This window comes from Pristiophorus japonicus, chromosome 4 (assembly GCF_044704955.1).
Source record: "Pristiophorus japonicus isolate sPriJap1 chromosome 4, sPriJap1.hap1, whole genome shotgun sequence".
Classification (NCBI taxonomy): domain Eukaryota; kingdom Metazoa; phylum Chordata; class Chondrichthyes; family Pristiophoridae; genus Pristiophorus; species Pristiophorus japonicus.
In genome coordinates, this window is record NC_091980.1 from 185,802,446 (window position 1) to 185,924,576 (window position 122,131).

The following is a 122,131-nucleotide window of genomic DNA, read 5'->3' on the forward strand; positions in this document are numbered from 1 at the left end:
CAGGGCCTACACGCCCACAGAGGCCAGACCTAGGATGACTCAGAGTCCGCCGTGGGGCGTAAATGTGAATCCATTAGCACCATGTTGGCGCTGTGGGGTTAATCATCGAGCCCATCAATGTCGATTCAAGCACTACGTGTGTAAGGGCTGTGGAACAATGGGGTACTTCCAGCGAATGTACAGACGTGCTGCGACTCACCACGTGGCAGAGTCAGCAGAAGATGACTGATCTGGCGCGGGTCACGCTGAACGAGTAACAGAGGCAACTGAACTCGATGCTGAAGAGGAAGTGTATGGGGTACACACCTTCACCACCAAAAGCCCTCTGATAATGTTAAAAGTCAAATTAAACGGCATTCCAGTTTCCATTGAATTGGACACGGGGGCGAGTCAGTCAATTATGAGCCAGAAGGCAACAAGGCACAAAGGCCAAAACTAAGCCCGATCCACACCAAGCTGCGCACTTACACCAAAGAGCTCATACCAGTCATTGGCAATGCAGCAGTGAAGGTATCGTACGATGGAGCTGTGCATGATTTACCACTTTGGATTGTACCAGGCGATGGCCCAACGCTGTTCGGCAGAAGCTGGCTAGGAAAGATCCGATGGAACTGGGACGACATCAAAGCACTGTCTTCAGAGGATTACGCCTTGTGCACCCAAATGCTAAACAAGTTCCCTTCAGGCATCAGCAACTTCAAAGGCGCCAAAGTGCAGATCATTCTAGTCCCTGATGCATGATCCATTTATCACAAGGCCCGAACGGTTCCATACATGATGCGAGAGAAAGTCGAGATCGAGCTGGACAGATTCAATGAGAGGGGATCATATCGCCAGTTGAGTTCAACGAGTGGGCCAATCCAATTGTACCAGGGTTGAAGAGCGACAGGACGGTCAGAATCTGCGGGGACTACAAGGTAACGATCAACCGAGTCTCGTTACAGGACCACTACCCACTACCCAAAGCAGATGACCTGTTTGCAACACTAGCAGAGGGTAAGTCATTCACCAAGCTGGATCTAACCTCTGCTTACATGACAGAGAAGCTGGCTGAACCTTCAAAAAAATTGACGTGCATCAACACGCACAGAGGACTGTTCATATACCACAGATGCCCCTTTGGGATTCGCTTGGCGGCGGTCATCTTCCAGAGGAACATGGAGAGTTTGCTGAAATTGGTTCCATGCACCGTGGTGTTCCAAGACGACATCTTGATCACTGGCCACAACACCACCGAACAGTTGCACAACCTAGAAGAGGTTTTCAAGCGACTGGACAGAGTGTGACTCAGGCTGAAACGCTCCAAGTGTGTTTTCCTGGCACCAGAGGTCGAATTTCTGGGGAGAAAGATTGCAGCGGACGACATCAGACCCATGGACTCCAAGACGGAGGCCATCAAGAATGCACCCAGACCACAGAATGTGACGGAGCTGCGTTCGTTCCTGGGATTTCTCAACTATTTTGGAAATGTTCTACCGGAGTTGAGCACTTTGCTAGAACCATTGCATTTATTCCTATGCAAGGGTGACGACTGGGTTTGGGGTAAATCTCAAGCGACAGCCTTTAACAAGGCCAGAAACCTGCTATTTTCTAAAAGTTACTTGTATTGTATGACCCATGTAAACGTTTAGTACTAGCTTGTGATGCGTCGTGGTACGGGGTCGGTTGTGTGTTACAGCAAGCCAATGGGTCAGGCAAACTGCAATCGGTTGCATATGTGTCCAGAAGATTTTCTACGGCTGAAAGAGCCTACAGTATGGTTGAGAAAGAAGCATTAGCATGTGTATACGGGGTTAAGAAAATGCACCAATAACTATTTGGACTCCGATTCGAGCTCGAAACCGACCACAAGTCGCTCATTTCGTTGTTGTCAGAAAGCAAAGGTATTAACACCAATGCTTCGTCCCGCATCCAAAGATGGGCACTAACGTTATCTGCGTACGACAATGTAATCCGCCACAGACCAGGCACTGAGAACTGTGCGGATGCCCTCAGCCGGCTACCATTGGTGGAAATGGCGCAACCCGCAGACTTTCTTTTTTCATGTTTTCACGAAGGAAGACACAAATAACCTTCCGGAAATACTTGGGATCTGAGGGTCTAGTGAGAAGGAGGAACTGAAGGATATCCTTATAAAGCGGGAAATTGTGTTAGGGAAATTGATGGGATTGAAGGCCGATAAATCCCCGAGGCCTGATAGTCTGCATCCCAGAGTACTTAAGGAAGTGGCCCTAGAAATAGTGGATGCATTGGTGATCATTTTCCAACGGTCTATCGACTCTGGATCAGTTCCTATGGATTGGAGAGTAGCTAATGTAACCCCACTTTTTAAAAAAGGAGGGAGAGAGAAAATGGGTAATTATAGACCAGTTAGCCTGACATCGGTGGTGGGTAAAATGTTGGAATCAATTATTAAAGATGTAATAGCAGCGCATTTGGAAAGCAGTGACAGGATCGGATCAAGTCAGCGTGGATTTATGAAAGGGAAATCATGCTTGACAAATCTTCTGGAATTTTTTGAGGATGTAACTAGTAGAGTGGACAAGGGAGAACCAGTGGATGTGATGTATTTGGAATTTCAAAAGGCTTTTGACAAGGTCCCACACAAGAGATTGGTGTGTAAAATCAAAGCACATGGTATTGGAGGTAATGTACTGACGTGGATAGAGAACTGGTTGGCAGACAGGAAGCAGAGAGTCGGGATAAACGGATCCTTTTCAGAATGGCAGGCAGTGACTAGTGGAGTGCCGCAGGGCTCAGTGCTGGGACCCCAGCTCTTTACAATATACATTAATGATTTAGATAAAGGAATTGAGTGTAATATCTCCAAGTTTGCAGATGACACTAAGCTGGATGGCGGTGTGAGCTGTGAGGAGGGCGCTAAGAGGCTGCAGGGTGCCTTGGACAGGTTAGGTGAGTGGGCAAATGCATGGCAAATGCAGTATAATGTGAATAAACGTGAGGTTATCCACTTTGGGGGCAAAAGCACGAAGGCAGAATATTATCTGAATGGCAGCAGATTAGGAAAGGGGGAGGTGCAACGAGACCTGGGTGTCATGGTACATCAGTCTTTGAAAGTTGGCATACAGGTACAGCAGGCGGTGAAGAAGGCAAATGGTATGTTGGCTTTCATAGCTATGGGATTTGAGTATAGGAGCAGTGAGGTCCTACTGCAGTTGTACAGGGCTTTGGTGAGGCCTCACCTGGAGTATTGTGTTCAGTTTTGGTCTCCTAATCTGAGGAAGGATGTTCTTGTTATTGAGAGAGTGCAGCGAAGGTTCACCAGACTGATTCCAGGGATGGCAGGACTGGCATCAGAGGAGAGACTGGATCAACTGGGCCTTTAGACACTGGAGTTTAGAAGGGTGAGAGGGGATCTCATAGAAACTTATAAGATTCTGACAGGACTGGACAGGTTAGATGCGGGAAGAATGTTCCCGATGTTGGGGAAGTCCAGAACCAGGGGACACAGTCTTAGGATAAGGGGTATGCCATTTAGGACTGAGATGAGGAAGAACTTCTTCACTCAGAGAGTTGTTAACCTGTGGAATTCCCTGCTGCAGAGAGTTGTTGATGCCAGTTCATTGGATATATTCAAGAGGGAGTTAGATATGGCCCTTACAGCTAAAGGGATCAAGGGTTATGGAGAGAAAGCAGGAAAGGGGTACTGAGGGAATGATCAGCCATGATCTTATTGAATGGTAGTGCAGGCTCGAAGGGCCAAATGGCCTACTCCTGCACGTATTTTCTCTGTTTCTATGTTTCTTCTTGCAATGGATGCTTTTGAGAGCGAGGGGGCACCCGTCATGGCTCCCCAGATAAGGACCTGGACTAGCCAGGGCCCTGTGCTATCACTAGTAAAAAGCTGCGTCCTCAATGAGAGCTGGTCGGCGGACCCAGGGAAATGCAAGACGAAATTAAGCCATTCCACCAACACAAGGATGAAATGTCCATCTATTCGGACTGCCTCCATGGGGGAATCATGTAATTTTGCCAAAAAAAGGTAGGGAAATGTTGATACTCGACCTTCACAGTCCCCACCCAGGCATAGTCATGATGAAGGCTATCGCAAGGTCACACGTTTGGTAGCCCAGCATTGACTCGGAATTGGAGTCATGCGTACACCAATGTAACACTTGTTCACAGTTGAGCAATGCACCAAGAGAGGCCCCACTGAGTCTGTGGTCATAGCCCTCCAAACCATGGTCAAGGGTGCACGTAGATTTCGCCGGCCCCTTTCTAGGAAAGATGTTCCTAGTAGCAATGGACGCTTATTCTAAATGGATTGAATGTATAATAATGTTGTCATGTACATCCACTGCCACCAGTGAAAGCCTCCGGGCCCTGTTCGCCACCCACGGTTTGCCCGACGTCCTCGTTAGTGACAATGGACCATGCTTCACCAGCTCGGAATTTAACGAGTTCATGACCCGCAAAGCATCAAGCATGTCAAGTCTGCGCCTTTTCAGCCTGCATCCAATGGTCAAGCAGAATGGGCAGTCCAAAGCATCAAGCAGAGCTTGAAACGCGTGACGGACGATTCACTGCAGACCCAGTTATTTCGGATTCTGCTCAGCTACCGCACGCGACCCCACTCGCTTACTGGGGTTCCCCCTGCAGAATTCTTCATGAAGAGAGCACTCAAAACCAGGCTCTCCTTAGTCCATCCGGATCTCAATGATCATGTAGAAACCCGGTGTCACCGGCATAACATGTACCACGATCACGCAGCTGTATCACGTGACATTGAGGTCAATGACCCTGTGTATGTTTTTAATTATGGTCATGGTCCCAAATGGGTTGCTGGCACTGTGTTAGCCAAGGAGGGGAATAGAGTGTTTGTTGTCAAACTTTTGAATGGACAAATGTGCAGAAAGCACTTGGATCAGATCAAACTGCGATTCAGTGACAACCAAGAACAGTTTGAAGAGGACATTAGCATCACTGATCCACCCACACTCACCCAACCAGCAATCAACCTCGCTGTCAACCACGAGGATGAACCCACCATGCCCGACAGTCCGATCAGACCAGCCACACTGCAGTGCAGCAATGATCCGACTGACTTACCCATGCCAGGACTTCAACTCAGGCGATCAACCCGGGAAAGCAGACCCCTGGATCGCCTCAAATTGTAAATAACTTGTACATAAGACTTTGGGGGGGAGGGGGGAGGAATGATGTTATGTATGTAAACGCGACCAATGTGTAAGACTTGTCACCAGAGAGGGCACCTGTGGGAGACCCAAGGGTCACCTGCACAACCTGGGCAAGTAACATGCTGCTTCTTCACTCTGGAGTTACAATAAAGAGACCAAGGTCACAACAGTTTGAGCTGAAGATGTACAGTCTTGTGGAGTTATTCTGAACGTGACAGTTTTAATGTAGAATAACTTCCCAAATTGCTTCACAGAGGAGTAAAACTGGCTGCAAGTGAGCAAGTTGGCGAGCGGGCAAGATAATTGTCATATAGGTCGGTTTTGAGATGTTTTATAGGTTGGAAGATAGAGAGCAAGGCATGTGCAGGGTAAGTGAATAAAGGGAGCAAGAATTGGAAGAACATCAAATGTACAAATATTTTGATATGCAGACACAGTAATATTGTTAGGCAAAAGGCTTTTTTTTTGCTGAATAAGAGAGGGAGCATAAAAAATCAATGTTCGGGTTGAATAGGAACCTGGTTGAAATATTTTCTTTTGTTGAGACATTCTAGAATGGGGCATTCAGGAGGCTAAAGTCCAGGCACTGGGCACTCAGCACATCCAGGCTGTACACACACCCATGCCCCAGGCAAGAGTAGGCCTCATTAGACTTCAAAAGTCGAGGTCCGATGACATTTAAACTGCAGCACCGAGGTTGGCGCCTGGTGCCAGGCTTGCCAGGGAAATCCTGCGCAGGGTGCAGCAGGCCAAGGGGAGGACCGACAAGGTCAATTAATTTTTATTTTTAAAAGCTTTCCTCAAGGGCCAGAAAGAGTGAGTGTTCTTCTCTGGGCCCCACAATAATCTTTGGGCCTCTCATGCCCCGGGCTTCCCACGACCTCCTCAGACAACAATCCCTCCAGACTTACCTTGGACAAGGACTGTTCACGTGGGTGCCTGGCAGTGTCCTCCTGCCATGCTTGCCCACTCGCGCCCGCTGGTGCCACATCATTGACACTGGGTTTGGGTGGGAGTCGAGCGTTACTTATTGAAATGAGACCCAGGAGTTAAAATGGCCTGGCCTCGAATCGATGAGTCGGTGCCAGGCTTGCCCCACACCCACTATTAACATCACGGCTATTACTGTTGATTTTACTCCACCCTACTCACAATGGTGCAAAGTCCTAAAAATGGGTGCAACACAGAGGAAAATGGGCTCCAATTCTTTTTCCACTATTCTGCACCCAAATTTCCTCTACGGCTATTGTGCTGTCTACACCCAGCTGCGCTTTAAGAGGAGATAGTAATGTAATCACATGCAAATGAATGTCAGATGGCTCTGCACACAGATTTCCTGCAATAGCACTGGCTGTTGGATCAGGAAAAGACTGCCCCCATAATAACTTGGCTTAGCTATTTCTTTGCTATTTCTTTTTTTATTTTAGGTGCTTTTGGACTCAAAATGAAAGGCTGGTATTATCACTTCCAGTTTGTTCGGAACCTTTATTCATTTCCTTAGCACTTAAAATGTATGCACATGTGAGTATGCTCACAGGTTTGTAGAGCTGTTGGGGCGCCATCAGCCGGTCCAGGCAGCGGGCGGTTGAGGGGGTCGTTCAGCCCGACTGCCTGCCTCTCTTCCGCGCGTACATCCGAGCCAGGGTGTCCTTGGAGATGGAGCACGCGGTGTCCACCGGTACACTCGCGGCCTTCCGCGAGAGGTGGGCACCGGAAGGACTGGAGTGCATCATCACCCCCGGCAATCAAATTTTAATTTGATTTTATGTTTTAAAGTTTAATTTGTTTTAATTGCCAGTGTTTTTAGTGTCTCCCTCCCCTTTTATAGGGGGCACTTGGGAAAAAAAAATTGATTTTAGTGCCCAAAAAAAAACAAAAGAAAATACAAAAAAACACAAAAAAAAGGGCCTGAAATTGTTTGGTGTGTCCCCCAGATTGGGGGGCACGATTTAATGTTTAGTTTTTCCTCCCAAAAGAGTTGACAGAGGCTCAGTCGGGGGGCACTTGATCTAATGTTTATTTTGTCTCCCCCCCCCCCCATCCCAAAAGAGTTGTAGAGCTGTTGGGGTGCCATCAGCCGGTCCAGGCAGCGGGCGGTCGAGGGGATTGTTCAGCCTGACTGCCTGCCTCTCTTCCGCGCCTACATCCAAGCCAGGGTGTCCTTAGAGATGGAGCACGCGGTGTCCACCGGTACGCTCGCGGCCTTCCGCGAGAGGTGGGCGCCGGAGGGATTGGAGTGCATCATCACCCCCGGCAACCAAATTTTAATTTGATTTTATATGTTTTAAAGTTCAATTTGTTTTAATTGCCAGATTTTTAGTGTCCCCCTCCCCTTTTATAGGGGGCACTTGTAAAATATATGGTTTTAATGCCCCCAATAAAATCACAAAAATAAACCACAAAAAAACAAAAAAGAAACAAAAAACTTTTTTTAAAAAGGGGCAGTTAAGTGTCTGGAGTGTCCCACAGATCGGGGGGCACTTGATCTAATGTGTATTTTGTTCACCCCCCCCACCAAAAAAGCTGTTGGGGTGCCATTAGTCAGTCCAGGCAGCGGGTGGTCGAGGGGGTCGTTCAGCCTGACTGCCTGCCTCTCTTCCGCACCTACATCCAGGCCAGGGTGTCCCTGGAGATGGAGCACGTGGTGTCCACCGGTACGCTCGCGGCCTTCCGCGAGAGGTGGGCACCGGAGGGACTGGAGTGCATCATCACGCCCGGCAACCAAATTTTAATTTGATTTTATATGTTTTAAAGTTTAATTTATTTTAAATGCCGGTTTTAGTGTCCCCCTCCCCTTCTATAGGGGGCACTTGAAAAATTATGATTTTAGTGCCCCAAAAAAAAAACTACAAAAAAAATACATAAAAAACAAAAAAAAAACACAAAAAAAGGGCCTTGAAAAATGTTTGGAGTGTTCCCCAGATCGGGGGGCACTTGATTTAATGTTTATTTTGTTTACTTCAAAAGAGTTGTAGAGCTGTTAGGGCGCCATCAGCCGGTCCAGGCAGCAGGCAGTCGAGGGGATCGTTCAGCCTGACTGCCTGCCTCTCTTCCGTGCTTACATCCGCGCCAGGGTATCCCTGGAGATGGAGCACGCGGTGTCCACCGGTACGCTCGCGGCCTTCTGTGAGAGATGGGCGCCGGAGGGACTGGAGTGCATCTTCACCCCCAGCAACCAAATTTTAATTTGATTTTATATGTTTTAAAGTTTAATTTGTTTTACTGCCGGGTTTTCGTGTCCCCTCAGTCAGGGGGCACTTGTATAATTTGCCTCTCAGTGCCCTAAAAAAAACACACAAAAAAGGGCACTTGAAAAGTGTTTGGAGTGTCCCCCCGCTTTAATAAGGGAGCTCTTTGATTTACTGTTTATTTTGTTTCAGCACAAAAGAGTTGTAGAGCTGTTGTGGTGCCATCAGCCGGTCCAGGTAGCAGGCAGTCGAGGGGATCGTTCAGCCCAACTGCCTGCCTCTCTTCCACGCTTACATCCGAGCCAGGGTATCCCTGGAGATGGAGCACACGGTGTCCACTGGTACGCTCGCGGCCTTCCGCGAGAGGTGGGCACCGGAGGGACTGGAGTGCATCGTCACCCCCGGCAACCAAGTTTTAATTTGATTTCATATGTTTTAAAGTTTAATTTGTTTTACTGCCGGGTTTTAGTGTCCCCCTCCCCTTTTAGCCAGGGGGCACATATAATTTGTGGTTTAGTGCCCCCAAAAAAACACTAAAAAGACAAAAAAATACCTAAAAAAGGACACTTGTAAACTGTTTGGAGTGTCCCTCCGCTTTAATCAGGGGGCACTTGATTTAATGTTTGTTTTGTTCTCAACAAAAGAGTTGTAGAGCTGTTGACATCCGAACCAGGGTGTCCGTGGAGATGGAGCATGCGGTGTCCACCAGTACACTCGCGGCCTTCCGCGAGAGGTGGGCGCCAGAGGGACTGGAGTGCATCATCACCCCCGGCAAACAAATTTTAATTTGATTTATGTTTAAAGTTTAATTTGTTTACTGTGCCGGGTTTTAGTGTCCCCCCACTCCACCCCCTTTTAGCCAGGGGGCACTTGTATAATTTGTGTTCATAGTGCCATAAAAAACCCCCGCAAAAACCAAAAAAAATAGGGCATTTGAAAAGTGATTGTAGTGTCCCCCCCACCCTCCCTTTAATCAGAGGGCACTTGATTTAATTGTTTATTTGTTTTGCAACAAAAAGAGTTGTAGAGCTGTTGACATCCGAGCCAGATTGCCCTGGAGATGGAGCATGCGGTGTCCACCGGTACGCTCGTGGCTTTCCGCGAGAGGTGGGTGCCAGAGTGACTGGAGTGCATCATCACATCCAGCAACCAAATCTTAATTTCATCCGTTTAATGTCCAAAGTTTAATTTGTTTATTTGTCAGTTTTTAGTTCCCATTTAATAAGAGGGCATTTGATCTACAGATCAACTGAAATAATTGTAGAGCTGTTGAGTTGGGAGTGGCTTATGATGTTCACAAGACTCAATAAAACCCCAGCCAGTTGGGTTCGGGGGATCCACGATGAGGCAGGTGGTTGTGAGCCTGGTGGATGAACTGGTAATGTGTAGTGCGATTGTTAAACCTTTGCTAATAAACCAACTCGTTCTTAATGGCAATGTGTTGCTATGAATTCTTAAGCAAAGAACCTAAGAAGCAACACTAACTATCGTTGCATCTTTAGTAACCTTTCAATCTTTTAATGACTGATTAACAAAGGCGGACATAGGTGATTGAGGTACAGATCAGCCGTGATCTAACTGAATGCCGGAACAGGCCCGAGGGGCTGAATGAACTCAGCTAGTTCCTATGTTCCAATGTAACAGTAAACTTCTTCCACATTGAATGATTGTTGCATTAGTTTTTCCCACTATTATTTGTACATTCTCAACTACTTCGTTACTTTTTCATTAGCTATATTTTTAATGGCTCCTCTCGAATCTTTCTTAATGTGTTCTTTGCACTTGGCTGATTGAACATCAGTTAATACATTGATTGCTCAAATATCTCTGATTGATTGCCTGACCTGTGGGATCTGGAGATCGGAGGAACTGTTGTCCCCTCAAACTCCTGAGACATGTCTCTGTTTTGCCATGTAAAAGGAGCAGTGATATAGTCCAATAGTTCTGCAGCCTTTTCTAATCATCCAATGATTTTGAAAAGTGTTTCTCTGTGCTGGCTCTTCATTTTTCTTGTCCAACATTGTCTTGTTTTCTCCAGGCTGTTTTCCTTGGTTCAGTTTTAGCTGCTCTGTCTGGCTCACTGGCCTCAAGGTTCCAATCTTTATCCCGTCCCATCTTTGCTGAGCCTTGGCTTCAATATTTAATTCAAGTCACACTGCTGTATTTCCATGTCACTTTTCTACTTCATGCTGTGGCGATGGGAGTCATGTTCACCCTGTCTGATCATATCGCAGTGACGTTGGAGAAGGCAGTAGTGCTCAGACACAGGGGAACATTATTTAGCAGCCTCTGACCATCAATGTCATTTTAAAATTATTGACAAGATTTGAAAGGGTACCAGCGAGTGGTTTGTGCACCTTGAGTGCCTATTGGGAATTCAGAAGTGTGAGATTTTTATCCATTCACTTTAAACAATGGAAAGGTCCTGCGGCTCACTGGCTCTCAAAATGGCTGGCCTTTTATACCTGAGCAGCAGCACATACATGGCAATACTCCCCCTCTGAGTCTTTCACAGGTTGAGAGGGTCCGGTGCTTTGCGCTCCCGGGTTGACTGTCTCAGTTCGATTCCAGTCTTGGGTGAGTGTGCGGGTTCTGTTGTGGCTGATGGCTGGATGACTTACTTGTTGGGGGTGGCAGTGGCTATGTCAGGAATTGTAAGTCCATTTTTATTGAACAGGTCCATGATGGAAATTCTGGGTTCATTGATGACCCTTGAGTCCTCTGAAGACTGCTGGTAGGTTGGTTGGTCATCGATGGTTTCTTTGTCCGACTGTTCTGGCTCGTCTGTGTGCCTCAGCTTAGTCTGATCCATGTGTTTGCTGCAAGTTTGCCCATTCTTGAGCTTAATCATGAATACTCTGTTGCCCTCCTTGGCCATGACCATACAAGCAATCCATTTATGACCCTGACCATAGTTCAACACATATACAGGATCATTAACAGAAATCTTGCATGACACAGTTGCGCGATCATGGTACCCTTGTTGACTTTGTCTTCTGTCTACAACAGGATGATTTAAATCTGGTTGTACCAGAGATAGCTTGGTCTTAAGACCTCTTTTCATCATGAGTTCAGCAGGCGAGGCCCTTGTGAGTGTGTGGGGTCTTGTCCTGTAACTCAGCAGTATGCAGGACAAGTGGGTCTGCAGTGACCCTTGGGTTACTCTTCTCATGTTTTGCTTGATAATTTGTACTGCACATTCTGCTTGCCTGTTGGATGGAGGCTTGACTGGTGCTTGATACGTCCTTACTATACAGTATAAATGCACACGAGGCCCATGCTTGAGAGAAGGCCACTCTGTGACCTGTCCTTTATTCCTTAGCACTCAAGTGATGAAGGTGGGTGGAGCTTCCCCTTTTATACCTGAAGGTCCAGGTTAGGAGTGTCTCCCACCAGGTGGTCATTGTTCTCACAGTGTACAACTTAGGTCAGATTATACATGGGTTACAATGCTGATTGAATACATGACATCACCTCCCCCCAAAGTCTTACTGGGATCACAGGTTGAGTCTCTCTGGTGGTTTACGCTCTCTTGTAGAGCGCCTGAGTTGGGGCTCCGGTTGTTGGGCGCTGGCCTGAGTGTCTTCTGTTTGCGGTGCCTCAGGCCTATCCAGACTGCCCACAGTGATTGGGCTCTCCTCCCTTTGGTTCCGGTGTGCGGTCACCTGTGGTGGAGTGAACTCTACATCGTGTTCTTCCTCTGCTTCTTCCATGGGGTTGCTGAACCTCCTTTTTGTTTGATCCACGTGTTTGCGGCAGATTTGTCCATTGGTAAGTTTAACTACCAGAATCCTATTTCCCTCTTTGGCAATCACAGTGCCTGCGAGCCATTTGGGCCCTGCAGCGTAGTTGAGGACAAAAACAGGATAATTTACATCAATACATCGCGCCCTCGCATTCCTGTCATGGTAGTCATATTGTGGCAGGGGCCTGCTCTTGACAATTGCTTTCATGGTGGGGTGTATAAGGGATAACCGGGTTTTGAGCGTCCTCCTCATTAGCAGCTCTGCGGGTGGAACCCCTGTGAGCGAGTGTGGTCGGGATCTATAGGCCAACAGGAGGCGTGATAAGCGGCTTTGTAGGGAACCCCCTTGGATTCTGAGCATCCCCTGTTTGATTATCTGCACTGCTCGTTCTGCCTGGCCGTTTGAGGCCGGCTTGAACGGTGCCGTTCTGACATGGTTAATTACATTGCCTGCCATGAAGTCCTGAATTCAGTGCTTGTGATGCAGGGGCCATTGTCGCTGACCAAGACGTCCAGTAGACCGTGGGCGGCGAACATTGCCCGTAGACTTTCTACTGTGGCAGAGGATGTGCTTGAATTTAAAATGTCACACTCGATCCATTTGGAGTAGGCGTCTACTACAACCAAAAACATTTTTCCCATGAAAGGACCTGCGCAGTCCACATGGATGCATGACCAAGGCTTGGCGGGCCATGGCCAGGGGCTAAGGAGGGCTTCCCTGGGCGCATTGCCCAGCTGGGCACACGTGTTGCACCTGCGAACATAAAGTTCCAGATATGCGTCTATCCCTGGCCACCAAATGTGTGACCTGGCAATTGCCTTCATCATGACAATGCCCGGGTGCTCATTGTGGAGTTCTCTGATGAACACCTCTCTACCCATCTGGGGCATGACTACACGGTTTCCCCACAGTAGGCAATCGGCCTGAATCGAGAGTTCATCCCTGCGTCTATGAAATGGTTTAAATTCCTCAGGACATGCCCTGTATGTGGTTGCCCAGTCCCCATTCAGGACACATTTCTTGACTAGAGACAATAGCGGGTCTCTATTTGTCCAAACTTTAATCTGACGGGCTGTCACGGATGAGCCTTCGCTTCCGAAAGCTTCAACAGCCATGACCATCTCAGCAGCATGCTCGGTAGCCCCCTCAGTGGTGGCTAATGGGAGCCTGCTGAGTGCATCAGTGCAGTTTTCAGTGCCCGGTCTGTGCCAAATTGTATAGTCATAGGCGGCTAACGTGAGTGCCCACCTCTGTATGCGGGCCGATGCATTTCCATTTATGGCCTTGTTGTCGGCCAAAAGAGACGTTAGGGGTTTGTGATCTGTCTCCAGCTCAAATTTCCTGCCAAACAGGTACTGGTGCATTTTCTTTACCGCATATACACATGCGAGCGCCTCCTTTTCTACCATCCCGTAACCCCTTTCTGTCTGGGACAGACTCCTGGAGGCATAAGCTACCGGCTGTAACTGACCCTTGACATTGACATGCTGCAACACACACCCGACACCATAGGACGACGCATCGCACGTTAACACAAGTTTCTTACATGGGTCATATAGTGTTAACAGATTGTTGGAACATAACAAATTGCGTGCTCTATTAAAAGCCCTTTCCTGGCTGTCCCCCCCAGACCCATTCGCGACCTTTGCGTAGGAGCACATGTAGCAGCTCTCGCAGCGTGCTCAATTTGGGAAGAAAGTTACCAAAATAGTTCAGGAGCCCCAGGAACGAACGCAGCTCCGTCGTGTTATGGGGTCTGGGTGCTCTCTGGATCGCTTCCGTTTTGGACGCAGTAGGGCTGATCCCGCCTGCTGCTACCCTCATCCCCAGGAATTCTACCTCTGGAGCTAGGAAGACGCACTTCGCCTTTTTCAGTCGCAGTCCTACCCGGTCCAGTCTGCGTAGCACCTCCTCCAGGTTGTGGAGGTGTTCTTCAGTATCGTAACCCATAATGAGGATGTCGTCCTGAAAAACCACCGTCTCTGGAATCGACTTGAGGAGGCTTTCCATATTTCGTTGGAAGATCGCGGCAGCCGAGCGAATCCCGAACGGACATCTGTTGTACTCAAACAACCCCTTGTGTGTCGTGACGCCAGCTCCTGGGTCATGTAAGCTGAGGTCAGGTCCAATTTTGAAAAAAGTTTGCCACCGGATAGCGTTGCAAAGAGGCCCTCCGCTCTCGGTAGCGGGTACTGGTCTTGGAGTGACACCCGATTGATGGTGGTCTTGTAATCACCACATATCCTGACCGACCCCTCCGCCTTGAGCACTGGCACGATCGGGCTCGCCCAGTCACTGAATTCGACTGGCGAGATGATGCCTTCCTTCAGCAGGCGGTCCAATTCGCCTTCTATCTTTTCCCGCATCATGTACGGCACCGCTCTGGCCTTGTAGTGTACTGGCCTGGCGATCCGGTTTATGTGAATCACTACCTTGGCCCCCATGAAAGTGCCGATGCCGGGTTGAAATAATGAGTCAAATTTGTCCAGGATCTGTGAGCATGATACTCGCTCCATAGAGGAAATTGCATTGACATCGCCCCATTTCCAGTTCATGACAGCAAGCCAACTCCTCCCCAGTAGTGCGGGACCGTCCCCTGGGACAATCCAGAGTGGCAACCTGTTCTCCGAATCTTTGTGGGTCATGACTACCGTGGCGCTGCCTAGCACCGGAATGATCTGCTTTGTGTAAGTCCGTAGCTGTGCGTCAATCGGCGATAATTTTGGCCTCCTGGCCTTGGACGCCCACAACTTTTTAAACTGTTTGATACTCATCAGGGACTGGCTGGCCCCCGTATCTAGCTCCATTGATACTGGGATGCCATTGAGGAGCACTTTCATCATTATCGGTGGCGACCTAGTGTATGAACTGTATACGTGCTCCACATGAACTCGCTGAACTTCAGCTTCCAGCGATTTCCCCCAGCGCTCATTTCTGCAATTTCTGCAGGTATTTTGCTCATCTCTGCAAACTCCGGCTGAGTGTGTGCCTCCACACCTCCAACATGAGCTGGTGTTGGAAACAAAAAAGTCCCTTGCCAGTCGATCGTCCCTGACTGCCCCTGTGACTGTCCTTAAGTGCGCCATTAACAAGTGTTGATGGCCCATTACTGGCCGCATTGTCCCTCTGGGTTCGACGACATGTTGGGGCATGCCCGACTGCCCTTGTCTGCCTGGAGAACTGTGTGCTACTTTAACAATGTTGAATCTCTGTCCCAACCATTCCTTAACACAGTACCTCTCGTCTGTTCTGCTAGTGGCCATGCTCGCGTGGTTTAAATCCCAGTTTCTCGTCGCCATTGATACGTCCTTACTAGACAATATAAATGTACACGAGGCCCATGCTTGAGAGAAGGTCAGTCTGTTACCTGTCCTTTATTCCTTAGCACTCAAGTGATGAAGGTGGGTGGAGCTTCCCCTTTTATACCTGAAGGTCCAGGTTAGGAGTGTCTCCCATCTAGTGGTCATTGTTCTCACAGTGTACAACTTAGGTCAGATTATACATGGGTTATAATGCTGGTTGAATACATGACAGTGCTGACCTTACATGCTTTATGCTATTAGGTTTCACAAACTCCTGAAACTCCTGACTGGTGAAGCACGACCCATTGTCGCTCACCACGATGTCAGGCAGACCATGTGTCGCGAATATGACATTGAGATTCACTATGGTTGCTGTGGACGTGCTGTATGACATGATTATGCATTCTATCCACTTCGAATAAGCATCCACCACCACTAAAAACATCTTGCCCAGGAAGGGACCTGCAAAATCTACATGGATCCTGGACCAAGGTTTGGATGGCCATGACCACAGACTCAGCGGCGATTCTGCTGGTGCTTTGCTGAGCTGCATGCAGATGTTGCACTGATGCACGCATGCTTCCAGCTCAGAATCAATTCCTGGCCACGATACGTGGGACCTGGCGATGGCCTTCATCTTCACTATACCCGGATGTGTGCTGTGTAACTCACGCACAAACTTCTCTCTCTCTTTCGTGGGCATTACAACACGATGGCCCCACAATATGCAATCTGCTTGAATAGACAGTTCGTCCTTGTGACGAATGTACAGTTTGGCCTCCTCGCACATTTGCTTAGATAAGGCAGAGCAATCCCCTTTGAGGATGCAACACTTTACCACCGATAAAATCGGGTCCTGGCCGGTCCAGGTCTTAACTTGTTGAGCCTTGACAGGGGTTCCTTCAGTCTTAAAAGCATCCATGATTAACATTAGATCTGCCGGTTGTGGGGTTTCCACCTCAGGTGTGGGCAATGGCAACCGGCTCAAAGCATCGGCACAATTCTCTGTACCAGATCTGTGGCGAATGACATAATCATAGGCAGATAATGTCAGCGTCCACCTTTGGATGCGGGATGAAGCGTTGGTATTGATACCTTTGCTCTCGGAAAACAATGAAATGAGTAGCTTGTGATCTAATTCGAACCTGTTAAGTCTTTGATAAAGAGTCAGACTAGTTACTGCAAGCTCAAAGAAACTGTACCGTAGTCCTTTATTACAGATCTGAGTGCCTCTCCAACCTGTGAGGCTTCCTTATATACACAGTTTTTTACAAAAGACAGTAAGTGGTCCTGGCTCATCCAGGTTATAATCTGTCGGGCGGTAACAGGTGATTGCTCACTCTCAAATGCTTCCATTCCCATAACTAAACTCGCGGGCTGTGCCATGTCCACCCGGTGGTGGGCTATGGTAGCCTGCTGAAAGCATCGGCACAGTTTTCTGTGCCTGGCATGTGGCGGATGGCGTAGTTCTATGCGGACAACGAGAGCGCCCATCTCTGGATGCGGGCCAATGCATTCGTATTTATCCCCTTATTTTCAGAAAAGAGGGATATAAGCGGCTTATGTTTCGAACAGCGAGGGGAACTTGCTTAGGACCTGGGCACATGAGGTGTCGTTGACGGACGAAAGTGCTCGGATGTCGTCCCAGTTCCAGCGTAACTTTCCCAGTCAGCTCCTGCCAAACAGTGTGGGCCATCGCCCGGTACCACCCAGCATGTTAAATCGTGCACCGCTCCATTGTAGGAGACCTATACGGTAGCACTGCCAATTACAGGAATCAGTTCCCTTGTGTATGTTCTAAGTTTGGTACGAATGGGAGTCAGGTCTGGCCTTGAAGCCTTGTTGCACCACAACTTATCGAAAGTCTTTTTACTCCAGCTCCATGGACACCGGGAGTCCATTTGATTCAACCTTCAGCATTATCGGGGGACACTTTGTGGTAAATGTGTGCATCCCATATACCTCTGCCTCCTCGGTCTGACACTCTGGGTCGTCATGATCCACTATGGATCTGTCCGCCTCTGCAACATGGTGGTTTGCAGGATTAGCAGGGTTTGCAGCTTGCCTGCACATACGTTGGAGATGTCCCATTGTTCCATAGTCCTTGCAAACGTATTCTTTGAAGCAGCATGAATGGAATCAATGATCACCCCCACAGCGCCAACAAGGTATTAATTGTCTGCTATTCACCACCCTTGATGGCGGACTCTGAGTCATCTGCGGACATGTAGCTACAGGCTTCAGGTCCTGCCATGTACATTTCGATTCGAAAACAACGTTACTTTGTTCACAGTACTTGCAGCACCACTACTGTGCTGGGAAATTTGTTTAGTATTGTCACTGGTGGAGATAGACGCCTGGACTAGCGCTATGGCTTTGCTCAAGGTTGGGGTCTCCACAGTCAAAAGTTTATGAAGTATTACTTCATGGCCAATGCCAAGTACAAAGAAGTCCCTGATCATGTGCTCCAAGTGTCCTTCAAATTCACAATGTCCTGCAAGGTGCCTTAGCTCGGCGACATAGCTCACCACTTCTTGGCCTTCAGACCTTTTGTACGTGTAGAACCGATACCTCGCCATCAGAACGCTTTCCTTCGGGTTTAGATACTCCCGGACCAGTGTGCACAACTCATTGTACGACTTGTCTGTGGGTTTTGCTGGAGCAAGGAGGTTTTTCGTGAGGCCATACGTTGATGCCCCGCAAACGGTGAGGAGGATCGCCCTTCGTTTGGCAGCATTCCCTTCTCCTTCCAGCTCGTTGGCCATGAAGTATTGGTCAAGTCGCTCGATGAAGGTTTCCCAATCATCTCCCTCCAAAAATTTCTCCAGGATGCCCACACTTCTCTGCATTGTTGTGTTGGGGTTCCTCATCTGTATCTCATCGCCAGTTGTTAAGTCTTTGATAAAGAGTTAGACTAGATACTGCAAGCTCAAAGTAAGTGTGACTGTAGTCCTTTATTACAGATCTCAGAGTGCCTCTCCAGCCTGTGAAGCCTCCTTATATACAGGTGCTCCCAAGGGATTGTGGGATCCCTTGGGACTCCAGGGGATAAGCCCTCTGGTGGTTAGACATGGTAATTACAGGTTTATATACATAACAGAACTTCAAGCCGAACAGGTATTGATGCATCTTTTTAACACCGTACACACACGCTAAAACTTCTTTTTCGACCATGCTATAGGCTCTTTCCACTTTAGACAAATTTTTGGATGCATACGCGACAGGTTGAAGTTTCCCTTACTCGTTGGCTTGTTGGAATACGCAACCAATTCCATATGACGATGCATCACAGGCCAAAACTAAACATTTACATGGGTCATAATGTACCAGCAGCTTGTTCGAGCAAAGCAGATTGGTGGCTTTCTCGAAAGCTTTGTCAAGCAATGCACCCCACACCCAGTTGTCGCCTTTTCTCAATAGCATGTGCAGTGGTTCTAGTAAGGTGCTCAATTTAGGTAGGAAGTTACCAAAGTAGTTGAGTAGACCCAAGAACGAATGCAGCTCCATCACATTCTGCAGCTTAGGGACATTTTTGATGGCCTTGATTTTCATGTCAGTAGGTCTGATGCCATCAGCGGCGATTTTCCTCCCGAGGAATTCGACCTCCGGTGCCATGAAGACGCACTTTGAGCGTTTTAGTCTGAGTCCCATTCTATCCAAATGCAGTCGAACCTCTTCCAGGTTGTTCAAAAGTTTCTTGGAGTCACGCCCGGTAATCAGGATGTCATCTTGGAACTTAACGGTTCTGGGAACGGATTTCAGTAGACTTTCCATATTCCTCTGGAATATTGCTGCAGCCGAGCGAATTCCAAAAGTGCACCTGTGGTAAATAGACCATGGTAAACACGCACAATGCACGTAAGTCTCTTCGATGTCTCGACCAACTCCTGTGTCATATAGCCCGACGTCAAGTCCAGTTTTGTGAACGACTTCTCTACGGCTAGCGTCGCAAACAAGTCATCAGCCTTTGGTAACAGGTACTGATCTTGTTTTGAAACCCTGTTGATCGTAGCCTTGCAGTCTCCACAGATTCTGACTGTGCCATCACTTTTCAGCACAGGAACAATGGGGCTGGCCCATTCATTAAATTCGAACGGTGATATGATCCCTTCACGCTGGAGTCTATCCAGTTCAATTTCGTCCTTCTCCCTCATCATATACGGCACTGCCCGAGCTTTATGATGGACGGGTCTTGCATCTGAGTCCACGTGGATCTTCACCGTGGCTCCCGTGAAGTTGCCGATACCCGGTTCAAACAGCGAGGGAAACTTGCTCAATACTTGGGCACATGTATCTTTCTCCGATGACAATGCCTTTATGTCATTCCAGTTGCATCTGATTTTCTCCAACCAGCTCCTGCCGAGCAGCGTTGGGCCATTGCCTGAAACAATCCACAGCGGTAACTCGTGAACTGCACCGTTATATGACACATTAATTTGTGCACTGCCAATCACCTTTATCAGTTCTTTGGTGTACGTGCGCAGCTTGGCATTAACAGGGCTCAGCCTGGGCCTCACAGTCTTAGTATCCCACAGCTTATTAAATGCTCTCTCGTTCACGATCGATTGACACGCCCCCGTGTCCAGTTCCATCGATACCGGTATCCCGTTAAACTTCACATTAATCAAAATTAGTTTACTCTTGGTTATGAAGGAGTACAATCCATATACTTCCTCCTCTGGCATCTCGGATTGCATATTCAGATCTGTGCTAGTCTGACTCATCCTCCACGTGGTGTGTCTCAGCTCGTTTGCTCATCTGCAGACACTTGCGCTGGAGATGCCCTACTCTCAGATAGCCTTTGCAACTATATTGCTTAAATCGGCACTGCTGTGCCAATGATTTCCCCCACGACGCCAACACGGAGAAGTCGGATACATTCCCGCTGGCGGACTTTGGGCAGCCACAGGTTTCGCGAACGTAGCCGGATAGGCCCTGCCATGTGCCGCTCTGCCGAACACCGAATCATTCGCATTTACAGTACTAGCCGAGGTTCAGTTCTTCACCGCTATTTGCTTTAAACTCCTGTCCGTCATCATACATGATTGAGCGATCTGGAGGCCCTTTTTAAATCCAACTCCTCCACTGCCAGAAGTTTGCACAGGATCACCTCGTGGTTGATACTGATAACAGAGAAGTCCCGCAGCATGTCTGCCAACACCGTCCCGAACTTGCACGGTCCCGCACGACGTCTCAGGTCAGCAACGAATTATGCCACGCTCGGGCCTTCCGATCGAATGTGTGAATAAAACCTGTATCTCGAGATGATGATGCCACAGTCTGGCCTGAGGTGCTCCCGTACCTGTCATGTATTTCACCATCTTGCAATGACAATAGTTATGTAACTGTAACTCATGCACACTGTACCTGTACCCCTGAAATGCACACCCTAACCACAGGGGGTGAGCTTGCGGGAGACACGCCTCACCTGAGCTTCCAGGTGTAAAAGGGGAGGTCCTATCCAGGGTCAGCACTCTTTGGTCCTGGGAATAAAGTGAAGGTCACAGAGTGACCGTGTCTGATATATACATGCCTCGTGTGAGTTTGTCACAAGGTGCAGAGACACTACATCTGGCAACGAGAAACGGGAATCACCGAACCACGAGGATGGCCACCGGTGGCACAGAGGAACGCTACTGTGTGGGTGAGGACTGGGACGACTTTGTGGAAAGACTCCAGCAGAGCTTTGTCACAAAGGACTGGCTGGAAGAGACAGCGGCTGACAAGCGGAGGGCGCATCTACTGACCAGCTGCGGACCACAGACGTATGCGCTGATGAAAGACCTGCTCGCCTGCAAACAAGTCCTTCGAAGAGCTCAGCCAGCTGATCAGTGAGCATCTCAAGCCGGCAAGTAGCATACACATGGCCCGGCACCAGTTCTACGCTCACCAGCGTCAGAAGGGTCAAAACGTCTCGGACTTCGTGGCGGAACTGCGGCTTTTGGCCAGTCTCTATAAGTTCTCCGATGCCTGCAGGGGGGAGATGTTAAGGGACTTTTTCATCAAGGGCATTAATCATGCCGGCATTTTCAGGAAGCTCATAAAGACTAAGGACTTGACTTTAGAAGGGGCGGCATTGATAACTCAGACCTTTTTTGGCAGGGGAAGAGGAGACCAAGCTAATTTACACACGCAGCCCTGGTTTTTACATTGCAATGAACCAGGGAGTTAATCTTGTAAAAGTGATACAGAACACAGAACACAGAACCGCAAGCTGGCAAGGGCAATTTGACACCGCCCAGGCAGACAGGCAAGGGCAATTCGACACCGCCCAGGCAGCAACAAGCTCCAGAGTGGGCCCACAACAGGGACACTGGAAAGGGGATCGGCAATTCACGCCATCACGAGGAACAATGCATCCCGTGATGGGACCATTAACACCCTCCATCAGAGTGCTTAGAAACAGCCAAACGGGCCATCAGAGAGAAATGCCTGGGAATAGTCCTTTTGTTAACAGCAATCTCAGCTCATGCTGGAGATGTGGGGGGAGACATACTGCCAAAAGCTGCAGGTTGCAGCTTTATACCTGTAGGATTTGTAATGTCAGTGGACACTTGGCCAGGATGTGCAAAGAGGCAGTAGCGAGGCTAGTGTGAGAGACAGAGGAACCAGACGAGGGGTCTGCAATGCAGGATGAGGCCTGGGAAACAACCATGGATGCTGAAGTTCAGAGAGTTCATGTGGCTGACGTCCACAGTTCATACACTAAAACGCCACCCATGATGATGAAAGTCTTACTGAATGGCATCCCGGTGCATATGGAGCTGGATACGGGAGCTAGCCAGTCACTCATGAGCGCTCAACAGTTTGAGAGACCATGGCCACACAGAGCTAGCAGGTCCAAACTGGAATGCATTGAGATGCAGCTACCAAAGAGATCATCCCAATGCTGGGCAGTGCAAACTTGGTGGTAACGCATAATGGATTACAGAACCGGCTGCCACTCTGGATTGTTCCGGGAAATGGCCCCGCGCTTTTGGGGAGGAGTTGGCTAGCTGAGATGAATTGGAAATGGGGGGATGTGCACGCCATTTCATCTGTGGAGCGAAGTTCATGCTTGCAGGTCCTGCAAAAATTCGAGTCACTCTTTCAACCCGGTGTCAGAACGTTCAAGGGCACTAAAGTAGTGATACGCATCACTCCGGACGCCAGACCAGTGCACCACAAAGCCAGAGCGGTGCTGTACGTGATGCATGAGAAAATAGAAAGTGAACTGGACAGGCTGCTCAGAGAGGGCATAATTTCGGCCGTTGAATTCAGCGACTGGGCAAGTCCCATCGTTCCCGTCCTCAAAGCAGGTGGCTCGCTTAGGATTTGTGGCGACTACAAAGCCACCATCAACTGAGTGTCGCTACAAGACCAATACCCGCTTCTGAGAGCAGAGGACCTCTTTGCCACGCTGGCAGGTGGAAAGCTGTTCACGAAGTTGGACCTCACTTCGGCCTACATGACTCAGGAACTGGCGGAAGATTCCAAGCTTCTGACTACCATCACGACGCACGAAGGATTATTTGTCTACAACAGGTGCCCGTTTGGCATTCGTTCGGCAGTGGCTATCTTTCAGCAAAACATGGAAAGCTTGCTCAAGTCCATACCTGGAACAGTCATATTCCAAGACAACATCCTTATAACGGGTCGAGACACCGAGGAACACCTCCGCAAACTGGAGGAGTTGCTATGCCGATTGGATTGGGTCGGCTTGCAGCTGAAAAAGGCCAAGTGCGTGTTTTTGGCCCCAGAGGTTGAGTTCCTGGGCAGGAGGGTTGCCGCAGATGGGATCCGGCCCACTGAATCAAAAACACGTCAGAGTTGCGATCATTCCTGGGACTTTTGAACTATTTTGGGAACTTTCTGCCGAACTTAAGCACATTGTTGGAGCCGTTACACATGCTCATCCATAAAGGTTGTGAATGGTTTTGGGGGGATTGTCAAGAACGAGCTTTCAATAAGGCGAGGAACCTGCTGTGTTCCAACAAACTGTTGACTTTGTATGACACCTGTAAAAAACTGGTTTTAACATGCGATGTCTCATCCTTCGGGGTTGGGTGTGTGTTGCAGCAGGGTAACGATGACGGCTGACTCCAACCGGTGGCTTACGCCTCCAAGTCGCTCTCCCAGGCAGAGCGTGGATACGGCATGGTCGAGAAGGAGGCACTCGCGTGTGTGTACAGTGTGAAAAAGATGCACCAGTACCTTTTCGGCTGACAGTTCGAGCTAGAGACGGACCACAAGCCGTTAACATCCCTGTTGTCCGACAGCAAGGCTGTCAACGCTAACGCGTCAGCTCGCATACAGCGATGGGCCCTCATGCTGGCTGCGTATGACTACACCATACGGCACCGGCCAGGCACCAAAAATTGCGCTTACGCACTCAGCAGGCTCCCACTGGCCACCACCGAGGTGGCGTCGGAGCAAAGCGCCAAGATGGTCATGGCCGTTGAGGCTTTTGACACTGCGGGCTCCCCCATCACAGCCTGACAGATCAAACTCTGGACCAACAGGGACCCCCTTCTATCCATGATAAAGAAATGTGTCCTGACCGGGAATTGGGCGCCCGCACACAGGGCGTGCCCCGAGGAAGTCAGGCCGTTTCAGAGACGGATGGATGAACTCTCCATCCAAGCCGACTGCCTATTATGGGGCAGCCGGATAGTCATGCCCCAGAAAGGCAGGGAAGTGTTCATCAGGGCACTCCACAGCGAGCATCCTGGCATCGTGTAATGAAGGCCATTGCCCGGTCACATGTATGGTGGCCGGGGATTGACTCAGACCTGGAACACTGGGTTCGCAGGTGCACGACGTGTGCCCAGCTGGGCAATGCCCCCAGGAAGGCTCCACTCAGCCCATGGCTCTGGCTCACCAGGCCATGGTCACGTATTCACGTAGACTATGCGGGCCCATTCATGGGGAAAATGTTCCTGATCGATGTCGATGCATACTCGAAGTGGATCGAGTGCATCATATTGAACTCGTGCACGACATCCATCATAGTGGAGAGTCTGCGTTCGATTTTCGCGATCCACGGCTTGCTGGACATCCTGGTTAGCGACAATGGCCTGTGTTTTACCAGCCATGAATTCCAGGAGTTTATGTCGGGCAATGGGATCAAGCACGTCCGGACAGCGCCGTTCAAGCCGGCTTCCAATGGCCAGGCAGAACAGGCGGTCCAAGTCATAAAGCAGGGCGTGCTATGCATCCAAGGACCCTCCCTTCAGTACCGCCTATCGCGCCTCCTGCTGGCCTACAGGTCCCGGCCGCACTCGCTCGCCAGCCAGCGGAACTCCTCATGAAACGCATGCTCAAGACGCTGCTGTCCCTCATTCACCCAGACCTGGCAGACATTGTTGAGGGAAAGCGCCAGTCCCAAACCGAGCTCCATGATCGAGGCTCAAGGGGGAGGTGTACAGAAATAGATGACCCAGTATTTGTTCTTAACCATGCTTTGGGACCCAAATGGCTTGAGGGCACTGTAATCGACAAAGAAGGAAACAGGGTCATGGTGGTCAGACTAAACAATGGGCAGATATGCCGCAAGCACTTGGATCAAGTAAAGATAAGGTTCAGTGCAGACACGGAGGAAGCTGAAGAAGAGCATGATGAGGTAGCACCCACACCACTGCCAGCGTACGAGCAACAAAGACAGCCCTCAGCATGCACAGTCCCTGCGGCCAGACCGGACAGGCCGGAATCACCTCAAGTGACAGAGACGCGTGCTGAGGCTCAGCCACCAGAGCCACAACTGCGGCGTTCCAAGAGAGAGCGTCGACCACCCGATAGACTTAACCTCTGAAACTAAAAGACTTAAGGGGGAAGGTGATGTCATGTATTTCACCATTTTGCAATGACAATAGTTATGTAACTGTAACTCATGCACACTGTACCTGTACCCCTGAAATGCACACCCTGACCACAAGGGGTGAGCTTGCGGGAGACACTCCTCACCTGGACTTCCAGGTGTAAAAGGGGAGGTCCTACCTAGGGTCCTGGGAATAAAGTGAAGGCCACAGAATGACCGTGTCTGATATATACATGCCTCGTGTGAGTTTGTAACAAGGTGCAGAGACACTACAGTACCAATGCACGCATCTTCTCGTATGTTTTCTCTGTTGGATCACTAGACATGAGTAGATTCTTTATCAGACCATAGATCTTTGAACCGCACACAGTGAGGAACACGGCCCGATGCCGATCTGCATCGTCGACCCCCTTCATTTTGTTGGCCATGAAGTACTGGTTCAAACGGCTCACAAATTCTACCCAATCTTCTCCCTCCACAAATCGCTCTAAAAATTCAATCGTGCTCATTTTGCAAACAAAAGTTCTTGTATTCTCGTCGCCAAATGTTATGTATGCAATAAAGGTTCAAACTGAATACTGTTTAACTAAGCAAGGTACAACCTTGGCTATGCTTTATTTAGGCCCAAAGTAAGTACCTGACTCTCAAAATGGCTGGCCTTTTATACCTGAGCGTGTTGCTCAATGGCCTCCAACAATGACGCCATCTGGTGACAACAAACAGAATATACATACATGACACAAAATTTGACACCAAGCCACATCAGAAGATATTAGGACAGATGACCAAAAGTTTGGTTAAAGAGGTAGGTTTTAAGGAGTGTCTTAAAGGTGGAGGTAGAGGTAGAGAGTCGGAGAGGTTTAGGGAGGGAGTTCCAGAGCTCAGGACCATGCCAGCTGAAGGCATGGCCGACAATGGTGGAGCGATTAAAATAGAGGATGCGCAAGAAGCCAGAATTGGAGGAGCGCAGATATCTCGGAGGGTTATACGGTTGGAGGAGATTACTGAGATAGGGAGGGGCGAGGCTATAGAGGGATTTGAAAACTAGGATGAGAATTTTTAAATTGAGGCCTTGCCGGACCAGCGAGCACAGGGGTGATGGATGAATGGGACTTGCCCCGAGTTAGGATATGGGCAGCAGAGTTTTGGATGAGCTCAAGTTTATGGAAGGTGGAAGATGGGAGGCCCTGCCAGGAGAGCATTGGAATAGTGATGTCTAGAGGTAACAAAGGCATGGATGAGGATTTCATCAGCAGATGAGCTGAGGCAGGGGTGGAGTCGGGCGATGTGAAAAACTATTAAATGTTGATGTTCAGAGAGATTTAGGTTTCCTCGTACAGGAGTTAACATGCAGGTACAGCAAGCAATTAGGAAGGCAAATGGCATGTTGACCTTTATTGCAAGGGGGTTGGAATACAAGAGTAAGGAAGTCTTACTACAATTATACAGGTTTTTTGTGAGATCACACCTGGAGTACTGTGCACAGTTTTGGTCTCCTTATCGGAGATAGATTATACTTGCTTTGGAGGCAGTGCAATGAAGGTTCACTGGATTGATTCCTGGGATGTCCTGTGAGAAGAGATTGAGTAGATTAGGCCTATACTTTCAAAAGGTGCTATAAATAATTTCATCTGAGTCACATGCCTAGCACTTGATAGATTTTTCACCCCAATTCAGGAGATCCCTGGCGAGACACCTCAGCAGTTGAGAATAGCAACAAAGTCACATCCCATCCCAATTCAGCCATTCTTTCATTGTCGCTGGGTCAAAATCCTGGAACTCCCTCACTAACAACACTGTGGGAGCACCTTTACCACACGGACTGCAGCAGTTCAAGAAGAAAGTTCACCACTACCTTCTCAAGGGCAACTAGGGATGGGCGCCCACATCCTGAAAATCATTTTTTTGTTAATTTCAAAACGAGTTGTCCCTCAGCATATTCCAACATTAGAGAGGAATTCTGTTCAGTGATTGGGCTTATGTGCCTTTGAATTTTACATTCACATGAGTGTGTCTACATTAATACTTAAGAGTGTTTGCCATTTTAGAATGGTGCAGTATTATCGCAAGTAATTAAAAAGTGGTAACAACGTTTTTCTACAGTCATCGCAGCAAGTATAACCCAGAAAAATCCACTTGATTTATCCAACTTGTTACATAACTGGTGATTATTTTGCTACTGAAGAATTGAAAGGCATTCTAGCACATAAAGGGCATGAATTTGGATGGTTTCCAAGCAACAGAGAGTCTACTTAACATACCAGAATCATTATTTTGCTTCCTGTAAAAAAAGCAGTGTTGGATGCATGTTCCCACGCCCTGGGGGAGAGAACAGCGATGTACTGTCAACAAATCTTGAAACAAAAAGCTGGGCTGAGATTCTGCCTCGGCCCAGCACTCTGTGACTCCAACACATTCTCGATAAAAAGAGACTGTCACCGACAGGACGAATCCCTTTTAAAAATCGAACAGCTTCAAAGAATTAAAACCGACTTTAAAGGGACAATGTCTTCAGAATAAAAGTGAAAAATGCTTGAAATATTCAAGAGCTTGGTCATAGATAAGAGACAGGTTATGGTATTTTGACTGTAACCTTCACCAGAACTTTACTGTCAGAATTAAAGGGTCTGGAAAGCGTTTTGCTTAAAAGAATCATGCATTGTTTTGTCACAGTCTCAATGTGCGCTATGCAATTACCATTGCCATCGAATGTTTGATAATCCGTTATCATTTACCAGTACTTTTCCTGAAGATTGTTTGGGGTTGATTTTCACCTTGCTGCTGGGGCATAAAACCAACATGTGCTTCATCCACTCGTTATATTTATCCCTTTCTCTGTCACCTCCTTCAGCCCTACGACACCATGAGAACTCTGCGTTCCTCCAGCACTGATCTCTTGTCCAACCGTCATTTCTTTCGCCCCCTCTATTGGCGACTGTGCCTTCCGCCATCTAAGCCTTACGTTCTGGAATTCCCTCCCTAAACCTCCCTGCCTCTCTCTCCTCCTTTAAGATGCTCCTTAAAACTTCTCTGACCAAGCTTTTGGTCACCTGTCTCATTCTTTGGCTCCGTTCTTTGGCTCGGTGTGTGATTACACTCCTGTGTAGTGCCTTGGGGTGTTTTATTACATTAAAGATGCTATATAAATGCAAGTTGTGTTATAGAAATTAAAGTCAGATGGTTTCTATAACGGCAGCCAATGAACAAATGAATTTTATGCCCGGGCTGCAAGCTGAAAATGTATCCTTATGCCTCTAAAGGCTAAGAAAAGACTAATTCATACCAAGCACTCCTCCATTTCGAATCATAGAAGGGCACAGCACAGGAGCACACCATTTGGCCCATCACATCGTTAAAAACTGAGCATGTGATAAAAAGTGAATGTATTTTCTGCAAGAGACCTTTGATTTTCTTGCCTTCACGTGGAGACCTATTATTCAGCGTCTTGTACCGAAAGCCACTTGAATAATGTTGTGCAGGTACTATGCAACACTGCGATATGAATTAGCCTAGTCGAGGCATCTCTGCATTGGCACCTAGTCTGATGCAAAGAACTGAAATACTGCCATTTTACAAATAATTTGAGTATTTTTGGGATGAACAAAGGCCAGTGCAATAATATACATTATATGAGGAGCTTGGGATGTAAAGGGAGATCCAAACTGTGAAAGAGAAAATGAGGCACTAACTCAAAGTTAACTATCTTAGAAGATGCAGGCTTCGTCTTTTCAACAATAATATGTGCACGTGAGGAAAACTTTGTCTTGAAAGTTCTTCTAGTCTTCCCTCCTGCAGTAAAATTCACATTAATTCTCTGCAATTGTCTCCATCAGAGTACATTTACTGAGGGGGCAGAGGAATGGAGCGAGAGGGTGGGGGTGAAAGGCGGCAGTGGGTACTGAGGGAAACAATGGAAGGTGGAGAAGGATGGGGTGAAAGGTGCCAGCATGAACTGAGGGGGAGAAGAGCGCCAGTGTGAACTGAGAGGGCCGAGCACCAATGTAAACTGAGAGGGCAGAGCGCCAATGTAAACTGAGGGGGCAGAGCGCCAATGTAAACTGAGAGGGCAGAGCGCCAATGTGAACTGAGATGGCAGAGCGCCAATATAAACTGAGGGGGCCGAGCGCCAATGTGAACTGAGAGGGCAGAGCACCAATGTGAACTGAGGGGGCAGAGAGCTATTATCAACTGGAAGGGGGAGGAGAGTGCTGGTGTGAACCGAGGGAGAAGAGTACCAACATAACTGGACGGGACATTGGAAGGTTAGCATGAGGGAGAGCCTCTGTGAATTGGGTGGAGTTGGTTAAAAGGAGAGACTGCTTGTGATTGTCTTGTAAATTGGAGAGTGAGACTTTTGAGATATCTTTTGGAGAAGTGATAGGCTGGTTGCTCTATTAAGTAAGGAAAAAGGCAAATATCACTTAATTTTCCCATCACTTTTAGATTTTGAAATTAAAAAGTGTCTACATGAGTCAGAATGGACAATTTTTAAATTAGTAATTGAAAATTTCCCCAGAGGGGCATGTTCCAGGACCTCCATAGAAATGTGGGCACAGGTCGGTGATAATGCACAGCAGAAAAAGCCAGTCAGGTTTTTATCGATTCATCGGGAGAGCCTTGAGTGAATGTTGAGGCATCATCCAGTACCATTCATGCTGTGAGTGATCCCACAATGGCACCTCAGCTAAATATTCTTCCCAAAGCTCTCAGGATAGGGATGTATTAAACGGAGAATAGATAAAAAGAAAATATACAAAATATTGTTGCATACTGACTTCGACAATATCATGGGCTAGACTTTCCACTAGGTGGCTAAGGCCCCAAAAAATGGACCATGTTCCAACGATGTGGGACGTCTCGCCCGTGCTGATCGCCGGCACAAGGCCCTTTTTTTTTGTGATTTTCCACGCGGCCTTACCCTGGCAATGACAAATGGGTGATCTGATTCTTCAGCGATCTCACAATTGCCCAAAGAAAATGGAAGTAAAACGGAAATCATAGAAAAAAAAAGCTTCCCTAGCAACGCTATTGTGTGCATGTGTGGGGTTTTTTTTTTGGTTGCTTTTTTTTGCCGCGTTTGGAGAGGTCAGAGGTCATCGCACATGCTCAGAAGCACAGGGAGGGTCAGAGAGAGTGGGAGAGAGAGAAGGAGAGAGGATTGTTCATTTGCTCTGTGGATAGAAACTGAGAAATCTTAAAAATCTTACAATTCTGACATATCTGACAAATCTAATATCTTAAAACAATGTCGAGGCAGGTAGAAAAGGAAATAGAGAGTGAAAGGAGAAGGGCCAAAGCCTTTCGTGAGGATGCCAACGAGGCCCTTGTAAATGTAGTAATTACTAGGTGGGAGGACTTGACACAGGGTGGGCATGGGAAACCTCCACCCCGTGCATATCGCAGAATATGGGTGGAGATTGCTGATGTTGTAACATCGGCATCTAATGAAGTGCGGACTGCTGACCAGTGCCGCAAGAGATGGAACAGCCTGCTGGCAGCAGCCAGAGTAAGTTGCATTTTATATTCTATATTTAAAATCATATTTAAAAGTCATTTTTAAAATCATACATATGTATTATTTACTTGATGTTTATAAATTTTAATTAGAATCTTCAATGTCATTTATTTATAATATAAAATAATAAAATTATAAATAAATGTATTGACCCCAACACTAAGTTGAATCTTATAGTATGAAAAATTATTCCTATGCACTGCAATGTTAATTAAGAATTGAACATTTAAATCTGTCAGTCTTAAATGTTTATTGTCAAGTCCATTAGCTTATGCTGTGCAATGTTATCTCATCATTTACAGAAGAAGATAACTGTTAACCGAGCGGAGCAAAGGAGGACGGGCGGTGGCTCCGCTATGGTGCACGTGTTAACTCAATACAAGGAGCTTACGGTGGCCTTGGTGGGGCCTGAAAGCCATTCACTCACGACCCGTGGTGTGGCCAAGCCTACCCTTGAGTCTCGTGAGTAATGGGAACTGTGCAATGTGTCAAACCTTACTAAATACATGTTAAAAATATTGTAGTTACGCATGTAATGTTATGCAATTATAATTCAATAATTTTGATGTACTGTTGATCTACGAATGAGGCCATGTTAGCCCTGGTGAACTCTTGTGCATATGGGGTTTTGAAAAGTATTGCAATGTTTTGGGTTGTTGAAATATTGATTTGATATTGAAATATTGATATATATTGATATGTATTGTTATAAGTTGTTTAGAAATTTCATTCATCTTTCTAAGGTCAAGTTTCCGTTGAGCCTGGTGCTTTAGTGGAGACATCGCAAATATCGACCCTTCCAACAGCTCGCAGGAGGAAGAGACCGAGGAGGAGGATGTTACTACTCAAGCCATAACAAATTTGAGCCAGAGCAAGAGGAGGAGGAGGAGGAAGAAGATGCGATTGTTTTTGTGGGGGGAGAACAACCTGCGGCCATCTTTATTAAGATGATGATGCACCGGACCAAGCGGTGTGTAAGTGGCGACGCCAAGGCACGTAATTTTGCAAACGTCGACCCCACGGAGGTCCGGTCAGTAGGGTGAGCAATTGCCTACCATGGAGGGCCAGACGGAGGGCTTGATATGCCTGTGCAGGGAAACAGTCGTGGTTGGTCACGATCTTATCCAGGGTTTTGCGGGATTCTCTGCCAACTGGAGCCAGTTCTCCGCGAACTGGATCCAGTTTCCTGCAACCTGGAGCGAGTTCTGCACGAACTTCTCCAACTGGTCTTCTGAGCAAGCACAGACTGCAAGGGAGACGTTGGAGGCCATTCGGCAGCAGACAGCTATAACCAATGCCCTACGGCATGTGTTGCTGGCTGGACACGGCACTGCACCCCAAGGTGTTGTGTCTGCTAGTAGCGAGACCCTGAGCACGCAAGCGAGTACGGAGGGCACAGTTCCTCCTGACTCGGAAGTGGAGCTTCAGGCTTCCACTTACGCTCTGTCACCTCCACCATAGCAGGAAGTCTTGCCGTCCCACTCTGCACGATGTCTTGGTGTCGGTCTGCGTAGACCAAAACGGGCGGGTGGGGTACTAACACAGGGTGGGACTGGACCAGGAGGGAAACGTGGCCGCAGGTAGGGAGGGGGGAGTGTTTCTAAAAGTTTATTCGTTCAGTGTTCACTTGTTCAATTGTTCTTCTTTTGTTAATTGTTAATTGTTAAGATTTTGCGTATTTGAGGGAAGGGTGGGTTGGTTGGAGGGAGGGTATAGTTAAAAAGTTTATTAAAGTTTTTTTTAATATTTTGTGAATAAAAAAATGTTCTTTAATTCAATAAATTGTGTGTGTCTTCTCAGTTACATTAGTTATCAACTCTACAGTTGTTAATCCATATTTGTTTATTTTTTTACTATACAAGTACTTTACTTACGCTAAACTTTTTATATTTAAAATAAGCATAAATTTTGATGAGAGGCCAGTGCAGGCAAGACAACAAGGAAACCCCACGCAAATGAAACTTTTGATTAACCCTAACTGTAAATGTCCACATTTAGCAAGTGGAACCCTTTTCTATTACGAAAGACCTCCGCGTTCTTTAAGGGTGCTTTGAGGACAATGTGCGTACAGTCTATTGCTCCCTGCACCTTGGGGAAGTCTGCTATTCTCGAGAAACTGAAAGTACTCTCGGTCTTTGCCTCCCTGGTCATTGTGAAGCTTATGAAGTCCCTCCACAAGCGTAAAGAGTTTCAGTCACCTGTCAAATGCAGCAGTGTGTAGTGTGCCGATGTCTAATTTTAATAATCTCTCAACAATATCTAAGCACTGTACTCTGCACTCTCTGTACTCTCTACACTGTATACCAGTCAGTTTGATAGGCCCCAAAAATATCAGTAAATAACTTGACTATGTAAAAGCTATTTACAAAATATATAAAAGCTTTTTTCCAAAAATAACTGGTTAATACCTCTTTTTATTCCCTGTTCTAATATTCCAATATTCTGAGTAAAATTATCTTTAAATTAACTCTCTAAATAACTCACAACTAATCCTCCAACCTTCCTCTGAAGTCAAAACGGTGTCCGTAGTGCCCATTATCCTTCTCCTAGGCCCAGAAAAAGCAACTATTTCTCAGCACTCCTTTGGGCCTTGCATCGGCCCAGCGAAGTGCATGCTAGGTGCTGAAACTTGGGATGGGCCTTGTGTGGGTTATAATTTCGACGATCTTCTCGGCGATCAAAGTGGAAACTTAGGCACTTGTTTTTCCAGTGATATTTTGGGCCGAGTTTCCACTTTTTGCTCAAAATGGGCGATAGAGGTCCATTTTGGGCCATATATGGGCCATAGATGGGCGATATGAAGTGGAAAGTCTAGCCCCTTATTTCTTCAGTTATACAGTAACATTTAAGTGAACAAACTGACAACCTTGTTGCACTGGTTTGTACAGAAGGCCTTTCGCACTTAAAATTGTTACTACAATCAGATATTTTTGTAGATATTCTTGCATTGTAAGGTTCTCAGTTGTGTAGTAAAAATATCAACATTTATAACTGCCACTTAAGGACTTGAAATTGTGTTTTGCAAAGTTTAGATATAAATGCTTAATGGAATCCATAATCAAGATTCTGCACGCCAGTCCCCTGCTTGTTGGAAGATATCGCACAACTCCGTGTGATCTCCTCAACTTCAAAAAATGGAAGAGCAGTGGCTCATACCAACAGAAAATCTCATTTAACATTAAATGGATGTAATTTAGCACAAACTTTTACAGTATTTACAGTAACTACAAACTTTACTAATCTCCTCAAAATGTCTAACCGCATAGGCACTTCTACTGTGCTAACCCTCAACCTAAAATTGGTCCTCGAAACACAATTGCTACTGCAGAGCCTCTGACTCACCACTCCACATTGCCCTTCTTTCCTCACCTTCAAAACATAAGAACATAAGAACGTAAGAAATAGGAACAGGAGTAGGCCATACGGCCCCTCGAGCCTGCTCCGCCATTCAATAAGATCATGGCTTATCTGATCATGGACTCAGCTCCACTTCCCTGCCCACTCCCCATAATCTCTTATCCCATTATCGTTTAAGAAACTGTCTAGTTCTGTCTTAAATTTATTCAATGTCCCAGTTTCCACAGCTCTCTGAGGCAGCGAATTCCACAGATTTACAACCCTCTGAGAGAAGAAATTTCGCCTCATCTCTGTTTTAAATGGGCGGCCTCTTATTCTAAGATTATGCCCTCTAGTTCCAGTCTCCCCCATCAATGGAAACATCCTCTCTGCATCCACCTTGTCAAGCCCCCTCATAATCTTATACGTTTCAATAAGATCATCTCTCATTCTTCTGAATTCCAATGAGCAGAGGCCTAACCTACTCAACCTTTCCATCCCTGGAATCAATCTAGTGAACCTTCTCTGAACTGCCTCCAAAGCAACTATATCTTTTCGTAAATATGGAAACCAAAACTGCATGCAGTATTCCAGGTATGGCCTCACTAATACCTTATATAGCTGTAGCAAGACTTCCCTGCTTTTATACTCCATCCCCTTTGCAATAAAGGCCAAGATACCATTGGCCTTCCTGATCACTTGCTATACCTGCATACTATCCTTTTGCGTTTCATACACAAGTATCCCCAGGTCCCGCTGTACTGTGGCACTTTGCAATCTTTCTCCATTTAAATAATAACTTGCTTTTCGATTTTTTTATGCCAAAGTGCATGACCTCACACTTTCCAACATTATACTCCATCTGCCAAATTTTTGCCCACTCACTTAGCCTGTCTATGTCCTTTTGCAGACTTTTTGTGTCCTCCTCACACATTGCTTTTCCTCCCATCTTTGTATCGTCAGCAAACTTGGCTACGTTACACTCAGTCCCTTCTTCCAAGTCATTAATATAGATTGTAAATAGTTGGGGTCCCAGCACTGATCCCTGCGACACCACTAGTTACTGGTTGCCAACCAGAGAATGAACCATTTATCCCGACTCTCTGTTTTCTGTTGGTTAGCCAATCCTCTATCCATGCTAATATATTACCCCCAACCCCGTGAACTTTTACCTTGTGCAGTAACCTTTTATGTGGCACCTTGTCAAATGCCAAATGTCTTCTGGAAGTCCAAATACACCACATCCACTGGTTCCCCTTTATCCACCCTGTTCGTTACATCATCGAGGAACTCCGGCAAATTTGTCAAACATGACTTTCCTTTCATAAATCCATCCTCAAGATTGGCACAATGCATTCAGTCAACTCCACCACCGCTACCGTTACTCCTCTGTCTTCATCGTGTTGTTAATTATGAAATGTAAATCCTTAGCATTCAATTATATGTTTTCTAAAACTTTTATTTTGGAATTTTACAACAGAAGGAAGGGCAAAAAACATATAGGCTTAGAAATTCAGGTCATTTGCACCTCCCGGGGAGGCGCTAATGGGGACACAAACGACTTTCCGCCTGGACGGGGTGCCGCTAATGACTCCCGCTAAATTCCCCGAGAGTTTAGCGGTGGCGGTAACGCGTAACGCCCCGCTTCGCTGGGCCGGTGTCATCACCATGTGCAGCGTCCCATTAGCACCCCAGACCCTAAATTAGGTATCACCGGGCGATATCAGTGACGGCTTCAGGGGCGCGTACAGGTCGGCTGGCCACTCACGGAGCACAAGTTAAAGGGGAGGTGTGGGCCATTACAAAAAAAATTTCCGCCAATTTTGCCAAGCGGCCGGTTGGCGCTTTAAACGCAGGGTCCATCAGTCAGTCGGCACTCTACATGGCAGCGCTACACGGCCCAGTGCGTAGCACCGCATCCTGCTCACGGCGAGTCCACTCCATTACTGCCCTTGAAAGGAAGTGGAGTGCATTATTTTGCATTCCACTTTCCTGCGGGGGCGGTAACCCGAATTTAGCGAGCAAGGTAGGACTTCCGAGCCTGGTGCAAAATGTCCCGTCTCCCAGAGGTTACCGCCCCCAAACGGAGCGCCACGGAATTTTTCCCTCATACAGTTAAAAGGAGAGCTCAACAGGACATTCTATACAGCAAGTTGACAATGTTGCAATAATCATCAACTTAAGTATATATTCATAATTGTCATACACTTGAGGCAAGATTAACTAATCAACAGTACGAGCAAAAGATTGTATAAACTAAGAGAAACGATAATGTGAGAGTCTTGACAAGAATTAAGCCAAGAATGACCATAGCAGGCTTATTTAGGCCTAATATAGCAGGGTTGGTTGGGACCAGGACAGCAAATCATGGAACGCTAATTGTAAGTCATAGGCATCGATATCTGGAGCATTGAAGGATCAGTACAACAAGAGGGGGCAGTATAGGAGGATCAGTGTCAGCTTGGATAAGAAATTGGCTTAAGAACAGAAAACAGCAAGGCTTGGTGAATGGTTCTTTTTCAGACTGGAGGATAGTGGACAGTGGTGTTTCCCAGGGGTCAGTGCTAGGACCACTGCTTTTTTGATATTTATAAATGACTTAGATATTGGAATACAGAGTAACATTTCAAAATTTGCTGGTGATACCAAACTTGAAGGTGTGGCAAACAGTGAGGATGATACCAATCGACTGCAACAGGATATAGATAGGCTGGCAAAATGGGCAGACTAGTGGCAGATGGAATTTAATACAGAGAAGTGTGAGGTAATGTATTTTGCCAGAAGGAATAGGGAGAGACAATACAGACAATGGCACAGTTCGAAAGAGTGTGCAGGGACTGGGGGGACTGGGGGCTTCATGTGCATATATCTTTGAAGGTGGCAGGACATATTGAGAGAGTATTTAGCAAAGCATATAGAATCCTGGGCTTCATAAATAAAGATATTGAGTACAAAAGCAGAGAAGTTATGTGAATCTTTATAAAGCTATGGTTAGGCCTCAACTGGAGTATTGTGTCCCGTTCTGGTCACCACACCTTTGGAAGGATGTGAAGGTCCTTGAGAGGATGCAGAGAAGATTTGCCAGAATGGTTCCAGGGATGAGGGATTTTAGCTACAAGGTTAATTTGAAGAAGCTGGCGTTGTTCTCCGTGAAGCAAAGGAGGTTGAGGGGAGATTTGATAGAGATGTCCAAGACTATGACAGGTTTAGATAAGGTAGACAAAGAAAAGCTGTTTCCATTAGCTGATGGTACAGTACTAGGGGACATTGATCTAAGGGTTTGGGCAATAGATACAGGGGGGATGTGAGGAAGAACTTTTTTATGCAGTGAGTGGTAATGACCTGGAACTCGCTGCCTATGAGGGTGGTGAAAGCGGAGACGATCAATGATTTCAAAAGGAAATTGGATAGGCACTTGGGGGAAGTAAACTTTGCAAGGCTGCAGGGATTGAGTGAGGGAATGGGACCAAGTAGATTGCTCTACAGAGGGCCACAAGGACTCGATTGGCCGAATGGCCTCCTTCTGTGCCATAATGACTCTATGACTCTATGAGTCTAAGACAAGTGGATATCTGGCCTGTAGGAGGATAAAAATCACAGCAAATGGCAAACAAGAATATGGAGGGAGAAAGGGCAGGTGTGACAGGACATCAGGCAGGGCCTCTTTCCATATCCCACCAGTATGAGTTGGGGGAGGGTGAAATACTAAAATAAATGTTTTAGGAATTAGGGATAAATGTATGTGTGGAAGCAGTGCTTACCACGGAAAAGCAAGGTACTGTCTTCATAAGTGTTATTCTGAGGGTCTTCCGGGTAACGCGAGTTTACGTACAACACAGAAATGTTTAAAAAAATAAACATATTAGGCACCCAGAGAGACATGCCCCAGTGTGACCCAGGGAGACATGTCCCAGTGTGACCCAAGGAGACATGTCCTAGTGTGACCCAGAGAGACATGTCTCAGTGTGACCAAGAGTGCCATGTCCCAATGTGACCCAGAGAGACATGTCCCAGTGTGACCCAGAGAGACATGTCCCAGTGTGACCCAGGGAGACATACCCCAGTGTGACCCAGAGAGACATGTCCCAATGTGACCCAGAGAGACATGTCCCAGTGTGACCCAGGGAGACATGACCCAGTGTGACCCAGGGAGACATGTCCCAATGTGACCCAGAGAGACATGTCCCAGTGTGACCCAGGGAGACATACCCCAGTGTGACCCAGAGAGACATGTCCCAATGTGACCCAGAGAGACATGTCCCAGTGTGACCCAGGGAGACATGTCCCAGTGTGACCCAGAGGGATGTGTCCCAGTGTGACCCAGAGAGACATGTCCCAGTGTGACCCAGGGAGACATATCCCAGTGTGACCCAGAGAGACATGTCCCAATGTGACCCAGAGAGACATGTCGCAGTGTGACCCAGGGAGACATGTCCCAGTGTGACCCAGAGAGACATGTCCCAGTGTGATCCAGGGAGACATGTCCCAGTGTGACCCAGAGAGACATGTCCCGGTGTGACCCAGGGAGACATGTCCCAGTGTGATCCAGGGAGACATGTCCCAGTGTGACCCAGAGAGACATGTCCCGGTGTGACCCAGGGAGACATACCCCAGTGTGACCCAGAGAGACATGTCCCAGTGTGACCCAGAGAGACATGTCCCGGTGTGACCCAGGGAGACATGTCCCGGTGTGACCCAGAGAGACATGTCCCAATGTGACCCAGAGAGACATGTCCCAGTGTGACCCAAGGAGACATGTCCCAGTGTGACCCAGGGAGACATGTCCCAGTATGGCCCAGGGAGACATGTCTCGGTGTGACCCAGGGAGACATGTCCCAGTGTGATCCAGGGAGACGTGTCCCAGTATGACCCAGGGAGACATGTCCCAGTATGACCCAGGGAGACATGTCACAGTATGACCCAGGGAGATATACCCCAGTGTGACCCAGGGAGACATGTCCCAGTGTGACCCAGGGAGACATGTCACAGTATGACCCAGGGAGATATACCCCAGTGTGACCCAGGGAGACATACGCCAGTGTGACCCAGGGAGACATGTCACAGTATTAACCCAGAGAGACATGTCCCAATGTGAACCAGGGAGATATACCCCAGTGTGACCCAGGGAGACATGTCCCAGTATGACCCAGGGAGACATGTCCCCGTGTGACCCAGGGGGACATACCCCAGTGTGACCTATGGGGACATGCCACAGTATGGACCCAGTGAGACATCTCACAGTATGGACCCAGAGAGACATACCCCAATGTGGACCACAGTCTTCTGAAAGGGAGGGGAGAAAATTGAAGGAACAGGGAAGAAAAAATATACAATGTTAGACTAATTAGTAACAGTGGTGACAGACCTTCCTATCCAGGAATTCAAGAAACATGTTCATGCAGCAATGGACTAGTGGCGGGTTACATTTTCTGCTTTCTCTGCAATTCCCTAGTAATTATATTAGACAGAGGATTTTAAGCAGCGTCCAAAAATAGAGATGAATAACTAGTTCTTTGTTGCCATTCAGACATTGGGCTGAATACAGTCACTAAAGACACTCATTAATACTCACAGCCTGAACTCAAAACAAACCTGACCATAGGGAGCTCATTCTGTTGTAACTTCATGAGAATTGTCAGATTTTGTAGAAGCATTCTGCTGCCTGCATGCACTTGAAGTGGATACACTGCAGATTTATACTGTGCAAAATCATCTCCTAATGTTGATAATGCTGTAAATGTTTCATTTCTGGTGGGTGTTTGATTCTTATCTACAAAGCAGAAGAGGTTTTGAGATCAAGCAACGAATCTTGGAGTCAAAATGAACACCACCAGTGAGGAATATTTGTTGGAAGACGCTTGGAAAGTGCTCCTGGATGGTAACTCGACACCAATCATGAACATAACTGTGGGCTGGATGGACGGACCAACGGGAAAGCTAATAGATCAGACCATCTCTGTCATTTCAGTCATCGTTTTGTTCACCACGATGATCTCTCTGGGCTGCACGATGGAATTATCAAGGATCAAGGTTCATATTTTGAAACCAAAGGGGGTGCTGATTGCTGTGTTTTCTCAATATGGGATTATGCCCTTAACAGCCTTCAGCCTTGCTAAGATGTTCAGACTGTCCTCCATTGAATCTCTGTCTGTCCTTATCTGTGGCTGCTGCCCTGGTGGAACACTCTCCAATATCTTCTCACTGGCACTGAACGGAGATATGAATCTCAGGTATGAGACTCGAGGGTTAATGAGGAGCGGGCAGGAAAGTGGAGTTGAGGCCAAGATCAGATCACCCATGATCTTATTGAATGGCGGAGCAGGCTTGAGGGGCCAAATGGTCTACTCCTGCTCCTATTTCATATGTTCTTATGAGACAGCAGTTCAACTGAAGCTTGGCTTTTCTAGAGATTCAGAGGGTCTAATTGTTCAACAAAAACACATGTGAAATGGTCTGCCAATTTGCTATCGCCCATTTCGTGCTTTCGATGACCAATTTCACTCCTGTAGATTTTAAAAGGGAGCTGTCTTCATTTTTAAAAAGGCAGCCAGTTTTATATTTGTTTACAAATGCATCGTGTAATGACGTAGTCACCCTCAAAGTGTTTTTTTGTGTTGCTTGATTGTGCTTTTGCTGTGTTATAAAATAAAACATTCGCCTTTTCCCCTCCCCAAGCCAAAAATAACTTGGCAATATTTTTCGTAAGAAGACAATGCCTCTTTAAATTTTCCACCTTAGTTCCAAAGTGAATGTTTAACAATGTTTAATAGCCAATTTAGCTACTCAGTTATCTGAATCCTCCATTATGTACCACAGCATTCAATTATCAATCAGTGCTTTGAGATATTTTGTGTTAACCAGTCCATCTCCTGTAGTGTTGCACACAGAAAATCAACCCCAGGTGTAGTCCTTGGATGAAGCAGGGTTACAGGGCTGGGGGGGGGTAAATGGACCAGGTGTGCAGATGTAATTCAGTCCTTGTTTTAAAGTCATTCAGTCTGTCCTTATTTTTATATTTCCATTATAAATTCCAATGTCCACATTGATAAAGAAAACTGCCTATGTAAACGTGTTACACTGTAGTTACACTTTCTCAACAATGGGGGAACCAAGAGCTCCTCCACTGCTGGAGGTGTCATTACAGTGTGATAAGTTAGCAGTTTCCATTATAAATGTGGACATATGAATTTATAATAGAACAAGTTGATAGGAAGTATATTATATAGATATATCGATCTGCTGTTGAAGCAAACTTTTTTCAGTTGATTTTCCCCCAGGTTTGTAAGCATTACAATATAAAATATGGCCATGTGTATTTGCAACACCAAAGTTCTGATTGGTCCCCTTGGATGGCAAGACCAGATTTCTGATTAATTTCCTTAGAGGATAAGACATACCCAGCAGCTTGTCTGGAATGTGTAATTAAATCCTGCCAGTCTGAGTAATCAAGTACTTTGCAATATGTAGTTTGATCCATTCATCCTGACTGCCAGGCTCCAGACAGAGATCACAGTACTGCTTTCAGAGAAGAGACAGGGCTCACTCTTATGGGTTAGGCCTTTTGCACCCTCCCCCCCAACAAATTCCCGACTTCCCCCCCCCCACACCCTGAGTTCCTGACCCTCCCCCCACAATAAGTTCCTGACCTTCTACCTACCCCCCAACCCCACCAACAAATTTCTGACCCCCAAGAATCTTGGAACAGTGATAATATTTTTAAACTTTTTAAAAATTTGGCGTTTGCGATCCAGGAAGGACATGGAGCACTAAATTTTATAATGGTTGTCACTCCATTCTCATACCCTCTCTTTGCACCTTTTATTTTCTTTTTCACTTCTCCTCTGGCCTTTCTATATATAACCTGATTCTCAGATCTATTTGCAACCTGACATCTGTAGTACACGCTATTTTTCTGCTTCACCATATTCTCTATCTCTTTCATCATTCAGGGAGCCCTGACTTTAGTTGCCCTGCCTTTCCCCCTCGTGAGAATGTACCTCAACTGTACCCAAACTATTTCCCCTTTAAGGCAGCCCATTCATTGTTCCATTACAGTTTTGCCTGCCAATCTTTGATTCCAATTTACCCGGGCCAGATCCGTTCTCATCCCACTGAAATTGGCCTTTCCCCAGTTAAACATTTTAATCTGGATCGCTTGCTGTCCTTTTCCATAGCTAATCTAAACCTTTTGATACTATGATCGCTGTTCCCTAAATGTTTCCCTACTGACACTTGCTCCACTTGACCTATCTCATTCTCCAGAACCAGATCCAGCAATGCCTCCTTCCTCGTCGGATCGGAAACATACTAATCAAAAAAGTTCTCCTGAACACACTTCAAAAATTCTTCCCCCTCTCTGCCTTTTACACTATTATGATCCTAGTATATATTACGATAGTTGAAGTCCCCCATTATTACTACTCTATGGTTCTTGTACCTCTCTGTAATTTCTCTGTAAATTTGCTCCTCCATATCCTTCCCATTTTGTTGGTCTAAACAATATTATCACCTTTGCTTAATTCAGCAGATTCCAATTGCTTGTTGAATATTATCCCATTAGTTGTGATTTTATTGATCCTATTGACACTAGAAAAATGTCAGTGCAGCTAAACAGACTAATCTCTGGTGGGCAAGATGCCAGAATAGGTCTCCCCTCCCCTACCCCCTTAAAAATGAAGATGGGGGCACTTTTAACTGGGAGCGAGTTTTGGGCAAGAGGAGGATAGGGGAAAATTCAAGATTCAATTCACCTCTCCCCTAACCCGACATTATCAATTTGAGGTCCAGGCTTTTTTAACCCACGGGCCTCATTTACATTGTTCGATTTGTGGCAGCTGGTCAGCAGGCAAAGATCAGGTGACCTAGAGGTGACCCGGTATCAGGTAAGTCGCATTTTAGCAAGGTCTTATGGGCAGGAAAGGAGGGAGCCCCGGCCAGCAGAGGCCCAGGCTTTCTTTGTGTGGTCTTCTTCTCCAGGCCTCACAGAGACAAGTTTAAAACTTACCTTCTAGGGCCTCTGCTTCTTTGCCAATAGGCTTTACTGAGCAGGGCGGCCCCTCACAATCCACGGTTAAAATGCATTGGAACCCGATTTGCATGTACTAATGAGGTTCCTACCTGAAAGAAAAAAAGAAAGACTTACATTTATATAGTGCCTTTCACGACCACCAGAGGTCCCAAAGTGCTTTACAGCCAATGAAGTACTTTTTGAAGTGTAGTCACTGTTATAATGTAGGAAACACTGCAGCCAATTTGTGCTTAGCAAGGTCCCACAAACAGCAATGTGATAATGACCATAATAGGCATAACAGACATAATCTGTTTTAATGACGTTGATTGAGGGATAAATATTGTCCAGGACACTGTGAATAATGCCCCCGCTCTTCTGCGAAATAGTGCCATGGGATCTTTTACATCCACCTGAGAGTGTAGATGGTTTAATGTCTCATCTAAAAGCAGCACCTCCGACAGCACAGTGCTCCATCAGTACTGCACTGGAGTGACAACCTGAGTCAGGTCGGAGCCTCGGCCACCTAAAAAAAAGATCCAGTTAAAGTGGCGGTGGGCGGAAATAGAGCAAGATATTTGGAGATAATGTTAGCTACGTGGACACCCCATTCCATTGGGCGGGGTGAGTTAAAATCGCCCCCAAAATATACGTTCCTATTAAATCCATTCACTTATGTTAGGTAGGTATTACAGGAACTAGTCCCGTTATACAGATTGCACTATCAGTGCAGATATAAATATTACCCACCACTGTTAGAATCAGAAACACCATATTTTAGAAGTGTCAACTAAATTGCCTTTGCATAATCTTTGCTAAAGCTTTGTCTAATATTGTCTCCCTTATTCTCCTTGCAGTATTGTGATGACCACATGTTCTACCGTGCTGGCATTTGGCATGATGCCCCTTCTTCTTTATCTCTATTGCAAAGGCCTATCGCTGGCAAATAAAGTCCCGTACAGAGAGATTTCCATAACCCTGGTCTTAATGCTCATTCCTTGTGGCATTGGCATTTTCCTCAATCACAAGTATCCGAAGTACTCAAAGACCATAACTAAAGTAAGGTACTTGTCAATATTACAACGTGCTATCACGTCTGTTATTTTCTGTCAACGATGTTCATAAATTAAACGAATCCTCATTCTAATGACATCTTTCAATAACATTTATTGTGGCAATCTTCCTCATTGGCTAAGAGACTCTGGGGTAGATTTTCAACTTGCCGTCCAAACGTATAACTGACATTGCAGATTAATTATAGAAATCAATCATTTTCATTTCATCGATTCACTGGAAATGCAAATCAGATGGTTTCTATAACGACAGCCAATCTTCGTCAGTTTTATACCCAGGTGACAAGTTTAAAATCTTCTTGCTGTGTCTTGCTCCTTTCTACTTGATTATTTTCTACTTCGGTTAGTGGCCAATCACCGCACTATGTGAAATCGTTCTCTCCAATTTCAATACTCTCTTCAATTGCAGTTGACTATATCATCATCATGCTCATCGGCAACCCTCGGAATCGAGAAAGACTTGCTTCCACTGCTGAAGTGAGTTCTTTGGTGGCTGAACAGTCCAATACGAGAGCCACAGACTCTGTCACAGGTGGGACAGATAGTCGTTGAGGGAAGGGGTATGTGGGACAGGTTTGCCGCACGCTCTTTCCGCTGCCTGCTTGATTTCTGCATGCACTCAGCGATGAGACTTGAGGTGCTCAGCACCCTCCCGGATGCACTTCCTCCACTTAGGGTGGTCTTGGGCCACGGACTCCCAGGTGTCAGTGGGGATGTTACACTTTACCAGGGAGACTTTGAGGGTGACCTTGTAGCGTTTCCGCTGCCCACCTTTGGCTCGCTTGCAGTGAAGGAGCTCCGAGTAGCAATTCCATCCAATCCCATTCCATCAAAAATAACCCTGCAAAATACAGCAATCATGACACTTCCTCATCTACCTCCCTGAAAAATAAAATTTGTCATATAACGAACACGTAAAATAAAATTAAATCACATATCATCCCCTTAAATTTGGCTCCAGTATCTTCCCCTTTCCTCTTCCAGAAACAGCACTGGGCCTACTGGGATCCTGGGGCTCTGCATGCAAACATTGCCTTCAATCTGTGCCCAGGACTGCCAATCGGAAGGCACTACCCCAGCTTTCTATGTGAGAATAGCTCCCAGAAGGAACTACTCGCCCTTCCCCCAGCCCCCAAACATGGATAGGAGTCTGTCTGCTGATGTTTGCTTGTTTACCTCCCACTTACAATATCCAGGAACAATCCCAATGAGATTTCCAAGACCCACTCACTCCCAATCTCTCCAAGCTTTTCCACGGCATGCACCCTTCTGATTTCTAGGTGCAGGCCCATTAGCTCCTCGCCATAGTCTCTCCACATGCATGTAAGAGCACTGTACATAGACGTTACAGAAAGAGGCCATTCAGCCCAACCAGTCCATGTTGATGTTTACCCTCCACGCAAGCAAATGATTCTAATCACATGCTGTTACCTTATGTCGTCAACCACTTTTCCTTCATCCACCTATCCAATGCAATCTTGAATGTTGTCTTTGTTTCTGCCTCAACTATTAACCGTGCAAATGAATTCCTCAGCCTCACAACTCTCTGTGAAGAAGTTTCTCTTAAACTCTGTTCTAAATTTCTACTATCTTTGGCACCTCGTTCTTGACTCTTCAGCTATAAGAAATAGTCTCTTCTATCTAGACTAAGCTATCCTTTTATCATTTTAAACACTTACATTATATCACCCGTAATTTGTGTTGTTCTAATAAAAAAGACGTAGGGCTAAAAATTCGGGACCTTTACGCCACCCATTACCATCAAAAAATGGTGAAAAGAGGGCGGCGGCCACTCTTTTGCCAGTTGGTTGCGGGTCCCGCAGTGTCCTCCATTTTTCCAGGCCCGGCAGCGCTGTCAGTCAGATGTATCGCCTTGAAAATTAAAATGGGAGAGGTAATGTCAGTCAGTGTGCAACGCCAACTTAACATCACCACAGCAAACTTGGACCTTACCACTGAGTTCAGCGCTGGGTCCTAAGCTCGCCATGGAAACCCAGCGTGCAGCCGACTCACCGAGGAGCTGTGAACACCTCTTAAAGGACACACACATCAGATAAGTTTGCAGTTAAGCTTTTGGATTGCGCTTTTTTGATTTTACTGAAGTAGTGGTTTGCTGCAATAGATGTAAAAGTTTTTTAAGTGTGTAGGGAGTGTTGCTGGACACTTGCAAGGCCTTGGGGAGTAAAGGAAGCCCTCTGAGAAAACAGAAAAAGCTGTAAATACTCAGCAAGTCAGGCAGCATCCGTGGAGAGAGAAACAGAGTTCACGTCTCAGGTCAAGATGCTGCCTGACTTGCTGAGTATTTCGAGCCTTTTATGCAGTCATTTCAGATTTACAGTATCCGCTCGTAGAGGGAAGAGGAAGAAACAGAAGAAGCAAAAGAGGAGAAAGCAGAAGAGGGGGGAAAAAAAGAGGAAGAAGCTGAAGAGGACGAAGCTGAAGGAAAGATGCAACCCACACAGCCCCTTTCTGGCCAGGATATCTGTGATTGAATCATCCATCTGCGGTACAAATGACCACAACACCAATTCCCCTTTCAACATTGGTCCCACACCTTACCTGCCCTCTGTTACTGACCATCACTAAATACCCCACCCTCAACATCCTGGGGGTCACCATTGACCAGTAACTTAACTGGACCAGCCACATAAATACTGTGGCAATAAGAGCAGGTTGGAGGCTGGGTATTCTGTGACGAGTGTCTCACCTCCTGACTCCCCAAAGCCTTTCCACCATCTACAAGGCACAAGTTAGGAGTGTGATGGAATACTCTCCATTTGCCTGGATGAGTACTGCTCCAACAACACTCAAGAAGTTCGACACCATCCAGGTCAAAGCAGCCCGCTTGATTGGCACCCCATCCACCATCTTAAACATTCACTCCCTCCATCACCAACGTACCGTGGATGCAGTGTGTACCATCTACAAGATGCACTGCAGCAACTCACCAAGGCTTCTTCGGCAGCATCTCCCAAACCAAAGACCTTTACCACCTAGAAGGACAAGGGCAGCAGACGCATGGGAACACCACCACCTGCACGTTCACCTCCAAGTTACCCACCATCCTGACTTGGATGTATATTGCCATTCCTTCATCGTCGCTGGGTCAAAATCCTGGAACTCCCTCCCTAACAGCACTGTGAGAGTACCTTCACCACAAGGACTGCAACGGTTCAAGAAGGCGGCTCACCACCATCTTCTCAAGGGCAATTAGGGATGGGCAATAAATGCTGGCCTTGCCAGCGACACCCACATCCCAGGAACAATTTTTTTTTAAATCACAGCATCTTCTTGCCCAAAATGCTGAAATAAAAGCCACCACAAAGCAAATTTTCCAATCCAGCTTTATACATCTATCCATCTAATATGACATCAAGAAATCAACTCATCACCCTTATGCATTCCCTTAGTGACTGTCATGTGTGTGCCTTTGTCTATCCTACTGATATCACACAGTGCTACCGCAGTGGCTGCAGCATGGCTGGTGGAAGGCTGCTGACTTTCAAATGGCCTTGCAGATCGACCTTGAGGAGCTGGTGGCTGGGAGTGTGAAATCGAGTCTTGGTTTTTTCTTCTTCTGCTTCTTCTTCTTCTTTACTGTCCTGCCCCCCTTCTTGGCCAACTACTGGCTGGGCAGGCTGCATTTCTTGTGTGTGAAATGAGGAAGGTACAAATGTGGAGTTGTGTGAGGGGAGGGCAGGAAAGCATGAGGTACATGCCATAAGGAGGATAACATCTGAGGATACCAGCATCTTGTATCCTTTCAGCCCCATCGCTGGCTCAGCCTTGCCCCTGCCAAGAATAGCCTGCACTGTCTCCTCCAAGGGGGTGAGTTGCGGATAGGAATGGGAGATGTGTCCTGTGATTGGTGCAGATTGTTAGTAGGTGAATGATGGGACGAGGAGGGGAGCGGGGGGAGTCGTGCATTGAGCAGTGTTTGAGGCTAATGGTGCAGTTGGTAGGAGATGGCTTTTGAAGATGCATTCACTGACCTTGACCACCGGTCTGAGGTCATGAAGCTTCTTTGGGCACTGGAGCCAGGTGGTGCGGGCAACACTGCTGGCAGTGACACCCTTGGTAATCTGGTCCAATATCCTTCTTTCTGGAGGGCCTGTGGGTAGAGGACCTCTTGCAGCGTTGACCCCCCCTGCACAAAGCTGGAGTACTGCACACGAGACCGCGGTTGCCCCTCCCCTGGCTTGCTGAGCCATTTGTGTTAGTGCTGAGGCACTTCCCCAGTTTTTGAGGTTCAGAACGGAATTCAGCTTGAAGAGCTGAAGACTCCTATTTGGGGCTTCTTTTTAATTATTTTTTAAAAAAACAGTAAGGGTTGAAAACTGCATTTTTTCACTTCATTTAATTTTTATTAGTTCTGAAGGCATTGCCCTTTTAATTCATACCGCTTTTAGATGCCCACAATTCCTTGCAAACTCAATAGTCTCGCTCCCAGAAGCTGTTAGAAGATGGAACGCTGCTTCTGGACGGGAACTTCAACACCCATGGCTGCCCCAACGTCACCAGTAGGGCATTACACAGTTAGTTAGCACTGAGCTAAAAATCCATGGGCCTTTACACAGGAATATGCCTGGCGGCATAAGACTTGAAGGCTCCGAAGATCAGAAGCCAGCAGGTACATAAGAACATAAGAATTAGAAGCAGGAGAAGGCCATTTGGCCTCTCGAGCCTGCTTTTAGATTCAATAAGATCATGGCTGATCTTCTACTTCAATTTCACTTTCCTGCACTGTCCCCATATCCCTTGATTCCCTTAATATTCAAAAATCTATCAATCTCTGTCTTGAATATACTCAATGACTGAGCCTCCACAGCCCTCGGGGGTAGAGAATTCCAAAGATTCACCACCCTCTGATTGAAGAGGTTTCTCCTCATCTCAGTCCTAAATGACCACCCCCTTATTCTGAGACTGTGACCCCTGGTTCTAGACTCCCCAGCCAGAGGAAACATCCTCCCTGCATCTACCCTGTCGAGCCCTCTAAGAATTTTGTATGTTTCAATGAGATCACCTCTCATTCTTCTAAACTCTGGAGAATATAAGCTCAGTCTGCCCAATCTCTCCTCATAGGACAACACCCCCATCCCAGGAATCTGTCTGGTGAACCTCCGTTGCACTCTCTCTATGGCAAGTATATCCTTCCTTAGGTAAGGATACCATAACTGTCCATAATACTCCAGGTGCAGTCTCACCAGGGCCCTATATAATTGCAATAAGATGTCTTTGCTCATATACTCAAATCCTCTTGTAATAAAGGCCAACATACCATTTGCATTTTGTATTTCTTTTAGGTAAGAAGTGTACACCAGAGGTACGCCTCCGACCACAAATTTTGTCCCATTGTCCCATCTTCCCCCAAAATCTGATTCTTCCTGTATGGATTTTAACCTCCATATTGATTGGACAAATCAAATTGGTGAGGGTAGCCTTGAGGAAGAGTTCATAGAGTGCATAAGGGACAGGTTCCTTGAGCAGGATGTAATGGAACCAACCAGAGGGCAGGTTATCTTAGATTTGGTCCTGTGTAATGAGACAGGATATGTTGTGTATGGAGAAAGAGTCAGACTGAACACTGTGAGCTCAAAGTAAAGTGTGACTTTAGTCTTTTATTGCAGGTCTTCAGAGTGCCTCTCCAACCTGTGAAGCCTCCTTAAATACCTGTGCTCCCACAGGATTATGGGATCCCTTAGGACTCCAGGGAATGAGCCCTCTGGTGGCTGTACAGAGTAAATACAAGTCCACATATATAACAACATTCCCCCCCCCGCCCCCCGCCCCCCACCCCCGGCAAAGTCAATAGTGTAACTATTTACAATGTGAGTCGATCTGGGGCCCTTCTTGCCCTGGTTGATCGTCTCAGTGTGAAAGCTGGTGTTGTTGAATCATTTGTTGGGCTCTCGCTGGGCTGCTGTGCAGCTGGCTTTGCTGGGCGGCCTTGTGTGTTGGGCCATGCAAGGCTGCTGTGGATGATGGGTTCTGCTTCGTGGTCAACCGTGGTGTTGGTTGCCACTGGTGTGTGTGTTGGGGGATCAAAAAAGGTAGGGTCCAAGGTGGGTTGCTCAGGGTAGTCCGTGAATCTGAGTTTGATTTGGTCCAAGTGATTCCGGTGAATGAGTCCATTTGAAAGTTTGACCCAAAACACCCTGTTTGGCCACGACAGTGCTGGGAAACCACTTGGTACCTTGTCCATAATTTAATACAAATACAGGATCATTGATTTCAAGCTCACGTGATACATTTGCGCTATCATGGTATGCACTTTGTTGAAGCCGCCTGCTCTCTACCTGTTCATGTAGATCAGGGTGAACTAACGAGAGCCTTGTCTTAAGTGCTCTTTTCATGAGCAGTTCAGCAGGTGGGATCCCAGTGAGTGAATGTGGTCTCGTGCGGTAACTAAGCAGGACTCGGGATAGGCGAGTCTGCAGTGAGCATTCAGTTACCCTTTTCAAGCTTTGCTTGTTGGTTTGCACTGCTCTCTCTGCCTGACCATTGGATGCTGGTTTAAACGAGGCAGATGTGACATGCTTGATCCCGTTACGGGTCATGAATTCTTTGAACTCAGCACTCGTAAAACATGGCACTTTGTCGCTCACCAGGACATCGGGTAAGCCATGTGTGGCAAACATGGTCCGCCGACTTTCAGTGGTGGCAGCGGACATGCTAGCCGACATTATCTCACATTCAATCCACTTGGAGTATGCGTCTACAACCACAAGGAACATTTTACCCAAGAACGGGCCTGCATAGTCAATGTGTATCCTAGACCACGGTTTGGAGGGCCAAGACCATAAACTTAGCGGCGCCTCCCTGGGTACATTGCTTAACTGTGAGCATGTATTACATCTGTGAACACAGGACTCTAAGTCCGCATCGATGCCGGGCCACCACACGTGGGATCTGGCTATTGCTTTCATCATTACAATGCCTGGGTGGGTACTGTGGAGGTCATTGATGAAGGTGTCTCTGCCCTTCTTGGGGACCACTACTCGATTGCTCCACAGAAGACAGTCTGCCTGTATATACATTTCATCTTTGCGCCATTGGAACGGCTTTATCTCTTCCTGCATTTCCACTGGGACAATGGACCAGCTCCCGTGAAGCACACAGCTTTTGACTAGAGATAATAAGGGGTCCTGGCTTGTCCAGGTTTTGATCTGCCGGGCAGTGACGGGTGATTGCTCACTCTCAAATGCTTCCATAAACATGGCTAGATCTGCGGGTTGCACTATTTCCACCCCCATGGTGGGCAATGGCAGCCTACTGAGAGCATTGGCGCCGTTTTCTGCGCCTGGCCTGTGGCAGATTGCGTAGTTGTATGCAGACAACGTGAGCGCCCATCTCTGGATGCGAGCCGATGCGTTGGTATTTATCCCTTTACTCTCGGAAAACAGTGATATAAATGGGTTATGGTCAGTTTCCAATTCGAATTTTAGCCCAAACAGGTATTGATGCATTTTCTTTACCCCATAGACATACGCTAACGCTTCTTTTTCAATCATGCTGTAGGCTCTCTCAGCCTTAGACAGACTCCTGGATGCATAAGTAACCGGTTACAGTTTTCCGAAATCATTAGCTTATTGCAATACACACCCGACGCCATATGACGACGCATCACATGCTAGTACCAAATGGTTACATGGATCATACAATACAAGCAATCTGTTTGAGCATAACAATTTTCTCGCTTTTACAAACCCATTCACCCCCTTTTTGTAGTAAGACATGTAGTGGTTCTAGCAGGGTGCTGAGACCTGATAAGAAGTTACCAAAGTAGTTCAAGAGTCCCAGAAATGACCGCAGCTCCGTCACGTTCTGTGGCCTCGGTGCGTTCTCGATTGCCTCCGCTTTCGCGTTGGTGGGCCTGATGCCGTCCACCGCAATCCTCCTTCCCAGGAACTTCACTTCAGGCACCAGGAAAACGCACTTCGTGCATTTTAACCTGAGCCCCATGCTGTTGAGTCGACTAAGAACCTCCTCCAGGTTCTGCAGGTGCTTGACTGTGTTCTGACCTGTGAACAAGATGTCGTCCTGGAAGACCACCGTGTGCGGGACCGACTTCAGTAAAGTTTCCATGTTTCTCTGGAATATCGCTGCCGCTGACTGGATTCCAAACGGGCATCTGTTATAAACAAAATTATCTTTGTGCGTATTGATGCGGGTAAGGACTTTCGATGATTCCTCCAGTTCCTGCATCATGTAGGCTGAAGTCAGATCCAGCTTCGTGAACGTCTTTCCTTCCGCCAGCGTTGCAAAGAGGTCGTCGGCTTTTGGTAGTTGGTATTGGTTCTGTAGAGAGAAACGATGATAGTCACTTTGTAATCGCCACAGATTTTGACGGTGCCGTCTCCCTTGAGGACTGGGACAATAGGACTGACCCATTTGCTGAAATCGATCGGTGAAATGATGCCCTCTCATTGCAGCCGGTATAGCTCGATCGCTACCCTTTCTCTCATCATGTGCGGTACTGCTCTCGCCTTGTGATGGATGGGTCACGCCCCTGGAATTAGGTGGATCTGCACTTTTGCTCCTTGGAATTTCCCGATGCCTAGTTCGAACAGCGAAGGAAATTTGTTTAAGACCTGGGCACACGAAGTGTCGTTAGCGGGCGAAAGCGCTCGGATGTCGTCCCAGTTCCAGCGTATATTTCCCAGCCAGCTCCTGCCGAGCAGCATGGGACCATCGCCCGGTACCACCCAGAGTGGTAGCTTGTGCACCGCTCCATCGTAGGAGACTTTTACGGTAGCACTCCCTATTACAGGAATCAGTTCCTTCGTGTAAGTTCTTAATCTTGTGCGAACTGGAGTTAAGACTGGCCTTGAGGCCTTGTTGCAACACAACCTTTCGAAAGTCTTTTTGCCCATGATGGACTGGCTCGCGCCCGTGTCCAACTCCATTGACACCGGGAGTCCATTTTGTTCAACATTCAGCATTATCGGGGACAATTCGTGGTGAATGTGTGCTTCCTCTATCTGAGGCTCTGGTTCGTCGTGATCCTCCGTGGATCTGTCCTCCTCTGCAACATGGTGATTTGCAGGTTTAACAGGCTTAGCAGTTCGCCTGCACACTCGTTGGAGATGTCCCATTGTTCCACAGCCCTTGCAAACGTATCCTTTGAATCGGCATGAATGGAAACGATGATCACCCCCGCAGTGCCAACAAGGTGTTAATGGCCTTGCATTCATCACCTTTGATGGTGGACTCTGAGACATGTAGCTGCAGGTATGTGTGACCTGCCCTGTATGTAACGATTCGAAAACAACATCACTTTGTTCACAGTACTTGTAGCAGCATTTGTGTGCTGAGAGATTTGCTTCGTATTGTCACTGGTGGCAATGAACACCTGGGGGTATCGCTATGGCCTTACTCGAGGTTGGGGTCTCTACAGTCAAAAGCTTGCAAAGTATGGTTTCGTGGCCAATGCCAAGTACGAAAAAGTCTCTGAGCATGTGCTCCAAATGTCCTTCAATATCGCAATGTCCTGCAAGGCGTCTCAGCTCGGCTACATAACTTGCCACTTCCTGGCCTTCAGACCTTTTGTTGGTGTTGAACCGTTACCTCGCCAACAGAATGCTTTCCGTCGGGTTCAAATGCTCTCGGACTAGTGTGCAGAAATCGTCGTACGATTTCTCCGTGGGTTTCACTGGAGTGATCAGATTCTACATGAGGCCATATGTTGGTGCCCCACAGATGGTGAGCAGGATCGCTTACATTTGGCAGCGCTCTCTTCCCCATCTAGCTCGTTGGCCACGAAATATTGGTCGAGTCGCTCCACAAACATTTCCCAATCATCTCCCTCTGAAAATTTCTCTAGAATGCCCACTGTTCTCTGCATCATTGGGTTCGCTGTCTGTATCTCGTCACCAGTTGTTGTGTATGGAGAAAGAGTCAGACTGAACACTGTGAGCTCAAAGTAAAGTGTGACCTGAGTCTTTTATTGCAGGTCTCCAGAGTGCTTCTCCAACCTGTGAAGCCTTCTTAAATACCTGAGCTCCCAAGGGATTATGGGATCCCTTGGGACTCCGGGGAATGAGCCCTCTGGTGGCTGTACAGAGTAAATACAAGTCCACGTATGTAACAGGATTAATAAACAATCTCCTAGTAAAGGATTCACTTGGAACATAGCATGGTTGAATTTCAAATTCAGTTGGAGGGCGAGAAAGTTGGATCTCAAACCAGCGTACTAAATTTAAATAAAGGAGACTACAAAGGTATGAGGGCAGAGTTGGCTAAAGTGGACTAGGAAAATAGATTAAAGTGTAGTACAGTTGATGAACAGTGGCGTACATTTAAGGAGATATTTCATTACTCTCAAGAAAAATATTTTCCAGTGAGGAGCAAAGGGTGTGAAAGAAAAGATAGCCATCCATGGCTAACTAAAGAAATAAAGGATGGTATCCAATTAAAAACAAGGGCATACAAAGTGACCAAAACTAGTGGGAGGACAGAAGATTGGGAAGCTTTTTTAAAAGCCAGCAAAGAATGACTAAAAAAATGATTAAGAAAGGGAAGATAGATTATGAAAGTAAGCTAGCACAAAATATAAAAACAGATAGCAAGCTTTTCTACAGGTATATAAAAAAGAAAAGAGTGGCTAAAGTAAATGTTGGTCCTTAGAGGACGAGACCGGGGAATTAGTAATGGGGAACATGGAGATGGCAGAAACTCCGAATAAATATTTTGTATCAATCTTTATGGCAGAGGACACTAACAATATTCCAATAGTGGATAGTCAAGGGGCTATGGGGGGGGCGGGGAGGACGGTGGAGGAAGGAACTTAACACAATCACAATCACTAGGGAGGTGGTACTCAGTAAGATAATGGAACTAAAGGCAGATAAATCCCCTGGACCTGATGGCTTGCATCCTAGGGTCTTAAGAGAAGTAGCGGCAGGGATTGTGGATGCACTGGTTGTAATTTACCCAAATTCCTTGAATTCTGGGGAGGTCCCAGCAGATTGGAAAAATGCAAATGTAACGCCCCTATTTAAAAAAGGAGGCAGACAAAAAGCAGGAAACTATAGACCAGTTAGCCTAACATCTGTGGTTGGGAAAATGTTGGAGTCCATTATTAAAGAAGCAGTAGCAGGACATTTGGAAAAGCAAAATTCAGTCAGGCAGAGTCAGCATGGATTTATGAAGCGCAAGTCACATTTGACAAATTTGCTGGGATTCTTTGAGGATGTAACAAACAGGATGGATGAAGGGGAACCAGTGGATGTGGTGTATTTGGACTTCCAGAAAGCATTTGACAAGGTACCACATAAAATGTTACTGCACAAGATAAAAGTTCACAGGGTTGGGGATAATATATTAGTATGGATAGAGGATTAGCTAACTAACAGAAAACAGAGAGTCGGGATAAAAGGTTCATTCTTGGGTTGGCAAACAGTAACTAGTGGGGTGCCGCAGGGATCAGTGCTGGGACCCCAACTATTTACAATCTATATTAACTACTTGGATGAAGAGACCGAGTGTAACGTAGCCAAGTTTGCTGATGATACAAAGATGGGAGGAAAAGCAATGTGTGAGGAGGACACAAAAAACCTGCAACAGGACATAGACAGGCTAAGTGAGTGGGCAAAAATTTGGCAGATGGAGTATAGTGTTGAAAAGTGTGAAGAGCAAGTTATTATTTAAATGGAGAAAAATTGCAAAGTGCTGCAGTACAGCGGGACCTGGGGGTCCTGGTGCGTGAAACACAAAAGGTTAATATGCAGGTACAACAAGTGATCAGGAAGGCCAATAGAATCTTGGCCTTTATTGCAAAGGGGATGGAGTATAAAAGCAGGGGAGTCTTGCTACAGTTATACAGGGTATTGATGCGACCACACCTAGAATACTACATATAGTTTTGATTTCCATATTTACGAAAGGATATACTTGCTTTGGAGGCAGTTCAGAGAAGGTTCACTAGGTTGATTCTGGAGATGAAGGGGTTGACTTATGAGGAAAGGTTGAGTAGGTTGGGCCTCTACTCATTGGAATTCAGAAGAATGAGAGGTGATTTTATCGAAACGTATAAGATTGTAAGGGGGCTTGACAAGGTGGATGCAGAGAGGATGTTTCCACTGATATGGGAGACTAGAACTAGGAGGCACAATTTTAGAATAAGGGCCCTCCCATTTAAAATTGAGATGAGGAGGAATTTCTTCTCTCAGAGGGTTGTAAATCTGTGGAATTCGCTGCCTCAGAGAGCTGTGGAAGCTGGGTCATTGAATAACTTTAAGACAGAGATAGACAGTTTCTTAACCGATAAACAAATAAGGGGTTATGGAGAGCAGGCAGGGAAGTGGACCTGAATCCATGATCAGATCAGCCATGATCATATTAAATGGCGGAGCAGCTCGAGGGGCCATATGGCCTACTCCTATTTCTTATGTAAAGTGAGCAGAAAGACACAGTTAATGTTGAAGGCAGCGCTTAAACCTGAATCTGTATGGTTCTCTGGGCCAATAATTCCAGGATTCTAGCACTGCTGCCTGAAGTGCTGTGTACTGGGACCACATCACCCCTCCAAACAGCCAAAGCCCCATCCCAAAATCCAGAGATGAGGTAATTTAAATAGTCACAGCTGACTGTCTTATGCCCATATGCGTGTAACAGAGGCTTCACCCTGATTGATGTAAGAAAACACATAGCTTCACTTGACACTCCAATGATAAAACCAAGGGTCCTTAATGGGCCAAAGAGAAATAACATTTCTTTTTCAAATTTTTCTGAAAGGAAAAATGACGGGTAATTTTAAGGTTATCGAGCCCAGTTCAGGACCTGTGTCAGCTTTCAGCCGGTGTAGGTCTCGCTGGACATAAGGAGGGTGTGCTGGTCAGAATTCCAGCCACTTCCCCGTGTCTGGAATTTGGGCCGTTTTTTACATACAGTAAAATCACAGCCGATCATTCCCCAAATTGCAACTGCCTCCTTTGAAGTCGATCTTGCCCCATTATATTTTGTGTTTATCATAGATTTTTCCTCTTGCTTTTATAACATTGATGTACAGTCCTTTATTTCAGTTCTTAACCATCTACCGATAATTTAGTTTAAGATATATTTCACAAAATAATGAAAGGTTAGGTTGTTCTATTTTGTGGGAAAAAGGTTGGCTGTGTTAATCTGGACTCTTTTTTCTTACCTTTAGGCCTCCAGTGCCATCACTGGCTCGCATGCTTACTGCATTCCACAATTTGATGGTCTTTGTACTGAGGAATAGAGCAACACGAGAGATGGACTTTCTTTTAAATCTTTTGTGTCCGGGGTGGGAAAGTCTGGTTCATGGAATTCACCACAGCCATCCTAAACAATATTCCTTAATTACCTGTCTGTACACTACCACAGGATGGGACAGGCCTTCCCAGCTTCTTTTCCCTCAAGATAGGATTTTTTTTTAAATAACAATGGCTGACAAATTTGACTGTGCAACGCCCATTTTTCGGGCACTAAATGGCCACCTTAGCCTCCAATATGGTGGGCAGGAACTGCATGTTTATTACAAGCCGGGAGGCAAAATTGATGTCGGCAAATAAATTGGAGTCCAGGTCCCACGCTTCAAACAGCTGTTAGGCCCTTTCAAATAATTGTAAATAATCATTGCCTTCTTTTGACGATATGCATGAACATTCTGTGCTGACCATTCTGCTGGTCAAAGACATTTCTCTTTATTTTTTTTCCTCCCACAAAGAATATGTGGTAAGGTGCAATGTGCCAATCCCTCTTGCAACAGGGGAGATCAAGAACCTCAATATTCTAATAACTTTCAATGCTAAGATTTTGAGGGTCTATGATTTTATTACATGCAGAAGTCACCATGAGGCTTTAGGCTGCGCTCTTCAGAGATGCCTAGAAATTGCTACTGACAATATTAGCAGACAAGTACTTAGCGTGTTTGTATCATATTCCTGTCCACTATTTTAATGGAGGCATTAACCCACTTAAAATAAATGGACTAAAATAGCAGGTAGAGAATTTGTTGAGCTCAATATGTGCTTGTCCACTAACATCACCGGCAGCAATTGCCAGGTTAATGTTTCATTGCCCCAGATAGTGACCCACTGTAGAAATGGCAGAAGTGGCTTCTGAGAAGTTGCAGAATTCAATCGAGTTGAACTTGGGGACTGGTTGTGCCACTACAGCAAATAGAGACACACACTGTTGGTGTTTGAGCCTTTGATAAATTGTTTCTTTGAAAGTATTTTGTTATATTAATCTCACATGTTTCTCTTTTAGACTGGCCTGTTTATTCTTCTCGTCACAGCAATAATAATTGGCATCTTGTCAGGAATGTCAATTGGGAACACTCTGTGGATGCTCTTCTCTCCTCGCCTACTTGTCACCACAGCACTGATGCCCGGTATCGGATATACTTTAGGATATGCCCTCTCGTGTTTATGCAGGTTACCTGAAAGGTAACGTGCATAATTAATTGCAGTACAAATAGTTTTGTCTTAACAATCGGAATAGTTGCCTTTTGTCCCTTATTTCTTGCCGCTGTTTTGGATCCACCAACTGAGGAATAAAATATATATTGCATATATTTAAATTAGGCACTAATTACAATGAATGTGCATATCATAGGCTTTGCTACACCTTTCAGGTTGAGATGTAGAAGAAACAAACACCTGGTTGTAAAATAGAAGCTAGCTAAATGTCAAGGTGGATGTCTGCATCCAGTAGGGGCTGTCAGCAGTATCACAGTAGGAGAACTATGAGCACATGGTGACAGAGAAAATTCCTGACAGAGAAAAGTAGGAACTAATTTTAAAATAAAACACAATGGGCTAAAAATTCGTTATAGCCCGTTTTGAGGTGGTGACACTGCTTGGTCACTAACTTTAGCACTGGGCGATGTTTACTACCTTCAACCGGGATATTGATTTTTAGCGCTCCAAGAGGGGAGTGGAGTGCTGATGGATCCGTTCCACACTCCTTAGGGCACTAACCCTGATTCTTGGGACGCTATCGCGGGAGTGCTGATGAAGTTGTGGCGTTAGGAAACCGGCATCCTAGTGCCTAAAAGGGAGGTCAGCTGGACCACCTGAAAACTGAAAAGAAATGGAAGGGAGGAATGTTTACATTAGCAACAGTGTTGAACAGTGAAATGAATATAAATAATGTCCATTCTCAACACACACCTGCTCATCCGTTGAAATATCGCCCCGGGAGCTTCTGCGGGATGCCTGCTTTCCCTGCCGGGATTAGCACCAGGCGCTATGACAGGCAAAACCATTCAAGTTTGCAATCGCGGCACTATGGGGGTGTTGCACACTCATTGACGTCACCAAGTGGGTGGCACTAGTGAACCTGTTAACGCCGCTGCTAAACCTCCACTGAAGGTCGTGGGAGGCGCTGGCAGTGCGGTGCTCAGCCAGTAAGCGCTTAGCGGCCAGTTAGTGCCCCTCTCAGGCGCTAACGGGTGATGCTAAGCAACCCAATTTTTAACCGATCTATTTTTATCTGTGTCAGGTGACCCTGAGAAGAATGACTTGGATGAAGGAATAGAGAGTTGTATATCCATGTTTGCAGAATACACCTAGTCAGTAGGCATAATAAGATGTGTAGATGGGAGCAGAAAGTTACAAAGGGACATAGGCAGACAAAGCTATTGGGCAAAACTATGTCACTCAATGTGGGAAAGAATCCAAGAAAGACAAATTGGGATATTTTCTTATTGGCCAGAGACTAAGAGCTGTGGAAGAACAAAGGGAATTAGGTGTCCATGCACACAAATCACGAGTGCATAGGTGCTAAAAGTAATAAAAATGGAATATTGGCCTTTATCTTAAGGTGTCTAGAATAGGAATAAAAGGAAGTGATGCTTTAGTTGTACAGAGACTTGATAAGACCCCATCTGGAGTGAGGTGACTTCAATGAAAATAAAAATGGGGAGAGCTGTAAAATGGGCTGCCGATTCGCTATCACCTATTTTACATCATCCCACAAAGTCAAGGTCTCCAAAACAACAGGGACATTTTTAAAAGCCCAAAAGAATGGTCAGAATTGGAGTAAAATTATGAAAAACGGACCAAAGCTAGAAATTAATTAGTGATATTATTATATGTACCATTAACACGCTCCTATCAAATTCGCCCCTTTGCTATATAAATGGTGATGTTAGCGCTATAAGTACGCGTATGATAATATCACTGACAGTAATTTCTGTGCTATCATTTTGTTGAATTCAGCCAGTACTTATGGAGCAGAGTGTAACACCTTCAATCTGCTCGGTCTATTTTGTTTATAAATTCACTGTCTGTTCATATAAGCAATCTCACCCCATCAGCACAGCTACCTGAACCATCATAATGGCCCATCCAATTTTAGTAGCACATTGAAGATCGTTATCCAGAAAATCTCTTTCATCAACTTTTCTCTCTTTTTACAGGTGCAAACGGACAGTTTCTATGGAAACTGGATGCCAAAATATTCAGCTGTGTGCCACCATTCTGAAAGTTGCTTTCCGTCAAGAAGAAATTGGTTCTCTTTACTTATTTCCATTAATTTTCTTGGTGTTTCAACTTTCAGAAGCACTAATTCTTGTAGTGATCTATCAAAGTTATGAAAGGATAAAGAGAACTAAGGAACATAGTAAGTAACCATTTTTATTCCCATAGAATCGTACAGCCAGCTCTTGAATAGAACTATCCAATTGGTCCCACTCTCCTGCTCTTGCATAGAAATATAGAAATATAGAAACATAGAAAATAGGTGCAGGAGTAGGCCATTCGGCCCTTCGAGCCTGCACCACCATTCAATATGATCATGGCTGATCATTCACCTCAGTACCCCTTTCCCGCTTTCTCTCCATACCCCTTGATCCCTTTAGCCGTAAGGGCCATATCTAACTCCCTCTTGAATATATCCAATGAACAGGTATCAACGACTCTCTGCAGCAGGGAATTCCACAGGTTAACAACAGTCTGAGTGAAGAAGTTCCTCCTCATCTCAGTCCTAAATGGCTTACCCCTAATCCTAAGACTGTGTCCCTTGGTTCTGGGCTTCCCCAACATCGGGATCATTCTTCCCGCATCTAACCTGTCCCGTCCTGTCAGAATCTTATACGTTTCTATGAGATCCCCTCTCATCCTTCTAAACTTCAGTGTATAAAGGCCCAGTTGATCCAGTCTCTCCTCATATGTCAGTCCAGCCATCCCTGGAGTCAGTCTGGTGAACCTTCGCTGCACTCCCTCAATAGCAAGAACGTCCTTCCTCAGATTAGGAGACCAAAACTGAACACAATATTCCAGGTGAGGCCTCACCAAGGCCCTGTACAATTGCAGTAAGACCTCCCTGCTCCTATACTCAAATCCCCTAGCTGTGAAGGCCAACATGTCATTTGCCTTCTTTACCACCTGCTGTACCTGCATGCCAACTTTCAATGACCGATGAACCATGACACCCAGGTCTCGTTGCACCTCCCCTTTTCCTAATCTGCTGCCATTCAGATAATATTCTACCTTCCTGTTTTTACCCCCAAAGTGGATAACCTCACATTTATCCACATTATACTGCATCTGCCATGTGTTTGCCCACTCACCTAACCTGTCCAAATCACCCTGCAGCCTCTTAGCATCCTCGTCACAGCTCACACCACCACCCAGTTTAGTGTCATCTGCAAATGTGGAGATACTATACTCAATTCCTTCATCTAAATCATTAATGTATAATGTAAAGTGCTGGGGTCCCAGCACAGAGCCCTGCGGCACCCCACTAGTCACTGCCTCCCATTCCAAAAAGGACCCGTTTATCCCGACTCTCTGCTTCCTGTCAGCCAACCAATTCTCTGTCCACGCCAGTACATTACCCCCAATACCATGTGCTTTGATTTTGCACACCAATCACTTATGTAGGACCTTGTCAAAGGCCTTCTGAAAGTCCAAATGCACCACATCCACTAGTTCTCCTTGTCCACTCTACTAGTTACATCCACAAAAAATTTCAGAAGATTTGTCAAGCATGATTTCCCTTTCACAAATCCATGCTGACTTGGACCGATCCTGTCACTGCTTTCCAAATGCGCTACTATTTCATCCTTAATAATTGATTCCAACATTTTCCCCACTACTGATGTCAGACTAACGGGCCTGTAATTATCCGTTTTCTCACTCCCTCCTTTTTTAAAAAGTGGTGTTACATTTGCTACCCTCCAGTCCATAGGAACTGATCCAGAGTTGATAGACTGTTGGAAAATGATCACCAATGCATCCACTATTTCTAGGGCCACCTCCTTAAGTACTCTGGGATGCAGACAATCAGGCCCTGGGGATTTATCGGCCTTCAATCCCATCAATTTCCCCAACAAAATTTCCCACCTGATAAGGATATCCTTCAGTTCCTCCTTCTCACTAGACCCTCGGTCCCCTAGTACATCCGGAAGGTCATTTGTGTCTTCCTTCGTGAAGACAGAACCAAAGTATTTGTTCAATTGGTCTGCCATTTCTTTGTTCCCCATTATTAATTCACCTGAGTCCGACTGCAAGGGGCCTACGTTTGTCTTCACTAATCTTTTTCTCTTCACATAACTATAGAAGTTTTTGCAGTCAGTTTTTATGTAACCGGCAAGTTTCCACTCGTACTCTATTTTCCCCCTCCTAATTAAACCCTTTGTCCTCCTCTGCTGAATTCTAAATTTCTCCCAGTCCTCAGGTTTGCTGCTTTTTCTGGCCAATTTATATGCCTCTTCCTTGGATCTAACACTATCCTTAATTTTCCTTATTGAGCCATCTTCCCTGTTTTATTTTTACTCCAGACAGGGATGTACAACTGTTGAAGTTCATCCATGTGATCGATAAATGTTTGCCATTGCCTATCCACCGTCAACCCTTTAAGTGTCATTTGCCAGTCTATTCTAGCCACTTCGCGCCTCATGCCGTCGAAGTTAGCTTTCCTTAAGTTTAGGACCCTAGTTTCTGAATTAACTGTGTCACTCTCCATCTTAATAAAGAATTCTACCATATTATGGTCACTCTTCCCCAAGGGGCCTCACACAACAAAATTGCTAATTAGTCCCTTCTCATTACACATCACCCAGTCTAGGTTGGCCAGCTCTCTAGTTGGTTCCTCGACATATTGGTCAAGAAAACCATCCCTAATACACTCCAGGAAATCCTCCTCCACCGCATTGCTAACCAGTTTGGTTAGCACAATCTATATGTAGATTAAAGTCGCCCATGATAACTGCTGTACCTTTATTGCACACATCCCTTATTCCTTGTTTGATGCTGTCCCCAACCTCACTACTACTGTTTGGTGGCCTGTACACAACTCCCACCAGCATTTTCTGCTCTTTAGTATTCCGCAGCTCCACCCATACCGATTCCACATCACCAAGCCAATGTCTTTCCTTACTATTGCATTAATTTCCTCTTTAACCAGCAACGCACCCCGCCTCCTTTTCCTCTCTGTCTATCCTTCCTAAATGTTAAATATCTCTGGATGTTGAGTTCCCAGCCTTGGTCACCCTGGAGCCATGTTTCTGTGATGCCAATTACATCATATCCATTAACTGCTATCTGCGCAGTTAATTCATCCACCTTATTCTGATTATTCCTCGCATTGAGGCACAGAGCCTTCAGGCTTGTCTTTTTAATACACCTTGTCCCTTTAGAATTTTGCTGCAATGTGGCCCTTTTTGTTTTTTGCATTGGGATTCTCTGCCCTCCACTTTTACTATTCTCCTTTCTATATTTTGCCTCTGTCTCCATTTTATTTCCCTCTGTCTCCCTGCATAGGTTCCCATCCCCCTGCCATGTTAATTTAACTCCTCCCCAACAGCACTAGCAAACACTCCCCCAAGGGCATTGGTTCCGGTCCTGCCCAGGTGCAGACCATCCGGTTTGTACTGGTCCCACCTCCCCCAGAACCGGTTCCAATGCCCCAGGAATTTGAATCCCTCCCTTCTGCACCACTGCTCAAGCCACGTATTCATCTGAGTTATCCTGAGATTCCTACTCTGACTAGCACGTGGCACTGGTAGCAATCCTGAGATTACTACTTTTGAGGTCCTACTTTTTAATTTAGCTCCTAGCTCCCTAAATTCGTCTCGTAGGACCTCATCCTGTTTTTTACCTATATCGTTGGTACCTATGTGCACCACGACAACTGGCTGTTCACCCTCCCTTTTCAGAATGTCCTGCACCCGCTCCGAGACATCCTTGACCCTTGCACCAGGGAGGCAACATACCATCCTGGGGTCTCAGTTGCGGCCGCAGAAACGCCTATCTATTCCCCTTACAATTGAATCCCCTATCACTATAGCTCTCCCATTCTTTTTCCTGCCCTCCTGTACAGCAGAGCCACCCACGGTGCCATGAACTTGTCTGCTGCTGCCCTCCCCTGATGAGTCATCCCCCTCAACAGTACCCAAAGCAGTGTATCTGTTTTGCATGGGGATGACCGCAGGGGACCCCTGCACTACCTTCCTTGCACTGCTCTTCCTGTTGGTCACCCATTTACTATCTGGCTGTGTACCTTTTACCTGCGGTGAGACCAACTTACTAAACGTGCTATTCACGTCATTCTCAGCATCGTGCATGCTCCAGAGTGAATCCACCCACAGCTCCAGTGCCGCAATGCAGTCCGTCAGGAGCTGGAGGCAGATACACTTCCTGCACACTTAAGCGTCAGGTACACCGGAAGCGTCCCTGACTTCTTACATGGTACAGGAGGAGCATAACACATGTCCAAGCACTTCTGCCATGACTTAACCCTTAGATTAACATAAATTGGCAATAACAATGCTAAATGTTACTTACTGATAAAGAAGGACAAAGAAAAACTATTTAGCAATCACCAGCTAATCACTTACCCCCTTGGCTGTGACGTCACCTTTCGATTTCTTTCTACTTCTTTATTGCCTTCTCCCTGCAGCTGCACAAGCTGGCCTTTTGTAGGCCTCTCCGACCCCGGACTCTCGCCTCAGCGACGCACCTCCCGACTCCTGATCTCGCGGCCTTTTGTAGGCCTCTCCAACCCCGGACTCTCGCCTCAGCGACGCACCTCCCGACTCCTGATCTCGCGGCTTTTTGTAGGCCTCTCCGACCCCGGACTCTCGCCTCAGCGACGCGCCTCCTGACTCCTGATCTCGCGGCCTTTTGTAGGCCTCTCTGACCCCGGACTCTTGCGGTGCCCACATGTCTTGCAATTTTTTTCTTTTTAATGATATATCCAATTCCCTTTTGAAAGTTACTATTGAATCTGCTTCCACCACCTTTTCAGGCAGTGCATTCCAGATCATAATAGCTCAGTGCATAACAAAAATTCTCCTTATCTCCCCTCTGGTACTTTTTCTAATTATCTTAAATCTGCGTCCTCTGATTACTGACCCTTCTGCCAGTGAAAATAATTTCTCTTTATTTACTCTTATCAAAAGACTTGCATTTCTATTGCCCCTTTCATGATCACCAGACATCTCAAAAGCACTTCACACCCAATGAAGTACTTTTGAAGTGTAGTCACTGTTGTAATGTAGGAAGCGAGGCAGCCAATTTGCACACAGCAAGCTGCCACAAACAGAAAGTACAGAGGCAGCGAAGGGGGTCGGTGGGAGGAAAGAACAAAAGGGAATATCTGTGATAGGGTTAAAGGTTGGAGAGATTGAATAACACAAAGGGTGATGGTGCAAGTTAAAAGGGGGAGGGGGATAATGGGACAAGTAAAGAAATAAAAGATGGGTCTAGAAGAGGTGTAAATGTGAATAGCAGAATCAGCACTTTCTGTTCGTAAGAAAGGGGGCAGAGCTTATGATCGGAAATTGTTGAACTTAGTGTTGAGTCTGGAAGCTGTAAAGTGCCTAATCGAAAGCTGAGGTGCTGTTCCTTGAACTTACATTGAGCTTCATTGCAATAGTCTAGGAGGCCGTTCTCTGCTCTAAGGAGAAAACGCACCTTCTCTAGTCTCTCCACATAACTGAAGTCCCTCATCTCTGGTACCATTCTGGTCAATCTCCTCTGCACCCTTTCCAAGGCCTTATGAGATCCTTCATAAACTTTCCCTCATATATTAACAGTTCATGCAAGTATCCAGTTGACCAGTTCCCCAATGACCCAGTGACTGAAGAAGCAGACTGGTGTGCAACTGAGCCATTGAGACCAGTAAGGCTCCAAATGTGATGCCTGGTCTGCGGTGCATTATATGAGCTCTGCTGAATGGCGGTGGGAGTGCTGACATTGAGAAGTTAGTCAGAGTTCCCACCCCTTATTGCTACACAGTGACCCCAGCTAGAAACTACATGTGTGAACTTTGGATGAGTAGTATAGTATTAGTATGTATTTGGATGAGTACAGAAATTGGCTCCACTCTAATGCCCCCAGGCTCAAATAATTGGCTGATTCAGAGCAGCTAACTCAGCACTGGCTGGGGATGAAACCTGGAACCTTTCTATGGCTCAGCCAGTTGCCGGATAACTCTCTGAGTAACAGATCATATTGATACAAAAGATATAAATGGCAGAGAGTGTTCTCTGCCAATTCTGTGGAAAATACCAGAATAGATTGACGGGGACCCAGAAACATCCCATAATAGCACATACAGGTATGGATCCCACTGAAGATATCATGAGTAGTTTTAGACCCTGGCTTAAGATGGGTGTCACCAGGGTGGGCCAACTATTCCACAAGGGTAACATGATGATCTTTCAGTACCTTGCTGACACATGGCCTGTTCAACTGCTTTCAAATCCAAAGCTTATCACAAGGAGCTAGCAGCACTTTTTTTGTAAACCAGTTCCTTTTTTAATGGCCCTGATTTTAGCCCCTCACTGTATCTGGACGGATGCAATATTGGGCCCGTGTCCTCAAGTACCCAATTTGCACTCTTCCAGATTTTGAGACCTTGGAATTTGCTAGCCAAGCCCATCAAGCAAGCACAAACTTATATTTCATGAGTTTCTGCCAAGCTTTTCCCCGACTGCACAGCTTTCCCATATGAATAGGCTCATCACTACACCTCTGTCCCGGCCTGCTTTAGTATAATCCTTAAAGCAAGGTTGCTGTTATTGGAGTTGGTAAAAAACTGTTGGTTTTTTGCATTCAGCGCTTTTATATTTTTGAATAGTTTTTTGAACTGTGCATTTCTGCATTATTGCAAAACAATTTACTTTGGCAAGCCAGACTGTCCTGCAGTGCTTTTAATTGCTGTTGCATTACAACTTGCAGCGAACAACTAACAAAGTTTTGAGGATGGGAATCCCTTTGGCTGTTCCACGAATGGTGCATTATTAAATGAGGATGATGATTTCATGAGGGGTTGAAATTTTCAGCTTCATTGACACCTCAAGTGGTATGTGTGCACCTGTCAATGCCCAAGAACCCATATTTATTGACCGGACCTGTTCTACCTGTCAGAGCAGACTCATCTTTGCTGCCTCCACTTTACTGCAGTAGCATTGACCAATCAGTCGACGGAGGGTGCAAGGTGGGAGGTAAAGCATTGGAATGGTGGCGTCTAGAGGTAATAAAGGTGTGGGTGAGCGTTTCAGCAGCCGATGAACTGAGGCAAAGGCAAAGACAGGCGATGTTACAGAGTTGGAAGTAGGCAGTTTTGGTCATGGAGAGGGTGTGGGGTCGGAAGCTCGGCTCAGGGTTAACTAGGATGCTAAAATTTCAAACGATCTGGTTCAGCCTCAGACGCTGGTCAGGGAGAAGGATGCAGTTGGTGGCTTGGGAATGGAGTTTGAGGCAGGGACCGAAGAAAATGGCTTTGGTCTTCCCAATATCTACCACTTAAAAATAGCCATGCATCAACAGAGTGCAGATATAAGGCCCATGCCATGAAACAAGTTACTGTGGTGCATACCATAGGTATGCCGATGCAACGATTCTATTATATGAACTGCTTAGCTGGCATATTGTTCCAGCCAAGGTCTCCAAAGTAATAACCATCTGCTACATGTTGCATCATTTTGTATCAAAAGAGAAGTCATGATGAACAAGCTGTAGGCCAGCAAGAAGAGAATGAAGAAAATGAAGTCAACATAGAGATATCTGGTGTGTAGGCCATGAGGTTTGTCTGTCAATCTGTATTGGGAGTTATTTCCAGTAACGGATACAACTCAGACTCTATATCCAGAGGTTTAATGCCACTACCATCTCTTGAGGCCCACAATGACCAACAGCAACCTGCCACCGCAGATGGTCTTCCTACTCAGAAAGCACTTCATGAAGCACACGATTGCACAGTAGAAACACAAATTAAAATGTTTCCCTTATGGGGGAAGCATAGTGATAGGGATTTGAGCATTGCATTACTGTAAGTATCATGAAATAAACTATGATCAGTTATTACTCAGTGCAGTCTTTGCTGGGGAGGTTTTGGAAAGATAACAAATGATGAGAGGAAGCTGAAAGATGGCCATTGAGCTTCAACAGCAGATAATGTGCTGAATGTCCTTTGGGGATGGTCAACATTTATGTTCTCATTGGAATGACAACACTGCTGAGGGCACAGATATATCCATTACTGGAAGTAGTTCTTGATCACAAATTAATGGACAATTCTTGCAGTTGCGCACCATATCTCTCTACATCAACCTCCTCCTCCTGCTCTTCCTCATCCACTTCTGGCTGACTTGAAATGATTTGCATGACAGTATATCTCCAAAGTGGGTGGAGCCTACAATTATTAGCTGTTCCCACCTGATTCCATCTTCCTATCAATTCTGTTAGTGGATACCCCATCATCATCATAGGCAGTCCCTCGAAATCGAGGAAGACTTGCTTCCACTCTAAAAGTGAGTTCTCAGGTGAGTGAACAGTCCAATACGAGAATTACAGTCTCTGTCACAGGTGGGACAGACAGTGGTTGAAGGAAAGGGTGGGTGGGGAGTCTGGTTTGCCGCACGCTCCTTCCGCTGCCTGCGCTTGGTTTCTGTATGCTCTCGGCATTGAGACTCGAGGTGCTCAGTGCCCTCCCGGATGCTCTTCCTCCACTTAGGGCGATCTTTGGCCAGGAATGCCCAGGTGTTGGTGGGGATGTTGCACTTTATCAAGGAGGCTTTGGGGATGTCCGTGAAACATTTCCTCTGCCCAACTGGGGCTCGCTTGCCGTGCAGAAGTTTTGCGTAGAGCAAGGTGTCAATCACAGCCATTACGGCATTGGAGAGAGAAACTGTGCCTGCATTTGATTGCTTTGTGCTTTGAGGTATCTCTGTAGATATCCATAAAAATATCACTTGCTCTATGGTGCTCTACATTTGAGTAATTCCCTTACGTATGATGGCAGGGATATTGAGGTACAATGCTACATAATCTTCACTAACAGCCACAAGTTGCTGATGGTGGATTTAAAGGGTGTCATAAAGCCCTTTTCCTTCTCCTTTAACTCATGCCTGAAGGCAGGCCCAGTATAATGCCACTCCTTGTTCATACAGCAGAGAAACGTGGCCTGGACAGATGTTTCCTGTTCTCCTGCCATCTTTAACGTTAAAAGTTTAATTTGTCGGTTATAGTGTCCCTTTAATAAGGGGGCACTTGTATTAATGTTTTCAAAAATAGTTGTAAGCAGTGAAGTGAATGTGAGATGTAACAGTATTTTTAAATCTGATGTTATTTGTCTCTTCTCCCCCCCCCTCCCCCCAATCAAAATAACAAGCAGAGTAAGGATTCCTGATAAATAATGACAGTTTATTTGACCTTAGTTCTTTTTTGTTAAGTCGCTCTACATTTTGCTCACATGCTACTTACAGAGACAGGCATTTGATGTCATCATGGCTGCACTTACCTGGAGAGTATGGCATATTCAGGGGATCAAAAATTTATCGCGATTATAATCAGGCAAGGAAGGAGAGGGTGTTTGGGGGTGACACTGAGTCAGGGTGCTGTCCTTTTCAAGGTTTGGTGCAGAATGATGTTCTGTGTTCAAGCTGATTTACACCCTTGTTGTAAAGGTGTTAAATAGGGTCATGTAATAAGGGCCATCAGAAGAGCCAGCCTGCCTGGTATCTCTCGAGAGAGATCAGTGCCCATTCTTGTTGGGAAAGAGACAAATAACAGATTTTAAAATACTGCTACATCTCACATTCACCACACTGCTTACTTGTTGGTATTCACACTTGAATAAAGGCCACTTGGGTGAGGTGAGGAAGGGCTGCTGGCAAGCAGAAAACAGTGCCCCAGACAGTAGTCAATGGTAATCGGAGAAAACTGGAAATAAAAATAAATCTGAACATTTGTTCCCTGAAAACATCAGATGTGTCAACTGAAAACATTTGTTGATAAATTAGGCAAATTCGTGAATCGATGTCTGACTTTGTGATGGGATTTCGGGCACCATATTAGCCAGACAGTTTGTTGTCTTTGCAATTCTTGATGAATATCTTAACGGTGCAGAACTAGTCCAGAAAACACAGTTACATGTGAACACACAAGAGTAGCAATTTGCCGCAGTTGCACTTTAACTAAAACAGAATTGCTGAAGGAATAATCTTTGGTTTCTTTTAGGTGCCAAAATGATTTACGTGCCTGTGGAGAACACAATGGAACACCTTACACTTCCTGAATTTGAGAAACCTCGTGACCCTGCAGTGACCTTCAAGAGCAGTAAAATGGAGTCTTCCATATAAGGATGCACAGAAAATAATGAAAAGTTCATAGATTCATATTTTTTACAAAATGTCATTTTCTTATATACTCCCGACATCATGTAACACAGACTTGACTTTGAAGTGGTCAGTGAACAAATTTAGAAAGATAGTGATCTGAATCAAAAGATATTGCAGACCTGTGCAATGTTTGAGTATGTTGGTAATTGACAGTGTATTTTTTCTCCCACGTGTCCCCTTTACTTTAGGTGTCAGGCAAGGCTCAGTGGTCACTCTCTTATCTCAGAAAGTTGTGGGTTCAAGCCCCACTCCCGTGACGAGCACAAAATTGAGGCTGATACTCCAGTGCAGTACTGAAGGAGTACCAACCTTTCAGATGTTAAACTGAAGCCCTGTCTGCCATCTCATGTGGACATAAAAGATCGCTGGGCACTATTTAAGGAAGAGCAGAGGAGTTGTCCTGGTGTTTTCCTCAATATTTACCCCTCAACTAACATCACTAAAAAAAAAATGATCTGGTCATTTAACTCACTGATGCTTGTGAAACCTTGCTAAATTGGCTGCTGCTCACGTTGCAGTGGAGGCTATACTTCAAAAGTACTTCATTGGCTCGGAAGCACTTTGGGATGTGCTGAGGACCAAAAAGTCACGATATAAATGCAAATGTTTCCATACTGTCTTTTCCGTGAGTCTGTGTTATCAGTGAGAATGGTGATCAAAAACCTCTTGCCAGCCATGGTGCAAATTAAAAAGTGCAAAGAACATCTCAAGACTGTATGTCGCAGTTTGAATGTCCCTAGATGATCATATTTTTAATTCTTTAATACAACTGAAGGAAAACAGAAATGGTGCTTTAATGGGACAGCCATTTCTACCCTGCTTTGCATATCATGGGTTGGCAACTCTGGTTGGACGTATTCCTGGAGGTTTCATCACATGACCTCCCATGCCCCACAGCACCGTCCCCACCATTGGTCTACCAACATGCCCACCCTCACGGCGCACCGCCTTCCCAACACAAGTTGAGAAGCAAACAGATTCTTCATTACTTGAATAGATGATTCTCAACTTGTCAAGCAGCCCTTTTTCCAATCTCCAATGTTTTTTTAACTAATAAGCAAAAGTGTGCAAAGAAAGTGTTAAAAGGGTACTATTCGTTTAGTGTACCGATGATTTTCTCCAGGATTGTTTGCAGCAGAATCCTGGAGATCAATCTTCAATTCCTGGAGACACCAGGACAACCCTGGAGGGCTGACAACTCTGTACATCTGCTGCAACATACATAATGGTCCCTTTACATTCGCAGTTTTATAATTAAGACAGGCCATAGGATTTTTATCCCATGATTAGTTCCTCAATGTCTTGTCGGCAACTGGGGAATGCAATTGTCAAAAAAAAATCAATTTTGCCCACCTCATGGTCCCCAGTCTGTCGGTGCACAGCTTTCTGGGCCCTCCCTGCATATGAAATTTCAACGTGAGTGTGAGGTTTCTGCTCAAGCCTTTGAAAAAGCCAATGAAACATCTGCCAGATTGATTTGAATGTTCCTGCCAACAACTAGAATTATCTTCCACAGCTGAACTGTCAACATCACATCAACAATTTATTGCCCGACAACGTTGTGCACTTTTTTCCTATGAATAACCACTTGTCTTATCCACAAGGCATATCTGTAACTGAGAAGAATGGTAAATAGTGAAATGCAGGCACCAGTTACTTGGCTTAACTTAATGCAGCCGGTTTTCCTGGGGCTCATAGAAACTGTATGGGCAACGCAGTGGAATTGCGATGTACCTGACATCACTTCTCTGCACCCCCAATTTCCTCTTGGGGCTAATTTGCATGTCATGGGTATTACATAGGCAGGTCTTGAGGCCTCCCACTGGGCATCGCCGTGAGGGCATAAGAGATTAAAGCACTGCTGAAGGCTATAAAAGCCTTTAGTTACTTAAAAGGGTCTGGAGCATCTTGGGGCTTTGGGGGAGCCAGTGGAGGGAGTCAAGAGGTCTGAGCCTGGATATGCAGTGTTGAAACCTACAGCTGCAGCCAGAAGTGATTTTCATCAGAAGATCATGTTTTAAAATGGCAGTGCAAAGCAGCAAGATTTTGTGATCACAGTTAAAAGAAACAGTTTGCAATCCAAAGAGGACTAGTCACATAAGAGGACCCTGCTTTGATGCCAAGGCCAGTGAGCAGCTATTGCAGGAAATAGAGCAGAAAGAAGCTGCCTTACTTGACATGGAAGGAAGGTCATGAAGGCAATGGCATGCAGGGCATGGCAAGAGGTAGCAGAGGGCATAAACACCAGCAGCACCATGCCAAGGACATGGGTGCAGTGCTGAAATAAGTTTAATGACCTCATCAGGAGGGGGGAGAGTAAATATGAACTTTTACACTAATTTAAAAATGCCCGAGGATAATTTTACCACTTGGCCAGTTAACTGACAGAGCAGATCCAATGGAAATGAATATTGGGCGGGTTCTATAATGGATGGGTGATCCCCCTGCCAGTTTACCGCCCAATGGGGAAAGGTGAAAATGACCCCCTTGTCCGCCGTGTGGCAACTATTTAGTATTTTCTATCACACAGTGACAAGAACAAGTTAAAATAGCATCATGTAGTAATGGTGCAATCTCATACACAATAGGGCATGGCTCTGTCATCACAAGCCAAACTCGCTTCAACAAGTACTTGCAACTGGAGTAGGCCACTCAGCCCCTCGAGCCTGTTCCACTATTCAATTACATCATGTCTGATCTGTACCTCAACTCCATTTAACTGCTTTTGATCCATAATCCTTGAATACCCTTACCTAATAAAAATCCATTGATCACAGTCTTGAACATTTAAATTGATACAGCCTTTAGGGGAAAAGAATTGTATGTTTCCGGTACCCTTTGTGTGAAAAAGTGCTTCCTAATTTCATGCTGAATGGCCTATCTCTAACTTTAAGATAGTACTCCCTTGTTCTGGATTCCCACCCAGGAGGAAATAGCTTCTCTGTGTCTACTCAATCAATCCTTTTTTTTCATTTTAAACATTTAAATTAGATCACCCCTCAACCTTCTAAGCTCAAGGGAATATAACCAAGGTTTATCCAACCTGTCCTCATAATGCAACCCTGATAGAATTTTGGTAAACATGAGCTGGACTCCCTCCAATGCCAATATATCTCTCCTGGGGTGTGGTGCCCAGAACTGAGTGCAGTACTCCAAATGCAAACTGACCAAGAGTCAAGCATAACTTTTTGCCCTATGTATTCAAACCCTCTTGAGATAAAGGCCAATATTCCATTAGTTTTTTTGTACCTGTACACTAGTATTTAGTGATCTGTGTACCTGGTCACCCAAATCCCTCTGCTCCTCCACAGTTTCTAGTCTCTCACCATTAACAAAACATTCCGATTTATCGTTCTTGGATCCAAAGTGGATGACCGCACACTTCCCCGCGTTGAACTCCATCTGCCACAGTTTTGTCCACCCACATCTGTCTTTGTCCTTTTGTAACTTCCGGCTTCCATCTGCACTATTTACTGTTCTAAGGATCTAATATAGCAAAGATCAATAAAGCAGCAGTATAGTAACTGTTATATATGCAGACTATAGATATACTCTCTGTGTAGTCACTGTATAGTTGCATAAGATGGAGACTTGTTTACCTGATGTACTATCAATAAGGTTTACACTGTGTATATATATGCTGGCACCACTAGAAGGTGCAACTGGTGAAGACCGGGGTTTCCTGCCCTGGAGGCAGGGGCTGTATAAAAGGGGAGCCACCATGCGGCTGCCTCACTCTGGAGTTACGAGTAAAGGACCAAGGTCACTACAGTTTGAGTACAACACATTGCCTCGTGGAGTCATTCATAAGTACACTACAGACATAAACATAAACATAAAAATTTACAGCGCAGAAGGAGGCCATTTCAGCTCATTGTGTCCGTGCCGGCCGACAAAAGGCCGCACGGTCTTTGGTCAGCAGCCCTAAAGGTTACATATAAACCTATGAACAATGACAGAAAGGCAACGAGCACCCAGCCCAACCAGTCTGCCTCACACTACTGTGACACACCTTATACTGAAAAAATAGTTGTTCTGTATGTATAACATAAGTATATACCCTGTACACTCAATGTACAGTTACATAAGACTACTGGATGTATCTTCACACTGTATACACTATGCTTGTACCACTAGAGGGTGCAACTGGTGGAGACCTAGAGTAACCAGGTAACCAGGTATAAAAGGGAGCTCACCATGCTGTACCCTCACTCAGGAGCTGTAATAAATGGACTAAGGTCACCACAGTTGAAGTACAATACCTAGCCTCGTGGAGTCATTACTAGAGTGCTTACAGACACAATAACTGGCGACGAGATTTTGAATTTCCATGCGAAAAATGGCTAACCTTGGCAACTTTCAACAATTCACCAAAGAGGAAGATTGGGAGGCCTTTGTAGAAAGGCTAGAACACTTCTTTATTGCAAACGACCTGGCGGGAGACACACCGACCTCGCTGGCTGATAAGCGCAGAGCTATCCTGCTCAGCAGTTGTGGACCCACCGTTTATGGTCTCATCAGGGACTTACTAGCCCCAGAGAAGGCAACAACCAAAACATATACGGAGTTCGTAATGCTAATGCAGGAACAGCTCAAACCTAAAGAGAGCATCCTCACAGCCAGACACCGGTTCTACACACACCGACGGCCCGAAGACCAAGAAATCGCAAAATATGCTGCAGATCTCAGGCTGCACCGTGTGATTTTGGTGACCACCTCACCAAAGCGCTGAGGTACATCTTCGTTATTGGAATCGGCCACGAGGGCCTTCTCCACAGGCTGCTTTCAGCGGACACCACGGTCACCCTGCAGAAGGCAATTAAATGAGCCAAGCGTTCATGTCCTCGGCCTGCGATTCCAAGCAGATGACTCGCCCCCAGGACTCTAACCCGGCAAGTACTGTGAACCGACTGGCGCCTTTTAAAGGCCAGGCTGCTGCAAGCGGTCTCTCCCAGGGTAGAGAGAACAGAACCCTGAGTACCACAACCCTGAGTCCACCACATGGGGCCAACCGGCCAGCCTCATGCTGGCGCTGTGGAGGAAATCACGGGGCCCACCAGTGCCGCTACAAAGACTATACTTGCAAAGGCTGTAACACGAAGGGCCACCTACAGCGAATGTGCAAGAGAAATTTTACTCACCGAGTCGCTGAAGAGTTGGCCGATCATCCAGACTCCAGCGATGATGAAGAGAGAGTCCATGAGGCAGCTCAGCCCCACGATGAGGTGTATGGTGTGTTTTCCTGCTCCACCGCGAGTTCCCCATTGAAAATGGAAGTTGAAATCAACGGTGTTCCAATCTCGATGGAGGTGGACACAGGGCAAGCCAATCGCTGATGAGTCAGGCGGACGTTGAGAAATTCTGGGACAATCCAATCGAACGACCTAAAATGATCCCGATCCAAGTGAAGCTGCTCACCTACACAAACAACACCATCCCAGTCGTTGGCAGTGTGGATGTCCAGGCGTTCCATCGCGGCGCGATGTACAAGCTACCTTTGTGGATTGTTGCTGGTGATGGTCCAAAACTGCTCGGAAGAAGATGGATGAAACAAATCCGTTGGAGCTGGGAAAATCTCCAGGCCCCGGCGATCGACGTCCAACACGGCCCCAAATTTGGATCCAGCACAACACCTGAAAAACCAACTGCCCAACTCGACTACATGGAGATGACACAGACCGCTCAACCCAACGATGAGATGATCCAGCCCGAACGACCCGACCTCACCTTCCAGGCTCCAGTGGCAGGACTCCAGGGGAAGAAAATCATGCAGAAGGTAACTTCCCTGCTTCCGTGGCAGAACCTGGGGAAAAAAGGATCACCGCAGCCTACCTCGTGGAGAGAAAGAAGATGGCGCCCGCACCACGAGGTGAAGCGCCTGAAGTAAAGATGGCGGTGGCCAGACCACGAGGGGCAGCGTTGAGGGAGCAACAACTGATGCCGAGCAGCGAACCGGATTGGGGTAAAGATTGCAAGGCCCTTTTAAAGGAGACCGGCAACCCATCACAATTAAAGGGACAGTTCCACTCTTTATACAGAGATGCTGGTAATACACATGTAAAAGATGTAATTGACAAATGGAAGTATGTAAATGTAACTTTGTACAGCGATGCCGGTAGTACACATGGAAAAGATGTAATTGACAAATGCAAGTATGTAAATGTAATTAACTGTGTCGAGTCAGGCAATTGCGCTCGGAGCCAATGTATTATGACAGTAAATGAAGAAATGATGTGTGATGCCAGGTTCTACATGTACGCCGACAAAAACAAGGGCAACCTCCCGTCGGAAGCACCCAGGTCCAGCGGGCTACCCGATCACGTAGCCTGCGTCTCTGGGACCAATGCGATGCCCCAGGGAGTGTGGCCACACACAGAGGGAGCATACCAGCTGCAGGACCAGCGATCAGCGAATGGAAAAGGCACCTCTACTGGTACTCTGCCCCAGATCGGCTCTGGCCACCAGGGCCAGTACCGGGAGCAAGAGGCTCGCACCCTCCAGCCCTTCTGATGGGACCTGGGATGACCAGACTCCCACTACCACTGAAGGGCAGCAGGGAGACACTGCAGCCCTCAAAGGAGGACAGGGAGGCCACACACTCCTGTGGCTCTGCCCACCACTAGGCAATGGCAAAGGCCCTGAGACTCAGCCAGGTGAGCGATCCGAGCCCACCCAGCTAGCAGGGGGTGCAACTCCGCCATCAGACAACCTGGATACAATTCGGTTACTCTGGAACTAGCGTCCTCACCCACCTGCACCTACACAACCCTACGCAAGACTGTGATACCACGTATATCCCTTACCTGTAAAATGTACTTGTTCCACTACTGCAAAACCTGAACAGTGATGTAATTAATCCTATGTATTTTTTTTTGTTCTTTCCTTTTGTATATGTATGCACATGCAAGTGTTGAGCCACACACATGGTCTATGAATGGCGGGGGGGTGAAATGGATGTATGTAGCCATGGACACACATGGATCACACCTAGAACCCACTCAACCCCCACTGCAACCTCTAACCGTCTACTGCTGACCATTTCCCAATGTTGTGGCAATAAGGACTTGGAGGCTTACAGGAAGAGAGCCAAGCCAAAGCACAGACAAGGTGCAAGGGCTTTGGGCAGTCAAGTCTAGGGCCAAAGCATACAATGCATAAGACTTAGGGGAGAGTGATGTTGTGTATGTGTAACTTAAGTATATACCCTGTACACTCAATGTACGGTTACATAAGACTACTGGATGTTTCTTCACACTGTATACACTATGCTTGCAGAGGGTTCAACTGGTGGAGACCTAGGGGTCACCTGTACACGACAGGTAACCAGGTACAAAAGGGAGCCCACCATGCTGTACCCTCACTCAGGAGCTGCAATAAATGGACTAAGGTCACCACAGTTCAAGTACAATACCATGCCTCGTGGAGTCATTACTAGAGTGCTAACCGACACAATAATAGTAACTATATCTACTTCAGAATGGAATGGGAAAAGGCACTGCAATTGTTGTAGGGGATAATGATGCTGCAGTAAGTCGTTACTGTTGTATATGGAGAAAGAGTCAGACTGAACACTGTGAGCTCAAAGTAAAGTGTGACCTGAGTCTTTTATTGCAGGTCTCCAGAGTGCCTCTCCAACCTGTGAAGCCTCCTTAAATACCTGTGCTCCCAAGGGATTATGGGATCCCTTTGGACTCCAGTTAATGAGCCCTCTGGTGGCTGTACAGAGTAAATATAAGTCCACATATATAACAACACTCGCCCCCCCCCCCAAAGTCAATAGTGTAACTATTTACAATGTGAGTCGATCTGGGGCCCGACTTGCCCTGGTTGATCGTCTCGGTGTGAAAGCTGGTGTTGTTGAATCATTTGTTGGGCCCTCGCTGGGCTGCTGTGCAGCTGGTCTTGCTGGGCTGCCTGGTGTATTAGGCCCTGCAGGGCTACTGTGAATGATGGGTTCTGCTTCGTGGTGAACCATGGTGTCGGTTGCCACTGGTGTGTATGTTGGGGGATCAAAAAAGGTAGGGTCAAAACTGGGTTGCTCTGGATAGTCTGTGACTCTGACTTTGATTTGGTCCAGGGTGTTTCCTGTGAATGAGTCCATTCGAAAGTTTGACCCGAAACACCCTGCTCCCCTCTTTGGCCACGACAGTGCCAGAAAGCCACTTGAGACCTTGTCCATAATTTAATACAAATACAGAATTATTTGATTTCAATCTCACGTGACACATTTGCGCTATCATGGTATGCACTTTGTTGAAGCCGCCTGCTCTCTACCTGTTCATGTAGATCAGGGTGAACTAACGAGAGCTTTGTCTTAAGTGCTCTTTTCATGAGCAGTTCAGCAAGTGGGATCCCAGTGAGTGAGTGGGGTCTTGTGCGGTAGCTAAGCAGGACTCGGGATAGGCGAGTCTGCAGTGAGCCTTCAGTTACCTTCTTCAAGCCTTGCTTGATGGTTTGCACTGCTTCTCTGCCTGACCATTGGACGCTGGTTTAAACGGGGCAGATGTGACATGTTTGACCTCGTTACGGGTCATGAATTCTTTGAACTCAGCACTTATAAAACATGGCCCGTTGTCGCTCACCAGGACATCGGGTAAGCCATGAGTGACAAACATGGCCCGCAGGCTTTCAGTAGTGGCAGCGGACATGCTACCCGACATTATCTCACATTCAATCCACTTGGAGTACGCGTCTACAATCACAAGGAACATTTTATCTAAGAACGTGCCTGCATAGTCGACGTGTACCCTATACCAAGGTTTGGAGGGCCAAGACCATAAACTTAGCGGCGCCTCCCTGGGTACATTGCTTAACTGCGAGCATGTATTACATCTGTGAACGCAGGGCTCGAAGTCCGCATCGATACCGGGCCACCACACGTGGGATCTGGCTATCGCTTGCATCATTACGATGCCTGGGTGGGTACTGTGGAGATAATTGATGAAGGTGTCTCTGCCCTTCTTGGGGACCACTACTTGATTGCCCCACAGAAGGCCGTCTGCCTGTATAGACATTTCACCTTTGCGCCGCTGGAACGGCTTTGTCTTTTCCTGCATTTCCACTGGGACACTGGATCAACTCCCGTGAAGCACACAGCTTTTGACTAGAGATAATAACGGGTCCTGGCTTGTCCAGGATTTGATCTGCCAGGCAGTGACGGGTGATTTCTCACTCTCAAATGCTTCCATAACCATGGCTAGATCTGCGGGCTGCGCCATTTTCACCCCCGTGGTGGGCAATGGCAGCCTACTGAGAGCATCGACACAGTTTTCTGTGCCTGGCCTGTGGCGGATGGTGTAGTTGTATGCGGACAACATGAGCGCCCATCTCTGGATGCGGGCGGATACGTTGGTATTTATCCCTTTACTCTCGGAAAACAGGGATATAAGTGGCTTATGGTCAGTTTCCAATTCGAATTTTAGCCCAAACAGGTATTGTTGCATTTTCTTTACCCCATAGACTCATGCTAACACTTCTTTTTCAATAATTCTGTAGGCTCTCTCAGCCTTAGACAGACTCCTGGATGCATAAGCAACCGGTTGCAGTTTCCCGAAATCATTAGCTTGTTGCAATACACACCCGACGCCATATGACGACGCATCACATGCTAGTACCAAACGCTTACATGGATCATACAACACAAGCAATTTGTTTGAGCATAACAAATTTCTTGCTTTTACAAAGGCATTTTCTTGGCTTTTACCCCAAACCCATTCACTCCCTTTTTGCAGTAAGACATGTAATGGTTCTAGCAGTGTGTTGAGACCCGGTAAGAAGTTACCAAAGTAGTTCAAGAGTCCCAGAAACGACCGCAGCTCCGTCACGTTCTGTGGCCTCGGTGCGTTCTCGATTGTCTCCGTCTTCATGTTGGTGGGCCTGATGCCTTCCGCCGCAATCCTCCTTCCCAAGAACTCCACTTTAGGTGCCAGGAAAACGCACTTCGAGCGTTTTAACCTGAGCCCCACACGGTTGAGTCGACTAAGAACCTCCTCCAGGTTCCGACCTGTGACCAAGATGTCGTCCTGGAAGACCATGGTGTGCGAAACCGACTTCAGTAAACTTTCCATGTTTCTCTGGAATATCGCCGCCGCTGATTGGATTCCAAACGGGCATCTGTTATAAACAAAAATACCTTTGTGCATGTTAATGCAGTTGAGGGCCTTCGGTGATTCCTCCAGTTCCTGTGTCATGTAGGCTGAAGTCAAATCCAGCTTCGTGAACGTCGTTCCTCCCGCTAGCATTGCAAAGAGGTCATCGGCCTTTGGTAGTGGGTATTGGTCCTGCAGGGAGAAACGATTGATAATTACTTTGTAATCGCCACAGATTCTGACGGTGCCGTCTCCCTTGAGGCCTGGGACAATAGGACTGGCCCACTCGCTGAACTCGATCGGTCAAATGATGCCCTCTCTTTGCAACTGGTCTAGCTTGATCTCTAAACTTTCTCTCATCATGTGCGGTACTGCTCTCGCGTTGTGATGGATGGGTCGAGCCCCCGGAATTAGATGGATCTGCACTTTTGCTCCTTGGAATTTCCCGATGCCTGCTTCGAACAGTGAAGGAAATTTGTTTAAGACCTGGGCATAGGAAGTGTCATCAGCAGGCGACAGCGCTCAGATGTTGCCCCAGTTCCAGCGTATCTTTCCCAGCCAGCTCCTGCCGAGCACCGTGGGTCCATCGCCCGGTACCACCCAGAGTGGTAGCTTGTGCACCGCTCCATTGTAGGAGAACTTTACGGTAGCACTGCCGATTACAGGAATCAGTTCTTTTGTGTAAGTTCTTAGTTTCGTGCTAACTGGAGTTAAGACTGGCCTTGAGGCCTTGTTGCACCACAACCTTTCGAAAGTCTTTTTGCCCATGATGGACTGGCTCACGCCCGTGTCCAGCTCCATTGACACTGGGAGTCCATTTAGTTCAACATTCAGCATTAACCCTGTACGTTACGATTCAAAAACATCACTTTGTTCACAGTACTTGCAACAGCACTTGTGTGCTGAGAGATTTGCTTCGTATTGTCACTGGTGGGAATGAATGCCTGGGCTATCGCTTATGGCCTTACTCAAGGTTGGGGTCTCTATCGTTAAAAGTTTGCAAAGTATGGTTTCATGGCCAATGCCAAATACAAAAAATTCTCTGAGCATGTGCTCCAAATCCCATGTACCTCTGCCTCCTCTATCTGAGGCTCTGGTTCGTCGTGATCCTTCGTGGATCTGTCCTCCTCTGCAACATGGTGGTTTGCAGGTTTAACAGGCTTGGCAGCTTGCCTGCACACCCGTTGGAGGTGTCCCATTGTTCCACAGCCCTTGCAAACGTACTCTTTGAATCGGTTTGAATGGAAACGATGATCACCCCCGCAGCATCAACAAGCTGTTAATGGCCTTGCATTCATCACCCTTGATGGTGGACTCTGAGTCATCTGCAGATGTGCAGCTGCAAGTATGTGTGACCTTTCCTGTACGTTACGATTCGGAAACAATATCACTTTGTTCACAGTATTTGTAGCAGCACTTGTGTGCTGAGAGATTTGCTTCGTATTGTCACTGGTGGCAATGAACGCCTGGGCTATCGCTATGGCCTTACTCAAGGTTGGGGTCTCTACAGTCAAAAGTTTGCAAAGTATGGTTTCGTGGCCAATGCCAAGTACGAAAAAATCTCTGAGCATGTGCTCCAAATGTCCTTCAAATTCGCAATGTCCTGCAAGGCGTCTTAGCTCAGTGACATAACTCGCCACTTCCTGCCCTTCAGACCTTTTTTAGGTGTAGAACCGGTATCTCGCCATCAGAACGCTTTCCTTCGGGTTCAAATGCTCTCGGACCAGTGTGCACAAATCGTCATACGATTTCTCCGTGGATTTCGCTGGAGTGAGCAGATTCTTCATGAGGCCATACGTTGGTGCCCCACAGATGGTGAGGAGGATCGCTCTATGTTTGGCAGCACTCTCTTCCCCATCTAACTCGTTGGCCACAAAGTATTGGTTTAGTCGCTCCACAAAAGTTTCCCAATCATCTCCCACCGAAAATTTCTCCAGGATGCCCACTGTTCTCTGCATCTTTGGGTTCGCTATCTGTATCTCGTCGCCAGTTGTTGTGTATGGAGAAAGAGTCAGACTGAACACTGTGAGCTCAAAGTAAAGTGTGACCTTAGTCTTTTATTGCAGGTCTCCAGAGTGCCTCTCCAACCTGTGAAACCTCCTTAAATAGCTGTGCTCCCAAGGGATTACGGGATCCCTTGGGACTCCAGGGGATGAGCCCTCTGGTGGCTGTACAGAGTAAATACAAGTCCACATATATAACATTACATGTTTCTGCAGAAGAAGGTGACATTTAAGACAAGATTGGACACAGCTACTGGAGGAGGACCTGCTATAGTTCAGGAAGTCCATTCTTCTGAGGAAAGGCTAGCAGAGTTTCAGCAACTCAACAAGAGAGGTGGCAGGAGATGGTGAAGCGGCAAGTTCCCACTCAGGGTTCTTTTCTTTCCAGTCCTGGTAATGTAACTCAAATTGTCAACTTTCAGAACTTTCCATGCAATTGTGAGTGATGATGAAGTTCCTGAGTACACATTCACCTAACTATTAACTTACCTTTATATTTGTCCCTTTTTATGATCTTCCCTGGAATGGCAGAACATTCCGAGGCCAGACCCTCCATGGAGCCTGCAAAGAGCAACTCATCAGGCACTCCATCACAATTCCAAGACTTGCCATGCAACAGCCGAGGAAGGGGTGAGGTTGATGATGTAGATAGAGAGTATGAAGGGTGCACTAAGGTGAAATCATTGAACGCTGTAGAGAAGGTATAAAAATGGAAGCTCCTTCGTTGGAGTACAAAGGAGCCTCCTCCAGCAGCTACACAGGCAGTGGGGCCAGATCTTCATGACCTTGTATGAGGTGCTGATTTACAGTATTAAAAACATGCACATATCCTTAGAGCCAGAGGCAGTTCCATGGGTTCTGCCGTGCCCCCTACCCGTCCCCTCCCAGCCACCTCCCAACAGCTGAGTCTTGTCTCTTTCATGAATGCTCAGATTTCTGCAATACAGGCCCCCTAATGCACTGTGGCAGACTGTATGGACAGGTTCACAGAAGAAGTATTTTAGACAAGGAGGAAATAATGCCCAATACGCACACGGTGTGGAAATCCTGTCATGGGTCTGACAAGCATCAAACCTATGGGCAGAGTGGCAGAGGGACTGGGAGAAAGAGATGGTTGGAACTGACCATGGATGTTGCTACTCTCTCTCTAGGTGGCTGCACTTCCACAGCTATCATTCATTCTCCCCTCCCCCACCAATGGCAGTGCCGGAGCCTAACATTAGGCAGAAGCAGGCGGCTCCTGCACCAACGGATATGCTGAAGCCTGAAGCCAGCCCATCTGATGTGCAAATTCACAGAGCGAGAACCACCTTTTCCCTTCAAGCCTGATAGTGACACATAGCTGCCCATCCTCCTGCCTCAGACAAAGCACCACATCAGTTCGCCATGCACAAAAAACACCCAGTATTAGAAAGGAGAAACATCACGTTGAAAGGAATTAAAATGAGAGTGAAACACTGAAATTCTGTGAAATAATGATGATGCTTCGAGCAGAGTATTTTCATAAATCCAGGTGATCAGGTTTATATAGTATGTGTACTGTTGGCCGGGTTTTAGTGTTCCCTCGCCCTTTTATAGGGGGCACTTGTATATATATCTCTTGTTTTACTGCCCAAAGAAAAACACAAAAATAACTTTAAAAAAACAACAAAAAAAGGGCATATGAAAAGTGTTTAGAGTGTCCCCCAGATCGGGGGCACTTGATTTAATGTTTAATTTTGTCTCCTTAAAAGAGTTGTGTACTGTTGGTGAAAGGGTTATAAGTAGATAACGGTTTGGCTTCTCCTGAATGTTTTATTGTACAAGGAAGCGATGAAATGATTGAAATGGTCCAGAGACTGTCTCGATGATAAGGTTTCTCAGAATGGTTCCATCAGTATGAGCTTCACTGCCTTCTGCTCTGTCCACCTTCTCATCTGGTGACTCATCGTGTGTTTCCTATGCCACTAATCTACTTCTGCCTTCTCCAGGTATAATGCCCCTGTCAATAGCCAGGTTATAGAGAGCACAGTAGGCCCCGATGATCCTGGAGATCTTTGTGGTATTGCACTGCAGGACTCCCCCTGAATGATCCAGATACTGGAACCTCTACATCAATATGCCAAAGGTGCTCTCCATGCTGACTCTGGTGGAAGCATGAGCAACGTTGTACCTTTGTGCTGCTGTGGTCAATGGTGAATGTCGGGGAGTCGTGAGACACAGCATCAGTAGGTAGTCAAGGAACTCTAGCAACCTGCCCTTGTATCCTGGCCCTTGGGGGATGCTGGATTGACGACGAATTAAAGCACTGTGTGAGCTGCCAGGTAACCTGGTATACACCCGTATTATTTCATGCCAGTGATCCACATACTATTTGCTTTTGATTGAGTAGCATTCCTTACAATTCATGTAAGGGACACTTCTATCTGTTGGAGCTCACAGATCCACACGGGTGCTGTCAATTACAACCTGCACCCTAGCAAGATGATAAAAACTAAGGAATACGTTTGTTGCGCTTTGGTGTCCATTAAAAAAATGATCTAGTCATTGAACCTGACAAAAAGGACATCAGTGACCTGGTTGATGCATCTATGCACTGCTAATTTGTTGATGCAGCCAATATCCCCTGAGGCCCTCTGGAACCCTCCAATGGCAAAAAAAGTGAATGCCATTGTTATTTTTACAGGCACTGAAAGTGTTATGTATGTAAACATTACCAATGTGTAAGACTTGCCACCAGGGGGCACACCTGTGGGAGACCCAAGGGTCACCCGCACAACCTGGGCAAGCAGGTATAAAAGGCAGTCGTCCATGCTGCTTCCTCACTCTGGAGTTACATTAAAGAGATCAAGGTCGCAACACTTTGAGCTTACAATATACAGTCTTGTGGAGTTATTCTGAACATAACAATTGGCAACGAGTAACAGATCACGAACTTTCACATGGTTATGGCTGCCATTGGTATTCATGAGAGATTTGTTGGGGGTGATGATTGGGAAGCCTTCGTTGAGCATCTTGACCAGTACTTTGTGGTCAACAAGATGGATAAAGAAGAAACCGCGGTCAAGCGCAGGGCGATTCTCCTCACCTTTTGCGGGTCCACGATATATGGCCTCATCAAAAATCTGCTAGCAACGACGAAACCAATGCAGAAGACATATGAAGAGTTGTGCACGCTGGTTCGGGAACACTTCAAGCCGAAGGAGAGCATCTTGATGGCCAGTGTATCGCTTTTATATGCACCATTGCTCCGAGGCCAGGATGTGGCGAGCTATGTCACCGACCTAAGACACCGTGCGGGACCATGTGTATTTGCTGGATTTTTGGGGGAAGTGTTGTGGGACTTTTTTGTGTTTGGAATCGGCCACGAGGTCATTCTTCGCAAACTGCTGTCTGCCGGAATCCCGAGGTCTGAGCAAGGCCATCACGATAGCCCAGGCTTTCATGTCCACGGACAATAACACTAAACAGATATCATTGCAGCATCGAAGCTCACTGGCAAGTACTGTGTATAAAATAATGCCTTCAACAGGCAGAACTGCACATGGCAGGGCCTACACGCCCGCAGAGACCAGACCTAGGATGACTCAGGATCCGCCGTGGGGCGTGAATGCGAATCCATTAACACCATGTTGGCGCTGCAGGGGGAATCATCGAGCCCATCAATGTCGATTCAAGCACTACGTGTGTAAGGGCTGTGGAACAATGGGGCACCTCCAGCGAATGTGCAGATGTGCTGTGACTCACCACGTGGCAGAGTCGGCAGAAGATGACCGATCCGGCGTGGATCACGCTGAATGAGTAAGAGAGGCAACTCAACCCGAGGCTGAAGAGGAAGTGTATGGGGTACACACCTTCACCACCAAAAGCCCTCCGATAATGTTAAAAGTCAAAGTAAACGGCATTCCAGTTTCCATGGAATTGGACACGGGGGTGAGTCAGTCAATTATGAGCCAGAAGGCTTTTGAGAAACTGTGGGGCAACAAGGTACAAAAGCCAAAACTAAACCCGATCCACACTTACATCAATGTGCTCATACCAGTCATTGGCAGTGCGGCAGTGAAGGTATCGTACGATAGAGCTGTGCGTGATTTACCACTATGGATTGTACCAGGCGACGACCCAACACAGTTCGGCAGAAGCTGGCTAGCAAAGATCTAATGGAACTGGGACGACATCAAAGCACTGTCTTCGGTGGATGATGTCTCGTGCACCCAAGTGCTAAACAAATTCCCGTCGTTATTCGAGCCAGGCATCGGCAACTTCACAGGCACCAAAGTGCAGATCCATCTAGTCCCTGATGCACAGGGTCCGAGCGGTTCCATAAATGATGCGAAAGTCGAGATCGAGCTGGACAGACTTCAACAAGAGGGTTCATAACACCAGTCGAGTTCAACGAGTGGGCCAGTCCAATTGTTCTGGTGTTGAAAAGCAATGGGACGGTCAGAATCTGCGGGGACTACAAGGTAACAATCAACCCAGTCCCGTTACAGTATGCACTACCCAAAGCGGATGACCTGTTCGCAACGCTAGCAGAGGGAAGTCGTTCACCAAGCTGGATCTAACCTCTGCTTACATGACACAGGAGCTGTCTGAACCTTCAAAAAAATTGACGTGCATCAGCAGGAACAAAGGACTGTTCATATACCACAGATGCCCCTTTTGGATTCACTCAGCTGTGGCCACCTTCCAGAGGAACATGGAGAGTCTGCGGAAATCGGTTCCGCGCACCGTGGTGTTTCAAGACGATATCTTGATCACTGGCCGCAACACCACCGGACACTTGCGCAACCTGGAAGAGGTTCTCAAGCGATGGGACAGACTGGGACTCAGACTGAAACGCTCCAAGTGTGTTTTCCTGACGCCAGAAGTCGAATTTCTGGGGAGAAAGATTGCGACGGACGGCATCAGACCCACGGACTCCAAGACCGAGGCCATTAAGAATGCACCCAGACCACAGAATGTGACGGAGCTGCGTTCGTTCCTGGGACTCCTCAACTATTTTGGTAACTTTCTACCGGAGTTGAGCACTTTGCTGGAACCTTTGCATTTATTGTTATGCAAGGATGATGACTGGGTTTGGGGTAAATCTCAAGAGACAGCCTTTAACAAGGTGAGAAACCTGTTACTTGTATTGTATGACCCTTGTAAACATTTAGTACTAGCTTGTGTTGCATCTTTGTACAGGGTCGGTTGTGTGTGTTACAGCAAGCCAATGTGTCAGGCAAACTGCAACCGGTTGCATATGCATCCAGAAGCTTATCTATGGCTGAAAGAGCCTACAGTATGGTTGAGAAAGAAGCATTAGCATGCGTATATGGGGTTAAGAAAATGCACCAATACCTATTTGGACTCCAGTTCGAGCTCGAAACCGATCACAAGCCGTTCATTTCGCTGTTCTCAGAAAGCAAAGGTATCAACACCAATGCTTCGTCCCGCATCCAAAGATGAGCACTAACATTGTCTGCGTATGACTATGTAATCCGCCACAGACCAGGCACTGAGAACTGTGCTGATGCCCTCAGCCGGCTACCACTGCCCACCTCCAGGGTGGAAATGGCTCAACCTGCAGACTTGCTTCTTGTAATGGATACTTTTGAGAGCGAAGGGGTCACCCGTCACGACTCGCCAGATCAGGACCTGGACCAGCCAGGACCCTGTGCTATCACTAGTAAAAAGCTGCGTCCTCATTGGGAGCTGGTCGGCAGTTCCCGGGGAAATGCAAGATGAAATTAAGCCATTCCACCGACGCAAGGATGAAATGTCTATCCATTCGGACTCTCTCCTATGGGGGAATCGTGTAATTTTGCCAAAAAAAGGCAGGGAAACATTTATATGCAACCTACACAGTACCCATCCAGGCATAGTCATGGTGAAGGCTTTCGCCAGGTCGCACATTTGGTGGCCTGGCATTGACTCAGAATTGGAGTCATGCGTACACCAATGTAACACTTGTTCACAGTTGAGCAATGCGCCAAGGGAGGCGGTCATGGCCCTCCAAACCGTGGTCCATGGTCCACGTAGATTTCGCTGGCCCCTTTCTAGGAAAGATGTTCTTAGTAGCAGTGGACGCTTATTCTAAATGGATTGAATGTATAATAATGTCGTCATATACGTCCACTGCCACCATTGAAAGCCTCAGTGCCATGTTCGCCATCCATGGTTTGCCCGACGTCTTTGTTAGTGACAATGGACCATGTTTCACCAGCTCAGAATTCAACAAGTTCATGACCCGCAATGGCATCAAGCATGTCAGGTTTGCGCCGTTTAAGCCCGCATCCAATGGTCAAGCAGAATGGGCAGTCCAAACCATCAAGCAGAGCTTGAAATGTGTGACGGACGGTTCCCTGCAGATTACCGGTTATCTCGGATTCTGCTCAGATACTGCACGCGACCCCACTCACTTACTGGGGATCCCCCTGCAGAATTGCTGATGAAGAGAGCACTCAAAACCAGGCTCTCCTTAGTCCACCCGGATCTCAATGATCATGTAGAAACCCGGCGTCACCGGCATAACATGTACCACGATCGCACGGCTGTATCACGTGACATTGAGGTTAATTACCCTGTGTTTGTTCTTAATTATGGTCATGGTCCAAAATGGGTTGCTGGCACTGTGTTAGCCAAGGAGGGGAATAGAGTATTTGTTGTCAAACTTTTGAATGGACAAACGTGCAGAAAGCACTTGGATCAGACCAAACTGCGGTTCACTGACAACCAAGAACAGTTTGAAGAGGACATTACCATCAATGATCCACCCACACTCACCCAACCAGCAATCGACCTCACGGTCAACCACGAGGATGAACCCACCATGCCCGACAGCCCGATCAGACCTGCCACACCGCAGTGCAGCAATGATCCGACCGACTCATCCATGCCAGGACTTCAACTCAGGCGATCGACCCGGGAACGCAGAGCACCGGATCGCCTCAACTTGTAAATAACTTGTATCTAAGACTAGGGAGGGGGGGGGGGGGGAATGATGTTAAGTATGTGGAACATTGCTGTGCTAAAATTGGCTGACGCGTTTCCTACATTACAACAGTGACTACACTTCAAAAGTATTTGATTGGCTGTAAAGTGCTTTCCTAATAGCTTTGCCTGTTGTGTACTGTTCTTTTCTTATGCAATCATTACCTCTAACATACCTGCCAGTTGTTTCCAGCATAGTTCACGAGCCAGGAATTTTAGCCTTAGTGATGTTGGTTGAGGACTAAATATTGGCCACAACACAGGGGAGAATGCCCCTGCTCTACTTCAAAAAGTGTCATGGGACCTTTAACAGCCACCTGAGAGGACATATAGGGCCTCAGTTTAACATCTTTTCTGAAAGACGGCACCTTCAATAGTGTAGTACTCCCGGCATCAGCGTTCTCATTCAGGCTAACATCCCCAGCATTGAAGCACTGACCACCACTCCGCTGGGCAGGCCACATAGTTCGCATGCCAGACACGAGACTCCCAAAGCACACGCTCTACTCGGAGCTCCTTCACAGCAAACGAGCCAAAGGTGTCCCACCTGTGACGGAGTCTGTGGCTCTCATATTGGACTGTTCAGCCACCAAGTCTTCCTCAATTCCAAGGGGCTGCCTATGATGATGACTTCCGGCACTGAAGTGGGAGTTGACTTTCTGATTCAGAGGTGAGAGTGCTACCACTGAACCAAGTCTGACAGCTCAGTCTCCTCACATCCAGGACTGTCTGGCTTCTGTACACACATGCTGAAATCTTTAAAGGAGAACAATAATATATGGATAACACAAAAGCAGAATACTGCGGATGTTGGAATCTGGAATAAAAACAGAAAATACTGGAAATCTCAGCGGGTCAGGCAGCATCTGTGGAGATATATGGATAACTATTGTTAATGTAAAGTACTTACCCTCATACAAATCCAAAAGCTTTTCATTTTTAACAGGACAAACTTTTAACAGTGGATAATAATTGGTAGTCAAAGGACATCTCCATGAAACCCTACCGACTAATGCTTCATTGAAATGAAACAGACCGATGTTAGTAACGTTAGGTAGGAGCTCCACCTGGAGTACACTCACTAGTCATAGATTAGTCTGTTTGCATCCTTACTAATCTTCACTGGATACCTCCAATAATTAAACTAATTATTGTTTGTCCTCTACTGGTGTAAGCAATTTGCTGCCACATTATACATACATCAGATTTAATCCCCAAAAATTTGGTATTGACCTTGAGAATTCATTATAGATGGTCTCAAACAATTTAAACATTGAGAGAGTGGAATCTTTTTCGATTCAGGAAATTGGACTGGATTTTCGGTTTGTTGCTGCCTCTGTTTTCGCCCCGGAGGGAAGGTAATGGCGCCGCAAAGCATTTCTGGTCGACTGGCCAGCTTCCAGCGCCCCGCCGGGGCTGGGTTTGCGGGGAGTACCGCCCGGGAGAGGCGAGCCGACGTGCAACGTCCCTGGTTGCGACACCGCCTCGATATTTGGTTCGCGCCCGATACGTAGCGCCCCAAATCCAAAAGCTTTTCATTTTTAGCAGAACAAACTTTTAACAGTGGATAATAATTGGCGAAGGAATGTTGATCTGAGGTAAGTGTGATTGTTTTATACTTTTTTATTTTTGCGATTAATGTTGATATGGCGTCAGTAATGTATTGGGAATGTGTTTAGTGATTTTTCCAGATGTTTTTTTTTCCAAGGCTGGCTGTTTAGCTCGGGATTTTCAGTTGCTCAGCCGACCTAGCACGCTAAAAGAGGTGTGGAATGCCTTCCTTCGTACTCCGCCCCACACTCAGGGCCCAGCTGGTGAATTTTGCAGCTGGAGACGCAAACCATTTCCTGGCGCGATATTTACTGCTCCGCATGGATGCAACAAAGGCGCGACCGAATTTACACCCTAATGAGTTCACAGTGGGAGCCTGCAGTGTAATGTGGGTGTCAGCTATTGCATCCTGAACTTGGAGGAAACCAATAACATGACAGAACTGAAAGGTCCTGTCATACTGCTGCCTAGGAGTCATTCCAAAAATGAGTGAATTCTCCAGCTCTCCTGAAGATGGTCTCAATAACCTGGCAAATGCAAGTCTGAATGCATGGATTATGTTGCAGAAGTCCCATGTTGCAGCTTGCAAGGAGTATGACATAAAAGCTGAGAGTTGTCGTGACATTGACAGTCGGTGGCAGCAGTTGATCTGGGCTGCAGGTCAATGTGCAGACGCTGACACAGGTCATTCCAAAGCTTCCTTTCTGAATCAAAGTCTGTGAAGGCTCCTCACCCATTTCTTCATAAGATTTACAGGGCCTTTAGGCTCATGATTGGGTGGGGGGGAGCAATAGTAGGTTGGTCTCATCATTCTTTGATGCTGCCACATTTTCCTTTTCTCCCTTCTGGTCTCCTATTGTTCATTAAGATTGCATATAGAGGAATCTCCATAGGGAAACCTGTGCTGCTCTACAGTATGTCTTACTATGGGTAAGGGTTGAAAATTTGCTAGGGTGTCACTTGAACAGGCGATCTAACTTTAGTTTCACCAATATTCAGAGCAGAGGCCTGCGTATATGTTTAAGCCTGGGCACACAGAGTTCCAGTCTGCCCTTGTACAGAGCCAGCAATGTAACTCAATGCTGCTGGCTGGCACTGCTCTGAAACAGGCACTGGTGTCAAACAGTATATAGGGCACATAAAATGAAACCACAGCACTGCATGGTGAGGAAAAGGTCTTGGAAACCCTACAGAAGCCAACCAATATTTGGACAAAGGACACCCAAGACTGATGCAAGATGATGCAGTCTCGTTTGATGACATAAGAAACGTAAAATCATAGAACAAGAACTGGCCATTCAGATCACAAAGATAACTTCTTCCACAAATCATGTGCAAACTCTCTGCTCCTTGCCTCTGCCCAGTCCACTTAATCTCCTCAAATTAATGGCTGTGTAAAATGTATCCCCGTTCCCCATCCCCCATAATTAATTCAATTGAAACTCCAAAATATCTGTCTAACCTTACATCCTACGTTATTCAGCCCTGATAATCGCTCGGCTCGGTGTAATGTTCTATAGTCCAGCAGCACATAAACAATTTTCTTCCGTAGACTATCTGAGCATCTCTATATGTACTTATCCTTCTGACCTCCAACCTCTGTTATCTTTTTTAAAATAATTAATTAACTTCTTTTGCTGTGAGTTTATTTTATTTATTCACTACTGTGAGTGTGTGTAGGGGGTGGCGAGGGGACAGGTTCGTTTGAATCATCTGGGCCTCATCATCATCATAGGCAGTCCCTCGAATCAAGGATGATTTGCTTCCATGCCAAAAAGGGCTCATGGACTTTTCTAATGCCTCAAAAACTAAAAGAATCGGCTTTTTAAAATAAAATGTTATCCTTCGCTCGATCGCTGTGCAGGTGAAGGTGCTGCATATTCTGGTCTTGGCCAAACCAATCATTCAGGGTTATACCTGCTGATTCAAACAGAGTTTGGCAGATGGTTGCCCCTCCCCCACCCCTTTCCTGCCAAATAGGCTGCAGGTTCAGGAAGCTCTGATCATTGAGATGTCAGGGTCTTGGACAAAGCACCACTCTGCAACAAAATCACTCTCTCACTAACTGCTGTGGTGTAAGGGCTCACTTTTCAGTTCAAATGAAAGTTGCTGCTGTGGCCTGATTGATTTGTGGCTTGTTGGCAAAGGCACCCACTGCCTATCAATCCCAGGCTCAATGATTTTATAGCCCAAGTTGTTCCTGTCATGTATGTAAACCATGTATACTAACTGTACAGTCACATAAGGTATGCCACCAGAGGGTAGTGCGGTGGCAGACCTGAGGGTCACCTGCATAGGTGCGCAGGGCCCAGTATAAAAGGCTCCCCACCATGCTTGTACCTCACTCTGGAGTTACAATAAATGGGACTAAGGTCACAGCAGCTCAAGTACAATACTAGACCTCGTGGAGTCATTCATAAGAGTATTAAAGACATAACAACTGGCGACGAGACTATGAACTTTCACGCAAAAATGACTAACGTTGGTGCATTAGAAAAGTTCTCAGAGGGTGAAGATTGGGAAGCCTTTAGGGAGCGGCTCAACCAATATTTCGTAGCAAACGACCCGGTAGGCGATGATCCGGCCACACTGGCAGATAAGTGCAGAGCAATCCTGTTGACCAGTTGTGGGCCTGCGTTCCATGGCCTCGTCAGGGACTTTCTTGCACCAGAGAAAACAACGACCAAGTCATACGAGGAGCTGAAAGTGCTAATTCGGGATCCACTCAAATCGAAGGTGAGCATCCTCGCGGCCAGGCATCGATTTTATACACACCGCCGCCCCGAGAGCCAGGAAATCGCGAAGTACGTTCCCGACCTCAGGAAGCTGGCAGGACCGTGTGAATGCGGCGCATCCCTCGCCGATGCGTTGCGGGACGTCTTCGTAATTGGCATCGGTCATGAGGCCCTTCTTCATAGGCTACTGTCTGCCGAAACCACCATCATTTTGCAGAAGGCCATCAGCATCAGCCAGGCATTCTTGACCTCAAGCTGCAGCTCCAAGCAGATGATGACTCACTCTCAGGACTCAAACCCGGCAAGTACTGTAAATAGAATGGCGCCTTTCACAGGCAGAACTGTTGAACGTGAATCTGTGCAGGGCAGAGCGTTCAGGCCCCCGAACGCACAGTCCTTTAACTCAGAGTCCGCCGAGGGATGCAAACGTAAGTCGAGTTGCGGAGGTAATCACAGGGCTCATCAGTGTCGGTTCAGAAACCATGTGTGCAAAGGCTGCAGCACAAAGGGCCACCTCCAGCGAATGTGCAAAAGAGCTGTGACTCACCATGTGGAAGAGCAATCAGCAGATGGCTGTGAATCCAGCGTGGATTATGAGGAGGTGGCTAGAGAGGCAGCTCAGTCCCAGGACGAAGTGTATGGAGTATATACCTGCACCACAGATTGTCCTCCAGTGATAATGGAAGTCGAGATAAATGGCGTTCCAGTCTTCATGGAAGTGGATACGGGGGCGAGTCAGTCAGTAATGAGCCAGGAAGCCTTTGAGAGGCTATGGAACGATTATGCTGAACGACCCAAGTTGGTCCCAGTTCAGGCAAAGCTGCGCATCTACACCAAGGAACTGATATCAGTTGTTGGTAGTGCGGATGTAAGTGTATCCCATGATGGCGCGGTGCACAATTTACCATTGTGGATTGTTTCAGGTGATGGACCAACACTACTTGGAAGAAGATGGATGGGCAAGATTCATTGGATCCCTCCAGCGATCGATGTCCCCCTTGTTCAGAGGCAGAGCAAGCCCCCATCTTCGGTTGGACCAGGTACCGGAGAGCAGATCCACGCAGCCCCCGAGGCACAGACCGCTCATCACGACTGCATGGCGATGATCCGGCCGAGACGACCCGAACGCACCTTGCCGGTTTCAGTGGCAAGACTCCTGGGGAGGAAAATTGGATCCGAGGGCGCCTTCCCAGCTTCAGTGGAAGAATCACTGGGAAAGAAGATCGCGGCAGTCGACATCATGGACAGGGAAAAGGTGGCGTCCAAAACATGAGGTGCAGCGCTAATGGAGCAACGACACGTGGTTCCACGCAAGGAAGATAATTGGGGTAAAAGTAGTAAGGCCGTTTTAAAGGAGGCCAGCAAACCGCCATTTTTGAATGAATTGCTTGAAATTGGTAACCAATGTAAAAGACCAACTGTAGCAAGAAAAATGTTGTTGAGCGATGTCGGGTTCAAATTGCAATCAGCCAATATAGCAGGCGAACACTTAACACTCATATATAGGTCCAGCAGGCTACCCAATGCTGTCGTCTACATCCCTGGGACCAGAACGATGTATCATAAAGTGTCCCCACAGCTGACAGAAGTAGACAAGCCATAGAGTAAACGATCCCCAGAGAGCAGAGGCACCGGTAGCGATACCCTGCCTCAGATCAGTTTAACATTGCAGGCACCCTATGGCATGAACCACCACGGGCCAGAAACAGTAAACAGTATGCTCGCAGTCGGCTACTGTTGCCCACCACCTGGGTGGAAAAGGCGCAGCCCACAAACCCACTCGCCACCACTGCAATGCCCAAGAGCGAAGGGTCACCCGCAATGGCTCCTCCGAACGGGACCTGGACCAGCCAGGATCCAAAACTAGAGAGTGCTCACAACGGTGCCCTCAAGGAAAGCGAGTCAGCAGTCCCCTGCGAACTGCTAGACCAGACGAGGCAGCCCCACCGTCGCTTAGACGAAATGCTCACTCGCTCAGACTGCTTCCCAGGGAGCAACAGCGACACTGTGCTAATGAAAAGGACAGGGAGGTCACAGACATATCAGCTGTCTTTGGGCCTGCCCGACACTAGGAGTAACGGCAAGAGCCCTGAGCTCCGGCAACTCGAGCAAAATGACCCACTAGCATGGGATGCTGCCCCGCCACCAGACAACCCGGATCTCATCCGGCCGTGCTGGAACGAGACTGTCCTTGTGTACCTGTACTGATGTACCTGTACTGATCATGTAAATGTATCACACAAAAAGAAATACAACTGTAATCCACCCAACAAATGTACCAAGATGTAAATGGAAAACCCATGTGATGAACTTGAATGCAACTTGCATGTAACGGGCCATTAGCATAATCTCTGTGTGGGGTGGGGGGCAGGGGTGGGTGGAGAATGGAGTAGTCATGGACTCACAACCAGAAACCACTGGAACCTCCACTGAAAACAAATCTCACCACCAACCCACCCAAGCTAGAAGCGACTCTCCAATGGTCAACCAGGAAGAGCAAAGCCTAGGTCACCGTCAATGTACAAGTCAATTTGCATTAAAGACATGGAGGGAAGTGATGTCATGTATGTAGACCATGTATACTAACTGTATAGTCACGTAAAGTGTGCCACCAGAGGGCACTGCGGTGGCAGACCTGAGGGTCACCTGCATACGTGTGCAGGGTCCAGTATAAAAGACTGCCCACCATGCTTGTGCCTCATTCTGGAGTTACAATAAATGGGACTAAGGTCACAACAGCTCAAGTACAATACTAGACCTCGTGATGTCATTCATAAGAGTATTAAAGGCATAACAGTTCCCATTTAAAATACATTGATAGTACAAAGAAAGAAAAACTTGGATTTATACAGCGCCTTTCACGACCACCGGACTTCTCAAAGCGCTTTACAGCCAATGAAGTACTTTTGGAGCGTATTCACTGTTGTAATGTGGGAAACGTGGCAGCCAATTTGCGCACAGCAAGCTCCCACAAACAATGTGATATTGACCAGATAATCTGTTTTTGTTATGTTGATTGAGGGATAAATATTGGCGAAGACATCGGGGATAACTCCCCTGCTCTTCCTTGAAATAGTGCCATGGTATCTTTTACATCCACATGAGGGAGCAGACAGGGCCTCGGTTTAACATCTCATCTGAAAGACGGCACCTTCAATGGTGCAGCACTCCCTTAGCACTGCACTGGAGTGTCAGCCTAGATTTTTGTGCTCAAGTCTCTGGAGTGGGACTTGAATCTACAACCTTCTGACTCAGAGGCGAGAGTGCTACCTGAGCCACAGCTGACACAACTAATAGGATGAAAGGGGATGATGAAAATAGATTTGGATTAAATATCATCAAAAGGATTATTTATTACGTTAAAGGCACTTTATAAATATAAGTTGTTGTTGTTATATAGCACCTTTCACATCCTCAGGACATCCCAAAGAGCTTTACGGCCAATGAAGTACTTTTGAAGTGTAGTCATTGTTTTAATGTAGGATTATGTAGTAGCCAATTTGCGCACAGCAAGCTCCCACAAACAATGTGATATTGACCAGATAATCTGTTTTTGTTATGTTGATTGAGGGATAAATATTGGCGACGACATCGGGGATAACTCCCCTGCTCTTCCTTGAAATAGTGCCATGGTATCTTTTACATCCACATGAGGGAGCAGACAGGGCCTCGGTTTAACATCTCATCTGAAAGACGGCACCTTCAATGGTGCAGCACTCCCTTAGCACTGCACTGGAGTGTCAGCCTAGATTTTTGTGCTCAAGTCTCTGGAGTGGGACTTGAATCTACAACCTTCTGACTCAGAGGCGAGAGTGCTACCTGAGCCACAGCTGACACAACTAATAGGATGAAAGGGGATGATGAAAATAGATTTGGATTAAATATCATCAAAAGGATTATTTATTACGTTAAAGGCACTTTATAAATATAAGTTGTTGTTGTTATATAGCACCTTTCACATCCTCAGGACATCCCAAAGAGCTTTACGGCCAATGAAGTACTTTTGAAGTGTAGTCATTGTTTTAATGTAGGATTATGTAGTAGCCAATTTGCGCACAGCAAGCTCCCACAAACAATGTGATATTGACCAGATAATCTGTTTTTGTTATGTTGATTGAGGGATAAATATTGGCGACGACATCGGGGATAACTCCCCTGCTCTTCCTTGAAATAGTGCCATGGTATCTTTTACATCCACATGAGGGAGCAGACAGGGCCTCGGTTTAACATCTCATCTGAAAGACGGCACCTTCAATGGTGCAGCACTCCCTTAGCACTGCACTGGAGTGTCAGCCTAGATTTTTGTGCTCAAGTCTCTGGAGTGGGACTTGAATCTACAACCTTCTGACTCAGAGGCGAGAGTGCTACCTGAGCCACAGCTGACACAACTAATAGGATGAAAGGGGATGATGAAAATAGATTTGGATTAAATATCATCAAAAGGATTATTTATTACGTTAAAGGCACTTTATAAATATAAGTTGTTGTTGTTATATAGCACCTTTCACATCCTCAGGACACCCCAAAGAGCTTTACGGCCAATGAAGTACTTTTGAAGTGTAGTCATTGTTTTAATGTAGGATTATGTAGTAGCCAATTTGTGCACAGCAAGCTCCCACAAGCAATGATGTGACGATGATCTGTATTAGTAGTGTAGGTTGAGGGAGAAATAATGGTCAGGACACTGGGGAGAACTCCCCTGCTCTTCAAAATAGTGCCATGCTTGGTCCCTCTAATTTTTTCCCCATTTCAAATTTTGTGCATGTGCGGTTTCTTCCGTGTAATAGTCCAAACCACCGCGTGGCTACGAGGCTTATCGATAACTTTGATACACTGGGATCATTTAAGTGCAACCTGAAAGGGCAGATGGAGCCTCAGTTTAACGCCCCATCCAAAAGACAGCACACCCAACAGTACAGCATCCCCTCGGTACTGCACTTGAATGTTAGTCTAGATTTTGTACTCAAGTTTCTGGAGTGTGACTTGAACCCATAAACTTCCGAGACAAGAGTGCTACCACCAAGCCAAGGCTGATGTTAAAGTGCTCCACTTCATGTGGCTACTGAAATGTTACCGATGAATCTGTTACTGTGTAATGCTGTCAGTTCTGGGTGAACTAGCTGTAGGTTGTTAATGTTTTATCAGCATTGTAGAGCTGAGAAATTAAAATTATGCTGCCCCACTTGCAGTAAATAGAGGTTAGATTTTGAAAAGCAGTACATTATAAAAATGATTCTGTGATGTGTGATTCACGAATATCACAGGCATTCATATAATTGGTTTATTCTGTATCCCATTGCTATTGTGACGCGTTTTACACACAATCACATAGGCCCAACTGGTCTAAGCCAGCGTTGATGCTCCACATGAACCTCCGCCCATCCCTCTTCATCTATTCCGATCAGCATATCCTTCTATTCCCAGCTAGCTTCCCCATAAATGCATCTTAAATGCATCTAAACGCCTCAACTACTCCTGTGGTACTGTAGCATGTTCCACATTCTAACCACTCTCTGGGTAAAGAAATGTCTCCTAAATTCCCGATTGGATTTATTAGTGCTGTCTTATATTTATGACCCCTAGTCTTGGATTTTCCCACAAGTGGAAACATTTTCTCTATGTCTACCCTATAAAACACCTTCATAATTTTAAAGACCTCTATTGGGTCACCCCTCAGCCTTTTCCTTTCTACAGCAGAGTCCCAGCCTGTTTAGTGTTTGGGCATTTAGTTTGTAATACATGTCCTGTCTTGGCTGAAAAGTGTCAGTTTCTAAACATAAGAACATAAGAACATAAGAAATAGGAACAGGAGCAGGCCATACGGCCCCTCGAGCCTGCTCCGCCGTTCAATAACATCATGGCTGATCTGATCATGGACTCAGCTCCACTTCCCCGCCCACTCCCCATAACCCCTTATCGTTTAAGAAACTGTCTATTTTTGTCTTAAATTTATTCAATGTCCCAGCTTCCACAGCTCTCTGAGGCAGCGAATTCCACAGATTTACAACCATCTGAGATAAGAAATTAAATGGGCAGCCCCTTATTCTAAGATCATGCCTTCTAGTTCCAGTCTCAGTGGAAACATCCTCTCTGCATCCACCTTGTCACGCCCCCTCATAATCTTATACGTTTTGGTAAGATCACCTCTCATTCTTCTGAATTCCAATGAGTAGAGGCCCAACCTACTCAACCTTTACTCATAAGTCAACCCCCTCATCCCCGGAATCAACCTAGTGAACCTTCTCTGAACTGCCTCCAAAGCAAGTATATCCTTTCGTAAATATGGAAACCAAAACTGCACGCAGTATTCCAGGTGTGGCCTCACCAATACCTTATATAGTTGTAGCAAGACTTCCCTGCTTTTTTACTCCATCCCCTTTGCAATAAAGGCCAAGATACCATTGGCCTTCCTGATCACTTGCTGTACCTGCATATTATCCTTTTGTGTTTCATGCACAAGTACCCTCAGGTCCCGCTGTACTGCGGCACTTTGCAATCTTTCTCCATTTAAATAGTAACTTGCTCTTTGATTTTTTCTGCCAAAGTGCATGATCTCACACTTTCCAACATTATACTTCATCTGCCAAATTTTTGCCACTCACTTAGCCTGTCTATGTCCTTTTGAAGGTTTTTTGTGTCCTCCTCACACATTGCTTTTCCTCCCATCTTTGTATCGTCAGCAAGCTTGGCTACGTTAAACTTGGTCTCTTCATTCAAGTAGTTAATATAGATTGTAAATAGTTGGGGTCCCAGCACTGATCCCTGCGGCACCCCACTAGTTACTGTTTGCCAACCCGAGAATGAACCATTTATCTCGACTCTCTCTTTTCTGTTAGTTAGCCAATCCTCTATTCATACTAATATATTACCCCCAACCCTAAAGTTTTATGGTTGTCTAAAGGTAGGTATCATTGGTGCTCAGCCTATGACTAAGATTCACAATTAACATCGGGGAGCTCCAGCAAGTGAAATGAGGATGAAAGGCAACAGGCAGCGAAAATGATTGGCAGGAAAGAGAAGCACAGCTTCCATAATAAAACAGGGCCATATCAGAATAATCAAAAACTTGTGCAAGAGAGGAACAAACTGGTAAAAGAAAGAAAATGGTTTAGAAGAATATTAGCAATGGTAATGGGAAGGAATACACGGTACCATTGCAAAATAATTTGAAATTTGTAAACTATGCCTTATAAAACTTGACATTTTTTACCTAAAATGTCAACCCAGAATTTATTTTTGATATCTTAGCAATTATTTCACAATAAAATAAAACAGATTAATCCCCATGTTTAAAAAGCAAACTAATGACATGAAAGATTGCGAGTGCTAGAACATGGGTTGACAGCTTTTCCCTGGGGAGCTTATGTCTGTGTTTGGGAGGCTGCATAAGCAGGAAACTCACAGTGAATATATTGGAGCCCATCATTTCTGGAAACTACAGAAGTTGCTTAAGTTACATTTTCCCAACTTGTCTTTGCAGTTCACTTTGAGCTTCTAATTGAAACAATGCAAAATATAGCAAACAGAGCTAATGTCAATAATAGTATCCTTACATGTTCCTACATGTGCTTGCGGTTGGACCTCCAAATACGAAGCAATTCTTGCACTGTATTCCTTAAATGCATTGTGTGCTGAGTCAGCAGCATACACAACTGCAGAAGCTAACGCCTTGAAGGAGGGCAGGAAAAAGATTGGGAGCGCGATAGTGATAGGGGATTCGATGGTGAGGGGAATAGATAGGCGTTTCTGCGGACACAACCGAGACTCCAGGATGGTGCAAGGGTCAAGGATGTCTCGGAGCGGGTGCAGGACATTCTGAAATGGGAGGGAGAACAGCCAGTTGTCGTGGTGCACATTGGTACCAACGACATAGGTAAAAAAAAGGGATGAGGTCCTACGAAAAGAATTTAAGGAGCTAGGAGCTAAATTAAAAAGTAGGACCTCAAAAGTAGTAATCTCGGGATTGCTACCAGTGCCACGTGCTAGTCAGAGTAGGAATCGCAGGATAGCGCAGATGAATACATGGCTTGAGCAGTGGTGCAGCAGGGAGGGATTCAAATTCTTGGGGCATTGGAACCGGTTCTGGGGGAGGTGGGACCAGTACAAACCAGACGGTCTGCACCTGGGCAGGACCGGAACCAATATCCTAGGGGGAGTGTTTGCTGGTACTGTTCGGGAGGAGTTAAACTAATATTGCAGGGGGATGGGAACCTATGCAGGGAGACAGAGGGAGACAAAAATGAGGCAAAAGCAAAAGACAGAAAGGAGATGAGGAAAAGTGGAGGGCAGAGAAACCCAAGGCAAAGAACAAAGAGGGCCACTGTACAGCAAAATTCTAAAAGGACAAAGGGTGTTAAAAAAGCAAGCCTGAAGGCTTTGTGTCTTAATGCAAGGAGTATCCGCAATAAGGTGGATGAATTAACTGTGCAAATAGATGTTAACAAATATGATGTGATTGGGATTACGGAGACGTGGCTCCAGGATGATCAGGGCTGGGAACTCAACATCCAAGGGTATTCAACATTCAGGAAGGATAGAATAAAAGGAAAAGGAGGTGGGGTAGCATTGCTGGTTAAAGAGGAGATTAATGCAATAGTTAGGAAAGACATTAGCTTGGATGATGTGGAATCTATATGGGTAGAGCTGCAGAACACTAAAGGGCAAAAATCGTTAGTGGGAGTTGTGTACAGACCTCCAAACAGTAGTAGTGATGTTGGGGAGGGCATCAAACAGGAAATTAGGAGTGCATGCAATAAAGGTGCAGCAGTTATAATGGGTGACTTTAATATGCACATAGATTGGGCTAGCCAAACTGGAAGCAATACGGTGGAGGAGGATTTCCTGGAGTGCATAAGGGATGGTTTTCTAGACCAATATGTCGAGGGGGGAGGCCATCTTAGACTGGGTGTTGTGTAATGAGAGAGGATTAATTAGCAATCTCATTGTGCGAGGCCCCTTGGGGAAGAGTGACCATAATATGGTGGAATTCTGCATTAGGATGGAGAATGAAACAGTTAATTCAGAGACCATGGTCCAGAACTTAAAGAAGGGTAACTTTGAAGGTATGAGGCATAAATTGGCTAAGATAGATTGGCTAATGATACTTAAGGGGTTGACTGTGGATGGGCAATGGCAGACATTTAGAGACCGCATGGATGAATTACAACAATTGTACATTCCTGTCTGGCGTAAAAATAAAAAAGGGAAGGTGGCTCAACCATGGCTATCTAGGGAAATCAGGGATAGTATTAAAGCCAAGGAAATGGCATACAAATTGGCCAGAAATAGCAGCGAACCTGGGGACTGGGAGAAATTTAGAACTCAGCAGAGGAGGACAAAGGGTTTGATTAGGGCAGGGAAAATGGAGTACGAGAAGAAGCTTGCAGGGAACATTAAGGCGGATTGCAAAGGTTTCTATAGGTATGTAAAGAGAAAAAGGTTAGTAAAAACAAACGTAGGTCCCCTGCAGTCAGAATCAGGGGAAGTCATAACGGGGAACAAAGAAATGGCAGACCAATTGAACAAGTACTTTGGTTCAGTATTCACTAAGGAGGACACAAACAACCTTCCGGATATAAAAGGAGTCAGAGGGTCTAGTAAGGAGGAGGAACTGAGGGAAATCTTTATTAGTCGGGAAATTGTGTTGGGGAAATTGATGGGATTGAAGGCCGATAAATCCCCAGGGCCTGATGGGCTGCATCCCAGAGTACTTAAGGAGGTGGCCTTGGAAATAGCGGATGCATTGACAGTCATTTTCCAACATTCCATTGACTCTGGATTAGTTCCTATCGAGTGGAGGGTAGCCAATATAACCCCACTTTTTAAAAAAGGAGGGAGAGAGAAAGCAGGGAATTATAGACCGGTCAGCCTGACCTCAGTAGTGGGTAAAATGATGGAATCAATTATTAAGGATGTCATAGCAGCGCATTTGGAAAATGGTGACATGATAGGTCCAAGTCAGCATGGATTTGTGAAAGGGAGATCATGCTTGACAAATCTTCTGGAATTTTTTGAGGATGTTTCCAATATAGTGGACAAAGGAGTACCAGTTGATGTGGTATATTTGGACTTTCAGAAGGCTTTCGACAAGGTCCCACTCAGGAGATTAATGTGCAAAGTTAAAGCACATGGGATTGGGGGTAGTGTGCTGACGTGGATTGAGAACTGGTTGTCAGACAGGAAGCAAAGAGTAGGAGTAAATGGGTACTTTTCGGAATGGCAGGCAGTGACTAGTGGGGTACCGCAGGGTTCTGTACTGGGGCCCCAGCTGTTTACATTGTACATTAATGATTTAGACGAGGGGATTAAATGTAGTATCTCCAAATTTGCGGATGACACTAAGTTGGGTGGCAGTGTGAGCTGCGAGGAGGATGCTATGAGGCTGCAGAGTGACTTGGATAGGTTAGATGAGTGGGCAAATGCATGGCAGATGAAGTATAATGTGGATAAATGTGAGGTTATCCACTTTGGTGGTAAAAACAGAGAGACAGACTATTATCTGAATGGTGACAGATTAGGAAAAGGGGAGGTGCAACGAGACCTGGGTGTCATGGTACATCAGTCATTGAAGGTTGGCATGCAGGTACAGCAGGCGGTTAAGAAAGCAAATGGCATGTTGGCCTTCATAGCGAGGGGATTTGAGTACAGGGACAGGGAGGTGTTGCTACAGTTGTACAGGGCCTTGGTGAGGCCACACCTGGAGTATTGTGTACAGTTTTGGTCTCCTAACTTGAGGAAGGACATTCTTGCTATTGAGGGAGTGCAGCGAAGGTTCACCAGACTGATTCCCGGGATGGTGGGACTGACCTATCAAGAAAGACTGGATCAACTGGGCTTGTATTCACTGGAGTTCAGAAGAGTGAGAGGGGACCTCATAGAAACGTTTAAAATTCTGACGGGTTTGGACAGGTTGGATGCAGGAAGAATGTTCCCAATGTTGGGGAAGTCCAGAACCAGGGGTCACAGTCTAAGGATAAGGGGTAAGCCATTTAAGACCGAGATAAGGGGAAACTTCTTCACCCAGAGAGTGGTGAACCTGTGGAATTCTCTGCCACAGAAAGTAGTTGAGGCCAATTCACTAAATATATTCAAAAGGGAGTTAGATGAAGTCCTTACTACTCGGGGGATCAAGGGGTATGGCGTGAAAGCAGGAAGGGGGTACTGAAGTTTCATGTTCAGCCATGAACTCGTTGAATGGCGGTGCAGGCTAGAAGGGCTGAATGGCCTGCTCCTGCACCTATTTTCTATGTTTCTATGTTTCTATGAACTATTCCTGGCGTGGGAGGCCTGCTCCATACCTCCTCTTCCATTCCTTTCTCCTTTTCCTCCTCAGAAACTGGTAAGTTTGTTCAGTTCCAGAAAATAACTACACCCTTGAGAAAACTAAAGCAAAATACTGCAAATGCTGGAATTCTGAAATCAAAACAGAAAATGCTGGAATTATTCAGCAGGTCAGGTAGCATCTGTGGAAAGAGAAACAGAGTTAACATTTCAGGTCAATGATCTGCTGTCAGAACTGGAAAAAGTTAGAGCTGCAACAGATTTTTAAGCAAGTGCAGGGGCAGAGAATGGGGGAGGGGAGGAAAGAACAAAAGAGAAGATCTGTGATATGATGGAAGGCAGGAGGTATTAGACACAAAAGGGATGCTGGTGCAAGGCAAAAGGAGATGGTAATGAGATAAGATAAGAAACAAAAGATGAGTCTAGATGAGGTGCAAATAGAAATGGCAGAATCATCAACAGCTGCCATGTAAGAGAAAAAGAACGCATTTATTTGTACTGTCAAAATGGCCATCGTTTCTGTTTCTGATTGGTTCCCTTGAAGTTTCACAGGAATGTGTCACTGGAGCCGCCCATCCCAAGGTCTCACTGACTTTGCAAATTGTAACTCGATACACTTTGACTTTCTGAAGCGACAGAGCTCCCCAGAAGACAGCAAGGACCAATCCAAGTACATGCCTCCTCCAGCCGAAGTGCCTTACCCTAGTCCAAGTGCATCCACCCCCGCACCCAACCATAGAAGGGGCTTTGTGTACGGATTGTTAACAGATATATTGGGTATGACGTGAATAGTGAGAGTGGCATGACTTCTGGATATCATCCATTCCAACGATGTCCCTTGTAGACGGTTGGAAGAATGTGATCCATCTTCCTTGATTCCCTCTCTCCGCTCCGAGCCACTCCCCCCCAACCAGGCTCTCTCTTTCTCTCCTCCCCCTTCAAGCTTTCTCTTCCTCCCCCAGGCTCTTGACTCGCTTCCTCCCCTCCCACCCCACCACTGCCGCTCGGGACTGGCAGCTCACAGGAAGCTCGGAGCCCGGTCGAAGGCTTGTAGCTCAGCGGGAGGCGCGGTCGGTCGCCGGTTCAAGGTCCCACTTCTCTCTCTTCCCCCAGCCTCTCTCTCGCCATCGGGCCCAGGCCCACTGCCTCCCGCTGCCATCGGCCCCCTCCCGTCGCCATCAGGCCCAGGCCAGCTGGGGGGAGAGAGTTGGGGCCTCAGGTCCTGCTGCTCGCACCACGCGCATGGAATGATTCGAGCCATGAGGGGGGCGGAGCATGACAGGGGGCGAGGCTTGTCGCCTGTCTGTCAAAAAAAGTGCAGTACAAATAGTTAGTCCCAGAGAAAAAATAGAGGCAGAGGATATGGTTTAAAATTGTTGAACTCTATGTTGAGTCCAGAAGGCTGTAAAGTGCCTAATCAAAAGATGAGGTGCTGTTCCTCGAGCTTACATTGAACTTTTTTGGAACAGTGTAGGAGGCTGAGGACAGAGAGATCAGAGTGGGAGTGGAGTGGGGAGTAAAATTACATCTTTGAGAACCTTGATTGAAGCCAAAGAGCCCTTAGCTCTGGCAGATGTCATGTATGTAACCACAATGTAACACCACTGTATTACTGTATACACTCAACCTAGATGCACACCTTGACCACACGGGGTGAACTTGTGGGAGACACTCCTTACCTGATCACACAGGTATAAAAAGGGAGGTCCCACGCAAGGTCATCGTCTTTGGAGTCCTGTGAATAAAGAGCTAAGGTCACAGAGCGACCTTGTCCCCAGAATGTGCCTTGTGTGGTTTTATGCCTTAGAGTAAGGACTTTACAGCAACATTTCTCCAGAGTACAGAGGATATACAATGGGTGTCAGTAGGTTGTCTCCAGCCAGTTTGCATATCTCTGTGCTTACTGATTGGAAAAGCATTAAAGTGTGTACCCCAGCTTATATTTAATTGATGGACAGTAATAAACAATTGTTGTGACTAGAAAGGGAAGTTTCAATGCCTTTAGAAATATGAAGGAATATAGTTTAATCACCTACTTGATATGATAGGTCTGCGCAGTTTTAAGACGTTAAATTGATTTTTAGAACACAGGAAAATTTGCATTGTCCCAAGGGTCTTGATGGTACAGTCATTTGCAACAAATGTAGTTTCAAGTTCATCCCAGACAGATTGAGTGAGTGATTCCAGATGTCAAATATTCAAAACCTCATCCTAGTCACCAATCGTACAAATCTGGAGTAAAATCATATAGATTGGTTACTGTCAATCTTAACGATGGTTGAATGGAAACTAAACATTACAGTAGAGAGTTACATGTTAAATTGACTATTGGGGAAGTATAGAGGCAGTTCTGAACTGCAGCTAACATCTGGTAAACTAACCTCAGGCTGCTTGAAGTCAGACATTGTTTTTGTTTTGCTGTGCTTATTAGAACTATGCTGGTGAATATAACATTTTTCCTTTTGAATTTAGCACTGCCAGGTCTTTCTGCAGTACTCCAATAAACTCTTTTAGGTTGGTGTTATACTGCACTTGAGATAAGTTCAGACAGCCTCCGAGAGGGTTATACTTCGTGGCATAAGCATGTTCGGTAATTTCCTGAGCCACTCTGCTATTTTCCTGTTGATGTCCATAACTCAAAAATGGCAGTATAATTTAACACTAAAATTCAAACTTAGAATCCCCCGTACAAATTTCATAGCCGACACCAGCTGGACAAAGGATTCAGATTTCACCTGGGCTCAGACGAAGCAAATCATGTTATAGTGCTACAGAGTGTGAGACTCCACCCAAGCAGCGAAATATTGGCATCAGCTGACAGCCCTGTGTTTTTATTTGGCTGTAAAGCAGCCCATGTTCACATATTGATTGTTATTCTGACTGGGTTAGCACCATTGTTTCACCAGCCATAGGCGTACATCATCTTGTTAGCAATTTTCTTTATGAGCCCCATCTTACGCTAGGACATGCAACCTTTTACCTGAAATCTAGTAATGTTGCTTTAGTTCTAGCAAGCGTCTATTTGTACTTACTGAAATGCAGCCGTTTCTCTGATTGGTTCTCCAGGCCGATTGCTGATTGGTCCCCTTGGAGGTTAAGCCACATCTTGAAGTTCCACTGGAACATATAACTGGAACTGCCCAGCCCAGGTTCTGAGTGAATTTCCAATTTGTAATTCGATCTATTTTAACTTCAGAAGCCACAGAGGATAGATCTCACCAAAAGCCACCATGTTCTAGCCGAAGACTCTTACCCCAGCATAAGTGCATCCCCCCGCCAGCTGAAGACCCTTATCCAAGCACAAAACCTTACCACCGCCGTGCCCCCCCCCCCCCCATAGATGGGGCATTTGTGTGGATTGTTAACAGGTTTATTGGGTCGGAAGTGAATAGTGACAGTGTGGTGACTTCTGGATTTCATTCAACCCAACGATGTCCCTTGTTACACACGCGCCAAGCTTCCTCGCACCAGGGGGTAGGAAGAATGTGATCCGTCTTCTCTGAGTTCCCTCTCTCCCCTCCGAGCTCCCCCACCTGTGTCTCTCTCTTCCTGCCCCCCCTCCCCCCAGCTCTCTGTTTCACTCCCCCCCTCCCTCCCCAAGCTCTCTCTCTCTCCCCCCCACCTCCAGCTCTCGCTCTGCCATCCCCCAAAGTTCTCTCTCTGCCCCCCCCAAGCTCGCTCTCTCCCTCTCTGCCCCCTCCCCAAGCTCTTTTTCCCGCCCTCCGAAGCTCTCTCTCTCTACCCTCCCCCAAAGCGCTCTCTCTCCCCTCCCAACCCAAGCTCTCTCTCTCTCCACACCCGCCCCCCAAGCTCTCTCTTTCTCTGCCCCCTCACCCCACCCCGCCCAAGCTCTCTCTCCCTGCTTCTCGCTCTCCCTGCCGTCTGATCTCCCTGGTGCTGTGGGAGGCTCGGGGCCCGCTCGGGGCTGTGGGGGGCTCAGGGCCAGCTCGGGGCCCGGGGCTATGGGGGGCTCAGGGCCGGCTCGGGGCCCGGGGCTGTGGGGAGCTCAGGGCCTGCTCGGGGCCCGGGGCCCGGGGCCCGGGGCCCAGGGCTGTAGGGGGCTCAGGGCCTGCTCGGGGCTCGGCGGATGCGTTCGGCAGCTCAGTGGAGGCAATGTGGTGTTGGATGCATGTGCAGAAGAGAGATTTAGTACAAATAGTTACTGCGTTAGTTCTATGCTTTGATACAGTAAACATGTTTTCGCCCAATTGGGAAAGATTTCTTCTGAGTATATGTGTAGCAATATTGTAAATACTTTCAAAAAGAGTGTGTTTATAATCTAATTAAGCATAGCTCAGAGACATGGACCATGTACAGTAGACACCTCAAGTCGCTGGAGAAATACCACCAACGATGTCTCCACAAGATCCTACAAATCCCCTAGGAGGACAGATGCACCAACATCAGCGTCCTCGACCAGGCCAACATCCCCAGCAATGAAGCACTGACCACACTTGATCACACTGGACAGGCCACATTGTCCGCATGCCAGACACGAGACTCCCAAAACAAGCGCTCTACTCTGAACTCCTTCACGGCAAACGAGCCAAAGGTGGGCAGAGGAAACGTTACAAGGACACCCTCAAAGCCTCCCTGATCAAGTGTAACATCCCCACTGACATGTGGGGAGTCCCTGGCCAAAGACCGCCCTAGATGGAGGAAGTGCATCCGGGAGGGCGCTGAGCACCTCGAGTCTCAGTGCCGAGAGCATGCAGAAATCAAGCGCAGGCAGTGGAAAGAGCCTGTGACAGCGACTGTGGTTCTCGTATTGGATTGTTCAGCCACCTCAGGACTAATTTTAAGAGTGGAAGGAAGTCTTCCTCGATTCCGAGGTACTGCCTATGATGATGAATCATAGCAGAAAATATCTTCCCCAAATGCATTCAAAGCCATATAAGTTGCTGAACTATTCAGTGAATTGGCGGATGGGAAACAAAGGGGTAGAAATTGCCCCCTCCCTGAAACAGGGGGCACGAACCCCATTTCAATGGTTTTTACCGCAGCTGTGGTTGAGGTTGCACCTTGAGTGAAATTTCACTCTTTGTTGTTTATTTTTACTTAGATCCGAAAATCGCTCTTAATGGGGGTGGTGACTACACAAAATAGGTGCAGATACGCAGCAGTGGCATCACCTGAGGGTCGGAAGTTGGGGGTGGATGCGGAGTGACTGCCACGATGACATCATCACGGCACCACATCACCACTTTCAAGCGAAGGGGAGAGCACACATGATTTTAAAACTTTGGTCCACTGGACCACCAGGGAGGGTTTCGACCGGGTCAGCGGCCTGGCACCCAAGAGGGGGTGCTAGGCTGCCTGTTGGCGACCCGGCCAAGCCCGGGGCCATAATTGTTGGGCTGACATGGCAGTCGGCCGACAAAAAAAAACATGGCGCCAGCAGCAGTGCATCCTCCCCTTTAAGGGAAGTCGCACTGCCATTGCAGAAGGCCTCAGCCTCACTGGACCAACGGGAAAAAAAACAGGTTTTGGCACCGCCAAGCAGGCCGAAGATTTTCAGAGGGGAATGTCGCCATCGGGCGGTAGATCAACGGTGCACATGGTGATGACACACTTAACACGGATTGGCAGCAGCGGAGCAGTGGGGGGGGGGGGGGGAGGAATCGGGGCACTGCCAGGAAACCTCGGATGGGCATTTGGGCTATCGGCGGCCATTCCACAAAATGTCGGTGGCCACTCCACTCCACAGCATGGCCGCAGATTTGCGGTGATAACAGGCCTTACGGAGAGGGGCGATTTCGGCCCCAAAGTTTCCTGATCTCTTGCAGAACTTTGGTTAACATTGTGTTTTCCGTCACTAATTTTTTTGCCTCGGCAAGAAGCAATCTGAAGTACAAAAGTAAATACTGCGGATGCTGGAATCTGAAATAGAAACAGAAAATGCTGGAAATCTCAGCAGGTCAGGCAGCATCTGTGAAGAGAAACAGAGTTAACGTTTCGGATCTGTGACCCTTCATCAGAACTGGAAAAGATTTTTAAGGAAGTGCAGGGGCACTGAAAGGGGGAGGGAAGGAAAGAACAAAAGGGAATAGAGGGAAGGCAGGAGTGATTAAAGAGACAAAAGGGATGATGGGCAAAAATGAGATGGTAATGGCACAAGTTAGGAAACAAAAGATGAATCGAGATTGGGTGTGAATGGCAGAATGATCACCAGCTGCTATGGGAAAGAGGAAAAAAGGGGAAGGGGATGGTTGTAAAAAAAAAGGAGGAAAGGGAAAAAAAAAAAATCGCAGTAACTATTTGTACTAAGTTTCCCTTCAGCGCATGTGTCTCCTGACCCATGCGTAAAAGCGAGAGTTAGGACAAATATCACCGATTCCGCCCCCCGCCCCAGCACAATTCCTACGAATGCTTTTCTGCACATATGTCCAACACCACATTGCCTCCGATCCATCCAGCAGCAGCCCCAAGGCCCGAGCAGCGGAACACATCCGCCGAGCCTCCCATAGCACCAAGCCCCAAGCGGGCTGCGGGTCCGGAATCTCCCTGAGCCCCGAGCCTCCCCAAGTGGGCCCCAGAGCCGACGTGGGCCCCGAGCCCACCATAGCCCCGAGCCTCCCGCAGCGTCAGGGAGAGCAGGCAGAGGGGAGTGAGGCAGGCGGGGAAAGAGAGCTTTTGGGGGGAGGGGGGGGGGGGGGGGAGAAGGAAACAGCTTGGGAGGGGGGGTAAAGAGTGAAAGAGAGCTGGGAGGGGAGAAGGGAGAGAACCTTGGGGGGGGGGGGAGGGAAAGAGAGCCTGGGGAGGGGAAAAAGAGATACACAGGTGGAGGGGGAATCGGAGAGGAGAGAGGGAACTCAGAGAAGATGGATCACGTTGTTCCAACCCTCTGGTGCATGCAAGCTCGGGGCGTGTGTTACAAGGGACATCGTTGGGGTGGATGAAATCCAGAAGTCACAACACTGTCACTATTCACTTCATACCCAATAAACCTGTTAACAATCTGCACAAATGCCCCATCTTTGGGGGGGGGGGGCGGCAGTGGTAAGGTCTTGCACAGGTAAGGGACTTCAGCTGGCGGAGGGAATGCTGGGGTAAATGTCTTCAGCTGGTGATGGGATTGCTGGGATAAGGGTCTTCAGCTGGCAGAGGGATGCACTTACACTGGGGTAATGGACTTCAGCTGGGGGAGAGATGCACTTACGCTGGGGAATTTGGAAAGAGTGGGAATTTCTGAGCACAGAGTGATCTGCACAGAGAGGTCTTAAACGGAGTGGAGTTAAACAGAGAGGTTTATTCTGGAGTTTGGAAAAAGTGGGAATTCGGAGAAAAGGGGAAGATTAATTTAAAAGTTACAAATAGGTAAGTGATATTTCATAGAGGCAGCGGACCTGCGTGGGAGCAGCAGCAGGAGCTGAGGCGGCGGCTTAAAAGACAAGGCTCAACAGGCAACATTCGAAAGGGACGTTGCCTGAGTTTAAAAGTGATGTTGGCACAAGGGAAGTAGCTGATTGGTGAGTGTTTTTTCTCTGTTAACTTAGTACTTAGTTTTTAAATAAAGGTTAGTTAAATCAGCTGATTGCTGAGTAGTTGCTGGGTGTGTTGTGCTAAGGTTTAGAGTTTAGTTCTACATGATAGTTCCGAGTATAACTAGAGGGATGGCAGGGCAGCTCAGTCCCGTGGATTGCACATCCTGTGGCATGTGGGAAATCCTAGATGCTTTGCGAAGCAGGTACGCCCATGTGTGCAGGAGGTGTCTCCAGCTGCACCAACTCGAGCTCCGCGTTTTGGAGCTTGAGTGGTTGCTGGAGTCACTGCAGTGCATCCGTGAGATTGAGAGCTACGTGGATAGCACATTTCTAGAGGTGGTCACCCCGCAGCTTAAGAGTGTGCAAGGATTGGGTGACCGCCAGACAGAAGAGGACTAGTCAGGTAATGCAGGAGTCCCCAGAGTCCATCTCGCTCTCCAACCGGTACTCTGTTCTGAGAACCGGTGAGGGCGATGGTGGCTCTGGGGAGTGCAGCCAGAGCCAAGTCCACCGCATCACGGGTGGCTCAGCTGCACGTGGGTGAGGAAGAAGAATGGAAGAGCTATAGTGGTAGGGGATTCAATAGTCAGGGGAGCAGACAGGCATTTCTGCGGCTCCAGGATGGTATGTTGCCTCCCTGGTGCCAGGGTCAAGGATGTTACTGAGCGACTGCAGGGCATTCTGTGGGGGGCAGAGGGTGAACAGCCAGAGATCATGGTCCATATCGGGACCAATGGCATAGGTAGAAAGAGGGATGAGGTCCTGTAGGCAGAGTTTAGGGAGCTAGGAGAGATTAAAAACCAGGACCTCAAAGGTAATAATCTCCGGATTACTCCCGGTGCCATGAGCTAGTGAGTACAGAAACAGGAGGATAGAGTAGATGAATACGTGGCTGGAGAGATGGTGCAGGCGGGAGTGCTTTTGTTTCCTGAGGCATTGGGATCGCTTCTAGGAGATGTGGGACATGTACAGGCCAGGCAGGTTGCACCTCAACAGAGCCTGGAGCAATATCCTCGCAGGGAGGTTTGCTAGTGCTGTTAGGGAGGGTTTAAACTAACTTGGCAGGGGGATGGGAACCTGAAAATAGATTCAGTAGGGAGGGGAGTAAAGCTGGAATTAGAAAGCAACAATAAAGAAAATGAGTTTGAAGGAGAAAGGAAACAAGCAGGAAAAAAGTAAAAAAACAAATTTAAAGGCACTTTGTCTAAATGCACGTAGCATTCGTAACAAAATAGATGAGTTGACGGCACAAAGAGATACAAATGGATATGATCTGATAGCCATTACAGAGACGTGGTTGCAAGGTGACCTGGACTGGGAATTAAATATTCAGGGGTATTTGACAATCCAGAAGAACAGACAGAAAAGAAAAGGAGGTTGGGTAGCTCTATTGATAAAGGATGGAATCACTGCAATAGTGAGAAACGATATTGGCACAAATGATCAGGATGTTGAAACAATTTGGGTGGAGATAAAGGAATAAGGGGAAAAGGTCACTGATGGGCATAGTCTATAGGCCTCCTAACAGTAGCAACTCTGTTGGTCGGTGTATAAACCAGGAAATAGTGGGGGCTTGTAAAAAGGGAACAGCAATAATCATGGGTAATTTTAACCTTCATATTGATTGGGCAAATCAAATTGGTCAGAGTAGCCTTGAGGAAGAGTTCATAGAGTGCATAAGGGACGGGTTCCTTGAGCAGGATGTAACAGAATCAACAAGGGGCAGGCTATCTCGGATCTGGTCCTCTGTAATGAGACAGGATTAATAAACAATCTCCTCGTAAAGGATCCCCTTGCAATAAGTGATCATAGCATGGTTGAATTTCAAATTCAGATGGAGGGTGAAAGTTGGATCTCAAACCAGCATGCTAAGCTTAAATAAAGGGGACTATGAAGGGGCAGAGTTAGCTGAAGTGGACTGGGAAAATAGATTAAAGTATAGGACAGTTGATGAACAGTGGCATACATTTAAGACGGCAGGTCGGGGCCATAAAAGGAGCAGCGAGCGCGGCCATGGGCAGCGTGGAAGCCACTACAAGGTACAGCACGAGCTGGTGCAGGAGGGCGACAGCTGTGTAGAGTGACATCAAGATCCATCCAGGTCAGTGATCGGAGCGTGGGCATATACAGCAGGAGCAGCGAGGTCAGGGCGAAGAAGCAGCGAGAGACTGTGGAGGGACGTGATCGGGGCCCAGGGGAGGCGCGAGTTCGGGGCCAGGGACAGCACGGACCAGCCCACACTGCGATACGTGTGTGCACTAGGTCCATGCAACAGAGCGGGTCTCCAGTTGTCTTGGGGAATCCTTGCCACTGGACCAAGACCTAGCTCTGTCAAGCCCGTGTGGTGGCTGGTGTGCAACGGCCACCCCACGTAAAAAAAATGCACGCACAGGCATCTTCCGCCCTTCAGGATGTAGTTCGGGTATTTCATTGAAACACCTGTGAACTCGTCCTTTTTTTTGGCGTAGAAGCAAGTCATCCTCGTTTTGAGGGACCGCCTATGATGATGACATTGAAGGAGATATTTCACAATTCTCAAGAAAAATATATTCCAGTCAGGAGAAAAGGGTGTAAGAGAAAAGATAGCCATCCGTGGCTAACTAAAGAAATAAAGGACAGTATCCAATTAAAAACAAAGGCATACAAAGTGGCCAAAACTAGTGCGAGGACAGAAGATTGGGAAGCTTCTAAAAGCCAGCAAAAAATGACTAAAAAAATGATTAAGGGAAGATAGACTATGAAAGTAAACTAGCACGAAATATAAAAACAGATAGCAAGAGTTTCTATAGGTATATAGAAACATAGAAAATAGGTGCAGGAGTAGGCCATTCAATGAGTTCATGGCTGAATATGCAACTTCAGTACTCCATTCCTGCTTTCTCGCCATACCCCTTGATCCCCCTAGTAGTAAGGACTTCATCTAACTCCTTTTTGAATATATTTAGTGAATTGGCCTCAACAACTTTCTGTGGTAGAGAATTCCACAGGTTCACCATTCTCTGGGTGAAGAAGTTTCTCCTCATCTTGGTCCTAAATGACTTACCCCTTATCCTTAGACTGTGACCCCTGGTTCTGGACTTCCCCAACATTGGGAACATTCTTCCTGCATCTAACCTGTCTAAACCCATCAGAATTTTAAACGTTTCTATGAGGTCCCCACTCATTCTTTTGAACTCCAGTGAATACAAGCCCAGTTGATCCAGTCTTTCTTGATAGGTCAGTCCCGCCATCCCGGGAATATAAAAATGAAAAGAGTGGCTAAAGTAAATGTTGGTCCCTTAGAGGACGAGACTGGAGAATTAGTAATGGGGAACATTGACTTGACCGAAACTCTGAACAAATATTTCGTATCAATCTTTAAAGTAGAGGACACTAATAATATTCTGACAGTGGATAATCTAGGGGCTATGGGGGGGAGGAACTTAACACAATCACAATCACTAAGGAGGTGGTATTCAGTAAGATAAAGGCAGATAAATCCCCTGGACCTGATGGCTTGCATCCTAGGGCCTTAAGAGAAGTAGCGACAGGGATAGTGGATTCATTGGTTGTAATTTACCGAAATTCCCTGGATTCTGGGGAGGTCCCAGCAGATTGGAAAACTGCAAATGTAACGCCCCTATTTAAAAAAGGAGGCAGACAAAAAGCAGGAAACTATAGACCAGTTAACCTAACATCTATGGTTGGGAAAATGTTGGAGTCCATTATTAAAGAAGCAGTAGCAGGACATTTGGAAAATCAAAATTCGGTCAGGCAGAGTCAGCATGGATTTAGGAAGGGGAAGTCATGTTTGACAAATTTGCTGGAATTCTTTGAGGATGTAATGAACAGGGTGGATAATGGGGAACCAGTGGATGTAGTGTATTTGGATTTCCAGAAGGCATTTGACAAGGTGCCACAGAAAAGATAAAAATTCACGGGGTTGGGGGTAATATATCAGCATGGATAGAGGATTGGCTAACTAACAGAAAACAGAGAATCAGGATAAATGGTTCATTCTCAGGTTGGCAAGCAGTAACTAGTAAGGTGCCGCAGGGATCAGTGTTGTGACCCCAACTATTTACAATCTATATTAACGACTTGGAAGAAAGGATCCAGTGTAACGTAGCCAAGTTTGCTGATAATACAAAGATGGAAGGAAAAGAAATGTATGAGGGCACAAAAAATCTGCAAAAGGACATAGACAGGCTAAGTGAGTGGGCAAAAATTTGGCAGATGGAGTATAATGTTAGAAAGTGTGAGGTCATGCACTTTGGCAGAAAAAAATCAAAGAGCAAGTTATTATTTAAATGGAGAAAGATTGCAAAGTGCCGCAATACAGCGGGACCTGGGCGTACTTGTGCATGAAACACAAAAGGTTAGTGATCAGGAAGGCCAATGGAATCTTGGCCTTTATTGAAAAGGGAATGGAGTAAAAAGCAGGGAAGTCTTGCTAGTTATACAGGGTATTGGTGAGGCCACAACTGGAATACTGCGTACAGTTTTGGTTTCCAAATTAACGAAAGGATATACCTTTTTGGAGGCAGTTCAGAGAAGGTTCATTAGGTTGATTCTGGAGATGAGTGGGTTGACTTATGAGGAAAGGTTGAGGAGGTTGGGCCTCTACTCATTGTAATTCAAAAGAATGAGAGGTGATCTTATCGAAATATATAAGATTATGAGGGGACATGACAAGGTGGATGCAGAGAGGATGTTTCCACTGATAGGGGAGACTAGAACTAGGGGGCATAATCTTAGAATAAGGGGCCGCCCATTTAAAACTGAGACGAGGAGGAATTTCTTCTCTGAGGGTTGTAAAATCTGTGGAATTCACTGCCTCACAGGACATTGGAAGCCAGGACATTGAATTAATTTAAGACAGAGGTAGACAGTTTCCTAACCGATGAGGGATTAAGGGGTTATGAAGTAGGCAGGGAAGTAGACCTGAGTCCATGATCGTATTAAATGGCGGAGCAGGCTTGAGGAGCCGTATGGCCTACTCCTGCTCCTATTTCTTAAGTTCTTATGAAAGCAAATGGCACGTTGGCCATTATTGCAAGGAGTTTGGAGTACAAGAGTAAGGAAGTGTTACTACAATTGTACAGGGCTTTTGTGAGACCACATCTGGAGTACTGTGCAGTTTTGATCTCCTTATCAGAACAAGGACATACATGCCTTAGAGGCGGTACAATGAAGGTTCACTAGAATGAAGCACAAGTTGAGAGGGTTGTCCTGTGAGGAGAAATTGAGCCAATACTCTCTGGAGTTTAGAAGAATGAGGTGATCTCATTGAAACATATTAAGATTCTGAGGGGAATGGACAGGGTAGATGCTGAGAGGTCGTTTCCCCTGGCTGGAGGGTCTAGAACTAAGGGGCATAGTCTCAGGATAAGGGATAGGCCATTTAAGCCCGAGATGAGAAGGTATTTCTTCATTCAGAGGGTTGTGAATCTACGGAATTCTCTACCCGAAAGGACTGTGGATGCTGAATCGTTGAGTATATTTCAAGGCTGAGAGAGAGATTTTTGGACTCTAGGGGAATCAAGGGCTATGGGAATTGGGCAGGAAAGTGGAGTGGAGGTCAAAGATCAGCCATGATTTTATTGAATAGCGGAGCAGGCTTGAAGGGACATATGGCCTACTCCTGCTCCAAATTCTTATGTTCTTATGATTGATGTGAGATAAGTCAACAACTCCATTATCGTTGGATCATGCAACTCAGGATGGTAGAAAGCGATTTAGATGGACCTTGGTCTTTTTGTGTCTAACAATACTTATATTGGGAATGAAACGTTCAGTTGGTGACCTAATGGAAGCAAAACTCACCAATGTAACTATCAAAACACTACTCACAAGGTACAAGTAAGGTAGACAGTTCAGCCTTTCTTGGCTCATCCATCTAGAAAACCGACAGTCCCCTACCACAGCATCAAACTGTCGCTGAAGCGACTCTCAGCTTTTTAGCCTGACCAAAAGCTCATTCAAGCCTTGATCCCTCTTTTACACTAAGAACTCAGTATTTCTTTCTTCTATTGTATTGAATTTCATCGGTCACTATTCCATTTAGCCATTTTATTTAATCCATCTTGTAGGTCCTTGACTGCCTCATCAAATTTGACTACCACCCCCTGGTTTGGTAGTCTCCAATTCTGACCACTGAATTTCTGAATCTAAATCCCTTCCAATTTCTTATTCATTTTTGGGTTTAATCATTTATTCTCATCATTTTCAGCTTTAGCAGCCCTTCTTGAAAAACCTCCTCAAAGGCTTTTTTAAAAAAAAGTCAAAGTACATGTCTTAAAACTTCCACAATCCATTTAAAGCATCCCCTTTGTCGCTTCTTTCAAGGATAAGGAGCCCAACCTTCCATAATCTTTATAATTAAATCCCGACACCAAGGTTAGTTCTCGTGCTCTTCTGTGTACTGTCTCCATAGTTTAAATGTTTCCCTTGCTTCTCTAGGTACTGTACAATCTGACCAGGAAACTAATTTCAACATGATCATTTATATGCTGATGAGTGTAGTTCAGAATTGAATTTGCTTTGCTAACTGCTCCAGTGTCTGAACATCTTTAGTGCCACTGTACTACCACCTCTAGATCTTTTAATGCTTCCTCAGTATTTCTTTCGTCTATTGTATTGAATTTCATCGGTCACTATTCCATTTAGCCATTTTATTTAATCCACCTTGTAGATCCTTGACTGCCTCATCAAATTTGACTACCACCCCCTGGTTTGGTACAGTCTCTAATTCTGACCACTGAATTTCTGAATCCAAATCCCTTCCAATTTCTTATTCATTTTTGGGTTTAATCATTTATTCTCATCATTTTCAGCTTTAGCAGCCCTTCTTGAAAAACCTTCTCAAAAGGTTTTTTTAAAAAAAAAGTCGAAGTACATGTTTTAAAACTTCCACAGTCCATGTGGGCAGAGAGAGAAACCAGCAACCCAAAGCACATTGCTGAGGGAGCCCAGGACAAGTTGGCAGCGGAACCTGGCACTGTGCTGGAAGCCATTCGCTAACAGAAAACATGGCAGAAAGCAGGGCATCATGCATTATCAGGCACATTTAAAAAAAACACAATTGTTACAAATCAGTGAGTTTGTCAAAATGTATTTACCTGTTGAATCACTGCAACTTGCATTCTGTCCTTCAAACATGTTTTTAAACTGTTGCATGCAACTTCAACATAGCCATTTCTAACATCCTAATGTGCAAAAGTTACTTTAATATACACTGATGTACAATGACAGCAGTATCTTGTATGAAAACTATTGGGATTACTGCTATTAAAAACTGTAGTTTGTACATCATACCATGAGCTAATGTGGACATTGAAATCATAACAGCTGAAGCAAATATTCACCTACTATATATTACCTATATGAACATGCAGTGGGTGAACACTAAGCTTAAGATTTCATATACTGAATCTCATAGTTCAATACTGGATGTCTCAAATCTAAGAATTAGAAATACCTTCAACAAAAAGATTAATAGAAAAATGGTGTAGTGCCAGAGGACCGGTGGATAGCTAACATAATACCTATATTTAAGAAGGGAGATAGAACATGTCCAGGGAACTATAGGCGAATCAGCTTAACATTGGTTCTAGGAAAAATAATTAAATCCCTCCTAAATGAGAAAATAGAACACCTAGAAACCAAAAATATAGTAATAGTCAACAAGGATTTCAAAAGAGATTCTTGCTTGACCAACCTAATTGAATTTTTTGAAGAGGTAACAGAGTAGACAAGGATAATGCAGTAATGTCATTTATCTAGATTTTCAAAAGGCCTTCGATAAGGTACCACATAATAGACTAATTAATGTCAGGGAATGTGGAGTCAGGGGACAAGTAGCAGAATGGATAGCTAGCTGGCTTCAAGACAGAAAGCAGGGAATAGGGGTAAAGGGTAGCTATTCAGAGTAGCAGGAAGTGGGGTCCTACAAGGATCAGTGCTGGGAACCACCGTTTTTCACTATTTACATTAACAAGTTGAGACTTTAGAATCAAAAACACAATTTCTAAATTTGCTGACAACATCAAATTAGGGGAGAGATAGCCAACACTGAGGAGGACGGCAACAAATTACAAGACAATATTAATAAACTTGCAGAATGGGCATGTAATTGGCAAATGAAATTCAACACAAATGTGAGGAATTACATTTTGGTAAGAAAAAGAGGTCACATATTACTTGGAAAAGAATAATCGAAATGGGTTAGAGAAGCAAAAGGATCTAGACGTTCAAATATACAAGTCACTACAAGTATCGACACAGGTTAACAAGGCCATAAAAAAGGCAAACCAAGCACTAGAGTTTATTTCTAGAGAGATATAGAATTGAAAAGTAGTGGTGAAGTTATGCTAAACTTGTATTGAATCATGGTTAGACCACACGGTGTTCAATTCTGGTCGCCATATTATAAAAAGGATATGGAGGCACTGGAGAAGGTGCAGAGAAGATTTACAAGGATGATACCAGAAATGTGAGGGCTTACATATCAGAAAAGGATGAATAGGCTGGGTCTCTTTTCTCTTGAAAAAAGGCTGAGGGCTGTCCTAACAGAGGTCCTTAAAATCATGAAAAGGTTTTGATAGAGTAGATACAGAGTGTTTCCACTTGTGGGGAACAGCATAACTAGAGGCCATCAACAGTCACCAAGAATTCAAATAGGGGATTCAGAAGAAACTTTACCCAGAATGGTGAGAATGTGGAACTCCCTGCCAGAGGGAGTGGTTGAAACGAATAGATGCATTTAAGGGGCGGTTAGATAAGCATATGTGAGGAAGAAGGGAATAGAGGGTTATGCTGATAGGATTAGATGAGGAAAGGATTAGATGAGGAAAGACAGGAGGAGGCTCGAGTGGATAAACATTTGGTTGGGCCGAATGGCCTGTTTCTGTGCTGTATATCCCATGTAAAAATAGACTTCTGCAATAATTCAATCGGCAAGGACAAGCAGCTCAAGACATTCAAATCACTTCACTGTCAATTAATTACTTTTGAAATGTAATCACTGTTGTAGGAAAAAGCAGCATCCAACTTGCAAACAGCAAAGTCCCACAAACAGCAATGAGATAAATGATCAGATAATGTTTTTGCAGTGTTGGTTGAGGGATAAATGTTGACCAGGATACAGGGGATCTTTTAATTCTACTTAAGAGGATACAGGGTCTCGGTTTAATGTCTCATCCTAAAGACGGCACCTCCAACAGGGCAGCATTCTCCTAGTACTGGATTGAAGTGCCAGCCGAGACAGCATATTCAAGTCTCTAGAACCCACAATCTTCTAACTCAGCAGCAAGCATGTTACTAATGAGCCACGGC

General features: G+C 46.3%; 1 protein-coding gene across 1 annotated transcript; it reads left to right on the forward strand.

The window, feature by feature from the left end:
• The first annotated feature begins 39,862 nt into the window (after nucleotides 1–39,862).
• Nucleotides 39,863–77,231, forward strand: slc10a1 (solute carrier family 10 member 1). Its single transcript, XM_070877885.1, has 8 exons — nucleotides 39,863–40,272; nucleotides 43,907–44,108; nucleotides 58,355–58,533; nucleotides 60,510–60,712; nucleotides 70,561–70,659; nucleotides 71,240–71,346; nucleotides 76,303–76,497; nucleotides 76,902–77,231. Exons 1-8 carry the CDS (start codon nucleotides 39,863–39,865, stop codon nucleotides 77,229–77,231), a joined length of 1,725 nt encoding a protein of 574 aa, XP_070733986.1.
• The last annotated feature ends 44,900 nt before the right edge of the window (nucleotides 77,232–122,131 follow it).

What these genes read in the sequence shown, in the direction of transcription:
- slc10a1 (XM_070877885.1), top strand. Translation starts at nt 39,863, where the DNA reads ATGAACACCACCAGTGAGGAATATTTGTTGGAAGACGCTTGGAAAGTG. An exon ending in AAAGAGAACTAAGGAACATA is followed by an intron (nt 60,713 to 70,560) that starts GTAAGTAACCAT and finishes GGTTTCTTTTAG; the next exon opens with GTGCCAAAATGATTTACGTG. An exon ending in GTTTCCATACTGTCTTTTCC is followed by an intron (nt 71,347 to 76,302) that starts GTGAGTCTGTGT and finishes GAAAATCTCCAG; the next exon opens with GCCCCGGCGATCGACGTCCA.